The 143,227-nt window shown below is 33.3% G+C and overlaps 3 protein-coding genes across 4 annotated transcripts in view; all 3 read left to right on the top strand.

Moving 5' to 3' along the window:
• LOC141547912 (putative ATP-dependent RNA helicase DDX60) overlaps positions 1–49,904 on the top strand; it is a 115,000-nt gene extending 65,096 nt beyond the window's left edge. For both annotated transcript variants that reach the window (XM_074276599.1, XM_074276598.1), the window contains exons 26-38: positions 1,714–1,872; positions 3,630–3,777; positions 4,604–4,756; positions 6,059–6,163; positions 16,260–16,460; positions 17,950–18,054; positions 20,299–20,440; positions 23,559–23,680; positions 32,241–32,388; positions 33,709–33,851; positions 41,333–41,484; positions 43,386–43,448; positions 48,180–49,904. In XM_074276599.1, the coding sequence (XP_074132700.1) occupies positions 1,714–1,872; positions 3,630–3,777; positions 4,604–4,756; positions 6,059–6,163; positions 16,260–16,460; positions 17,950–18,054; positions 20,299–20,440; positions 23,559–23,680; positions 32,241–32,388; positions 33,709–33,851; positions 41,333–41,484; positions 43,386–43,448; positions 48,180–48,279 (1,741 nt within the window). In that variant the 3' untranslated portion in view covers positions 48,280–49,904. The remainder of the gene's footprint in view (positions 1–1,713; positions 1,873–3,629; positions 3,778–4,603; positions 4,757–6,058; positions 6,164–16,259; positions 16,461–17,949; positions 18,055–20,298; positions 20,441–23,558; positions 23,681–32,240; positions 32,389–33,708; positions 33,852–41,332; positions 41,485–43,385; positions 43,449–48,179) is intronic.
• A 28,448-nt stretch (positions 49,905–78,352) lies between these two features.
• Positions 78,353–87,533, top strand: LOC141547273 (putative ATP-dependent RNA helicase DDX60). The gene is made up of 8 exons (XM_074275750.1): positions 78,353–78,416; positions 79,261–79,330; positions 81,080–81,269; positions 81,725–82,066; positions 85,188–85,307; positions 85,753–85,923; positions 87,049–87,207; positions 87,522–87,533. The coding sequence occupies exons 1-8, from the start codon at positions 78,353–78,355 to the stop codon at positions 87,531–87,533; spliced, it is 1,128 nt and encodes a 375-aa protein (XP_074131851.1).
• A 2,579-nt stretch (positions 87,534–90,112) lies between these two features.
• Positions 90,113–142,833, top strand: LOC141546526 (putative ATP-dependent RNA helicase DDX60). Its single transcript, XM_074274423.1, has 30 exons — positions 90,113–90,249; positions 93,214–93,369; positions 94,001–94,103; positions 96,318–96,433; positions 97,520–97,689; positions 103,150–103,402; positions 104,512–104,675; positions 106,796–106,948; positions 109,578–109,727; positions 112,221–112,340; positions 113,213–113,308; positions 115,341–115,456; positions 116,953–117,092; positions 119,250–119,359; positions 119,486–119,590; positions 120,436–120,561; positions 120,709–120,836; positions 122,267–122,425; positions 123,420–123,564; positions 126,246–126,398; positions 128,737–128,841; positions 130,276–130,476; positions 131,486–131,590; positions 131,766–131,910; positions 133,383–133,504; positions 134,208–134,355; positions 136,906–137,048; positions 140,740–140,891; positions 141,673–141,735; positions 141,842–142,833. The coding sequence occupies exons 2-30, from the start codon at positions 93,243–93,245 to the stop codon at positions 141,948–141,950; spliced, it is 3,927 nt and encodes a 1,308-aa protein (XP_074130524.1). The 5' UTR covers positions 90,113–90,249; positions 93,214–93,242; the 3' UTR covers positions 141,951–142,833.
• The last annotated feature ends 394 nt before the right edge of the window (positions 142,834–143,227 follow it).

Below are 143,227 nucleotides of genomic sequence, written 5' to 3'. Positions count from 1 at the left end.
ATAATATATATAATGTATTTTGTAATCATTAAAGAAATATATAAATATTAACTAATATTATTATTAAAGGATACATTATTATAGGATATATTATGTATTTAATAATACTATTAATAATAATATATATTTAATAATGTTATTAACAATAATAATAATAATTTAATAATGCTATTGATAATAATAGTACTGATAACGATAACTCTTCAAAGTCTAGCTCCTCAACATCATACATCTTGCTTTGAAAGGATTAGGATAACAGCAAAGTAGAATGCCAGCCATATGATGTATAATGACTTTATATCAACATCAAGTCAAATCAACTAAAGATTTTATTAAGTGTTTATTGGCACATAGTGGGTATTAAATGCTAGGAATACAAATATAGAAATAAGAAAGGCAGTCTCTAACCCTCAATTAGCTTTGCATTCTAATAAGGAAATATATGATAGGAAGTTGAAAAGGTAGATGTGTGGATGAAAAACAAAAGTAACATGTATGGGGATATTGTAGAAAAAATTCAGAAAATCAAGTATATATCCTGGAGAGGAATAAAGATATGGCTAGTTTGAACACGTTTTTGAAAAGGAGGTTTGAAAAGCTCAACCAATCAGAGGGTACTAGAAATATGAGAGGTAGTCAGGGAGTAGAGTGAGTTGCAAAGGTGAACAGGTTTCTGGGGTGATTATAAGTATTCTGAGACAGTAACTGCAGCTATGAATACCTGGAGAGTACTCTGAATTAATGATGAATTTGATTAAGCTTATACCATTGATTGGAGTAACACCATGATCAATATAATATAACTTCTCCAGAGTCAAAGAAAAGGCAGAATGATATGGGCTTATGAGCTAACTTTATATGGAACTTTGGGGACACAAAGGATATTGGAGCAGGTAGTGCTCCTTTGTGCTTTGGTACCACAACAAGGTAAGATACATTGGAAAACTCAGAAATACTATTCCAAGAAATACCCACAATGCTTTAGTGCTTAATTGAACATGAAAACCACGAGTTATGGTGAAAAGGACTCATAACATAAATATTTTCTTTTTTTTTAAAAAGCATGTTTTTTTCAATCATCAAAACTCTCTCCCTCTCTCCCTCCTGCTCTCTCTCCCCACACCCGTCCCATAACTTTTCCTCCTCACCTGGAAACAAAACAAAACAAAAACCTCAGTTACAAGCATGTACAGTCAACCAAAAGAAAAACAATATTTAAAAAAACACATACACATATATATTTAAAACACACACACACACATATGTATGTATAGGTCTCATTCTGCACTCTGAGACTTTCACTTTTTTACCAGGAAGTGGATATTATGCTTTGTCATTAGTCCTATGAAATCATGATTGGTCAATTTGCTGATCAGAATCTTGAATTCTTCCAAAGTTGTTTGTCTTTACCATATTCTTGTCATTATATAAATTGTTTTCTTGTTTTTTTTCCACTTCATTCTGAATTGGTTCAGAATGGTTGTCCCTTCCTGGCCACCACTCCCCTTTGTATATTTTTTTCTATCCTCCTTATCTCCACTATGATTTACAGGGCTATACTAGCGAAGTTATGCATGTGTCAATCTCATTTTTGTGTCTCTTTAATGAGGCATTAACAGACCATGTTAAGATGATACCCCTGGTGGTCAGTTTTAATCGGTTCCTGCACAAAAAATCTTTGTCTCTTTTGCAATAATCTCTTTTTATTTCTAGGTTCAAGATAAGTTCTGTAGAAGAAAGGGCACGTAGAGTGTGCGAAGTCTTAGAAGAAAAGCAAGAAAGGAGACAGTCATCTAATGCAATCAAAGAAATCCATGTGTTAACTAACAAGCTGAAGAAAGTAAAGAAATCAATGGAGAAAACACCAACTGTGTATGTATTTGCCTGCAAAGAATTAGTCCCTGATATTGCTGATGTCTAAAAGATCCATAGCTAACATACTAATCACAGGCTACAGATTAGTGCTGTGCCCAAGTTTCCAAATGAGTTAAAGTAAAAGCAGGCTTGGGAACAGAAGGTGCTCTAATTTTGTGTTCTTAGGTATTAGTGTCCTTAGTTATAATATCCTCTATAGAGACAGTGTAACATAATTGAATAAATGATCTGCTTCAGGTTTATGATGACTTGACATCTAACACACATAGGTACAGAGCTGGGGATTCCATCCATTGAAGGACAAAGTCCCCTCACCAAGAGAGTCCTTAAGCAGATAAAATTATAGTTTGGTCTTTCCCATCCTCCAAAAAATTCATTTAGACCTTTAGGAAAATAAGTCTAGAGTCTGTACTCAGAATGATTCTCTTCTCTGGCCTGAGCCTTGTACTTGTTCCATTTCAAAAGCAAGATGATCTGTTCTATCTCCTGATATTGGAGCATAGAAATGCAATTTCTCCTATGATAGAAGATAGAAATTTCACATTTATTAATATCCTAGTGATATGGGAATTATAAGCTCTTGGAAGGTAAGCCATTTAATTTTATATTTCTCCTAGCACCTAAAACATTTTATTGAACATAATAGTCATATGCTTACTAAATGCTTTTGCCATGTGAATTTTTAATATATGAATGGAGAATAAAAATTAAATAAAAAGATTGCTTTGCCTTTATAGTATATGTATGAGTTATAGCCAGAAACATTTGGATTTAATTATCACCTTTTATTTCTTATAAAGAAGTATATGGAGGCAGGTTACTGTGATACAGTTTTCTTCCTTATCTATGAAATAGGCACAATAATCATAAGACTGCTCATTTCTCTTAAAGGCATATTAGCTTTGAAGTCAGGGGTTCTGGATTTGAATCCTGGGTCTTCCTCTCATCTGTGTAACCTTAGGAAATTCATTTACCTTCTAGACCTCAGTTTCCTCATCTGTAAAACCAGAGGGACTAGAAATCCTTTTAAAGTTCATCCCAGCTTTGAATCTTTGAAGCCATCACCTGATTCCTCTTTCCATCCTTCCCTTATGGAAAGGATACTTCTGCAGTCACAGAGCATAATAGAGAATAATTTAGATCTTATCTGAGTACTTTATGAAACTTAACATAGCTACAAAATAAAGTCAGGAAGCTAAGAGTTACTTCATGTAATGGATTTAGTTCTTTCTCCTAAGATATGAATATTATGTTTATATGAACTTCTGTTCATATAAAGCCCCTTCCTCAAAATTCATCAATCTTGACCAACAAATTGAATCAAAGGAGGTAGGAGCAGGAATCCCTAGTTGTTAGAATAACAACTTCATTTTATATTTAGCTTAGTATTGAAATAGAACTCAGGTCTTTCATTTACTCAGCTTAATTTGAATGATTTCCTTTTGGTTCAATAGCTTTGTCTCCTAGTTCTATATATGTTTGTTATAAAGTCAACTGTGTTGTGAAAAACCATGATTTAAGAAAAACACAATCACATTTCCAAGGCCTCTTTTTAATAAGTTCTATGAGTTGACCAGGTCATATCTATCCATAAAAGTCCAAATAGTTTTATTGCTTTCTAGAGTTAACATTTTTAAACCTTTATGTTGCAAAGAAAAAATATTTGTGCTTACTCAAAGTTTTTTAAAATGAATTAATCTTTTAGAAGTCAATAATATATATTTGAAAAAAAAGTTCTTTTTGTTGGGGGGCAGGCCTGAAAATGCCTTGAAAAGATCTTCAAGAATGGATCAAAGCATAGTACGTGAAGCTGAGCACATGAGTTTATTAAAAATGTTGGAAAAGAAGACTGAGATACCTCCAGATTGCACTTATGCCAACCCGAAAATGATAGATGAAGAGGTAAGAACTTTTAGTAGAAAAACGTATAGATGAATCATCTCTCATTGCCAGTGATAATTTACCTTAAAGAATATAGTTCCTCAATACTAAGTGAAATTCACCGAGATAGCAGTTTCCCTTGGGTATACATAACTCTTTTACAGAATGTGATATAATGCCTATTGGAATATGTGAGAGTTATAGGTAATCATTTGGCTAGGAATAAAATAATGGGATTTGGAATTAGAAATGAACTTAAAGGGGATCCAACATTTTATACTTGAGGAAACCTAGTGAGAGTAAGTGACTTGTTCAAGATCACAGTGATAATAAGACATAATACTGAATTTTGAACCCACATCTATTGATAATTTGACATTGATATATAAGCTTAAAGGGCAGATTTTTTTGGAGTCATATCCAATATTTGTTTTTAAAATATTAATATGCATTTGGGCAGGAATGGTGAGACTTTTTCATTAGAAGACTAAAAGTTGCTCCAAGGAATATCTTCCATGTTACAGATGACTCATGTTTAGTAGATGACATCATCAGTAACCTTGTAAATGTTCAATAAAACATTATAGAAATAAAGAAGAAAAGAGAGAAAAATGTGTCTTTTTCTCCTTCCTTGTTTTGTTATTTTTCATTGCTTTTACTATTATTCAAATTGTTAGTATTGTTCCAATTGTAATAGTACAAATATTTTACTGTTGTTAAAATTCTTATAGAATAAGGTTATATCAGTGCTTTATATGAACATTTGCTCATAGAAACTTCTGATTCTGTTTTAAATCAAAGTTACTGTAAATATGATACATTATTCAAAATTCTTTATTTGTTTTAGACTTTGCAAATGCTGTTTGATCGAATAAAATCAATGAGAAAAGGTCAAGAATTAACACAATTGTCAAAGAGGGGTATTGGATATCATCATGGTGCTCTGAATGCCAGAGAAAGACAGTTCATTGAAGTACTCTTCAGGAAAGGGTTCCTCAGGGTCAGTAAATTTTACTTTCTTTCAGTAAAATCCTTCCTTAGTACTTCATTTTGGGATTGAGTTGTCCTGAGGTTCATGAAAGCAGTATTAATGGAATACAAACTCTGGGAGAATCTACGTACCGTGCTGAAATGGCTTTGAGTAAATCTAGGTGAGAGCCTGGATGTCTGCTGTCTCAAGTCCATTCTACCTATGTATAGCTAGATTCATCACTAGTTCGTTTGTGTGATGATAACTTTGGCATCTCTCAAAGAATATCTGACAACTTATAGAGTGGATGTGGTCCATATTGATGCTATGAACACTTGCCCATGCCTATGAAGCCACAAATACTTGAGTTATAGGTAGAAGATTTTTTAAAAACCTATATTAGAGATTCTAAACCTAGGATGTCTACACCCATCATTCTCCACCCCCTCACCATTGAGGTTTGTGAATAGATTTTAATAGGCCCATGAATTTGAATGGGAAAAATAAACCCTTATTTCAATATAATTTGTCTCGTTGGTAATCCTGTGTATTTTATGCAATTAAAAACATTGTTCTAAAAAGGTGAATCTATAGGTTTCACTAACCTTTAGGTCAAAGTTGTCCTTAGCATAAAGATTAATAAGAATCTTTGGACTGCATAATAATATGGTCATCGGTAAAGACTAAAAAAACCCTACAAATAAGTAGTCCACTAACTAACTTACAGTTAAAGCTCAGAATGACAAGTAAAAATCTGTGGTTGATTATTTCCCCTCTTATGAATTGAGTTGTATTACATAGATATAGTTTTCAAGTCATCATAGTTCAGCAGAAAACATGTTGTATTTGGAGTCAGAGAATCTGACTTTAATTCTGAATATATAACATACTACCTATGTGACTTTAGGCAAGTACTTATCTTTTTAGGCATTGGTTTCCCCTTCTACAAAGTTTGAGATTAGCAAATTGTATTTGGGAAAAGTAGGTGGGGCAGTAGCTAGAGTGCTGAAGTTAGGAAGACCTTGAGTTCCTGTACCTCAGACATTTACTAGCTCTGGGACCCTGGGCAATTGGTTTAACTGCTGTTTGCCTCAGTTTCCTCAATTGTAAAATGGGGACAACTGGAGAAGGAAATAGCAAACCACTCTAGTATCTTTTTCTGGAAAATAGCACCGGGGTCATAAAGAATTGGATATGACTAAACAACAACAATTTGCAATAAGAGCTTCATCAAAAGTTTACAATTCAAAGAGGGTTTCAGAAACTGTAATGGATACATCAAACTTGTTTATAATTATGTTTTCCTATGAAAATTTTCTTCTTTTTTCCTAGGTTGTGACAGCTACTAGCACACTTGCTTTAGGAATTAACATGCCTTGTAAATCTGTGGTTTTTACTCAAAACTCTATCTATTTGGATGCTTTGAATTATAGACAGGTAAGAGAAAATTACTTCTTATTCAGATTAGTCAATGGGTGTGTGTGTGTAACATGGTATACCCTGGGGTCCTTTAGTCATTTTGAACAGACACATATTTCAAGCATTCATTTTTTTTTTCTTTTTAGTTTTACTTTAAGACTGGGCAGTCTCATCTCTCTCAGTGTGCAAGTGAAGGGACTTACATTGGGAATTGGCAAGAAAACATTGGTTCTATTTCTGATTGTAATCCAAGCTGCAGAGGAACTAAGATTGTCTATTCTCTTGATCTCCAGAGTTCTAAGTATAATGGTTTAGTGTCTGCACTAAGTTTGGCAAAATTCAGCACCAGGACAGTGAACCATAAGGGATGGGGACTTGACCAGGTTGCCTAAGGAGGGATAAAGTGGCCCAAGTTAGCTTACATTCTCTTGGGTCATTATAAGAAAGTGTAGAGTAAAAAGCTTTTGTTCTTGATTCAGAGGTCTTGAATTCTGATTTTTACCTCTGGTTTTTATTTGCTTTATGTTCTTGGGCAAATGACTTCATCTGGGTCCTGGTTTCCTCAGGAGTTTAATGTCAGAAGGCTTAGGTTCACATTCTTTTGTATTGCTTGTGTGATCTTAGCAAATTACTTAGCTTTTTTGGGGTTGTTTTCTCTTATATAAATGAAGGTATTAGAAATTAGATGTCCTCTGAAGTTGTTTCTAGTTCCAAATATTTTTATATTTTGATGGTAGCCATCTTTTAAACATTTCAATTACCTGAGCTGGCTAGCAATAAGCTTTCTGTCAGATAAGCTTTCCTCAAATTGTGCTGGCTGAGCTACATATCCCAAAAAGTAAATTTGTCTTATCTTTTAATATTCAATATAGCTAATGGGTGAAACTAATTAAAACTCCATTTGGCAAAAACTACCTTTGAACATAGGTAACTAATTTTTTTTCCTAGAAAATGTTTAATGAAAACAAATCATTTAAAGAATACCTATCACAATATAATAATTTCATTTAAAAATGTATGTAATGTTCCTCAGGTTTTTGAATCAAAGCAATAAAAAATTCTCTTCAATGCATTTTGAACATTAATTGACTTTGTCTTGCAATTAAAAGAGATAGAGAAAAGGAGAGTAAGAGGCAAGAAAAAAAGTCTACATTAAAGGTAGAGATAGGATAGGATGACAGGAAGTGTGATGCAGAGATAAAGGAAGCCCACCATCTCATTCTCTCCCTCTCCCTTTCCCCTCTCTTCCCCCACAAAAGATAATTGTTTGAAGAAGATAAATGAGTACCTTGGAAAGTGATCTCCTTTACTAAAAGACTGATTTCATTAGCATAAGGAGATCCAGGTGAGAGAACTTCCTCTACTCAAGCATACTGAAAATAGCCCCATAGGTTTTACTATGCAACCTTAATAGATACATTTTAGGGAATTGTCTGAAATGTAGAGGGATTAAGTGCTTAATTGGTTTGCCCAAGATCACACAAATAAAAAGTAGGAGAATCTGAAGCCAGGCTTCCAGATTAAACCTAGCATCACATGCAGGTGATCATTTGCCGCAAATCCAAATTGCAACAAATAGTTGAGAATGGGTTATGGTTAAGAAACAAAAACAAAACACATTTTCTTTCTACACTGTTATAATTTTATTTTAAAAGACCTTTGAAGTGTACAAACTGAAATAGTAACATGTAGATTTTTCTTGAATTTTTTTGTCTTTATTTCAAAAAGCCTCTTATTTGGAAAGTTGAATCTGTTGCATCTGCTTGTGACCTTTTAGTTTATGGTAATTCAAGATTTTAAAGTCATGTTGCCTTTTTCACAATTGCAGTGTAAAGATCTGTCTTTGCCACCTTACCCTAGAAATTTGGCCATAGCCTATGCTCCTGACACCTAGATGTAAAAGGGCCAAACATGCTATTCTTTCTACTCCTTTCTGCAACTTTTCTTCTCTTTTTTAGTATTACTTTCATATCCCCTTTTTACTTCTGGCCCTCTGGCTGGAAGAATACTGATAAATCACTTATATCACAAGGTGATTTTGAGTTATTCTGTGTCGGTTCTCCTGAAAATATTAACATATTCACTCATATTTTTAGCTGGGGAATAGCAGATAATTGTCTTTTCTTAAAATAAGAATGTTTGGTACTTGTGGGAACCAGTAGGTGGGACAGTGTGTGTGCATGTGCGTGTGTGTGTGTGTATGTGTGTGTGTGTGCATGCCTGTGCAGAATAGAATTGATGTCAATACTTAGCACACTACCAACAGTGTTAGATTATATTAGGTCTAATTAGAATCAGATCTCATGGACTATTATCTACTCTTCCTTTATATAGGGTTGGTTCTCTTTAGATAAATTTTATTATGTAAAGCAAATTTGCAAAATTCAATCTAGATGATTGAAGGGAACTATTAGAGGGTAGAAGCCCTCTTATCCAGAATCTGGAGTTGTTCTTGAGTTCTATCAGACTCTTCTTGACCCCCATATAGTGTTTTCTTGGCAAAGATACTGTAGTGGTTTGTCATTTTCTTGTCCATCTTCTTTTACATCTTTTACAGATGAGGAAACTGAGGCAAATGATTAAATGACTTTAGCTAGTAAGGGTCTATGGCTGAATTTGAACTCAGTTCTCCTGAATCCAGAGTTAGTGCTCTCTCTACCTAACTGCCTCCCCATCCCCAGTTCCAAACCATAAATCATAGTAGTCTCTTTGGAAGCATTGATACTTTGGCCAAAGAGGATTTAGTCATCCATGATATGTGCCCAGAGATTTTCTATTTTGTTTTCTTTGCTCATTTTACATTCCTATAACAACCTTTGCTTCTCTGCCTGTTGAACTTATACATCATCTTCCAAGTCAACACTCTCCAGATATCCTGGCAAGTCAGTTTGGACTTTCCAAAATGCTTTGTTTTATATTCTACTAATGCATAGATATACGGCTTTACATAACATTATACTCAACTCTGCATATTCTATATCTCTCTATAAGACTATAAATTCCATGAGGCTGGAAACAAAAATAGATCAACTTTCTATTTAGATTATATATTTGCCTTATAAGTAATGTGTTTTTCCTTGCAGTAATCTCTTTTCTGTGGCAAGTTGCTACTTTTTCCTTCTTTTTTCTTATTTCATTGTTCTTTTTCCTACTTTTTGTTTCCATGATTTTTTCAGAAGCATTTTCTGTAGGGAAGCTGGACTTCCTATAAGTTCAGGACAATAGCTCAGATTGATGAGATCCAACAAATTGTGATAAAGTACAAAAAGTCATGAAGGTGAGGAGTTATATGAAATGAATTCACAGATTGAAATCATCTCCTAGTCAAGGGGCAAAATTTATTGTAATGCTTTATCAAGCAGACAAAGTTTCTAATAAACTCAATTTATAAGGGGTAAGTTGGAGCCTTTTATAAGAAATGATCAGAAGTAATATGTACTAACTATGCTAATTGTATATGACAGCAAATTAATTGTTGCTCATGGCTGTCCTGTTTATACAACATAGTTGTTGACATCTATAGTTTCATCTGTAGCTATCCTGTACTGATAGCCACTGGTAACTTATACAATGTGTATGGTATTATATAAGTTAATGATGAATGTTAGTACTGGATACCTTTGTCTGTGTAACTCCACAGGGTCAGCTTGCTTCTCACTGGTATTCACTTGGATACTGGGTTGCTACCAAGCACATGGTATTTTGCTGGAATCCATTCATTCTATCACAGCCAATCTAGTTTACAAAGTGACATTTGACCTAACCTGGTTAGAAGAGCTGAACTCATAATCAGCCCTTTGTTCTTCAGGACTGCTGTAGTTTAACTTAGTAACTTTGCAGGCTTCCAAAATTGTTACCTCCTGCCATCATTCCTGGGTTCCACTAACCTGGTGTACATCAACACCTGGAATTTAATTTGTTAATAATGAACTCAATATCTTGTTTCCTAAAACCAGCTTTTCTAAGATTTCTGTGAATGGTCCTGCCATTCTTCGTCGGTCAGAATATCATAATAGGAAAGATAGGGTGGTGTAATGGCAAGAATATTGGATTTAGAGTAAGATGACATGGGTTCAAAACCTGCTTCTTCCACTTATTGCCTGGGTAACTGGACAATCTACTTCAAGCTTTCTGGGCTTTAGTTTTCTTTTGTAGAAAATGTGAATAATGATAACTATTAGATTTATATAATAGAAAGATTTGGACTCAGAAGAACTGAGTCAGAATTTTAGCTTGTAATATTGAAGATATTTTACTCTTTAAAAAAAGTCACTCTTCATGTCACATTGATCATAAAGTTCCTTCAGATCTATGATGTTTTTCAGGTTCCTTTTTCTTTATTTCCATAACTATTGTCCTTTTCTAGGCCCTTATTTTCTAACCTTAGATATAACTGTACCAGCCTCCTTGTTCATCTCTTTGCTTTTAGTGTTTCTTCAGTTCCACCCAACATGTGGCTGACAGAATAGTTTTTTACCATGTCACTTTCTGATTCAGAAAATGGTGTCTCCCCTTCACCCATATGTTTAAACCTAAACTTCTCGGCTTAGCATTTACAAATTTCCATTAACTTAGCCTCCTCTTTATTTATATGCCCAACTTCATGTTTTGTTATACACTCTCATGCCCATGAGTGGGAACCAGAATGGAACTTGGAGACAAGAAACTGGGACTGAAATTTTGCCTTGGACTCTTGGCAACTATAACATCATATTAACTTTTTGTTCAATCACGACTCATTCTTCATGACCCCATTTAAGTTTATTTGGTAAAAATACTGGAGTGGTTTGCCATTTCCTTTTCTGGCTGAGGAAACTGAGATAAATAGGGTTAGATGACTTGACCAGAGCCATAGTGCTAATAAGTGTCTCAACCCAGATTTGAACTTAGGAAAATGAATCTTCCTGACTTTAGGCCTGGTGCACTATCAACTGTACCGTGTACTGCTCCATATTAATTTTTTTAAACTCTAACTTTTTAGCTTCAACCTCCTTCTTTCTAAAATGTGGATGATTCTATATGCTTTGGCAGCTTGAAGGTCTACAACTTGAGCCTTGGAGTCAGGAGGATATCAGTTCAAATGTTACCTTAGATATTTACCAGCTGTGGGTTCCTGAGAAAGCCACTTAACTCTGTTTGCATCTGTTCCTCATCTATTAAATCAAACCACAAAATAAATAAGAAAGAAGTCAAAGAGGCAAATAGAATATAGAAAAGTTTGATATGATAGATCTTTGGCAAAAGCTAAATGGAGACAGAAAGGAATATGCTTTCTTCTCAGCAGTTCATGGAACCTATACAAAAATTGATCATATACTAGGACATTAAAAACCTCAAAATCAGATGCAGTAAGGCAGAAATAGTAAATGCATCCTTTTCAGACCACAATGCAATGAAAATTACATTTAAAAAAAAGGGAAAATAGACCAAAATAATTAGAATAAATAATCTCATACTAAAGAATGATTGGGTGAAACAGCAAATCATAGACATAATTAATAACTACACCCAAGAAAATGACAATAATGAGATATCATACCAAAATGTGTGGGATACAGCCAAAGCAGTTATAAGGGGAAGTTTTATATCTCTAGAGGCCTACTTGCATAAAATAGAGAAGGAGAAGGTCAACGAATTGGGCTTACAACTAAAAATGCTAGAAAAGGAACAAATTAAAAACCCCCAGACAAACACAAAACTTGAAATTCTAAAAATAAAAGGTGAGATTAATAAAATTGAAAGTAAAAAAAAAAAACTATTGAATTAATTAATAAAACTAAGAGTTGGTTCTATGAAAAAACCAACAAAATAGACAAACCCTTAGTAAATCTGATTAAAAAAAGGAAAGAGGAAAAGCAAATTGTTAGTCTTAAAAAGTAAAAGGGAGAAATCACCACTAATGAAGAGGAAATTAGAAGAATAGTTAGGAGCTACTTTGCCCAACTTTATGCCAATAAATTCGATAACTTAAATGAAATGGAAAAATATCTTCAAAAATATAGCTTGCCCAGATTAACAGAGGAAGAAGTAAATAATCTAAATAGTCCCATTTCAGAAAAAGAAATAGAACAAGCTCTTAACCAACTCCCTAAGAAAAAATCCCCAGGACCAGATGGATTTACATGTGAACTCTAATGCTATATAAACTATTTGAAAAAATAGGGATTGAAGGAGTCCTACCAAATTCCTTTTATGACACAGACATGGTACTGATACCTAAACTAGGTAGGCTGAAAACTGAGAAAGAAAATTATAGACCAATCTTCCTAATGAATATTGATGCTAAAATCTTAAACAAAATATTAGCAAAAAGACTACAAAAAATCATTCCCAGGATAATACACTATGACCAAGTGGGATTTATACCAGGATTGCAGGGCTGGTTCAATATTAGGAAAACTATTAGCATAATCGACTATATCAATAACCAAATTAACAAAAACCATATGATCATCTCAATAGATGCAGAAAAAGCATTTGATAAAATCCAACATCCATTCCTACTAAAAACACTTGAGAGTATAGGAATGAATGGACTATTCCTTAAAATAGTCAGGAGCATATATTTAAAACTGTCAGTAAACATCATATGTAATATGATAAACTGGAACCTTTCCCAGTAAGATCAGGAGTGAAACAAGGTTGCCCACTATCACCATTATTATTCAATATTGTATTAGAAATACTAGCCTTGGCAATAAGAGCTGAGAAAGAGATTCAAGGAATTAGAGTAGGTAATGAGGAAATCAAACTATCACTCTTTGCAGATGACATGATGGTATACTTAGAGAACCCCAAAGACTCTGCTAAAAAGCTATTAAAAATAATTTGGAACTTTAGCAAAGTTGCAGGATACAAAATAAATCCACATAAATCCTCAGCATTTTTATACATTACCAACACAATCCAAAAGCAAAAGATACAAAGAGAAATTCCATTCAAAATAACGGTCAATAGTATGAAATATTTGGGAATATATCTACCAAAGGAAAGTCAGGAATTATATGAGCAAAATTACAAAACACTTGCCACAAAAATAAAGTCAGATTTAAAAGACATTAAGTGCTCTTGGATAGGCTGAGTGAATATAATCAAGATGGCAATACTCCCTAAACTACTCTATTTATTTAGTGCTATACCAATCAGACTCCCAAGAAACTATTTTAATGACCTAGAAAAAAATAACAACAAAATTCATATGGAAGAACAAAAGATCAAGAATTTGAAGAAAGTAATGAAAAAAAAAAATCAAATGAAGGTGGCCTAGCTATACCTGATCTAGAACTACATTATAAAGCAGCAGTCACCAAAACCATTTGGTATTGGCTAAGAAGTAGACTAGTTGATCAGTGGCATAGGTTAGGTTCACAGGACAAGATAGTGAATAAAAATAGCAATCTAGTGTTTGACAAACCGAAAGATCCCAACTTTTGGGATAAGAATTCATTATTTGACAAAAACTGCTGGCAAAACTGGAAATTAGTATGGCAGAAACTAGGCATGGACCCACACTTAACACCACATAGTAAGATAAGATCAAAATGAGTCCATGATTTAGGCATAAAGAATGAGATTATAAATAAATTAGAGGAACATAGGATAGTTTACCTCTCAGACTTGTGGAGGAGGAAGGAATTTGTGTCCAAAGGAGAACTAGAGATCATTATTGATCACAAAATAGAAAATTTTGATTACATCAAATTAAAAAGCTTTTGTACAAACAAAACTAATGCAAACAAGATTAGAAGGGAAATAACAAATTGGGAAAACATTTTTGCAGTTAAAGGTTCTGATAAAGGCCTCATCTCAAAAATATACAGAGAATTGACTCTAATTTATAAGAAATCAAGCCATTCTCCAATTGATAAATGGTCAAATGATATGAATAGACAATTTTCAGATGATGAAATTGAAACTATTTCCACTCATATGAAAGAGTGTTCCAAATCACTATTGATCAGAGAAATGCAAATTAAGACGACTCTTAGATACCACTACACACTTATCAGATTGGCTAAGATGACAGGAATAAATAATGATGAATGTTGGAGGGGATGTGGGAAAACTGAGACACTGATGCATTATTGGTGGAGTTATGAAAGAATCCAACCATTCTGAAGAACAATCTGGAATTATTCCCAAAAGTTATCAAACTGTGCATACCCTTTGACCCAGCAGTGCTACTACTGGGCTTAGATCCCAAGGAAATACTAAAGTTGAGAAAGGGACCTGTATGTGCCAAAATGTTTGTGGCAGCCCTTTTTGTAGAGGCTAGAAACTGGAAAATGAATGAATGCCCATCAATTGGAGAATGGTTGGGCAAATTATGGTACATGAATGTTATGGAATATTATTGTTCTGTAAGAAATGACCAGCAGGATGAATACAGAGAGGCTTGGAGAGACTTACATGAACTGATGCTGAGTGAAATGAGCAGAACTAGGAGATCATTATATACTTCAACAACTATATGAGGATGTATTCTGATGGAATTGGATATCTTCAACATAAAGAGCTAATCCAATTCCAATTCATCAATGATGGACAGAATCAGCTACACCCAGAGAAGGAACACTGGGAAATGAGTATAAACTGTTAGCATTTTTTGTTTTTCTCCCCAGGTTATTTTTACCTTCCGAATCCAATTCTTCCTTTGCAACAGCAACAACAACAACAAAATTCGGTTCTGCACACATATATTGTACCTAGGATATACTGTAACATATTTAATATGTATGGGAATGCCTGCCATCTAGCAGAGGGGGTGGAGGGAAGGAGGGGAAAAATTCAGGACAGAAGGAGTACAAGGGATAATGCTGTAAAAAATTACCTATGCATTTGTACTGTCAAAAATGCTATAATTATAAAATTAATTTAAAAAAAAATTTTTAAATTCCTCATCTCTAAAATGACAAAAGGGAGATGGCAAACCACTCCAGTATCTCTGCCATGAAAACCCTCAAAATGGGATCATGGAGCATCACCTATGAGAAAAAATAGTACAATAATTCTTGTTTGACAACTTTACAGAGTGCTTATAAAGGAATTGTTTTATAAAACTATAATTGTGTTATATAACTATATATATTGTGTTATATACCTATGTAGCCCTATATAGTTGCTTTATAAACTTCATAGTGCATAGATGCAAGTTGTAATTCTTTTTATATCCATCCCTTTCTGATCTGCTATCATGTTGGTCATATGTGCATTTGCCAGTGCTTTTATTTTGGCTTAGAATGCCCTAACTTCTTTGCTAGGAATTATTTCTTAAAATCTCTGGGAATTATTTTTGTAAAACCTTGATTTTATACTTACTTCCCTAAATAGTTTTCCTGAAATTAATCTTTATAGGTCATGCCCTCATTTTATTTTCCACTGGATTCATGTAGAATTTGAATTTCAGTGTTAGTATATTGATTTTTAAGTTCTCCATGCGTATTGGAGACCTAATGAAATTGTAAGCTCATTTTTAGGGGGAAATATAGATAGTAGAGTCATTTTTATAATCCCCTCTAATTATGGCTATCACAACAGAGTTGCATGGTAGAGAAAAAGCTGAGTTTAAAAATAGGATGATCTGAGTTTTGAGATCCTGGATATGTCACTCAATCTCTTAATCCTCTAGGTAACTCTTTAGGACTTTAGGTTGCAGAGAAGTAGACTTAACATTAGTAGGGAGGAATGCCCCCATTTATAAGTTACCTGTAATAAAGAAACATCTGTCCTAGTACTTTTCCGAATCTCCTTTGGCACTTATATTCTGTCTTATATTATAGTTAGTTGTTTGTGTTTAGCCTTTTTTATTAGAGGGTAAGTGTTTGGATGGTCTGCAGAGGCTAATATTTTTTCCTTTTTAATCCCTGAGTAATGCTGTGGATTTAGTAAGAGCTTAATCAGTTTTTAGAATGGATAAATAATTATCACAAATTTCTACTTTTCCTTAGCTATGGGTGTCTTTTCACAAAGTGCTGCCTAGTTTAACATGATCTTTGTTGCATCAACATATTTACAAATATATAATTTACCAAGAAAATTAATATCACATAACAGATTTACCATCCTCCTAAAATATTACCTGGGCAAGTTTTACATTATGCTTTTTCTTTTCTAGATGTCTGGACGTGCAGGAAGACGAGGTCAAGACTTTTTGGGAAATGTGTTTTTCTTTGATATTCCATTACCGAAAATAGAAAAGCTTATTAAATCCAATGTACCGGAACTGAAAGGCCAATTCCCCTTTGGCATGAGCCTAGTCCTAAGGCTCATGTTATTGGCTTCCAAAGCAGACAATGTCCCAGATGCTAATGCAAAGGTGATATGGTTGATAACTAATGCTCCTTTCTTCATTATTAACCTGATTGTTAATTAATTATTATTAGTTAATTAACAACCTGATTGGTTATCCTCTCAATTCAATCTGAGAGAACTCAAACATTTCTATAGTTCCTCATTAGAGTCCCATATCTTGAATGACATACATATTGTGGAAATTTTATTGAAAAACAAGTTGTATTAAGGCAACTATATGATACAGTGAATAGAGCACCAGCTCTGGAGTCAGGAAGACTTGAATTCAAATGTGTCCTCAGACACTTAACACTAGATGTGTGACCCTGGACAAGTCACTTAACTCTGACTGCTTTGCCCCCCCCCAAAAAAAAAAGTTGTATTGATGTCTTTTATTTTTACATCACAGTCTTCCTGATATCTCCTCTTTTCACACTCTTTCCATGCCAAATTGAACTCTCTCTTGTTGTAAAGAAAAAGTTGGATGTAAATACAAAGTAATACCAGAACAAAACGCTGAAATCTATAGCATAACTTCCAACTTGATCACAACAGAAAATGGCCTCTCCAAAGTTACCAATGACATCTAAATTGCCAAATAACATCTCAGTTCTCAGACTTCTTTACCTCTCAGCAGTCTAACACTGTTGATCATTCTCTTCTCCTTAATATGCTCTTCTCTCTGGGTTTTTGTAACACTGGGACTCTCCTTCTACCTGTTTCCTTCTCAGTCTTTCCTCTGCCTTCATACCATACCCCACTATCCATAGCTTTCCTGTAAGACTGTACTAGACTCTCCTCTCTTTTCCCTATATAATATTTCACTTGGTAATATCATTAATTTTCATGGATTAAACCATCATTTCTATACCCATTAACCTCATAACTTCCCTCTGTTATTATTATTTCCTCCTACTTTCCCTTCCTTTTTTCCTTCCTTCCTTCTTTCCTTCCTTCCTTCCTTTCTTCCTTTCTTTGTTCCTTCCTTCCTCCCTTCTTCCTTCCCTCTGTTCTTCCCTCCCTCTATCCCTCCCTCTCTCCCTTTCTTCCTTTTTCCCTTCTTTCCTCCCTTCCTTCTTCCTTTTTCATATTTTTTTATGATCAAGTTTACTCTTTGTAATTTAGAAACATTCATTTTTATTATTATTCTGTGATTCTTTTTTTCATTTACATATTAAAACCACTATGTAAACACTCAAAGTGTTCCCAAAATTTTAAATAGCTTCAACCTGCACTGAGCTTATTGTTTTCTTGGACCAGTTTACTCTACTTTGTATCAGTTTATGCATGTTTCTGTGTTTTTCTTTATGAAATTCAATGTCTTTTACAATACTCATCCCAGTTTTGTTTAATGTATTTGTAAGCAGCCATGGTGGATGACTAAATATGTATTCCAGTGGGATTTCACTCTTTCACAAAATATTCATCTTTGTGGTATTTTATTTACTAATGTCTTTCATACCTGCTAATTAACTCAAAGTTAATTAACTCAAATAATTTTTTTTTCTTTAAAGGTGCTTTCTGTGCTAACTCATTCACTGATGTCCTTCAAAAATCCCAGAATCCAGGAGATGCTGAAGCTATATTTTTTATTTTCAATGCAATTTCTTGTGAAAGAGGTATAGTTCTCATTTGAATTTCTTTGAAACTTGATTGCTAATGTTAGAGCTTTCTGTCAGGTGCCAATTCAATTAAAGCTTTCGGAAAGCTGTTCCTTGAGAGTTCATACTGAAAACTAATCAACCAAAAAAAAAAAAAAAAAAAGGGGATGTTTGTTTTTGCATTTGTCCCATGCCTGCTCACTAAAATCATGGAATTTTAGGTCAGGAAGGACACTTTTAGATTTCTAAAACTGTCTTATTTTAGCACAGAGAAGTAAGATGAATTGCTTGAGATTATATATGTAGCTAATGGAAGAGATGGGTGTGGAGTCCAAGAATTCTGGCTGCCACACCAGAGTTCTTGCCTCTTTAGCACTATATCTTCCATATGATTCTATAGTATTCTAGAACTTCCCACAAAGCTCTTGAATATTGCACCAAAACAACATATGATAGTGGATCACAAAATCCAAATCTTGGCATTTGGAGCATTCCTAGTCACTTCCTCACACTCATAGTTATTATCTACCCCAAAGCTTATGCTAGCTTTGGTGGAAAGAACATTGTAGTGAGATTTTTTGTTTGAATTATTTGCCTTGTCATCTTGGATAAATCATTTTACATCTTGTGCTCTGATTTCTTATTGATAAAATGAAGTTGTTGGTTTATTTGATCACATAGCTTATTGAGTTTTAGAATTGGAAAGGATATCATCAACCATTTAATCCAACTTATCTTTGAAAAAGAGTTCTCACAATAGCAGTCCCAATAACTGGTTTTACTAGTTTCCACTTAGTTAAAAACTTTCAATGAGTGGAAACTCACCCAACCACCTGTTGGAGCAGCTAATTCCATTTTGAATCTGTTCTAATCAATAGGAAAGTTTTTCTAATATCAAGTCTAAACTTACCTTTTTTAAAACAATTTGTTCCTATTGTTCTAAGTTATTCTCTTGAAAGACAAGCAGATTGAGTGTAAGAATGCTACTAAATTAGTTTCAGCGAGCTGTTATGTCTCCCAGAACTTTCTCTAGCCTGAATATCTCTGCTTCCATTTTGCAGACTAAAGGGCCTTTACCATTATTGGTTATCCCTTTTTGGATGTACTCCAGTTTAGATCCTTCTCAGAGCAAGGCAAAATACAGAGATGCTTATGGTCCCTTTCCACTTAAAATACCATGTTTAATGTGCAGTCTTCAATTTATCACTTAAAGCTTTTGATATTGTCCTCTCAAAGACTGTATTGTCTACTTAAGCTGGAATATGGTTTAAGTGGTCTTGGAATTGAATCAGAGTTCTTAATTGCATCCAATGTAATTCCAATTACACACAAAACTGAAATAATTTTTCAGATGCCCCCCAAGACAGAAGTTAAACTGGAACTCTAGTGGACAGGATTTATGGTGACTTAGAACCAAACCAAGACATGACTGAGATATCATTTTCAGGGCCAACATTGGAAGTTTTAGAAATGGTGCATTACATGAAATATCCAAATGATTATTTGATTTTTATTTGGAAATTTATTGGAATGAAAATTGCTTAATCATTTTTATATAGCTGGGAAGTTATTCAACTATATTCAACAGTTGGACTTATTATTTTCTTTAGACTTAATTGTATCAATGAAAAAATTGGTAAGGTTTCATTGAAAAAATTAAAATTATAAAATGATAATATATTAAACATGAAACTGATATATTTATCACCAGATGGATAAGTGCAGAAGCAATATGGGATAGTAGATGTTGGAGTGACTAAGGGTCAAGTTCTATAGCTAATACTTAACCAACTATGTGGCAATAGAATTAGTGACTCACTTTTGTGTTTCAGAAAACTCAATAAGATTATAGATTATAGACAAGCTGCTGATCTGCATTAAAAAAGAGAGTTTCCATACTGGAAGTTCTTTTCTGCAGTAATAGATTTCCAGATCTATACCAAAAAATAAAGAATAAAAAGATTAGTCTTATGTTTTGGGTTTCCTGATGATACCTAGGATTTGGCTTACCATATTTGTTCAAAAGGTTTTGGATATATTAATTATTTTATAAATATACTTTGCACACAGTAGACCTTTAGTCAGTGTTTATTGAATTTGAAGAGGGGAAAAATTAATGGTATGTACCTAACATCCTAGAAATTAGCTTTTCTTTTTGTAACAATTAAGAGCTATGGAGATGTTAAGATTGCTGTTAAATTTATACACATTCATGAAGTTATGAATTTTAAAGAAAATTCATAAATTATTTTAACTTCACAGGGATATTTAGACTGTGAAGGAAATCCAATTGGTTTTGCTGGACTTGTCTCACATTTGTTTTATCAAGAACCTTCTAATTTTCTGTTCGTCGGTTTCCTTAAAAAAGGCCTGTTCCATAATCTATGTCAACCAACTAAAAAAGGTAATCTTGCATTTCACTTATCTAGAAGTATTACTGAATTTACTTGTACCAAAAGTAGATGGCAAAATTAATAAATAATCAATCAGTATTCATTAAATTCCTACTGTCTGCCTACCTGCCTATCTATCTATTACACAGGCTGACAGCAACTTGTAAAGGATTTTACATGCCAAAGTGAGGTTTGTATTTTATCATAAGGGCAATAAAGAATTGCTAAAAGTTTTTGAGTGACAATCAGACATGTGCTTTAGGAATATGATTTTGGCCACTGTATGGAAGATGAATTGGTGAATGAAGGGACTCATAGCAAGATAATTAAGAGGACACTATAATAAACTACTGTTTCCCAGCATTGAAGTATAAATACAAAGAATAAAACAATCTCTACTACCAGTGACAGCTAAATTAACTTCTTAACAAATACTTAGTACTCCCCTTTCTCTTACTACCACATTTCCAAACAGTTGCCAAGTATCTCAATTCTATTTCCATAGCATCTCTGATGATCTTCTTTTCACTATCATACTATCATCCTGGCTCAGATCCTTATCACCTCTTTACTCACTAATTCATCTTCCATATGTCTGCCAAGATCATATTCTTAAAACATATTCCTAAATATCCAATTGTCACTCAAAAATGTTCAGTGATTCATTTTTGTCTAGGATAAAATACAAATATCTTAGTTTGCCATGTAAAACTCTTCACACTTTGCTTCTGGCCTGTGTTTTAGATAGACAGTTAGATAGGTAGTTAGACAGATGACAGATGGATGATGGATGAGTAGATAGATAGGGAGATAGACAGATAGATAATAGATAGGTAAATGATGGAGACCAAGTTTTTCAATAATTTATTAGAATTTTGAGTTTCTTTCAACACTCAGTTCAGATTTCATATCCTATGGGAAAATTTTCATGATCTTTCAAGTTTTTAGCTCCTTCTTAGCATTTGTTTCTACTTATTTATCTATGTACATCTAATCATAGAATCAGATCTTAGAGGTCATATAACCCCCTCCTATTTTATAGATAAAGAATCCAAGGAGCAGAGAATTAGAATGATTTGGCCCAGTTACATAGGAAACAAGGAAGAGAATTTGGATTTCTACTTCCAATACATGAATTAAAGTTCTCTATTATAAATTTAGCCCTTTTTCTACTGCCCCACATAGCAAGACTTTTTCCACATACTGGTCTTCTACTATTGGGCCTCTTTGTTTTGCATTGTATCCCACAATGTTTTTTACTATAGTAGACACTTATTAAACTCTTAATGAATTGAATTAAATTTATTTTAAAAATCAAATTTAAAGTATAAAAATAGAGCTTGGAGCATTTGAAGATGCTAAGATCTGTGATAGAGATGGATAATGAGAGAGAGAGAGACAGAGAGAGAGAGGGAGAGAGAGAGAGAGAGAGAGAGAGAGAGAGAGAGAGAGAGAGAGAGAGAGAGAGAGAGAGAGAGAGAGCGCTTAGTTGATTTGGCTGGTGTAGATAGTTGGGCTGTGTAAATTCCTAAGAAAATTAGTACTTTATCTTAAATCTTGCTTGCCTTCTGAGCCTAAAACCTATGTCTCATTTTCCATATTCCATATCTAAAGCATATAAGATTATTGATAAGTATTGACTTAACTACTAAGTCAACATGTAAAGAATTAATATTAAATACATAAAATAAAAATTCTTACTAACTAGAAAATATTTCAGTACATCCATGGAGCTCTGATTTTACAAATTCAATTTAATATAGATCAATTCAGTTAAATAAGTGTGTATGACAGTATTCTTTCTACCACTATGGATAATAGCTTTCCTCCTGGGTAGTCCTTGTCTGGGTCTGTTCATTAAAGGATCTATCCAATATGCAGGCAGTCCTTTTGGTCTTTTAACAATTGCACTTCTCTCTGTCTCTGTCTCTCTCTCTCCCTCCTTCCTTCCTTCATTCTCTCTTTCTCTTTTTGTTTCTCTCTCTCTCTTTCTCTGTCTCTCTTTGACTTTCTGTCTGTCTGTCTGTCTCCCGATGTTCTATAACACTCATCAGTTAATTAATCCTTTTCTTTTGAGCAGAAAACTCACCAGTGAATGGCTGCAATTTTAGGATGGGTGTTTTGTTACTGATTGCAGGGGATTCTCCTCCCCCCCACCATACTATCTAATATATTTCTTTTGGTGGAATGGGAAAATAAATTTAGGGACCAATGTTATTCTGGTAGCCTATGGATTGTAGATAAGCTGGTTTATGGATGAATAGCTAAGACTTTGCCATGCTATTTTTATTTTTTGTATTTATAATGCAAAAGAGTAGCTGGATTTGAACTAAAGTGTGCTTGGTTCAAATCTTGGCTTTGCCATTTCTATCTATTGGAATTTGGGCAATTCATTTAACTCTTTGGGTCTCAGCTTCCTCATAGAGGGTTGGACTAGATTTTTCCATCCAGTTCTAAGTTTACTGATATCTTTGCCTCTCTCTATCTCTGTCTCTGTCTCTCTCTGTCTCTGTCTGTCTGTCTGTTTCTTTCTCTCCAAATATGCTGATTCTATCATTTTTCACCCCAAAGCTGTGATTTCATTGATCTAGGGAGTTAATAGGGAGGAAATTTCTTCAGTAATGGAGAATGGTATATGATTTTATCTACAATACTGAGAGATTTAATTACTTGTTCAGGGTCTCAGAACCAGTATATAATGGAAGTGAGTATTGAACCCAGTTCTTCCTGCTTTTGAGGACAGATCTTTATTCACTATTGCACAGTGACTGCTAATCTGACTGGAATGAAACTTTTATAGGGCAGAGATTACATTTCTCCTCCTTGGACACATTCAGTGCTCAAATATGTTGTTGATTAATTTTTGGGACAAATTTACAAAGCACAGTGGCAGGGAGATGTTTGAAACTTATTTGTATACTACAATGAAAATCAAGCTAAATAATTAGGAATTTTAAAGAGACCTCTGGAAAAAGCACATAATTTAATTTTAAATTAAACTGAGAATAATTTTAATTATTAATTAATTATTAATTATTAATTTTGAATTAACTGAGAGATGACAGGACTTTACATAATCCTATTATGTAAGTAGGTATCTTTCTAACTACCCATTTTTACTTTGTATAGGCTCAAAACACTTTTCTCAAGATGTGATGGAAAAACTTATATTAGTATTGGCAAATCTGTTTGGAAGAGTGTACGTTCCAGCAAAGCTTCTAGATAGCAATTTAAAGTTTTATCAATCCAAGGTATGGCTCAAAGTTGATTTTGACATTATAAGGATTAATTCTAAGTGTGATTAAATATACCTGATGATCAAAAATCTTACTATTATAGAACTTTTAAAAATAAGAGACATTTTATTTATTTGCCATGATGTTGACACCTAAATCAGGAAGAGTCAAAACAGAAAAAGAAAACTATAGACCAATATTTCTATTGAATATTGATTCAAAATTTTCAAATAAAATGTTAAGGAGATTACGTTATGTATCAAAATTTTATTTGGTATGACCAATTTGGATTTATACCAAGAATTCATGGCTTATTTTGACAATATTACCTAAATTTGCTTATTTAATTTAAGACCAATCAAACTATCAAAGGGTCACATTGTACAACAAGAAAAATAATAAAACTCATCTTGAGATCACTAACTATACTTTAACATCATAATCATTAGAACAACATATCAAGTTTGATTAGTGGATCAAATTAGGTACACAATATAAAAACAAAAGACTGCACTAGTGAAGTATTTGACAAACACAAAGATCTCATCTACTGGGGCAAAAATTTACCATTTGAAAAAATTGTTTGGAAAAAGTGGAAAGTAGTTTGTCAGACACTAGAGTTATATCTTATATTGTATAGCAACACAAGATACAAATGTTTCTTGATGTGCATCATGATGAGGACCTAATAGATGATATAATAAATAGATTAGAAGAAGATGGAAGAGAATCCTTGTCAGAGTTTTAGATAGAGGAAAAGTTCCTAACTGAACAATATGTAGAGAAGTTTGCAAGAGGTAAAATGGATAGTTTGATTAAATAAAATTAAAAAGCATAATTCAACTAAAATTAGAAGAACATTAGTAAATTGAGAAAGGGAAATCTTTGTAGCAATTTTCTTTGATGAAAGTATATTCTAATACACACACACACACATATATACATATACATTATATATAATGGATTCAACTTTATAATAATAATAACCATTCTTCAGTTGATAGTCGAAGGATTTGAATAGGGAATTTTCAGGGGAAAAACCTCCAACTCATCAGTAATCATATAAAAATCGAAATCACCAATAATTAGAGATATACAAATTAAAACAATACAGACCCTCCTAATGTCTACTAGACTGGCAAAGTTGACAAAAAGGAAAAATAACTAATGCTGAATGTCATAAATTTTCCTTTGGTGGAACAATGAACTAGTTCACTCATTCTGCAAAGCAATTTGGAACTTTTATCATCTATTAAACTGTCTTTGACCAACATTGTTATTACTATGTCCAAATCTCAAAGATAAAAGGATGTAAATTATGTACAATAAAATTTATGCCAACTCTTTGTGTTGACCAAAGAATTGGAAACTGGGGTTGTGTCCATCAATTAGAAAGGATTGAAAAAATTATGTTTGTGAATATGATGAAATACTATCTTGATGTAAGAAATAAGAATATGGTTTCAGAAAAACCTGAGAAGGCTAAAATGAACCGACAGAAAGTGGAGTGAATAGAACCAGAGAAACAATTTATACAACAACAGCAGTATTATAAAGACAAACAAACCTGAAAGACTTAAGAACTTTGATCAACCCAATAACCAATCACAAATTCCAGAGGAATAATAATAAAACATGCTGTTCACCTACAGATAAAGAAGTGATGGACTCAAAGTACAAACTCAAGTGTACACATACATAAATACATATGCCACACATAGACATTTATGTATATGCATGGGTGTATTTGGACATGGCCAATTTAGGAAATTATTTGTTTGACATCATATGTTTGTAAAGTGTTGTGACCCTGGATATCTTAGAATTAGCTGGAGTTAGGATAAGCAAAAGTCTTTATTCTTGGTCTTTTGGGGTTGCTATCAGGGGATTAGATCTAGCAATCTCCACACCTCCTTCCTCTCCACCCCCAAAAGAATGATCCTGCCTGTCCTATCCCACCTTCTCATCTCTCTTTTTTCTTTCTTTGTCTACACCCACAGATCCAGCACAGAATAGTTGGGCAGGGTCATTCTCCAAGCATATGTTAATAGAGAATTATCCAATTGTACCAATTAGCCTTAAATGCTAGGTTACCTTGCATCTGCTCAGTTCTAGCCCTTTACATCTCCCACTTTCTTTTGTTTTAGAACACAGGTGGTCACACCATCCCTGACTTCTCAGGGAGATGAGAAACCCAAAAAGGAGGTGATCATGCCCCCTCAACTTCTCGGGAAGGGAGATGAAAGCACTAAAAAGGAGATAATCACACCCTCCCTGACATCTCAGGAAGGGAGATGAAAAGCACCAAAAGGAAGTGGAGATTGCTAGCGGGTTTCTGGGCTGAAGGATCTTATTCGAGACAGATATGCACAAACCCATCAGCATGGGAGGTATTACACAAGCACATAGCAATAGCACACAGGCTATTAGTGATGACTCTCCCCACAATTAGTGCAGGTTTAATGTGGTGTAACAAACATGAATTGTACATGCAAATAGTAATATAACAAACAATATAAATCAACATGGTCTTGTAAAAGATTTCCAGAAGTCCTAGAAGGAGGATATGTAGACATCAGTCACACATAGGCCTTCTTCAGCAACCAAGAAATAGTCCAAAACCAGTCCATTGGTTCACATGTCAGAGAATCCAATGATCCCCACAAGTTTTTGAAGTCCTGCAAGTCTTTTTATATGTTAGGGAATCCAATAATTCCTACATGTTTTGAAGTCCTACAACAGTCTTATCATGTCTCAGAGAATCCAATGATTTCTAAGGGTTTTGAAGCCCAACAATTTTTGATGTCCATGAGTTAAACGCCATAACTGCCAGGCTCTTTCAGTGGTGGGTACAGTCAGCAAGAAAACCATTTGATGTTTCTTGGGTTCTCCTTCATTTCAAGGGTCTGCTCCGTCTCTCTCTGATGGACAAGATGAATGCGGCTCATTGGCACCCATCTGATTCCTTCTCCATCTGTAGAGATACAAGCAAACCCTCACCCCCAATCAGTTAACCTATCTGATCCCTTCCATTCACCACTGTCTGGGTCTCTCCACATGACATGGTGATTATCTAAGGATAATGGAGCTGCTTGCACTGGACACTGCCCTTCTAGTAGGTTATAAAACTTATCTGCCGGAGCCAGTGCATCTTTGTCAAAAATTAAAAAATTAATGGTACAGAGAACTAAATTTAGAAGTTCTCTAGGATTACCCGTGGCTCCCCCTTTCTTTTGTTTTTGGAGGAGTGTTTTAATATCTTTGTTTCTTCTACTATTGCCTGAACTTGAGGATTAAAAGGTATGCCAGTGATATGTAAAATCTTATACTGTGCACAAAAGTGTGCAAAATGTTTAAAAGTATATGCAGGTCCATCGTCTGTTTTTATTGCTTGTGGCACATGCATAATTGTAATGCTTGTATAAGGAATTAAGTGACCACTCGGACTGTCTCTTTTGCTGCTGACATTGCAAAAGTGAATCCTGAAAAGGTGTCTACCACAACTTGGATAAAAGATAGACTACCAAAAGATTTATAATGGGTCACATCCATTGCCAAATTTCATTAGGTCTCAAACCATGAAGGTTCTTCCCTGGAGGGAGTGTAGGAGCGTGGAAAGGAAGGCAAGCTGTACAGGCTTTTACTATGCTCCTAGCTTCTTTTCTTGTTATTCCATATTGTAAATGTAAAACTCAGGCAGTCTGATGATATTTAGAATGAGATTCTTGGACTTCTTGAAATAAAGGAATATTGGCTAACATAATTAGAAGGCTATCTGCCTTTGAATTACCATCAAAAATGGGACCTGGAAGTCCACTATGAGAGTGGACATGCAAGATATAAATCTTACCTGGATGTTTTCTCACTTGCTCTTGAAGTTCCTTAAAGAGCTGATATATACTGGAGGCTCCAAATTTTATTTGGGCTGTGGCAATTCTTTGTACCACATCTACTGGAGGTGGAAGTCCAGATTGAAGAGTTCCCATAGTTTCCATCTGTTCATTTACCTTTCTTAAATCAGTCAACATCCTCTATTTTCCAGATTTCTTTTTTTACAACAAATACTGGGGAATTCCAAGGACTTAGAGAAGGCTGTTAAGTGTCCTTGGTCAAGTTGCTCCTATACTATGTCTAATAAGGCCTGAATTTTATCGCTATCTAAGGGCCACTGTTCTATCCACACTGGTATATCAGTTTTCCATTGAATAGTATCAGGTGAAAGTGTTGGCAGGCCTTCAACAGCAGTCCTGCCTAAAAAACCAAAGTACTCATTTTAAACCCTAATTGTTGTAAAATGTCTCTTCCCCACAGATTGATGGGGATTTTTTCAATTATAAAAGGAGTAAAAACTCCTGTTTTGCCTTCAAATATCCATCTCAGAGGGGTAGCACTAACTTCAGCTGCTATTGATCCTCCTACCCCAGACATGTAGGTGTCTGCCTTAATCTTTGGCCAGTGACTGGGCCAATTGGAACCTCTAATCTGCACTTGTGTCTACCAGTCCTTTTAATGGTATGCCATTTATAGAGATGGTGAGCATAGGTTGATCAGCTGTCATAGCTGCTGTCCAATATATTCCTGGATTTTGTTGCTTGGAGTTAGAATGTGGGTGACTATCACCTGGTTGCTTTTTAGGAGTCTGTATCAATAAATCTGATGCCACTACTTCTCCTAGTTGATAAGTCACACCTTGTCTACCTGTGTTAGTGACTAGGATATTATCTACACATTCCCCAGTTTCCCACATCAGTGTATGGATGGACACTGTTTTGTAAGTACTTTCAGGAGGTGAAATGGTCAAGCCTACTGTGCCTGGAGGCAAGGGATCCATAGGCTGGAGAGGAACAGATTTCACCTCTCCAGGGGGTATCTCAGTTGTCCCAGCTGCATACAATTCTATCCTCCCTAATTGTAATCTCTTTCTCCCATCAAATTGGTTCCTGGCTGATTGATTGTGTAATCCCTTTCTCCCCTCAGATGGCTTCCTGGCTGATTGGTCATGTCTGGGTATTGGACTTCTAGGCACTCTCTGGGTGTGGCATCGGCTGCCATCATGCCCCAAGTGTTTTTTGCCTGGGGCCCTGAAGCTGGGCCCCTCATCCCGTTTCCCTGAATCAGTCTATACTCTGATGCCCAATGGAGTCCTCTGTTGCATTTTGGACATGGGGTATTGGGTCTTGTTCTCCCACCCTGTTTTCTCACTCTGTCTCTATGCCAACATTGAGCTTTCAGATGCCCTACTTTAACACATTGAAAGTATTGACAAGGCTCTTTGGAAGTCCCTTGCCCAAAGGGACCCTGTCTTCCCCATGTTGGGATCTTGGGAAGTCTGCATCATAGCCTGGCTATAAAAGGTATTTGTACCCACTGTGGCACAGCGTCTTATGATCTCCTCTACAGGAGCATCCCTATATAGTCCTAGTATAATCCTTTTGCAAACTTCATTAGCATTTTCTTTAGCAAGTTGCCTCACTAAAGTGTCTGTTACTGTATTTTCACCTTTAGTCCGTATGATAGGTGTTTGCAAAGGTCCCACAAAATCAGTAAAAGGTTCATTTGATCCTCGTACAACTTTTGTGAAAGTCTTGCCCTTGTCGTTTTTACTGGGGAGAGAAGCCCATGCTTTGATAGCAGCAGCAGCAGCAATTTGTTCAAATGCTGCTATGGAGTAATTAATCTGTACTGAAACTTCTGCATAAGAACCTACACCTGTTAGTTGGTCACAGGTGATTAGAGGATTAACTCCACTTTGACAGTTTTGTTGGGCTTGTATCCAACAGAGCTCACTATATTCAGAAAGCCACAACAAGTTTTGTCCAGGTTCTAAACTTGTTCTTGCTATAGATTTCCAGTCACTAGGGGTTAAGATTTTATAAGCTAAATTCTATAATAATATTTTAACATAAGCTGATATACCAAGATAGTTTAAGGCCAATTGAATTATTTTGTATATATAAAATACCTCTGGGGAAATTGATTGAGGACCTGTATTATTGTAGATTTCGCAAAGTTGTTCTCCAACAAGTTTCCAATTATCTACACTTATTTCTTCTTTCTTTAAGAACCAAGGGGACCTGCATTTTAATGTACCCAAGAGTCTAGCAATCTGTTCCCAGATTATAAATAAACTTTGCTCCTCAATTAACTTAAACATGCTTTTTATAGCGCTGCTTTGGGGTGGGGGTGGGGCTGGGGCTGGAGCTGGGGCTGAGGACAGGGGAGAATCTTTTCCTAACATCTGCTCCATTTCAGCTATAAAAGGTTATTAGTTTAGCCCTTAACAAAGTAAGTTCCTTGTTTGTCTATTAAAATACTCACCTAATTTCCTGGTCACTGGAGGACTTCAGTGAAAGTAGGGTGCTTGGCCTATATGTTGGATTCCAAATGTTGTGACCCTGGATATCTTAGAATCAGCTGGAGTCAGGATAAGCAAAAGTCTTTATTCTTGGTCTTTTGGGGCCACTGTCAGGAGATTAGATCTAACAATCTCCACACTTCCTTCCTCTCTCTCCACCCCCAAAAGAATGATCCTGCCTGTCCTACTCCACCCTCTCATCTCTCTTTTTTCCTTCTTTGTCCACACCCACAGATCCAACACAGAATAGTTGGGGAGGGTCATTCTCCAAGCATATGTTAATAGAGAATTGTCCAATTGGTAATTAGCCCTATGTGCTAAGTTTCCTTGCATGGGCTCAGTTCTAGCCCTTTACAGTAAAGAGTTTTGTTTTTCTTGTTTTCTCAACAAGGAGTAAAGAGGATGTAAGAGAATGAGAAAAAACATTTCAAAATAAAAATTTAAAAAACCTTTAAAAAGAGAACTAATAAATAGAAAAAATTATAGAATATTTTTACATACACACCTATCTGTGTTGGATAGTAGCCATTTCTATGGTGGGGAGGAGAATATTTTCATGATAATTTTGATGTATATTTTAGAGGAATAGCAAGTTGTGCATAGTAGATTTGCAGTTTCATGTGCAATCATCTTTTTTTAAGTGGTAATATCTTATGGAAATAGTTGTTTTATCCCCTAATTAAAAATAAAATTGAAAAGACAAGACATCTGCAATTTCCGCCCCCCCCCCCAAATAACTACTATGAATAAAAGAAAGAAAGGATTAAAAAGTATTGCTTATTTTTGGTAGTCCCACTTCATGAAATTCACCTCTGACATAAGCTGGCTATATGATCCTGAACAAATCATTTAAGTTCTCAGTGTCCCAGACAATTCTCTAAGACTAAAAATTAAATTGATTCATCTATCTTCATTAATACAGGGAATTTTCATACTAGGAATTTCCTGTCCTGATACTAATAATTATAATAGCTAGCATTTATATTTTGCTTTTAAAATTCATAAATGGCTCTTATACCAATCTTGTGAAGTAGGTGCTAGTTTATTAACATGTTTTAGTTGAGGAAACTTGAGTAAAGTTTGAATATTGTCATATAACTGGTATCTAAGGTATTATTTTAATTCAAGTATAATACTTTGTTAATTATACCACCTAGCTGCTTAGATGTTTAAAGGCTTGAATTGTATTTCCCCTACCAAAAAAATCCCCAAACAACTAACCTTACTTTTACACCTGGTATTATTTGCAGTGGCATGAGGAAGGGATATGGAGCATTAACCACTTAACTAACCAGATTAGAACTTTCCTTTATATTGCTGGTTGTGTCCATTTGGCAAACTCATTATGAGAGTTACTTTATATACCATATATATAAAGGATGTCATGATTTGAGAGTATTAGAACTTTTTTTCCTTTATTTTTCTCTCTGCCCCCTAACTTCTCCTTCTCTGAATTTTGTACCTTCTCCTTGCAAAGAACAAATCACATCATTTCTGGATGATACAATTTCTTGAATGAGAACTAAAAGAGAAGAATGTCTGTAACAAGAGATTTTTGGCTTAACTTTTATCATATAACATACAGTTTCTGCAAAATCAGATTTGAAATATCAATTCCAAGCTGATGTTAATCAACTAGTTTCCTCTTAATACCTGATATAGATTGTCCCCTTCTATCATCTATGTTTTTGATGTGGAAAACATTAGTTTCCTTCTACTGCTCTTTGAAATTCAGTTGTACACATCCTAAATATGTAGCTGAAACCTATGTAATATAGCTTCAAACTGATTCTCAGGGCTCACTGATTGATTGGTATGTGTTCAGTACAGCCCGAACTCCAGGAGTAATAAACTAGTTTTCCTCCTTTTCTATTCCATTGATTTTTGATTGGCAGAAGTTGGTGGTTGTCTTTCATGTTTGAAGAGGACCAAAACGACATCACTATATTAGAATTGAGTTTGCCCAACTGCAGCTGATCAGAATAATATTAGCCTGGAGTGCTCTGCCACAGCTCTGACACAAAAAGTCCATGTAAACATTTGGTGTGGCTTCTCTAATTTTGTGCATCTCACATTTCTTTTGGGCTAATTCAATTCTGTTTTGCTCATAGGACCTTCTCTGGTGAAGGCACTTCATTCTGGGCAATCATGTGCCAGTGCCAGCAATATTTCATCATCAGATTCATGGACAAATTTGACACACTTCTCTCCTGTCTTTAGGTGTTCCTTGAAGACTTCCCTACAGATTTTGATGCTGCCTTACTGGAGTATAACACCAAAGTGATAAGAGACTTTAGCCACTTCCTACTGATTGTTTCTAAGTTTGCTGACATGAAGCAAGAATATCAGCTCCCTTTGTCAAAAATTGGTAAATGGATATTACTACTATTTTCTCTTGTGATATTAATGAAATTACACACTCTTTCTATAAGATGATTTCTATAGAAAGGGTAGTTCAAAACTAGAAGAATGATTAAGTTAGAGCAGAACAGTAGCACAGAACTCAGTCATTTGATTCTGCAAGGCTATATGATGGTAGTGGATTGATTTTGGGATTTGGATAAAAGTAAATGAATGCCCTTTCTCTTTTAATAGATTTTTCTATTAGGATTCTTTGAAATTATAATAATAGACCGGCTTGATAGCATGGAGATAACATAGAATTGAAATTATAAAGCGGGGGCAAGAGCACAACACGACATGGGGAATTTTCAGGAAAACATTTCTGTGACTCTTTTTCTTAAGAGGATGGACAGAGATGAAAGAGGTTGAGATATAGAGACAGAAGGTAGCCATGGGGACTTCTTGGTATTGCTTAAAAGTATATTCAAAAAAACAAAAATCAAGGGGTCATTCTAAGAAGACTTCCTGTGGCTCTGTTGATGCTAGTCATTCAAGTAAGAGTATCCAGAGGTAGTAGATGACAGGGCAGTAGGAGACAAGCCTATTCACCAATTAGTTAGGTCTGGGAGAAGACAGGCTTGAATGACTGATAAAAAGTTTCTCCTAGAGTAGGGGATGTTATGATCCCCTTTGGCACTTTAGTAAAGATCATGGAACCATTCTTAGGATGTTTTTAACACTAGGAAAACCAAAAATGTCAACTAATATATTTTATTAACATTTTAAAGTAAACATTTTCAGGTTTACTCAATTGTTTTTTGCCTTGTGGGTTAAAAATGAACAGAAAATGAATCAGTTGACAACTTGGTCCTTATAGGTATTCCTAAATTCTGATTCTTCTAGCAGAATTACAAAGGAAACCATTTAGCCTGAAAAAGTTTTATATATCTATACATTATATCTATATATCACTACCTCTGTCTTTCTATACTTCTATATAATGAATCTATTTCTATTGCTATTTATCTGAATCTATAACTGTATCTATATCTATATCATCTATACCAACATCTCAAGTTCTCTTTTTATGTATTTATTTTCTCCTCTATCTATATCTATCCTCTATCACTATCATCTCTATCCTCTTTCTTCCATCTGGATCTATACACATATCATGTATATCCTCCTCCCCTGCCCATATCTATCTCTAATGTATAAATACATAGACTCTAGATTCCTTAAAAAAATCTATCTGTATCTCCAAGGTCAAGATTGCCTATTCTAGAACGTGTCAAGCATATTTCTTGATCCTAAGAATTAAGTTATTCCAATTTGAATCCTTCAGAATTCAAAGGTAAAAGAGGTGCCACTTCCAAGCTTGGATCTCATCTGATGAGTTGCAAAGAGAGCAGATCTGCTGTTTCACCCTTTGTGTGTCTTTCTGGAGTTACAAATCAAGATTTACTTCAAGTAAAGAATATTGACAGTGTAAGTAAAAGAGGCAAAGAGAGGGAAATGCGGAAAACGGGATGGATGGGAGTGTTCCTATTAGTCATATAGACTTGAAGTCCCTGAACTGACAAAAAATACAGTCTCAACACAAATATTTAAGAAAACAAGCCATAGATGGTTTTATAGTCCTATTTATTCCCCGCTCTATCATTTTCCTAAGATGATCTCTTTTTTTGTAGGATCTTAAGGAACTTACTTGAGATTTGGCTTTCAGCTATGCTATGAAAACAGCCTAGGAGTCTATAACCCACAGAAATTTCTTAGTGAAGTTTGAACTGTAATAGGAAGCCATTAATGAATTTTGAATTGGAGCAATAATGTGACTCTAGTCATTTAATTGTTTTAATCATATCTAAATTTTGTGATCCCATTTTGGAGTTTTATTGGCAAAGATACTTGAGTGGCTTGCTATTTCTTTCTTTACCTATTTTACAAATGAGAAACTAAGGCAAAAGGGCTAAATTACTTGCCTAGACTTATATAGTAAGTGTCTAATAAGATCACATTTAAACTTGGGAATATGAGTCTTTCTCATTCTCATTCTCATTCCAAACTTAGGACTCTATCCCCTGTTTTATCTATGATGTGGCTAGATCTCTTTATAACTAAAATAAGTCTAGCAGTGGTGGGAAGGCTAAATTAGTGGGAAGAAATAGTAGAGGTGGATCATATAACTATCACCAAGAGACACTGAATTCCTTTGGTCTAGACCAGTGGTCCTCAAACTTTTTAAATAGGAGGCCACTTCACTGTCCCTCAGACTGTTGGAGGGCCGGACTATAGTAAAAACAAAAGCTCACTCTTTGTCTTCGCCTCTCAGCCCATTTGCCATAACCCATGAGGCCGCATAAATGTCCTCAGTGGGCCGCAGTTTGAGAACCTCTGGTCTAGACCATATTAAAAAAAGATGTTTAGTAAACATTTAGAAAAGGATCCAGGCAGGGGTCTGGAATCACAAATGCAAAATGAACCATTCTGTTCATCAAAAAAATTACATTCTAATAGAATTCTCTCTCTCTCTCTTTGTGTCTCTCCACTCACACATTCACAAATATACATATACATACATACACATGTGTATATATGTGTTGTGTGTTTATATGTATTTATTAGGGTTTGGTGGATGGAGGAGTTAATGAATTGCATCAGGGCAGATGGCAAAATGTGGTAGACATTCTTGAGTTGAATAGATATAGTGGGCTAGATGAGCTATGATTCACTCACCTAGGCTTAATGGGCAGAGTACTGGGCCTCGAGTCAGGAAGATTTGAGTCCAAATTTGATCCCAGACACTCATAATCATGCAGCCCTGGAAAAGTCGCTTAGCTCCTGTCCACCTCAGTCTCCTCAACTATAAATGGGGATAATAACACCTATCTCTCAGGTTTTTGTGAGGACCAAGTGAGGTATTTATAAATCACTAGCACAGTATCTATCATATATGTGGCACTTAACAAATGCTTGTTCTCTTCTTTTTAATTCACTAAATCAGGAAAGGGAGGAGACACTAGAGACAGAGAAGAAAAAAAGAGAAAGAAAGAAAGAAAGAAAGAAAGAAAGAAAGAAAGAAAGAAAGAAAGAAAGAAAGAAAGAAAGAAAGAAAGAAAGAAAGAAAGAAAGAAAGAAAGAAAGAAAGAAAGAAAGAAAGGAAGGAAGGAAGGAAAGGAGGAAGGGAGGGAGGGAGGGAGGGAGGAAGGAAGGAAGGAAGGAAGGAAGGAAGGAAGGAAGGAAGGAAGGAAGGAAGTAAGGAAGGAAGGAAGGGAGGATGGGAGGATGGGAGGGAGGAAGGGAGGGAAGATGGGAAGGAAGATGGGAGGATGGGAGGAAGGAAAGAAGAAAGAAAGAAGCTGAACTCCTAGAAATCATCAGAAGACTGAAAACAAGCCATTCAAAGGAATGAGCAAATCAAAACAACAGCAACAAACTCTCTTATTCAATAAAACGTTATTATGTGTTTTTTAAAAAGCTCCTGTAAAATATTTAGGGAAATGATATACTAAAAAATGACCAAGAGTAGCACCAGAAAAACTAGATTTTTCTTAATAAAGAACAATCAAGAGTTAAATGAAAAATAAAATTTGTTAAAAATCACAAAGTAATAAAAAAAATCACTTTGTAGAATCTTAAGCAAACCATTACAAACTTCAACAGTTTGGAGATATCAATGGAAAATATACAAAACAAAAAATATATTTTAAACAGAACTTGAGGGCAATCTAAGGGAAATAATAGAAGAATTAGAAAAAAAATTTAGGAAAACTACTCAGCTGGAAACAGTTATAGAAACAATGTAGATAGAAGTGATGTACCAGGAGGTAGAGCAAGGATTAAGAATAAGATTTGCTAAAAATAGAAAAAAAGCAGCTGTTTACTAAATTTCAGAAAAAAAAAAACACTTAAGAAAGTTTTTAAGAAATGTTGAATGTAAGGAATCATCTGGTAATGAACCAGTTTTACAGGGGTTAACTAAAAATTTAATTTGCTTAATACAAGTTTTAGAGGCATAAAGATTATCTGTCATAGATCTGATTAGTTGCCAAGTCTTGTTGACCCCCATAAAATCTTTCTTATCTACCCCATTTTTTAGTACTCATATGATCTCCACCATATTTCAGGTCATCATTTCCTATTGCCTGATAGATTACAGTAACGTCCTTACACAGTATTGTCTTATATCTCTACTCTCACCAATATTGCTTCTGCATAGCACCTAAAATGACATTTCTAAAGCATGGATCTATCCATGTCACTCCCTTGTTTACTAAACTCCAGGAACTCCCTATAACTTCTTGGACAAAAAACATTCTCCTCTTTGGTATTTAAAGCCATCAGATGAACTCTCTTCAACTTATCTTTCCAAGCTTATTATGTACATTTCCCTATTCATATTTTTCTATAAGCCAAATTGACCTTACTGTTCCTGAAACCTAACATTCCATCTCCAATCTCTATGCCTTTTTTTAGTCAGGTTATCCTCTACATTTGGGATTATTCACCTTTACTTTTTGAGATCCCTAGTTTCCTTCAAAACAATGAGACTTTTTGCTTAAATTCCTTCTCATTGTCTCAATTACTGATACCTTCCTCTCACCCAATTTACCTTGTAATTTTATTTATTTTGTATATGATTATATATGTACACATGTTGTCTCCCCTTTTAAAATCTAAGCTCAATGAAAGCAGAGACTATTTTAATTTTGTCCTTGTATCCCCAGGCTCTCTTTAAAAGTTGCATTGACGTTGCAATGAAACTCTTGAGCTGAAATTACAAAGTATTCATAAAAGCAAAAAGAGTATTTTATTATTATTAAAGACATTATTTTCAATGACAAATAGAAATATGAAACATTTACTAAATGGCATATCAACTAAGTTTATGAAAGAAGAGTTGTAAAGAAAATTAGAAAACCGATAATAGAACATTTCAGCATCTCAATATTTTATTATCAAGCAATAAAATAAATAACAAAGGAGTTATAGTTCTGAATGTACTATTATTAAAAATAGATTTGATAGCTTTATATATACATATATGTGTATTCTTACTCCCCATATACATGGTATATTCACAATGGAATATGTTCTTAGACCATAGATAAATTGTAAATGAATTTATAAAGGAATATGTTTTAAATTCCACCTTTGTGATTTATAATCAAATACAATAATAATCAAGATGGAAAATATTACCAAAAGATATTGACCTAAAAGGAAACTAAAAATTATATATGGAATAAAGAACTCATTCTATAAATAATAAAAAAATTATACAGCAGACAAAAATATATACACAACATATTAAATTTATGAAAGTAAGATAAATTATCTCTGATCATTTTATTAAAGATAAAAAGAGAAAATTGAATTAATTTTGTTTTTTTAAACAAGAAAAATGAATAAATACACCTCAAATAAACACAAAGCAAGATAACATCAACATAATTGTCTTAATCTGTGTTCTGCTTTCTGTTAATTTTCTTTCTTCTTTCTGCATTATTTGTTTTTTTCCACAAAATTATCTTCAAATTCAGTTTTTGTATGTGTGTATGTGCATAGATTACATTATTATACATGTATATGTATCATATATTATATATACACACATATGAATACAACTACATATATCTATATCAAGATATATTTATCTAGATCTTGCTCTTGTGACATGACCAAAAGTCTTCTGTCTAATTATATAATTCCTGAATGGTATATTTGGGCCTCTTTTGGCTCAAAAATCACTGTTAATAACATTTTGCAATCTATTTATGTACATTATGCATTATCCTTTGCTTTTTAAGAGACTTGTCAGTTTTGATTATCTAGAGATTGTGATATTCCTGATTTCCAGCTATAAGTATCCTTAGAGAAGCATTTAGTGTTCAAAGAAATGGTTCTGTCAGAAGTGTCTTGAAATGTTGAAAGCATTGTACAGTTTCCCAAATTGAATCCAGCTTGTATTCTTTCTCCTAGTTAATTTTAGGTTGAGCTTATTGTCCATCTCCAGTGCTTGTTGAAAATATAGTGATGGTCTGTCTCAGTGAGTCAGTTGCTCATCCAAATGTGTATTATGATTTGGAAAATAGGTATTGTTTAAATATTTAACCACTGGCCGTTTCCTGAGTGTACTGTTAGGTTTCTCTCTTTTGAGTAGTTGTGATAATCAATGAAGGGTCTTTATAGCGTTCATGATTACTTGAATCTTTGTAGTGTTATCCACATTAAGGAATATCTGAACTTCATTATTAATCACAGTGCTCTTCTTTTGTTTCAATGCAGAACATTCTCCATAAGGGGAGCTAATGTGTGGGAGGTGGGAAAGAAAGGGAATAAGCATTTAGCTAGCACTTATGTGTTGGATACCTTAAAAATCTTATTGATCCTCACAACAATCCTGTGAGATAGTTACTGTTATTAATGCCATTCTACAGTTGAGGAAACTGAGACAAACAGAGGTTGAGGCACTTGCCTAGAGTCTTTCAGCTAGTAAGTGGCTGAAGCTAGATTTTTACTCAGTCTTTCTGACTTCAGGTCCAACTAGCAGAACTGCGTTGCTTGTAATGAGAAAAATGAATTTCTTTGGCAAACAAAAGTCATTTATCACCCCTATTTCTAACTACATCTGCCAAGATATCTTTTATAATGTTGATATATTAAAAGAAGATAGTCTTTTGGGCTATCCTTTGCTTTCTTGATTCAATTTTTTTAATAATAAGAGAATAAGCACACTGATCGGTGTCAGTGTATTCTGTACACAATTTTCCCTTGTCTGATTATGAAGATGTAGGCTGATAGAGAAAATGGACTGAGAAAGCCTATTTTTTTTTCTCTTCACATTTTTATTAAGGATCTTCCTATTATGTAGACAGCATTTATAGGGATATAATAGTTTCTTAGTGGTTTATGGACTTTGTCTTCATTTATTTTTTCAGCCTGAACAACAATTTCAAAGGCTTGAGGGGTAGTGGTGGTGGTGAGAGACATTCTTCATTAGATCCACTTTTATATCTGAGTCACTGACTCACCTAAAGTGACTATGAGACTGATTATGAAAGTATTTACTGATTCATTTGGAGAATTGCGTTGAATTCATTGTAGGATTTCTTCATCTCTTTAGCACAATACCTGGCATATAGTGAATTCTTCATATATCTTCCTTCCTCCTTTCCTTCCCTCTTAATTCCCTCCTTATTTCTTCCCTCTTTCTTCCCGCCTTCCTTCCTGCCTTCCTCCTTCCCTCCCTTCTTCCTTCCTTCTCCACAGATACACACTTATATAGAGAGCCTAGACTTAAAAAAGATCACTTAAAAAAAAAAATATATATATATATATATATATATATATATATATATATATATATATATATATATATATATATATATATATATATATATATATATATATATATCTCATAATCATCAGCCTTCTTATCCCTACCTCACCACAGGACTTTTCCATATAACAAAGTAAATAATTAAACAAAATTAACTAACCAAGCAAACTCTTTATGCTAAGAGGAGGGAAGGGTTTTTCATTGTTTGCCTTCTACATATAAGTTTGTCAGCGACCAATTGAATCCGAATGGAGCTGTCATTCAGCATTTTCTTTGTTCACATTATGGTAGTTATTGTTCTCCTGGTCCCGTTTTCTTTATTCTAGATGAATTCATACAAGATCATACTTTTAAAAAAATCAGATAAGGTAAAAATTGTTCATCTAAATTCTCCTATTTAGGCTTATTTGGTATACATTTACTTGATAGACACTAGTTATGAGCTACCCACTGTTCCTTGTACCCTGTATTTCTTTCTCTAATTAGAAATATAGAATGAAAATAAGCCTCCATGTTAGCATGGTTTGAAATTTAATCAAACTGCTGCCTAATGGCACGATTGCCATAACTATGATGTGGTAGTTCCATATATCCAGGTCATTTTATTTTCCAAAATTGAAAACTGTTAAGCAGAGCTCAGCATTCTGCCATTGTGAGATGCAGTTCTTTCATTAACAAGACATACACATTTGCTTCCAAATGGTCTCTTTCTTTTTCTATTATGTACTCCTTCTTTAAATGAGCACTATAAAGATGATTTTCTTCTTTTTTGTGAGGGGAGTTCCAGACCTGTGATTTTATCTGTTTTCCAGAGGGAAAGCTCTTTTATAGCCTTACTTAGAACTTTAAGAAAGAGATTTGGGGAGACTGAGAATCCCATGTCCATAGAAGAACTTGAACTTGACTCTTTCTGATTCTTTGTTGACTCTTGATCACATCCTTCTGCATCTTAATAATAACAGGAATAGGGGCTAGACCTGCACTTTTGCTGGTATAGACAATTCCCAGATGTGGAAATTATCATTATCAATGTAGAGATCAATACCTTTTCCTAAAAAAAAATGTAAGGAATTGCCTAGTGAACTGAGAGGTAAATGTCTTTCCTCATATTATTACCAGAGACAGACCTTGAAAAGGAGTCTTCTTCCTCCTCTGTCAGTTTTCTATCAAACCATGCTATCTACTATATTAAATTTTCTTTATGTATTTCAGTACTGATGAGAATAACAATAATACAAATGATTGCGTTTTTAGAAGTTGGATTTAGCTTACATAAATAAAAATTTTCCAGTATACCAATGGATCTATGATCATATTCATTTCAGAGTTCCCTTTAACCTTTTAAATTACAATTCATCCAGGCTTGTTCATCTTATACGATTCATGTTCTCACTGTGAGGTATCACTTCCCACCTCTCAGATTGCCTAAGATGATAGGAAAAGATAATGAATGATAAATATTGGAAGGGATGTGAGAAAATTGGGACACTAATGCCTTGGCCTATCTTATTACATATTTCCTTGATGATATCTCTTACTCCATTTTAAAAGATAATCCATGAAATTAAAAAATATAATGTAATAAATACTTACATGAAGGGTGAGCTGAAGGAAACTTGTTTTTCAGATCATTCTACGGACAATTGGTGTTACTTCCTCCCAAGCTCCTGTGCTTTACTCAAAGAAAGTTGACAGTCTAGGGAGAAGATTGCCACTCAATGCCTATGCCCTTGATTTCTATAAACATGGTTCTCTCAAAGGAATAGAACAAGATAACAGGTAGGTAATGATTTTTATAATTAAGAATTTAAATTAATCATTATATGTGATAAATTTCCCTTTGCAAAGATATATCAAAATTAAGAACTCTATGGCCTTTTCCCTAATGGTGCACTTTTGTTGAAAGTTAATTTATATATATAAACTTTGAAATAAGAATAAGCTCATCAAATTAAGCATAGTATTTATGCATGAATATATGATTTCTTTAATGTTTAGACCTCTTCACGTTAATTTTCCTGTGACTTTAATGTCTAAGTCCTAGAGAGGCCCAGAGAGATAACTATAATAAATGTCAGAGGCAAGATTTGAACTTTGGTCTCCTGTCTCTGAGTGCAATATGCTAGTTTCAGGACTAGCTCACCCCACCCAGATAAACAAGGATGAAACTGTCCTTCAGGGCAGGGTCCCTCACTGAGGCAGAGTTGAAGGAGATTTTCTCCTTTAAGGATTTTCAGAGTTTTGGGGTTCCCTCTTCAATATCAATGATAAGGACAGAGTAGTAATTCCTAGTTCAAAATAAACATGTGACAAATTCACAATGGCCATTCTCTTTGCCAAAGGGACATTTATTTAGGAGAAGAGGCTACAGAAAAAATGAAGAGATGAAATAGACACCAGAAGTAGTAAATGTGAATTAGATTTGGGAGAGTAATAGGGTTACCAAGGAAATAAGTTTGGAAGAATTCATTAAAGGAATATACCATGAGACCTGACTAGCAGATTAAAGCCCTGTAGGAGTTTAACAAATTAACCAGAATTAGCTATAATAAGGAGAAAGATGCCATTAAAGGAAAAACAATATGAGGAAGAGAGAGTACCTCATAGTGGGTTTAGTCCTGAAAAAGACTGAATCCATCTTTAATAGAGGAAATACAACCTTGGGGGTTTCTTAGGGGAGGAAGGGAAATACCAGAGGAGAATTTGTTAGCTCAGAGGGAAGGATCAAAAAAGAGCCAGATGGAATGCATCTAGAATGCATCCAGGTACCAGACCTGTCCAAAGAAATTCTAATTAATATCTCAAAGTTTGCTTAAATATGCCCAGAGGTGGAAGGGATGGACAGTGGAGACTGATAAGGAATTCCATCCTTATAATTATTCCATATAATTCTATGTCTGGAACTTAGTTATGCCTGTTAATATCTGGATGGACTTCTTCCTGAAATGAGAAGGGAATGTGTGCATCATCCAGACTTATGAATAAGCAAGATTAATATGATAGTAGCATGAATGATAGTTCAGAAAATAAAGATGGAATGATTTTTTTGAAGATTACTGAATTAGTACCTAGGCAGATGGCAAAGGAGAGCCTTTATTAGGCTGCTAGCAGTAGAAAGGGAAAGGAGGCGATTAATATGAGATGGACGGTGCAGGTAGAATTAACAGGGATTGGTGGCTGGGTGAATATGAAGTTGAAGAGGACTGAAGAAGTTAGAATTCACCAGTTTATGGTCATTCATCAAATGAACAAAGCCAAAGAAGCATGGAAGGCAACACTGAGGACAGCCACGGTGAGGCAGTGAGAGATATTAAATAGTTCAAGAACTAATTCCAGGTAGAGCATTTGGTGTAAAGTAGTGTGCAAAGTACACCTCCAATTAAAGAGGAGGAGCTGTGGTTTCCAAAAATGGATATCTTTAATGCCCATGACTTTGGAAAATGGGACAGTTTAGGAAATCTCTGTTATGTTCACTTTACCAGACAGGTGGAACTTAAAAGTATATTGTAGAAATGAACAGCTATAGTTATAAGTTAAGTTGATAAGAATAAAGAAATTTTTTAAAAATTAAAAAAATAGTAAAGAAATTATGTTAAATGTTTATTTAAATGTTTTAAAGTAAAAACTACTAAAGAAATTATTTTAAATGTTTATTAATTTAAATGTTTTGTTTTATTTAGGATCAATGAAGGTGAAGCTTATATTTTACTGAAAGACTTTTCCCTCATCCTTAAATCTATCAGGTACTCTACAAAAATTTCAGGCTTTTTTTTCCCAATAAGATCACTTCTGTCTTTGCTGGGGTTGTCTTTGTTTATGGATCCTTTCCAGTGGGCCATTATTTCCCTACCTTGATGAATCTAAACGGTGACCCCTTTGGAATCTTCCTACAAAGATTGGAATTCTCAAGAAAATCTTGCTATTGTATAACATTTCTGGGAAACCCTTCTTACAGGGTTTCCTTGAGCACATCCTTGTTCCTTCATCCAAAGCAGCAGTAAGAGGCCCAGTTCAAGGTGCTGAAGCTGGTCTAGGTTCTGATTTCTCTCTTTTAACTCCCTTCTCTCCACTTACATTGCTACCACCCTGGCATAGGCCCTTATCACCTTACATATGAACAATAATAATAGCTTTCTCCCTGCCCCAAGTCTCTTCCTGCTCAAACCCATCTGCTACTCAGTTGCCCAAGTCATTTTCATTCCAAATGAGACAAGCATTTAGCACAGTGGTTAATACATAGTAGATATTATGTAAATGTTAGCTATTATTACTGTTATCATTTCCTGTAAAACTGGTTAACTCTATCAAATATCATCTCAACACTCCATTCAATAAATTCATATGGCTCCCTATTGAAGCCATTTTTATGTATTTTATATACAAGAAATATAAAATCTTCTGTTTGGCCCTTAAAACCCTTCCCAACTTGTGCCCTACCTTTTCAAGCTTCTTATATTTTACCTCCTCCATGAGATGATGGCCTTTTTGTTCTTTTTCAAACATGACATTCCATGTTCTGATTCTGATTCTGAATTTCCAGTAACTGACTTCATGCTTAGAGGGCATTTTGACTTCCCTGACCTCCCTTAATACTCTGCTGGAAGTCTGCTTTTTGAAAGAGGCCTTTCCCAGTTCCCCCTCTTAATTTCTTCTCTCTGGGATCACTTCCCATTTTTAAAAATGTACTAGTGCTTACTTTTGATTCCCCTATTAGAATGGAAGTTCTGTAAGGGCAATGACTAGAATTTTGCCTTGTATCAAAACACTTACATTGTACCAGGTATATAGTAAATGCTATTGACTGGCTGTTATCAAGGAGACAAATCTGAATTGTTTGGATAGCTAAAAAAACGAATTAGCAATAATCCTGCGGGGGGGGGGGAGGGGGGAGTATGTGTATGTGTGTGTGTGTGTGTGTGTGTGTGTGTGTGTGTGTGTGTGTGTGTGTGAACTTGTTTGTAGATTGGTCTTGGGAAGTTTCTCCAGCCCCCCATAAAGTTAAATGGGCTGTCCACAGCCATACCAAGCTTTCTCTCTTCCCTCAGTCCATAAGCAAACAAAATTTTGATAATCTTTTCCCAACACTTTACTTCTCTCTTACTAAGATAAAAATCACTAGTGAGTGACAGATAAATAGCAAATCTTCAGATGCAAAGGATTTGAATAAAGTTTATGAATTTCAAAGGAGATCAGAACTATGTAGTCTTAGGGATTAATTCAAGAGGTAGGTACAAGAGTTGAGGGAAGAGAGGGCAGAAGATAGCTAATGATGGGCTTGTTGGAACTTGAGTATTCTCACTACAATGGTAGGAGTAAAGGAGGAGAAAATAGAGCTTTTCCCTTGTTCTCCTCTCATCCCTCCCAAGCATGCCATTCTTGCTATTGCACAAACACCCTAGGAACCATTCTGCAGGGGGTGAGAAATGGAAAGCAAAGCTAGGAATTGGAGGAGGGGGGAACCAGGTAGCAGCTAGCTAATGTGAAGGAGGAAACAAAGAAAATGTTTCTGGGGAAGAAAAGGAACTTCTTTGGCCACCAGTCATTCAGTGGGAATTAGATCAGTATGCAAAGGACTTTTAAGTTGGAGACTACCTTTAAATATTGCTATAGATGATATTTGCAGAAATATGTGTAGAAGAATTGCACATAATTAACATGTTGGATTACTTGCCATCCAGGGTTGGGGGTGGGGAAAGGGGGGGAAATTTGGAACATAAGGCTCTAAAGGGACACAAGGATCAATGTTGAAAAATTATCCATGCATATGTTATGGAAAAAAAGCTTTAATAAAAGAAAAAAATAAAGGATGGTTGTCAAGAGATATATAATCCTCATATTTCAATAAAATTCACATATTCTAAAGTAAAAAAATATTGCTATAGGCAAATTCCTAATTTTTAGAGGGCCATTCCAGGTTGTGCAGTGTATGCTATTGAGCTACAGAAGGTAAGACTTCAAATCAACTTTAGAGATCACCTAATGTGACCTAGGGTACAAATAATGAATAAATGAAAAGGTGTTTATAAATAGTCAAATGGCATGTGAAGTTCTAAGATTACAAATACAAAAAAACAAGATAGTCCCTGTCTTGCAAAAGCTCTCATCATGTTAGGACAAAGTATATAGGGTGATGACTGAGGGATGTTGTGGTCAGGTAAGCAATAATTTGCCATTGGAGATGGAAAGCCATTTTCTGTATCATTCCCCCACATTGTCACAGAATTAGTATTTGCCAAAGGTCTTTCTATGTATGTATACATACACACTCATTTTGAAGATGTGGCAACTGAGGCAAAGAAAGTTAGCTCCCTTTTTTTACTTTCTTGGTACTCCACTTCTTCCCTTAGGACTCTGGGCTGCTCCTTGATAAGCCCTTAGATAAAGATACATACTTCATATTGATATGTATACATATACATAAACAATATATAGCTTTTTTCATGATAGTTATTTATACATATGCATGTAACATACATACACATAATGAAATCAGGATAAGGTATGTATATATATACACAGATATGTTATTTTTGTTGTCCTCAGCCCATAATTAGTACTTAATAATAATTAATAATTCCAGGAATAGTATTGTTGGTTTAATTGTTCCTCCTAGAGTTAGAGGTAGAAAGTGAAGGGAGAGGTGGCGATATACGTCATGACAGACAAGAAGACATTCATCTGTTGTTCCATGACAGACATGAGGAAGTACATGTTGTTGTTGTTGTTGGTCCTTCTTTCTCAAAGATGACCAGTTGGACATCCCCATTGTTGGGGAACAGCAGAGTAGGTCTGAGTTTGAGCTAGTTATGGTGGAAGGCTTATCAAGGAGCAGCCCAGAGTCCTAAGGGAAGAAGTGGAGTACCAAGAAAGTAATAAAAGGGAGCTAACTTTCTTTGCCTCAGTTGCCACATCTTCAAAATGAGTTGATTAGAGCAGGCAACTGCTAAGGTCTCTTCCAGATCTAGGACCTTATGAAAATGCATTTTATAGATAAAGAATTGAGACCCATTTGATTTGTTTACCTTAAACAGAAAATGAGGGGTAGTCAAGACATGCTCAGATTGAACTCTTTTCCATGCCTTTTCTAACAGGGTATTGTTAGGACTTTTTCCCCCCAACTTTGATATAGACTAAGGCATTTAAGAAAATCTGAGAAGAGTCAACTCTCAAGATTTTAGAACTATTAGTCAGAAATCCTGTATCTATTAATTCCTTAGGGAAATTAGAAGTCCTTGCAATTTTGATTTTGTATTTCATTTATTGATACTCTCTATTTGAATTTGTCCTACCATGTGTATTAAGTCCAGCAGAGTAGTTCCTCTCTAGGGAAATCTCTTTCAGACAGGAAAAGCTTTCCAGAAATACTAGAGGATAGCAGCACAATTTCTTTAAGATTTCTCTTTAAATCCTCGATTTAGAGATGCTATTTCTAGTTGTAGCTTCCTGTCTCATAGCATCCTTCCCATATTTCCAAAGATAACCATTCTGTGTATTAATTCATAGACGTTGATCATGGTAGGGGACTAGATAAGTATACTTTTAATTTCCGGAGTTTCCACATTGCCTGGTGTTGTGTCCTTATAATTGCAGGACTAAGTTTGATCCAGTTGGCAATGCTTCTGCCTCATCTGACTAAGGAAGTTTGCTGGAGATTGGTTCTAGTCATCAGACACTTCCAGGATTTTTAAGCTTGATCCATCAATAACATTTATTAACTGCTTATTGTTTGCAAGATATGTACTGGGTGCTGAAGGGTAGAACAGTATCAGGAAAGTTTGAAATGTCCTCTTGAAAAGGAAGGAAGTGGAAAAGATACAATCTAACTACCTAGCATTTGTGAAATTTAGAAAATATTAATCATGAAGAAGAAATTGAATTTTTCAATAGAAGTCTCTTTTTCAAGAAAGTAATTCTTCCAAAATCCTCTGAAAATCTATGGTCTTTTGGTAGGGCCACCGTGAAAATAATTTTCTTAGGATTGCCCATATTTTTCATAAAATTTCATCTGCCAGTTGAAGACAAAGCCAAGGCTTCTGAAGAAAATATAAAGATGGGGAAAAATGTTACTTTTTTTTTTTCTGATTCAAATGGAGTTTAAGTGATTTACCTGGGGTCACACAGCTGTTAAGTATTAATTGTCTGGGGGCAGCTAGGTGGCACAGTGGATAGAACACCAGTCTTAAATTCAGGAGGATCCAAGTTCAAATCTGGTCTCAGACACTTAACATTAACACTTCCTAGCTGTGTGACCCTGGGCAAATCACTTAGCCTCAGGGGAAAAAATGTTTTAAAAAAAATAACTATTAATTGTCTGAGTCAAGGTTTGAACTCAGTTCCTTCTGACTATCCACTATACTACCTAATTGACACAAGAATGTTTGTACAAACTAAAATCTTGCCTAATCAGACAGCTAAAAAGATAATTTTTCAAGATTTTGTGTAACTACATGACCTTTTCTCATTCTTTCCTACAGTGTTTCTTTGAGGGAACTATGTGAAGATGAGACTGATGATGTGGTGCTAGCATTTGAACAGCTAAGTAAGAGCTTCAAGGAAAAACTGGATAAAGTCTAAGAATTTCTTGCCTGGTACCAGCACCTGAAGCTTTCTTTATTAAGTCTTAGCTTACATTTCTGTATATTCTTATGTTCTGATGATGTGAATTTTTTTTTTTTAGCAGTTTGTTAGCTCAAATTTCAAGTCTGGTTGCATAATATTGTAAAATTTCCAATCTAAAATTAAAATTTTAATATTAAGACAGATTCTATCCTAGAATCTAAGTCGCTTTTTAATTATTTTTTAATGAGTGGGAGTTAGGGAGGAAAGGAGAGCCTCTGGGATGTCATTAGCATCAAGAACTCCAGTATAGATGAAACTGCTTTCTAGCTTATAGACAAAAGCACTGCCTGGAACATTGGGAGGTCATTTGACCTCTGCCACATAGAGATTAAGAGTACTGGCCTGTGGAGCAATTTTAGTATATATACAAAAATAGCTGTGCAGTCTTAACCTTTTTAGCACTGTGCTAAGGAATTTGACTATAAGAGCCATGTCTCAATTGAAAAATCATCAAAAGATATGATCTGTGCCCAAAGGGCTATAAATTCATGCATATCCTTTGACCCAACAACACCACTACTAGGCAAAAACAAAAAAAGGATTTTTTTTAAAAAAGGAAAATGATCTATAGGTGCCAAAATATTCGTAACAGATCTCTTCTCAGAGCAAAAAATAAAAATGAAAATTGAGGGATGCCCATCAATTGAGAAATGGCTCAATAAACTGTAGTATGTGTTTGTGATGGAGTATTTTTTTCTATGGGAAATAATGAGTAGAATGCTCATAATGCCCCCCCCCAAAAACCCAGAACCCTGTTTTTTGAGTAAGCTATTTGAGAACATAATTTAAGTATTCTCTGGGAGAAAAAAGTAATGGGAGGAGTCAATATTTAGGCATAGATGCAAGCAATACTTAGTGCTTTGTATGCCTAGGGGATCTTGATTTAATAGATTTTTTATTTTTAGGAAAACTGTTGTACAATGGCCAGAAGCATGCATTACCTATTAGTGATGATGATGATGATGATGTGATAACACATTAATTTAGTGCTTATAAGATTTCTAAAACATTTTCCTTAAGATAAAATTTTATATAAACCCATGCAACATAATTATATGTTGATATTGAGGAAACTTAATGGCCCCAGGAAGGCTATATTCCACTTGCACAAATAATGTTTTCCTGATTATATGACAAATTAAAATGTTTACTTTATTACATAGAACAATGTTTTCAAAATAGGTTAGTTTCTATATTTCAAAGAAAAAAATTAAGGCTTAGATTAATACTTTATCTCAATCTGTAATTTTATTAGTTTTAGAGATTTTCCAATGTGGAATCTCCCTCTGGCAGATTAGCTACTCATCTGAAACATTTAGTTTTGGAGAGATGTCTGGATATAATGTTAGATTTATTAATTTGATATGTGACCTGGGGTTATACAACTAAGTAGGTGCCTTTCTATAAGCAACATCAAATAACATAAAAAGTTAAATCTTATTTAGCTAAGTTTTCACTGCAAGGGATGTTTTGGATAATTTTTTGGTTTTTTTGCTGAGGGCTTGAATTTTGTTCAATAATTGTGTTTTATTGAAGAAGTGATTGATAATATGAAACAAAAATAAAGATGCTTAATTTTATTTTATGTGTGTTTCTTGAATGTGTGTAAGAAATTATTTGGTATTAGTCTGTTAGGCAAAATGACAAAGGGACAATATTCATTTGTACTACAAGAATGTATAAAGTGATATATTTATATCTATGTATGTATATATATATAGACATGTGTATATGTATGTATATCTATCTATGTCAGCAGACATGACTTCTTTTGTCCTATCTCATTCCTTCTAGCCTGAGAGTTGATTCCAGGATAATCTAGGCTTCTTTAATGAACTTCATGTCACTATGTGTTAACCAAAGAATTAAAGATTAATTCATTTAACTTTACTTGTTGACAAAAATTCATGAAGACTGGAGCAACTAATTTGCTTGTATCTGTTTGTTCTCTTTATTTGTTTAAACAAATTTACCCAGAGTTGCTTGCATTTCATTTTCCTAAGTTTGGTAGAATGGATATTGCCCCTGCTCTGTAGCTGTTTGCATATAGGTGCTTTTTTTCCCTTTCAGCATTTTAGAAATGTGTCTGGGAAGTTAGTCAATACTTATTAAATGCCTACTATGAACTAGGCAACTGTGCTAAGGGCAAGTCAAACCTTGATTGGGAACATGGTGGGTCAATTTGCACAGGCTAAAAGAAGAGGACAATTACACAAAGTCCCACCAATAAAAAGTGAGATTCTAATGAAGGAGTAATTTACACACGGTAACATATTTGCTAACTTCTCCCCATTGTACTTTTCCTAATTCATATACCCATAACCTCAGACTCACTTGCAGAACTGCTGTGATTATCATTAGCTCTGTCTCTCCAGACATTTTTTCCATCAACACTATCACTTTTGCAAACAAAGGTCAACAATATCAAGGGAAAGGAATTAATGAAAAAAAAATAAAGGAAAGTAACCTATCAATAACAGATCTCAAATTATATTATAAAGCACTAATAATCAAAACTATTTAATACTGGATAAGAATAAGAGCAGTGGAATAGATATGGTACACAATATACAACAGTCAGTGACAAAAGCAAAAATTACCCAAGAAAGATATTATGAATTAGAAAAGGATATACAGAGGCTTAAAGAAGAAAATAATTCTTTACATAAAATTAGAATTAGGGAAGGGGCAACCAGTGAAGCTATAAGAGGCCAAGAAAAAACAAAACAAAACATAAAGACTGAAAAAATAAAACAGATTGTAAAATATCTTAAAAAGAAAAATAACAGATCAAGAAGAGAAAATATAATAATAATTCTACTCCTGAAAGTTGTGACCAAAAAAAGAGATACCATAATGGAAGAAATACTCCAAGAATATTGTCCCAGAGGGATAGAACTTGAAGGGAAAGTAAAAATAGGAAAAAATCCACTGATCACTACCTCAAAGAGATCCTTTGTGGAAAACACATTGCCAAATTTTGAAACCTCCAGCACAAAGAGAAAATTTTGCAAGAAATAAAAAAAGAAACAATTCAAATATACTGTAGCTACACTTAGAATTGTACAAGATTCATCAGTAGCCACAATAAAAGACTCCTGAAATCATATATAATGGCAATCCAAAGATTAAGTCTGTGGCCAAAATATCATATCTAGCAATATTGTAGATAATAGTGAATGAAAAAAAAAAGGACATTTTAGGGCTTTGTCTCAACCAAACCTGAACTTAATAGGAAATTTAACATATAAGAGCCAATATCAATAAGTTCAATGAATTTAATATGGACAAATTGTTTATGTTTTTTAGATGGAAATGTATACCATATGTTTAAAACTGACACCAATAATTGAGAAGCTTAAAAAAAAGACTAGGGCAGAATTGAGTATGATCTGACTCTAAAAAGTAAGACCATCTAGAAAAAGATAAACATAGTAATTATGTTATACTAATGAGATACAGAGGAATAAGTATGTATATATACCATGACAGGTATAACACCCTCCAAAATTTATAAAAAATAAAGGGGGGTAAATAGGGGATAAAGAAGGATATACATTTATGACAGTATGACAGGAGTGTAGATTAATGAACAAAGTATGTTTCATAAAGAGCTTGTGTTAGGATTCTTACAAGGTACTAAGACAGTGGAATTGATAGAGACAATAATTATCTAATTTAGCATGGTTCAGTATGAGTGATCTGATCCTACAAGGAGATGTTATGGGCCAGAACTTGAAACAAGGTACTGAGTGGAATTGATGAGATAATGATTCTCTAACGGACATGTACTTAGTACTTAACTATAATTTCACAAGATTCACACCTTTAAGAGAGCATATATAAGGAGAAGCTCACTAGAGGACAAGCTCACTAAAGGACAAGCCCACTCTGGGAGCCAGAGACAGACTCAGTCCATTTTCCACCTTTGTGCTGGCTAGAGGCTGAAGGACAAACCTTTGGATTCGGAGACATAAAGAGGGAGCTAGAGACAGAAAGTGGCAGAGGCAAAGGACTAGAGGCAAAATCCAGAAGGCCTCCAGAAACTAGTTGAGCCCCAAGTGAAGGAGATAAGATTTTGACAGAAACAATAAAAGATTTGGACTCTTATCTCCTGATTGCATTTGAACTGATTATTACTCTGAACTGAAATTAAGGCTGCCTCCAGAAGCCCCCTAAGAAACCTGCTCCCAGAGAAAATTATATTTTAGAAAAGAACATTACAAGCTTGAAAATTTCTGACCAACTATGCCATCTTCCCAGTATTTTTTGATACAAAGTCTTTCTGATAGTGAAAAATAGAACTTAATTTTTTTTTGTAATTAAATGAAAAGCTGAAAATGAGATTAGACCCAAATCTCAAAACATAGTCTACTATGGCTGCCTGTAACATAGTTATAATTGAAAGCTCTTTTCACTTTGTTCCCATTAATCTCCAGAATTATATCATACTCTCAGAGACCTCCTCCTATCTCACTTATTCCTTTTTCTGCAACTCCTTTGCTGTTAGTCAATAAGCATTGATCAAGTAACTATTGTGCTAGGCATTGCTAAGTATTGGATACATAAAGATAGATCCTGCTTTTAAGGAGTTTACAGAGTAATATAGGAGACAATATGCAAACAACTATGTGCAACAACCTATGTGCAAAAAAATTGGAGATAATCAACAGAAGAAAGGAATTAACATTAAGTAGGATCAACAAAGGCATTTTACAGTAAATACTTAATCAACTAGTTAAAAAAATATATATGTATATATATATATAATATACATACATACATACAGTTTTTAATTGCCTTTATACTTTTTTTAAGTTCAAACAATCAACAAAAGAAGCCTAGAAAGATTTATCAGATGCAAATATTCACACTGAAAATTGTTATTTTATAGGATAATATGGTTATTAAGTTTATCTAGCACAACTTTAGAACAAAGTTTAATTTAACAACTAATGCAAAGTGTAAAAAGTATTATGAGGCAGAGGGTAATAAGAACCATTCATCATGGGTAGCTAATGAGCCAAATGAACCATGAAGAAGGATTCCACCAGGGATCACTTAGATTGGGTATAATTATGCTTCTGCTATAACTTGTTGCATTTTGTAGAGGCTGGCTTCCGTTTTTCTTGATTGATTGAGATAGAATAACAAGATCGATTAAGTATAGCACAATCTATTTTAAGAATATTTAAAATAATGGACTAATTTTAGAAGGGAAATTTCTATGTCAAGAAAATTCAGCAAACAGAAGTTACAAAACAAAAAGCCAAAGTAATTCAATAATGATAATCAATATTAAGTAACATAAAGTCTCATTGGATCATAATAATACATTTCTGAAGTCTATATAATCAGCACATTTAATCTTGGATCCCAGGTCACTGGAAACATCTTAGAAATTCGAGAATAGTCTTAGAGAGTTCCTAAAGGGGATTCTTTCCAGTGGATTTGCTTCACTAATTCCTTCATTTGCAGAGATTCCTAGGTAATTCTACTAAAATCTTTCAGTAAGGAAACAATACAATTTAGCATAATCTGCTAAATTTGACTTTGTAATAACTAGTTCATGTGATAAAAATCAGCTTTGCAGTTCTGATCTTATTAACAATGGAGCTATGAATAGAACTTTGAGTCAGGAACTCATTCGCCTGAAACTTCAGAGAATTTTAGTCTTTGCATATCACTTGTTGTTTATTTCTCTATCTAAACCCTGTACCTAACATAAACATTACAATAAAAGGCTGAAAAAAAAGATGTTAAAAATAAATTCATGAGGATATGACTTGTAAAATAAATCCTTCTTTCTTAACCTTATCAGATAAATACTTAAAATAGGAAAATAACTTCTCTCTCTTCACAATTATCAATGGAATTTTATATAAAAAATTATTAATCCAATTTTAGGAGTCCTCACACTTCTTGTAGAAGACCATGGCTATTTATCTAGTGTTACCCTGCAGGGGGACCCTTCTATCTGGTACTAACTGAAGGCATGGGGTGAGGGGTGACTGGCTCTGCTGGAGGCTGTAAGGGAACTTTGTAAGGAACTTACCTGGTACTCAGCTGGGGTCCTAATGGTAGTAGTGTCTGACATGTGCTGAGACCAAATGGATTGTTTCTGTGTTTCCTTGGGTCTATATGGAAACACTAAAAGATCTGGCTGCTGGAGAATGCTTGATTGTCCCAGATTGTGCTAAGGCACATGGAAGTCGGATGAGAGATGCCTGTTTGGCCAAGGTAGGGCTCCATCAGTGCACATGGTAATTTCCAGAGCTGGAGTCTGCAGGATCCTCTGGTTTTGTCAAGGCATTTGGGGGATTTGGTGTTGGCTTTCATTGACTCAGGGCTCAGGAACTTTTGATAATTTTCTGAAATGGGCCTTGCTTCCAGATCATTGGGGAACTTCCTACCTTGGACTATCCACCCCCCTTACCTGAATAAGAGGGACCCCTCCTGCTGAACCTTCAAATTTCCTGGTCTAACAGATCATTTCACCCTGTCTCCTCACTGGTCGTTCTCCTCGAGGACCTATCTTGGGACAATATTTTATAGTTATCTGGAGGTGAACATGAGAGGATTATAGCTATTCACAGTTTATTCCTTCCTACCAGCTAAAATATTTTTAAAAAGATAAAAACAAAAGAGAAAAGATAAATACTGAAAAAAAAACTTTAAAAAAATTGACCTAATGGTAACAGGGGTTAAAAAATTAATTGAAGTAAAGAACTCCTCGAGAAGCAGAATTGACTAAATAGAAGATATAAATGCTAATTGAAGAAATAATGCCTTGAAAATTAAAATTAGGCAAGTGGAATTAATGCCCTCACAAAACATTAAGAAACAATAAAACAAAGTCAAAAGAATGAAATAACAGAAGAAATATTGAATATGTGATTGGAAAAACCACTGTCAAAAACAGCTATCAAAAACAGCTTGAGAAATAAATAAGAATTATGGACACTCTTGAAAGTCATGATGAAAAAAAGAAACAAGACATCTTATTTTGAGAAATTATCAAAAGAACTACTGTAATATCTTGGATCCAGAAGGTAAAAGAAAAATGGAAAGAATCCACTGATCATCATTTGGATGAGATCCTAAAGAAAGACTATACCCAAATTTCAGAACTTCGAAACATATTGCAAGCAGCCAGAAAGAAATACTTAAAATATGTTGGAGTCATGATTATGATGTAATTTAATATAACATAATTATGTTTAAAAGCAGAAAGCTTGAAAAACTTTGTCTTCTGGAAGGCAAAGGAGCTAGGTTTACAAACAAGAATCACTTACCCAGCAAAACTGAGAAATATGTTTCAGGGAGAAAAATGGACATTTAATGAAATAAAAACTCTCAAGAATTTCTGATGAAAAGGGCAGAGCTAAATAGAAAATTTTATGTTGAAATACAATACTCAAGAGAACATAAAATGGCAAAAATGAAAAAAAATCATAAAGGAATAAATAAAGTTGAACTATTTATATCCTGTTTGGGGAGCTGTAATTCTGAAGAATTTCGGATCATTTTAGGCCAGTTAAAAGGAATCTACCTACATATAGAACACAGATACGAGTCAATTATATTGGAATTATCACTAAAAATAAATAAGAGTGTGAGAAAAAAGGATACACTAAAAGAAGGGGAAAAGGAGAAGTAGAATGGGGGAAATCACCTCATATAAAAGAGGTGGCAAGGAAGAGTAGAGAAGAAAATGGAGGGGGGTGGTGGGCAATGCCAAAAACTTATTCTCAGTGGAATTACTTCAAAGAGGAGAGAATTAAAAAATGCACAAACTCAATTCGATAGAAATCTATCATACATAGCAGAGAAGTAGAATAAAATAAATGGGAATGGAGGAATGAAAAAGGGAGGGCAGATTAAGGGAGGTAGTGGTCAGAAGCAAAATAGACTTTTGAGGAGGTTCAAGATAAAAAAGATAAACAGAAGGACAAACATATGAAAGTGGAATGGAGGGAAATACACAGTAATCATAACTGTAAATGTGAAAGAGATGAACTTACCCATAAAATGGAAGCAAATAGCAGAATGGATTACAAATCAGAATCCAATAATATGTTGTTTATGACAGATACACTGGAAACAAAAAGATACACAAACATACACACACATGCACACACACAGTTAAAATAAGGAGATGGGGCAGAATCTGTTATGTCTCAGCTGAAGTAAAAAAAGGCAGTGGCAGCAATTATGATCTAAGACAAAGCAAAGACAAAAACATATTTAGTTGATAGAGATAATCAGGGAAATTACATTTTTTAAAAAAAGTATCATAAATAAGTTCTATCATTTTTATAGAAAGCTTTTTTGATAAAGGCTCTTTTACAAAACATATAGGGAACTGAGTCAAATTTATATAAAAAGAGCCATTCCTCAAATGATAATTTGTCAAGGGATATACAAAAGTTTTCAGATGATGGAATTAAAGCTTTTTATAGTAATATAGAAAAATGTTCAAAATCACGAATGATTAGAGAAAGACATTAAAACGATGCTGAGATATCACCTCACAGCTATTAGAAATGATAAATGATTGAAGAGATGAGGGAAAGGTAACACTAATGAACTGTTGTTGGTGGAGTTGTGAACTGGTTTCATCTTTCTGAAGAATAATTTGAAATTATGCCCAAAGGACTTTAAAACTGCATATCCTTTGACTATCACTTCTAAGTCTGTATTTCAAAGAGATCAAAGAAAAGAGAAGAAGGGAAGAAAATTTGGAACTCAAAATCTTCAAAAATGAATGTTGAAAACTATCTTTACACGTAATTGAAAAAAATCTCACATATATGCCCACATAATACCTACAGAAATACATTTTTTAAGTTCACCAACTCATCATTTCTTATACCACAGAAATATTACTGCCTTATATTATCTGGTTATTTTAAATAGCCTAAAACAATATTGATTAATATGGCTGATATATTGTGTAGTTTCCCTATTTTTCTCTTTTGATTAAATATTTTTAGCTGTAACATTGTTTGAGATCAGTGATTACTACTCCTGATTTTAATTCTGATCATCATTATTATGTTTTTGTGTACTTTTATTTCTCACTCTTGCTGACTCCTTTGCTTTATTTCTACCTGCTATCTTGCCTTGCTATTACTTAACCTACCACCACTTCCAAAGTGCCTCCCTTATCCTTCTCTCTCCTTTCCCTTCCTCTTTATCTTATTTCTGTTAAACTATACACCTTATTCCATTCCCTTTGGCCTACATACTCTTTTATAATTGCAGTTATCCTATTACCTCCCCCTCTTATTTTTTTATAAATTTAGAATCCTTTTATACATACATAAACCTATAGATATATACATAACATATGTACATACCTCCACACACCTATATAATAATATTTATAGACATATGGTTTACATTTCCAAGACATAAACATTCTATCCTTATTGAATTCCTTGTAATTAGTCTTTCATGTTTCCCTTATATTCCTTTTGGATCTCATAAGTCAATTTTCCATTAAGTTTTGCAGAAAAATTATAAAATCTTGGCAGTTTATTGAATGTTAAAATTTTTTTCCACTCAGAATTATGTTTAATTTTGCTGGTATATTTTTGGCTATAATACCCAGTTCTTTTGCTCTCCAATATATAGTGTTCTAAGAACTGAGGTCTTTTAAAGAAGCCATTGCTAGGTCTTTTTTGATTTGTCATATTTGCATTATTTTTCCCTGTTGCTTATAATATTTTCTACTTGATCTGGGAGTTCCAGAATTTGGCTATGCTGTTCCAGTAAAATTTCCTCAAAAGATTTCTGTCAGATGGTGATTGGTAGATTTTTTCTATTTCTTTTCCTCCTCTTGTTCTAATATTTGCAGGACAATTTTCTTTAATTATTTTATGATTTATTGTATCAATATTCTTTTTTTGATCATACCTTTCAGGTTGTTTTATTATTCCCACATTTTCTCTTCATGATCTGTTCTCCAGAATAGTTGCTTTTCTTATGAGATGTCTTACATTTTCTTCAATTTTTTTTTCATTCTCTATGTTTTGTTTTATAATTTCTTGATCTCTTATAATTTTAATGGCTCCCCCTTTCCCCATTTTAGTTTTCAAGGACTCATTTTCTTAAGTTTCTTCTTTCTTAAAATTCTAGATCTCCTGTTCTAGTTGGTTAACTTTCTTTTCATAATATTTTATTATGAATTTAACAATCATCAATAAATGTAACTGTTACATTTATTATAACATAATACATGAAGAACATGCATTAAAATGTTCTAATACATGAAGAACAAAAAAAAGACAGAATTGTATTGTCATAAGCTTGTCATATATAGTTTGTTTTTAATGGCATATATCACAGGAATTAATCAAGTAAGTTAAAAACAATTTTTAAATGACCAGTGTAGAAACAAATTTGCCCTGTTTGTGTTTCTTTCTGGATTTCGTTTTTTTTTCTTCTCTGCATTGTAAATGTTTTATTGATGATTCTTTTTCTTTTTTTTTTTTTTTTTTTTTTGGCATTTCTATCATTACCCACATTCACAGTACCAAAATCTCCAGATCTCCCTTATAAAAGATAAATTTAATCAAACAGCAGCAGCAACAAAAATTGCAAGTATTTATTACACATTTTTGATACCAAGTATACAATCCCTGCTCTCAAGGAACATGCAAATAACTAGTGAGAGTAGGTTCAGGAAAGGGCCCTTGTAGAAAGTGGGATTTGAAATGAGTCTTGAAGTAAGCAAAGAGATAAAGATTAAGAGTAAGAACTCTTAGGATACAGCTAGAGAAAAGACATAGTCTGAAGATGGAATGTCATTTTCAAGAAACAACAAGAAGGCCAGTGTTGCTAAATTGTAGGGCATGTGAAGAAAAATAAAATATAAGGAGATTTGAAAGGTAGAAAGAAATATGTTTTAAAGGGCATGTTGAGCCAATGGAAGGATTTTTATTTGATCCTGGAGGTAATAGAGAGCCACAGAATTTTATTCTCTATGAATGGTGATGACAGGTCAGTTTTGTGCTTCTTCAGAATATTCTTCAATATTCTTCAGAATATTGATTTGCTACCTGCGAAGAACATGGAATGGAATGGGTTGAAGAGAGAATTGAGGCAGGGAGACCAATCAGAAAACTGCTGTAAAATTCAGGAATGAAGTGATGAAGCATAGTTCTGCTTTACACACGATTATTCAATAAACTGTTGTGGATTTTTATTATCTTCAGGATAAAATATAAAATTCTCTGTCTTTTAAGACACTTCATAATGTGGTCCTTTCCTACATTTTAGTCTTCTAATTTCTTCCTCTCTTCCACATATTCAGCAATCCTTGAACAAAGCTCTTCATTCCCTGCTTTTTGGGATTTTCACTCACTGGAATTTCCCATGACTGGAATGCTCTCCTTCTTGTATTTCCTGATCATTCTCAGCTCCCAGATAAAACTGCACTTTATCCAAGAAGTATTGTTCTTTGGATCTCCTATATCCTATTGGTTAATGCAATTCCTTCATTTTAAGATTATCTCTAATTTATCCTGTATAAATGTTGTTTATATATAGTTTTTTTTTAAGTTGTCTCTCTTTTCAGATTGTGAGTACTTTGAGAGCAGGGACTGTGTGTGTGTGTGTGTGTGTGTGTGTGTGTGTGTGTGTGTGTGTGTGTGTGTGTGTGTGTGTTTGACTTCACTGCACTGGGGTGGTTGATGTAAAATGAAGAGAAGAGATTTATACCAGAGATGTCGTGAAGGGAGAAAATGTCAGGATAAGCAATAGATTAAATATGTGAAATGACTTAGTATGAGGAGTCAAGAAGGACACCAAAATTGTTGGCCTGGTTTATTAGGAAGGTCATAATGCTCCTGACGATAATAGGGATGTTCAGGATGAGTTCTGACTTGGATATCGTGAGTTTAGCATGTCTATAGGTATCTAGTTTAAGATGTCTATTAAGCAGGTATTCATGTAAAATTGAAGATCAGGAGAGAGGTTAAGATTGGCTAAATCGATTGAAGAATCATTTTTGTATAAAGATGATAATTGAATCTATAGAAGCTAGTAAGATGATCAAGAAAGATATAATAGAAGGAGCTATCTTGGAGGATAGTGATAGTTAAGGAGTATCATCTGGGCAAATATACAGCAAAAAGAGATTGAGAAAAGGCAGACAGATAGGCAGAAGAACAGTGTCACAAAGACTTGCGGAGAGAGGATATCCAAGAAGAGGGAGTGATCAAAGTTCAAAGGGTGAAAGCAATTATGTAGGCTTGAGAAAAGACCCTTGATTTGGCAATTAGATAATTTTCTAAGATATACCTCATTGAACAAGTCAAGGATTTCCAAGGAAAGGAAACCTACTGGGCAATAAAAACTAAAGAGAAATTGTGACAAATGTTGAGTGCCATAGTTCATTAAAATATTAGAGCCAGAATTTGAACTGAAATATCTTCTGACTCCCATTCAGCACCAGTTTTCTTAATAAGTGTATAAGCTAAGAGGGATTTAGCCATCACTGAGTAGTGGGGAATTTGGGTTCACATTGGTTTAACATTGGAATAGAAGGAAAGAGAAAGAGAGACTAAAGACTAAAGAATAGGAATGAAGATTGGGATGTATCATGGAGAACTATCTTGATATGAGATCTTGGTGGTTTCTGAGAGTTAGGTTTTGGGGGGCTGTTATTGGAATAAAATTTGGACTTGGAGCATAAGAGGGAAGAATCAAGTTGATAAAAGCAATTTAGGAAACAGAATAATAATAAAATACTATTTAACAACATTAATAATATTAAAATAAATCTTGTGAAAATACTTTCTTCTTTTGGGCCTCCTCTTGCTTCTCTGTATTGATCAACTAAAACTAATTCCCACCAATTCTATTAAATTTTACGTCCATTCTGCTTAGCTGGCCTTTTTCTAACTCTGTATGTATTCTGCCTTCTCTTACTCTTCCTTCCTAGTCCCTTCTATCTTCTCCCATTTTTTTTTTTTTTTTTGTTAGACCAACTTGGCTTTTCGACTCCCTATTCCCTATTTGCAAATAGAATGTTTGCAGAATTATATTGCCTCTGAGCAATAAAGTAAGTGTGGTTTGATGGCAGAAGGCATAATTGTAAATGGATATTATAATAAGGAAATAACTTTGGGTCTATCTATTATATTTACATTCTTTGCTAGTGTGTTATTGACCCATATTGTTCATGAATACCTAGCTTTCTTCTTTGTTACTTACAAACAAATCTAATTTTCCTTCATTCCTTACTTGATCCTATAGTGCCTATCAACTATTGTTTTATAACTTTCCTCCCTATATTTGCTAACCCCCCTTGGAGAAGTCAACCCCAATTAGTACTTTTGTATTATACACTGTCTATAATCTGGTTTCTAACCTGTAATTTAATCAAAATTGTTCTCTTCACAGTTACTAGATAGCTCTTAATTGCTGAATCTCAAATGGCCTCTTTCCAGTTCTCTCTTTCCTAACCTATTTGCAGCATTTGATATTGTTGACCACTTTCTCCTGTTGAATACCTTCTTCTCTAGAGTTTTTAATGGCTGCTCTCTCTGCATTCTCCTTTTCAGTCTTTTTTGTTGGGTCATCACTCATGGCATGATAACGAATTCTTCATGTTCTCCCTGTCTCCAGGCTCTGGCCTGGGCTTTCCTTTCTTTTTGTCTACTCAGCTTAGTTTCTCCAGCTAGTAGTACTATCCTTTCAGGTAAACTTTTATTTTTCTAATGTGTTCTGATTTCTACTTTGTATTCCACATTATAATGTAACTTCCTTGAGGGGAAAGGAATATTTTTGCTTTTTCTCTATATACCTTACTTGAATGGAATCCAGTAGATCTTGAGCAATACACTTGTATTTGGAGGAGACCTTAAAGATGCTTTAATCTGTTAATTTTTTTGTACATAAGAAAGCTAAGGTAGAATCAGGTGAAATACTTTAATCAAGTTGTTACATAGATGACATATAGCACAGTTGGGATTAAAACTCAGAATTAACTCCAGGGTACAGTATGACACGGCCTAAATTTCTTTATTTGTTTTGCATCTATTTTGGGGGAAAAAAGGTTGTGAAGGATTTGGAATGAGATCATCTTGATCCTATTACCCAAATTACCTCATCTGTAAAGTAAAGGACTTCGACTAGATAACCTCTGAGGATCCTTCAAAACAGAAAAAAGGTAGATATAGAAAAAAAAAAATCACCACCTCAAAGAGATCCTCAAAGAAAACACATAGGAATGTTATTGCCAAAATTTGAAATCTGCTGGAACTCTGTCTTCCCAGAAATCAGCTGGAGTCAGGATCACTAAACGTCTTTATTCTTGATCTTTTACAGTCAAGGTCAGGGGGTTAGGCCTAGCTACCTCACACACACCTTCCTTCCTCAAACGCCAGGAGAGACTGAGTCAGCTTCTGCCTCTCAATTCCTCTTCCTCCTCCTACTCCTCCCACAAACATCACTTCTCCCTCTTTGTCCCACCAATCAAGTCAGCACAGAACAGCTGGGGAGGGTCAACCTTCAAACAAGTTAATAGGGAACTGTCCAATTGGCAATTAGTCTCATGTGCTTCATTATCCAAATGCATTGCTCAGTTCTAGCCCTTTACAGAAATCCCCAGATCAAAGAGAAAATTTTGCAAAAAGCAATTCACATATGCTGGAACTACAATTAGAATTATACAGGATTTATCAGCAGCTACAATAAAAGACCATAGGCCCTGTAATCATATATACTGGCAATCAAAAGAACATTGGCTGCAGTCAAAAAAACCACATAAACCACATCCAGCAAAATTAATCATAATATTGAGTGGAAAAGGACATTCAGAAAACTTGCAGATTTTTTACTACTTTCAATCAAATCTGAACTTAATAGAAAATTTAACATATAAGAGCCAATATCAAAGATTAATTTCAAAGAATTTAACATGGACAATTGTTTATGTTCATTGACATCAGTAATTGGGTAGTTCAAAAGAAAGATTGAGACAAGAGTTGAGAATGATCTGATTCTAAAAAGCAAAACTGTCTAGGAAAAGGTAAAAATGATAATTGTGTAGTACAAATGAGTTGTGGAGGAAGAATAGATGCAAAAAAATTAGAGGGGGAGGAGGGCTCATGGTTCTTAAAATCTACTCACATCCATTTACTTACAGGAAAATGGTAGTCAGAGAAGGAGATTAGGGTCCAGGAAATAAGGGCAATATGTGGAAGTATAGATCAGTTAATTAGCCGGAACTTTTCAGAGGCAAAAATGGTGGTATGTGTTAAATGACTAGGCCAATATCTCATCTGTATTAAATATCACAGGCAGGATTTGAACATAGGTTCTCTGATTCAGAGTTATTCTACAGTACCGGACTTTCCCAAAGTGAGAATTGTGAGATAGCATTGGTGGTGGCCACTGAGAGGTAAGAAAATGATGTGAAAATTATACTTGCTCAGTATGGTCATGAAAATGGAGAGAAGGACCATGAAAAACCACAAAGAAAAGACCACGCACTTCCATATATATATATAAAATACATATTATGGGTGCACATGCACACAAGACAGTACATGCTCTCAAGGAACTCACAGTCTAATGGGAAGATGATATACAAATGATTATATACAGACAAGCTATGTGTTGGATAAATTGGAAATAATCAGGAAATAGAAATATGGAGAGAATTGCAAGAGTAAGGGACAGTCAATAAAAATGAAAAATGGCCAGACTTAGGAGATGGAATAACATGTGGAGGAATAGCAAGAAGATTGGTGTTACTGGATTATGGATAAGGGGGAAGGGTATTTGGTGTGTGTGTGTGTGTGTGTGTGTGTGTGTGTGTGTGTTTAGGAAAGACTCTGAAAATCAAATAGAAAATTATAGATTTCATCCTAGATGGGGACAGGGAGCCACTAGAGTTTATTGTGTAGGGGGATGAATTGTACTTGGAAGAGAACTTTGGCAACAAGTGGAGGATGGAACGGAGTGAGGAGAGACTTAGGGCAAGCAGAGCTACCAGCAGGCTCTTGCTATGGTCTAGGAATAACATGCTGGCGACCTTAACCAGAATTGTGGTGATATCAGAGGAGAAAAAGGGAAATATATGAGACATGCTATAAAGATAAATGGTATGACTGCTGCCTCTGAATACGTCCTTTCCCCCCACCTAGCTCTGTGTTTTCTCACACCTTCAAATTATCTTGTAGTTATTTATATTTATATGTATGTTATACCTTTGAGTAGTGTGTGTGTGTATGTGTGTGTGTGTGTGTGTGTGTGTGTGTGTGTGTGCGCGCATATATATCCCTAAGGGCAGGGACTATTTAAGTTATTGTCTTTGCATGTTTATTTGATGTTTATTGAGATGAATTTAATAGAATAGTAATTTGCAGAATCATTTGATCATGGGCTCATAGAGACATAGCTGAAAAGGATCTCAGCAGACATCTTGTCAAAATCCCTCATTTTACACATGAGAAAACAATATTCAAGAATCAATATTTCTTCATTTTAAGGTGACTTAATGAATGTTTTTGTTTTCCTTCCTGAATGACACAATGGAGAAGAGCTGACTGGAGTCAGGATGACATAAAATCTTGTTTCAGATATTGCCTATGTACATAACTCTGGGCAAGCAACTTTACCTCAGTTTCTTCAAATGTAAAACTTGCATGACAATAACACTTACCTCCTAAGATGTTGTTGTGAGGATCTAATGTGATAATACTTGTAAATCACAATGCTTGGCATAAAGTAAGTAACTATTGTTATTAGTTATTATATAGCACTTTAAGATTTGCTAAGCTCTATATGCTTTCTTATTTATGATAATAACTTACATTTATATAGTGTTTTAAAATATGCAAAGCACAGGACAGGAGTTCTATACAGCATATTGGAGTAAATGAAAGAAGAGAAGAGTGGGATAGAATCACCGAGAGTGATTAAGTATGAACATTTGGATAATGATATCAGTAGAAAGGAATTTGGAACAGAAAAGGGAGGAAAAAGGAACGGAGTTGGGGAAAGAACACTGAAAATGAGATCATGACATAAATTAGCAGCAAAAATTCAATTCACTCCTTCTGGAAGTATTCCATTTCATTTTTAGATAGCTTTAATTATTAGGATGTTTTTCAGGATCTCAATAAAAATCTGCATCTTTTTAACTTTTTTCTCCATTGTTCTTGGTTTTTTTCCCCATGCAAGCAATCAGAACAAGTGATTTTTCTTTCCTATGGCAAACTTTCAAATACTTGAAAAACAAATTTTATGATTCTTCAATCCTGAATTTCCTCCAATTTAATAATTCCACCAGGTTTGGTATTGTTGGGATTCTGGGGTTCTCCAGAATATTTGTATCCTGGACCGATGATATAGTTATCCCAAAAAAGTATGTAGATTTAGATAATTTCCAAATCAAGAGGCAGATTTTTAGTTATACTTGTAACAATAATTGAAGCAGGCTAAATTCCAAAAGAGAAAGATATCAAAGAACAAAGAGCAAGCAGATAAATTTAATGGGTTTTGGGGAGTACAGAACAAAGAATGGAGCATGGTAAATGACATCATGGGATTTGGATTCATGTGGTTGGTGGGAAGTTTGGTAATGGGGACTAACAATAATAATAATATAAAACTAACAATATAACAATGTAAAACAACTTGATGCTAATTAAAACAACTTTGAGATACCACCTCACACTTATCAGATTGGCTAAGATAATAGAAAAGGACACTGATAATGCTGGAGAAGATATGAGAAAACTGAGATAATAATGCAATGTTTGTGGAGCTGTGAACCATGTCAACCATTCCAGAATATAATTTGGAACTATGCCCAAAAGGCTCTCTTTATTTGCTCTTTATTTATTTGAGAGAAAGGAACACACACACACACATAAACACATATACACAAACACACACACACAGACACAGACACAGAGAGACCAAGGTTGGGCTGGGTGGGTGGGGAACAAGAAGCAGAGACAATGACATAGATATGGCTCAAGGAGTGTCATGTCCTGTCATGTCAGCTTGTTCCTAGAGCCTCATTTTTCCAGTCAACTTCTTGAAATGGGGTTCGTATAGTTTCTCACTTCTTCCAAAGTGAGGAGCATTGATCTCCACCAATGGGTAGAAAATCCCATACCAAAAAGCTTTTGGGATTTGGATCTTAGACACACACACACACACACACACACACACACACACTTTTTCCTTTTTATTTTTTATTTATTTTTAAATTTTTTAAATTTTGTAATTATAACTTTTTTTTGACAGTACATATGCATGGGCAATTTTTTTACAACATTATCCCTTGCACTCACTTCTATTCTGATTTTTCCCCTCCTTCCCTCCACCCCTTCCCCTATATGGCAGGTATTCCCATACATATTAAATATCTTATAGTATATCCTAGCTACAATATATGTGTGCAAAACTGTACAGTTCTCTTTTTGCACAAGAAGAATTCAGAAGGTCAAAATAACCTGGGAAGGAAAACAAAAATGCAAGTAGTCCACATTCATTTCCCAGTTTTCCTTCTGTAGCTGATTATGTCCATCATTGATCAATTGGAACTGGATTAGATCTTCTCTTTGTCGAAGATATTAGATCATATATATTTTAGCAAAGTTCTTTTCTACTCATATTAGATTTTCAAATGTCTACCCACAACAAAGATTTTAAAAATCAAATAAGAGGTATAGAAGAAAAATGGGAAAAGAAAAAGAATGATGCAAGAAGATAATCATAAAACACTTAACAACTTGGTCAAGGAAACACAAAAATTGAAGAAGTATAAAAATTCACTGGAGTAACCAATTCCTTAAAAAGCAAAATTGGTCAAATGCAAAAGGAGGCACAAAAGCTAATTGACAAAGAATAATTCATTAAAAATAAGAATTGAGCAAGTGGAAGCTAATGATTCCATGAGATATGAAGAATTAATAAAACAATAACAAAAGAATGAAAAATTAGAAGAATGTGAAATATCTAATGGATAGACTGTCTGACTAGTGAAAATTTAGGCCCATGAACATGGAGTTTCATCAAAGGTCATACTGATAACAAGAGACATAGCTGGATCTAGAATCTTGTTTTTCTGCCTCTAAATCCAGTACTCTTTCCAAGACAATCCCTGCTTTTCTGTTATGTCATTGAAGTTATATTTTTATCTTCTGCTTTTGTTCAATCTGCTACTATTTATTTCACTTTTCTATTGTATTTATTCTGTTGAATAGACTTAAAAATTAATGAGCTAGCTCCTCCAAAGATTTGTTCTTTTGAATAATAAATGTTCTGTTATGAAGTAGCAGGTAACAAATTAGTTTCTTGGCAAATATTCTTGAGTAGATGATCTTTTAGGCTTCAACCAGCTTGACATTTCTATTAGTTTTTTATTATGAGTTAAAAGTTCAAAAGATGTTCTATTACCTCAAATTTCATTGTCTGTGGTAATAGCATTTTGGTAGGCTTTGGGGAAAGCATGAAATTCAGAAGCCTATTACCACAAAGAAATTGAAGGTTTGAAAACTTTTACAGAAAATAAAATGAAACAAAAAAGAAAAAAAATTATAAAAAGGTTCAGAAGTGTTAAGTGCTAGTAGAATTGGTAACAATCTCACTAAGAAATTAATGAAATAGCGTGAGTGATCTTAGAACCTTCTGCCTCATATGCTCAAATGCCTTAGCTCAAAGCTTAAGAGAAAGGGATCAAAGAGCAAATTAAGTGGTGGTAAAAGTGCAATATAGGCTTATTATGTCATTCTTGAGAAATGAAACTCGATTTTCCTAGGACGGCCTGCCAACTCAGAAATGAGAAAGAATCATTAGTGCCCTGGATAATTGTTATTCTCTAAAGATCCAGTCCAACAAGACACTGAGCTCATCCATGCCTGTTTGTTCTGCCTTTCGATAGAAAGGAGAAAAAAGGTTTACTGCAAAAGGTAAGAACAGCAAACAGACCAAGCCAGCTCAATGATTTTTCTTCTGATTTTAGTAATTGCCAGAATGATGATCTAGTTATAAAATTAAATGACCCTTTCAGGACTTACTGGGAAAGTGAAGCAGGCAGGTAAGAATCTGTCTCATTTGGGATTTTAAGTTTCTTTCCCAAAGAAGAAATATGCATTTTAAAATGCTTTCCAAGTTTAGGTGAGTTTTAAATTCAAATGAAACCAATGAACTATTTTTATTGGTAATATAATTTCTTTTTCCACAGAAAATTGTTCAGTTCTTCAATGGTACATTCAACATATACCCACTAAATCGGCCAAAACATTATATTTCTCTTTTTTCATAATTATGCTTTACAGGATTTTGTTAATCATTCCTAATTAAAAGGATTTTAAGCATTAAGTATCTATAAATAAAACTAAAAAAACCCTATTATATAGAGTATGATTTTAAATTGGGGAAAACTTTTAATACAAGGTATTCATGCTCTAGTAATGACATTCTGAAGCTCAATTTCCTTATATTTTATCAGGTAGAATGTTGATGAGAATTTGACTTGAGTTTTGTAATTATGAACTTCTGAAATAACTAAGGCTGTGTTTGTGTAGCACTTCACCACAATAGAAAAGAAATAGTAACTATCATTTTTGTGTGTGAAGCCTTATTGAAAGACTAATATTGGAATCATTAGCAAAGTTTAGAAGGCTCTGACAAAAGAAATAATACATCAATAATCAATAGATTGCTGCTCATCCCCTTTTGCCTTATATTTTTAAATTGTAGCCTGGAATGGTAGATTAGGGAGATAAATTTAGGATAGAGGGAGGAGTTTTACATTTGAAATCAGAGTTCCTGTATTTAAACCCTATATTTGTAACTTTCTATCTGTTACTTCAAGAGTTGTATATTTAGATCTCAGTTTCATTGTGTGTAAAATAAGAGAATTGGAAAAGAAAAGCAACTTTAAAGACAAAGGCTGCCCAGACATAGGAAATATGTTGATAAGTTTTGCTTGACTAAATTTATTGGTTACAAAGCACAGTTTTTATGGGGAGAAAGTAGATTTTCATGGTTGAGATGTGTGTAATGATAATAATGCAAAAAAGGAACAAAATGGTAAAATAAAACATGCACAGAAGAAAGTAGTGAGTTCATAAGGGAACAAAGGCAAGCAGGAAAATGCTATTAACATTATGTTTGATTTAATATGTACTTAAAATAAATATGACAGAAGTTCAGTTTCATCTACAATTCACTTGTTTTGTTATTTGTAGATTGAAATGTTCGTATATATTAATATTCATTCATAAAATCAAGTTTAAAAGATTTAATTATTATAAGTTGTAGAGTATAATTGGATACATAAGGGATGCCAAAAGAAGAATAATTTCTGATTGGATAGACAAGAGAAAAATTCAAGGAAAAGATAGCACCAGAACTAATCCCTAAAGCAAGAGAAGAGTTTTCCAGAAAGAAATATGAAAGGAACTCATTCCACACATGAGGACTGGCAGATGTGAATGTGAGGGAAGAGAGGGGAAGATGCTAAATTGAAGATCAGTTTTGGTAAAGTATTCCAGAAAAATAGATTTCTGGGGACCTTAGTTTATGATTAATGGAGTATTCAGGAAGTTCATAAGAAACTTCATCTAAGAAAAATGAACCCTTGAAGAAAAGGTAGGAACTAAGGAAAGCAGCCTCTGCAGAGGACTTTAGGAAACTCCTAGGCAAAGATTCTCGGGCTTCTTTATTGTTCCTTTATGTTGGGGCTCAACTAGGAAAACCCTCTTCAATTAATAAGTGAACCGACCAACCAGACTCTATTAAGCATCTATTATGGGTGCTTTCTAGTGAAGATTTCTTAATATAGTTTGAGATCTGATATTTCTTATTTTTTTCTTTTTTCCTTTCAGATTCTTGACATTTTTCCTTTTTTCTACTTATAAAAATACATGGTATTGGATAAGTTAATATCCTTTTATTTGGTCTTGTAACTATTATCAGCATTTATAGGATTTCTCAAAGAATAGTAGTAACAATAAAACCATTATTGGTTAATATTGAAAATTTGGGATATAGAGCGCCAAGGTGGGCAGGAACTTGCCCAACCTCTCCCCCAACTTGCTCCATATTCCTTTAAGTAATGACTCTAAACAAATTTTAAAGAAGGGGTTCTCAAACTATGGCCCACAGGTCACATGTGGCCCTCTGAGGACGTTTATGGCAAATGGGCTGACTGGCAGAGACAGAGTGTGAGTTTTTGTTTTACTATAGTCCGACCCTCCAACAGTCTGAGGGATGTGCACTGGCCCCCTATTTAAAAAATTTGAGGACAGCCCCCCAAAACTGAGTAGAACATTTTCTAGTCAAAGGCAACTTAGAAGCTTGAATTTCTGATTGGAGGGACAAGGAAAGGTCCATGACACCAGGGTGGGAATCTAGCTTGTAGTCCCAGTGCAGGGCATGCTAGGGCAGTTCCAGATCCAGCCTGAGACTCCAGCCTCTGAATTAGGAACAGTGCTAGTGGCTTCCAGACATCTCAGCTCAGAGACATCAAAGATGACTTGGAAGGTCAGCAGAAAAGATCTGTGGAACCAGAGTGGGATCCTGGCACACGATCTTAAGGCAGGCTCAGCCCTGGTCCCAACACTCACCTAGATCTAAGCATCAGTGAGGTGGAACTTCTGAATCAGCAGCAGTGCTAGAGGCTTTTGGACCTCTCAGCCTGGGGACACCAGGGAGAACTCCCAAGGTCAATGGAGGGAGTCTGTGGCAAAAGGGTAGTAGTGTGGCGTGTAGAACCAATACAGCCGAGGTCAGGGGAGCATCAGTGGCCAGAACACTAGATCTTACAGCTTCAGTGGGGTGGACACACACATAACAACTCCAAGACAGAAAAGAGTGCTTGTGGTCAGATTCTCAAGATTTCTGAAAATAGCTGCACAAAATCCCTGAAATTTGGGCAGTGCCACCTCCACCCTGAAAACAAAGCCCTTCTTTAACAGTTAAAAGCAGAGTAATAAGCTAGGAAAATGAGATGAAAAAAATCTGACCATTGAAAATTATTATGGTGACAAGGAGGATCAAAACACACCCAGAAGATGATTTAAAAAAAAAAAGTCAAAACTCCTACATCCAAAGTCTCTAAGAAAAATAAAATTGGGCTCAGGGCATGGAAGAGTACAAAAGGTATTTTGAAAATCAAGTAAGAGAGATGGAAAAAAAGTTAGGGAAAGAATTGAGAGAGGTAAAAAAGGAAATACAAAAAGCTAATGAAGAGAATGGCTTAAAAAGCAAAATTGGCCAATTCAGAAAGATGGTACAAAAGCTCATTGAAAAAAATAATTCCTTAAAAATAGAATTGAGCAAATGGAAGCTGACTTTTTTGAGAAATCAAGATTCAATAAAGCAAAAACAAAAAAAAAAAATGAAAAAAATAGGGGAAAAAAAACAAACATGTGAAATATCTCATTGAACAAACAATAGACCTGGAAATAGATCCAGGAGAGATAATTTTTTTTTATATATATATTTTTTATTTTTGTATTCATTTTTCCAAATTACCCCCCCTCCCTCCATTCCCTCCCCCCGATGACAGGCAATCCCATACATTTTACATGTGTTACAATATAGTCTAGGTACAATACATGTGTGTGAATATCATTTTCTTGTTGCACAATAAACATTAGAATCCGAAGGTACATGCAACCTGGGCAGACAGATATTAGTGCTAACAATTTACATTCACTTCCCAGTGTTTCTTCTCTGGGTGTAGCTACCTCTGTCCATCATTGATCAACTGGAAGTGAGTTGGATCTTCTTTATGTTGAAGATTTCCACTTCCATCAGAATACATCCTCATACAGTATTGTTGTTGAAGTGTACAGTGATCTTCTGGTTCTGCTCATTTCACTCAGCATCAGTTGATTTAAGTCTCTCCAGGCCTCTCTGTATTCCTCCTGCTGGTCATTTCTTACAGAGCAATAATATTCCATAACCTTCATATACCACAATTTACCCAACCATTCTCCAACTGATGGACATCCATTCATCTTCCAGTTTCTAGCTACAACAAAAAGAGCTGCCACAAACATTTTGGCACATATATGACTCTTTCCGCTCTTTAGTATTTCTTTGGGATATAATCCCAGTAGTAGCACTGCTGGGTCAAAGGGTATGCACAGTTTGATAACTTTTTGGGCATAATTCCAGATTGCTCCAGGAGAGATAATTTAAAAATTATTAATCTACCTGAAAGTCATGACCAAAAAAAAGAACCTGGACATCATCTTTCAAGAAATTATCAAGGAAAACTTTCATGATATTCTAGAATCAGAGGGTAAATAGAAATTGAAAGAATCCACTAATCACCTACTGAAAGAGATCTCAAAATAAAAACTCCCAGAAATATTTTAGCCAAATTCCAGAACTCTCTGGTCAAGGAGAAAATATTTCAAGCATCAAATAAGAAACAATTCAAATATAGTGGAGCCACAGTTAGAATAATACCAGATTTAGCAGCTTCTAATTTGAAGGACTGGAAGGTTTGGAATATGATATTCTGGAGAGCAACGGAGTCAGAATTGCAACCAAAAAATCACCTACCTAGAAAAACCGTATATGATCCTTTATTGGAAAAGGTAGTCATTCAATGAATCAGAGGATTTTCAAGCATTCATGATAAAAAGAGCAGAGTTGAATGGAAAATTTGATTTTCAAATACAGGGCTCTAGAAAAACATAAAAGAGGTAGTTACAAATGTGATATCATAAGGGACTCAAATAAGGTTTATCTATTTACATTCCTATATGGAAGGATAATAATTATAACTCATAAAAATTTTTATTATTATGGCAGTTAGAAGGAGTATATATAGACAGAGGGTTTGGGTGTGAGTTGAATATGAATGGATAATATTTTTTAAATAAGGAAATTAAGGGGGTAAGAAGAATGTATTGAGATAAAGTGAAAAGGAGAAGTGGAATTGTGCAAATCATCTGTCATAAAAAAGAGACAAGAAAAAGCTTTTACAATGGAGGGGAAGAGGGAAAAGAGAGGAGCAGTGAGTGAACTTTACTCTCATCAAAATAGGTTCAAAAAACTAGCACACATAATTGGGGTGTATAGAGCTATTTTATCCTGCGGGGAAAATAGAAGAATGGGATATGGGAAGAGAGGGGGGTGATAAAAGAGAGGGTATATTGATGAGGTGGTGGTTGGTAGCAAAACACTTTTGAAGAGGGACAAGGTGAAAGTAGGGAGAGAATAAATGGGGTGGGGGAATACAATTAGCAATAGTAATTGTAAAAAAAAAATTTCAAAGAAAATTGTTCTCTGGGAAACGAAGAGCAGGAAAGAAAAAAAAAAAAACATGAACAAAGTGAAATATACTGTATTCAAAACAATAGCAATGTTTTAGGAAGACCAAATGCAAATGACTTTGTTATTCTCAGTAGTACAATCATCCATACTTACTCTGAAGGTGTTATTATAAAAAAAAAAAAAAATCCTATCCATATCCAGAAAGGAACTGATTGCGACTGAATACAGATCGAACCATTCTCTATTTCTCTAGCTCTCTCTTTATTTTTAACTTAATTTTTCTTGAGGATTTTATTTTTATTAGCCTGGAATCTATGTTTTCTTTCACAACTTGACTTTTATGGAAACGGTTTACATAACCTCACATGTAGTTTCTTAATTGTGGGTGGGAATAAGGGAGAGAACCCAGACCTCAAAAATCTTAAAAACAAATGTAAAAAAATTGTTTTGAATGTAAATGGGAAAATGAATGAATGAATGAACAAATAAATAAATAAGGCACTGAAAAAATAAAAGAAAACATTGTTTCTCCATTATGAACAATGCTAACTTTTGATTTTGGGTAGATAATGATTATTAATTTTTCTTATTTTTAAACAGAATGAAAAGGAAAATTAAAAAAAAAAAACCAACAACAAAATAAAACATTGTCATGGGTCTAGTAGAGTATCAGGGAGGATTCAAAATGTATAATAATAAATTTCCATTTCAAAAAAACATATAAAATAATAGAGGAAATAATATTCATGAGTACCCATCTTTTCTTTGCTTCCTTGTAGGTTATTCTTTTGTTCTTTGCTGAGTACTTTTTATTTTCTTCCTTTTCTTCCTTTCATCTTCCCAACCTTTCCCAAGCAGGTTACAGTTAAGCACAGATATACACACACACAATCTCCAAACCCACATAAACATATATAAATCTATATAGACACATTAATATAACTACATGCATACATATCCACATATATGTGCATATTCATTTATTCATATGTAAACATGCATCTAAGACAATAATAATATGGCTGATAGATAATATAGATTTTTCTCTTATTGAATCTCTAATTTTGACTTTGTTTAGGATCAATGATTACTACCCCTACTTTTTTTTTTCCTTCTAGTAAATTGTACTCTTCAGTGTAGTGTTTGTGTATATCTCTTATTTCCTATCCCTGCTAACCCTTCTACTTTAATCTTGCTCCTTAACTGGCCTTGCTATTTTCTATTAACCTACCCTAATGCATGGATCCCTCCCTTATTTTCTTCCCCTACTCTTTTTCTTCTTCTTTATACCATCTCTATTTATCTATACACCTCATCTCTAATTAATAGAAAATCTTTTAGTACACCTACCTTATCTTATGCTACCCTTTCCCCCTCTCTTTATTCCTTTCCCAATAATTTACATACATTGTCCCATTATAATTTCTCTACAAATCCTTCTGTACCCCAGCTTATCCTTTATCGCTTGCCCTTTGTTCTACACATATATGCCATTGCCATAAATGTACCTCACTTATCCTATTCCCTCCCTTCTTATTCCTAGTTTCCTATAGATTTTGGAGGGTGCTATATCCCTTCATGGTTTATATATTGTGTTGCTAATTTAACCTATTCCTGATGTGAGTAGGTTTTTATAACTGTAAACTCTCCTACCCCCTGTTAGGTCTCTGCATCTTTTCTTCCTTTCTTTCTCATTTGTATAACATTACTATTTTTACTTTTTCCTAGACAGTTTTGTTTTTTAGAGTCAGATAATATTGAATTCTGCCCCAGTCATTCGTTTGAGCTATCTAGTTATTGATGTTAATCTTAAACGTATGATATACATTTCCATGTAAAAAACAGAAAAAAAATTGTACATATTAAGTTCCTTGAAATTAATCTTTGGTATTGGCTCTCATATGTTAAATTTTTTATTAAGTTCATTTTTGGTTGATACAAAGTCCTGAAAATCTGCAAGCTATTTGAATATTAATTTTTTTCATTCAATATTATTGATAATTTTGTTGAATATGATTTTTTTTGGCTCTTTTGGTTGCTGGTATAAATGATTCCAGGACTTACAGTCTTTTATTGTGGCTACTAAGTCCTGTATATTTTTAATTGTAGCTCTAGTATATTTTAATTTTTTCTTGTTTCTTGAAAAATTTCTCTTTAATCTAGGGATTTCAAAATTTGGCAATAATATTCCTATGTATTTTTCTTTCTTTTTTTTTTTAATTTTCCTATGTATCTTTCACAAAAGATATCTTTGACGTGGTTATCAGAGGATTTCTTCCCCTTCCCCCATTTCTACTTTCCCCTCATGTTCTATCACTCCAGGACAATTTTCTTGGATTATTTCTTGTATTATTGTATCTAGACTCTCCTTATCATCACAATTTTCATGTAGTCCAATTATTCTTTTCTCCTTTTAATCTGTTCTCTGGATCTGTTGTTTTTCTTATAAGATGTTTTACCTCCTGTTCAATTTTTTCATTCTTTAAAAAAAATTCTTTGGTCTTATAGTTTCACTGTCTTCTCCTTGCTCAATTCTAATTTTCAAAGAATTATTTTCTTAAGACTGTATTTTTTTTTTCTTCTAGTTGGCTAACATTTTTTCCCACAATCTCATTTTTCTTGGATGGTTTTCATTTTTTAAAGTTTTTCTTCAATCTCTCCTCTTCAATTTTTAATGTCTTTATTGAATTCTTCTATAAATTCTCTCTGAGCAGGTAGTCATTTAACATTATCCTTTGGGACAGAAGAAGCTTTTTTTAACTTCACTATTTTCTTCTGAAGATGAATCCCAGTCTTAACTTTCTCCATAAGTTTCTATGGTTGGGTTCTTTCTTCTTTTGTGGTTCATTTTTTTTTAAATGAGAAGTATTAGTATAAGCATCTCTAATTGTGGAGTAGGGGTGATAGTTCACTTTAGCTTTTCCCTCTGACCTTGGCTGAACACCAAACCAAAAGGATCCCTCCACCCTCAAGTGCCAGCAGCCAGCAGCTGCTGCCCTTGCCCCACTGCTTCTGCACTCATTAGATAATGGTTCCTTCTTACCTAAGCCTGCATCTCTTCAGAACAGCTGGACCTGATGCCTAAATAACAGAAGTTCTCTCAGTCCTCCCTGACCCAGCTCCTCAATTCTGGACTAATAAGTAAAAGTTTTTATGATTCTGGCTGAACTACAGCCAACCCAGCTAGCCCCAGGAGTCTGTGCTTGCTTTTTTTCTATGGAGCTAGTCCTAAATTGTTAATCTCTGGCTTGGGGGGGTCTTGGACTACCCCAGGAGGAGCCCTGTTCTACTCAAAGTTCTCTTTGTTGTTTTTTTTTTTGTTTGTTTGTTTGTTTGTTTAACCAGTCTATATTCCCTCCAAAGTACAGATTTGTTTTACTTGTGGGGAAAATCTAGAGAGCCTACTTTGCCATCTTCCCAGAATCCTTTCCCTGATTATTATTAGTGTTTTAATTGTAATAGAAAGATTCTGTGATTTGTAGAGAAACTATTCCATACCTTCTTTTTCATTCCTAGAATCCCCTATTCTTCTCATCTGTTTTGTTTTACTTCTGGATTGTTCTTGGCCCAGGGAAAACATACAAGGCAGAGATAGTAAATTAAATTCTTTTGCATATTTTCCTGTTTATAAGGAGAATTCTATGTAGTCATATATATGTCTGTTTTAGATATGTTTCAAGATATTACCCTCTTTGGGAGGTTATAAAAACTTTCTTAAATTTCTTATTTACTAGGGGAACATTGGATTAACTAGAATTTAGAAAGAACATTATAAAACATGTAATTTTATAATGCTATTGATGACAATAAGAACCATTTTTTTTGTAGATCATGGCTTCTATAGACTACAACTCAAGTACTTCTGATAGTGAGAGTGACACTACTGAAGACAGTGAATCCACAGATAGTTTCTCATCATTTGATGAATCAGAAGATGATATTGAAAACTATAATGACATTTCAGATGAAAGAACTTACAGAGAATTGTCTTGTGCATTTGGAACTGACAAAGGAAACCTGAAAGAAAATGTTCCTGGCAACCAGAAATTACAAATCAAAGGTAAGGAGTCGCCATATGTTTATTATTCAATAAACTGAGAAAATTGTATGTAATAAAAATACAAAGGAGGGAATAATTTTTCAGTAGGGAAAATATATTTCCAGAATATTTTAGAGATTAGCACTGTAATTTTTTGATTTCATGATGGCTCCTATTCTCAACAACTTCTACCTAAAATATTGTCATGTGCTTTTTAAAAAAAAATCAAAGTCATCTTAAATTTCACAATGAATCTTTACTCAATCAAAATTATTTTGGGGGAACTGCAGAACCAGGATTGATACTCACAAAGGTGAAGCACTGGATTGGAACAGTATTAATGGGGTCTCTTTGAAAAACTATTCAATTATTGTTTTATAATGAAGTACCCAGGTGAGAGAAAAACAGGGAAGCCAAAATAATGAAGTTTAAAGATCATTTATTACCGGCCAGGACTGATCCCCAAACACCAAGACTGGAGGGGTCAGTAATGAATAGCCCGGGGCCATATATTCATAGAGAGAAGAGAGATAGAGACATCAAAATGTTTCTTAATACATTTGTCATAATAAAGGAATTTCTATTCTAAACAGTAGGCAAAAAGTTATCACTCTAAGGGGGCCATTCCCAGACAGCAACAAGCAGTATTTCTTTAAGCTTACCAGATTGTCAAGGTCTCAAGTTTTTCAGGACAGCACATCTGGGGCTGTAAGGATGCCATCTGCAGTAGGGAGTGAAAAACTTCTAACAACGAAGATTCAAGATTATGTTTCTCATGGTCCCATGTGAGGTGCCTTTCCACTTCAATAATCTAGCTTTACTAATTTTTTATGAGATGACTTAATAGGAGGAGAAGAAGGAAGAACATATTTGGAAATGAAGATGATATAAAACAACATTTGTCAATAAAAATCAATTCAAAAAGGAAAAATTAAGGGAAGCTATGTCATTATTCAGTGCCTTATTTCAAATTTTAGTTGGGGATTATGTACTTTTTTATATTCGATGAGGGCAATGAGATCATAGCATTTTAGATGTATAAGGGATGTAGTTCTCACCTCATTCTATCTGAAATCCTTGATTATGCTTTCCCAATCTTTAGAATGGATAACTCATGATATTCCTGTCCTTTTGAAGCCCTTTCTAGGCCTGACTCAGGTGACAACTTCTCAAGCCTTACAGAATATTGAAAGATTTCATTTATGAAAATGATAAATGCTTGTGGACTTTAACATTTTGTATAGAAGGCTCTAGTGTAATATAAGGGAAAGTAGGTGGCAAAAAGGGTAGAGATCCAGACTAGAAAAATCCGAGTTCAAGTGTTGCCTTAGACATTTATATTATCTGTGTGATCCTGGGTATAACACTGAACTTCTTTATGCCTCATCTATAACATAAAAGTTTGCTCATCTATAATATAAAAGTCATAATAGTACTTAACATACAGGGTTGCTGTTAGGGTCAAATAAATGAGTATATTAAATTATTAACATATTAAGACATTTTGGAAACTTAAAGTACTATATATAATATCTATTATTGTTACTTGACATTTGAAGGTGGTTTTATCTGTATATTGTTAATTTAAAATTGAATGTATAATATCCCTTTTTTTTTTAAAGGATTAACAGAATGTAAGGAATTTCTGAGGAATTTGTCCATCTTTATTTGGGATAGTCTGGCAAAATCTCAGTAAGTATGGTAGAATTCACTGAGTCAATTCTATAAAACTTTTGCATATTTGTTTGGGAAGTTATGATTTCCTTTCTGGCAAGAAGAATTCTTCAGGCACAGCTAATTGGGAGAGAAGATTTGCATGTTTGTACCTCTAACATGAAACAGAATTTGACATCTTGGAAATGTGGAACAATTCATGGAAATATTTAAAGAATAGCAAAAATATGGGGTTATTTTTTCAGCCAGTTTTAGTATTGTGTAAGATTTACCTGACAATGTAAATTTAGTTCATCCTATAATTAATCCATTAGCGGTCTAAATTATTGCAAGTTTATGAACTTTGTACAGAGAAAGCAAATATTATGCAACCTTATTCATGCTACATAAATATTCTTATGTAAGTTTGAGGAAAGACAATTTTAATAGTTAACAGATTAATGAATCTGCTTATGCACACACTTGTAATTATCAAATATTAACATGCTGCTTTGATTATAGTCTTGAGTAAATTAAGATATGTTTATTTTCTACAATCTAGAAGTGACATGTTTCATGCATAAGTTCAACAAATAAAGTTACTTGTTAGCATTTCAATATTAGGTACCTATTATAAGTCAGGCATTGTACTAAACTCCTGAGATACAAAGGAAAGGGCAGGAAACAGTTTTTGTTTCCAAGGAGTTCATAGTCTGATGGGGAAGACAACATGCAAATACTACATATAAACAAAACAAATGTCAAACTAATGGAAAGCAATCTCAGAGGGAAAGCACTATGAAGAACTGAAAAAAAATTACCTAAAGAAGTTGGGACTTCACTTGAAATGGAAAGGAGGATGGGAAAGTAAGAGATGGAGCTGACCTCTGGGAGAATTCCAGGCAGAGGAAACAATGATGCAAAAGATTCTTACAAGGTACTAAGACAGTGGAATTGATAGAGACAATAATTATCTAATTTAGTATGGTTCAGTATGAGGAGATGTTATGGATCAGAACTTGAAACAAGGTACTAAGTGGAATTGAGGAGACAATGGTTAAATCTAATTTAGCATTGATTTAATCCTACAACAAATAATGGTTTCCTAGTGATGTAATGATTGGAGTATACTCAGTGCACAGCACATAAGCAAGAAGTTCTCAGAAACCCACAAGCCCACTCTCGGAGGCAGAGTCAGATTCATTCCATATTCCACCTTTGTTCTGGCTGGAGATTTGGAGGGAACTAGAGGCTGAAGCTGGAAGAGACAAAGAACTATCATCAAGAGCTCTCGGAACCAAGTTGAGAGATAGGCCTCTAAGAAAGCTAACCAGGCTATTTTGAAGGAGACAGTAAAGGATCTGAAGTTTTAGCTCCTGGCTGCATTTGAGATGATTATTACACAGAACTGAGACTAAGGCTGTTCCCAGAAGCTCCCCAGGAAATCTGCTCCCAGAGAAGATTATACTTTAAAGAACATTACAGTTCAGCTAATTATTCCATAACAAACACTATTAATATAATTGAGTAGGAGTAAAATTATCCACTTGTAACAATTTATTCCACAAAATCTGGTCTACTTTTGGACTACCATAACTATGTAGTTATATGGCATATTATTGATTTTTTATTTTCTTAGAAATTGGTATTGAAGAAATCTTTTGACTTTTTATAATAGTTTTTATTTACCAGATATATGCATGGGTAATTTAATCTTTTGACTTTTAATGTCATTTTTCATTTTAATTTTTCATCAGTTGCATTAATGTAATTTATATTTCTGTCCAGGACAGTCAGCTTACTTAAGGATTTTGTTGAGTCTGAATTTTTTTTGATTGATGGAGATTCATTATTTATCACTTGCATATGGAATAAGACATTTAAAAAAGGACAAAATCTTCACTTCTTCTATCTAGTGGAGCAGTTTCTGCACAATTTCAACCAAAAAGAAGCCAGATATGTAATTGTTTTCTTTAAGGTAATAAAAATAGCATTTGAGTTTGTAAATAGATGATAAACATAGAATATGCATGTGCACATATATATTGTATGTAGATATGGACATGTGTGTATATGTGTATATATACAGAGAAAGGGGGAGAGAAAAAGACAGAGAAAGAAATAAGGAGGGGGAGAGAGAGAGTGAGAACAAGAGAGAGCGAGAGAGAACTAGAGAATGAGAGAGCAAGAGCGAAAACAAGAAAAACAGAGACACAGAGGTGGGGGGGGGCTTGAGAGACAGTTTGTATTTTAGGAAGAAGTGTTATTTCTGGGTGATTAATAAAAATTCATAACTAGTCTTAATTATACTACATAATATCTTTAAGTCTTCAAATATAAGCATTTCTAATTAAAAACAAAGTATTTTGGTATTAGAAGAACATTGATACCACCTTTCTTGTGCTGCACTAACTCTTTTAAAATTTTGTATAGGATGGAGAAAATATGTATTTTAATTATCCTGAACTCCTCAGCCTCCGCACTGCATTGATACAACATCTAGAACATAATACACAAGTTCCTATTCATACTGAATTTTCCAGTTGCCTGTCTCCAGAATGGGAAATTTTTCTTAAAGAAAGTTATCCATACTTTCTAATTGTCTCAGATGAAGGAATAACTACGCATCAAACTGACTATTTAAACATACTTATAATTCATGCTCTTCATAAAAAAATCAATGTGGTCCTTGCTTCAGGACAAGAAACAAACATTCTCCGTGTTTTTGGCTACCAAACCCAGAGTCTATACACTCACAGGGAATTCTTTGAAAAGGTATGTTTTAATAAATATAGTCACTTAAAAGAAACAAGTAATTTTTTTTTCCCCTGAGGCTGGGGTTAAGTGACTTGCCCAGGGTCACACAGCTAGGAAGTATTAAGTATCTGAGATCAGATTTGAACTAGAGTCCTCCTGAATTCAAGGCTAGTGCTTTATCCACTGTGCCACCTAGCTGCCCCGGAAACAAGTAATTTGAATTAAACACAGTATGTATAATAGGAAAAAATTTGTCCATATCATCAGCTTTAGAGTGTCTTAAAATATTTGATAAAAAATGATAGTTATTTGAGAAAAATACTCAGGAAAACTCATTTATGTTAATTATGTTTTTAAAATCCTTATAGATTGTTGAATATTTAAAAAACATATTATCCTAGATTATTAGTAGTATATTATTCTATATTATATTACTATAGAATATAAAATTATAATATTGTTATAATCTCCTTTATTATGTGATTTTTAAATTTTAAATTCTATTACTATCTTTTAGCTTTAAATCACTTTTATTTCCTAATATATTCCCTTCTTCCCCTCCCTAGAGAACCATCCTTTGTAATAAAAAAAAAAATTGAAAGAAGAAACTAAAACATCACTGAATTTGACTTATTAGGTGAATACACACACACACATATATCTATATATGTATATGTTTGTGCTTGCACATGTGTGCACATATCAAACATATCAGGAAATGTAGTAAAACAAGAGTACTATGTGTATATAGTAATTTTCACTTTAAAATTGTTATTTAAATTATTTTTATAGTAATTCCTCAAGGGACGCTGGTAGCATTACCCCCATTTTAGAGATGTGACAAATTGAACCACAGAACCCAGAGAAATCTATTTACTTGTAGTCTGGCAGGTACTGTCTCTTTTTGGCAGAACTGTCTCTTTTTGATCACTTTTTAAAGTTAGATTCATTTTTCTATATTATCTTTTTGAGGCATGCCTGAAAATATACTTATGGCTGAAATTAGATACGTAAACTCTGGGAATGAGAAAATAGATTTTCATTTTCCTCTTTACACTTTCAAATAATTGCCTGATAGTTTCTGTTATTATTACCTTTACTTTGCTATCTCTAAGTTACTTTAGCCCAAGAACTTTCTGCTTTTATGGGAGTGGAGGCATAGAATAGATTTTTTTTTTTTTTTTTTTTTTTTGCTTTCCATGTTGTTTCCATGTGTTTATATTTTCTTCAGCATGGCCAATTTGTCACATTATATTTCTTCTTGGCATCAGCTTTGCTTTATCATTGTAAAATTGAAGTTCTCTGCAAGAACTTGAAGCTAAAATTAGTAAATTTCTACAGCTAAAAAGATAATGAAATCTAATTCAACCACATTTTGGAGTCATATATTCTTAGACATCTATATTTATGTTAACAAAACATGACTTTTATGGACTTAGGCAGTAAGGAAACTCCTTCTGTCAATGCAAAGCAGTGCATCAGGGAATTTCTCAAAATCACTACCGCCAGTATGTGTCAGTGTTGTGAAATGAATTTGTCTTCTTGCCTCCAAGGTCAAGTTTCTACCCATTATGACTCCTTAGCATTATATTCTTTTAACAAAAAAAATGCCCTCAAATGCAATAGAAAAGAATAAAAATAATAATCATGAATAAAAACAAAAGGATAGACATTTAAATGGTACTTTAACATTTTCTAAGTAATTTTGAGACAGCTGGATGATACAGGGGAGTAAACACTAGAATTGGAGTAAAGAAGACTTGAATATGAGTCTTGCCTCCAAAACTTAGTTGTGTGAACCTGGATGAATCACTTAAACATCATTAGCTTCAGCTTTGTCATCTGCAAAATGGAAATAATAATTCTACCTGATCCCCAGAGATCTTATGAGGATCAACACATGGAAAATAGTTTGTTAACTTTAAAGTGCTGTATATATGGTAATCCATTATTATTATATTTATCTTATTGAAAGGATAAGTGGAATATAGCAAATGTTTTATGAAATTTAATGTTTTAAGCTGTTATAAATGGTTTTGCTTTTAACTTGTGTTGGAGTGTTCATTTTTCTTGATTGTTTTTATTAGAAATTAAGACTGCAGAGCAAAAGGGAGAGTGTTGTTCTGATAGAACAATGCTACTATGTGGGGATGGCAAAAAAGGAAAGAGAAGAGAAGAGATCAGATGTACAACTTATAGTGCTTTTAGCTCCACAGTTAGGCTGGTAGTACCAGCATTGAGCAAAAAACATATATATATATATTCCAATCTAAGTCTTCTTCATCCCCCACCCCCTACCCCAGCTACTTAGGACTCAAATGATTTTAGATAAAAGAGCTAGTGACACTAATAGGAGACTACCCATCACCACTAGTAGGGAGAGAAAGATGGAAATCTGGACCACTGAAAAATTGGTATTCTCTGGATTATCTGGTAATGAATGAAAAATGAGGGGCAGGAACCAGTAAACTTTAATTGTGCTAAAGTAAGCAAGTAGGTGGGGAAAGGAGTGGTGCTTAGTCTCTGGGTTGGTTAAGCTATGGTCAATCAATAATCATTTATTAAGTGTCTATTATTTACTGGATACTGTGTTAAGTTGTTCTGAGGATACAAGAAAAAGTGAAAGATAGTATTTGTTTTCATAGCACTCATAGCCTAATAGATGAGACAATAGCCTAATAGATGAGACAATATCTAAACAACTATATTAAAAAAATCTTTGAACTAGATGAAATGGAAATAGTCAAGAGAAAAGTCACTGGAATTAAATGGGGAAGGGTCAAAAAAAAAGTTTCTTGTGGAATTCTTGAGGGTCATCTCCTAAATCACAAAAGTTATTTTAATCTGAAGTAGCTAAGTAACTTACTTAGGTAAACAGATCCTCCATGTGTTGGAACAATCTAGGTAATAGCCATGATCCTTTTGTATTTTGCCTATGGAGGTCTGTTTACAAAATGAAGTCAGACAATTAAAGGTATTAGATATCTTAAGTCTGTTTTGAGATTGAAACCTAAACTTAGAGCCATATAACAGATCCTCACATCATACTTAAAACATAAAATTTAGTTACAGGTTGTATAATTTAAATTTACCTAGAATATGAAATTATTTCTTTTCTTTTTTTGTTTTTGTTTTTTAGCATGAGAAAGAATTATATCAAGCTCATAAAGCCATCATTGAGAGTTTTCAAATGTCTCAGGCTACAGAATTGCTTTTGTACAAATATTTGAAACTGAACTTGGGAGATATGGAAAAAGAGGTAACATTGTTTCTCTAGAAACTTTGTATTAATAATAATAGCTTGCATTTAAGTATGCTTATTATGTGCCAGACAGTATACTTGGGGTTTAAAAAATGGGATAATTCCCATTTGATCCTCACAACAACGTTGTGAGGTAGATGCAATAATTATCCCAATTTTATTTGTGAGGAAATTGAGGTAAAAAATTTTAGTAGTTTGTCCAGGATTACATAATTAGTAAGTATTATTATTATTATCATTTTTGGAACTGAACTTGTTGGAAGAGAATCCTATTGAGAAAAATGCTTCTACTAAAGCAAAGCAGCTCCTACTGTGGAATTTGTAATTTTAAAGGGTTGACTGGGGGCACTGAGAAGTTAAATAATTTTCCCAAGGTCACATAGCATTCTACTTGTCTAGATTAAGAAAAGATTTTATTTTTGTTTGTTTATTTTGATTTTAGGTCCATCAGACAATATCTGTTCTCAGAAATATGTGGCCAGAAGGGGGTGATATCAGAAGTACTGTCTGTTCTCTTTCATGTTCAGTGGTGTTAAAAACCTATAAAAACATGCAAGATGCTGCAGAAACCATTGGGAAACCAAGGGAAGACATAGAAGAAGAGAGCACACAGGTAGAGTTTCTATTGATTAATCAATAACCTTTATGAAATATAATGTGTCATAAGTATTTTAAAAATAATTTTATAATTTGTGACTCATTACACAAGGTTCCATATTTATGAAACATCTTGGAGTTGTTTTCCAAATGACATCAGGACTTCCACAAGATGATAAGAAGCTAAGATCAGCTACACAGACTTGTTCTGTAACCCACTTTACCATCTAGGCTTGGATGGTGGTTATCATGTAGGGGTTAGGCAAATAAATAGAAAGTTATGAAGGGTTGCAGCTTGGCTAGGGACAACAGCAAACTATATAGGTGACTGTGGTGATTTCCCTGGTATTATAAATTGTGTCACTAACGCAAAAACCTCCAAATCACTCACACATTTTCCCTATTTCTTTTTATTTGGCTAAAGTCCTTCTTTCTTCTCTTGTTTTTTTCTTATAACCTTTCGTTCTAAAGCTGGAAGACCCTTGGATTCATACCTAATTTGCATGTTTATGGTCTGTTACTTTAATAGTTAATTGAAATAGCATTTAGATGGCCTTCAAGGTCTTTAAAGCACTTTGTATCTATATTATTAATCTCCAAAACAACCCTTTGAGGTAGGTGCTATGTTTTTAAGGCCTGTTTTACAGATGAGGAAATTGAGCCTGAAGACTCCAACCAATCTTTACTTGCTCCATTAAAAATGACTTTAATTTTACTATAGTAGTAGCCATTTGATGTGAACTTCCTAAATCTGTTTCCTCTACTCCAAAAAATTTCTTAACCTCATCAACCATTCTTCTTCTTCCATCTGTTTTTACAGAGAGATAATATTTCTTCCCCAAACTGGTTTTCTATCTACATGCTTGGGGCTATCTTCTCCTGCCTTCTATAGGGCCTTGTTTCAGCTAACAGCCTTATCCTTCATGTATTTTCAATTTCTTCTTCTCCACTGACTTTTGTCTTCCAAATGATTGCTAACAATCTTAGGTTTCTTAATCCTAGCAAAACTCTCTGTTGACTCTTTTGCTCCATCCAAGGAAGTAGGAACATAGAAAAGAAAAAAATGGCATAGTGGCAATCTTTTAACCAAAATTTCTCTACATGTCACATATATCTTGAATTAGTGTTTGTGTTTTTGTAGGAGTGTGCTGAAGCCTTAACACTGCAGGAAGCAGCTGACCTTTGCAGGATGCTCTGTTTGAGTGTGTCTTTTCTCCAAATCTTGCCCCTTTCTCAACGAGCCAAGAGTAGAATCATCCATTGCCATTGGGAAAAGAAACTTTCACAGTTTTTAAGAATGGTAGGCATTATTTTGTGGCAGTTCATGATAATTCAAATGATAGTTATATCAGTTCTTAATTTCCATTTCTTTTGTTTTTAGTGGGAAATTTTTTCAAGTGTAATAAATAGCTTGCAGTTTTTTTTGAGAATTGTTTGTTCATAAGCTGTTATTTGTCTAAATAATTTGAATTATACCCCTCCTTGAAATGACTTCTAGTCTTCAAACACTTAATTAAATGTAGTTTTATGATGTTTAGTGTTTAATCTAAATTTAATGATTTTTCTTCATGCTGGCATTAATGTCGGACTCAATTATTTTTGTTTCTCTTTCAGTGTGAGAAATGAACAGAAGACAGTTGGGTGACAAAAAGTAGAGAGTGGTAGACCTGGAATCAAAGGGATTGATGAGCTTAGAGATGAACTTCTCCAAATTAGGAAGGGCTATTCTTTAAAGCCATTATGTATTATATATGAAAATGAAACCTACTTTTTAGAGATTATATCTCTAGTAAGATGATTAGGTGGCTCAGTATACAGAATTTGGGGCCTTGAGTAAGGAAGACATTTGAATTAGAATCCTATCTCAGATATTTGCTAGTTCTTTGTCTATGGGCAAGTCACTTAAATTTTATGATCTATAAAATGGGGATAATAATAGCACCTGTATCTTTAGGTTGTCTAAGTAAGGTGATTTTAAAATCTTAAAGCATTATATAAATGCTTCCTTTTCTTTATCTTATGTTTGCCATGCTGTTTCCATTACATATTTACATATTATGATAAATAAAACAAATACTATAATCACATATTATATAAATACATATAATCATACTAAAACATATAATCATATATACATCAAATATTATATTACCACTTTACATTATGTATTATAACATCATATTATTTTGACTATTATATTATCATATTTAAATATGTCATGAATAAAAAGCACTATGGAATGGATACAACATTTATTATGCTTACAATTAAATTTAAATATTATGTATTAAACACAATATATGCATAAACATTGATATAAAACCCAAATATATTACATAAAATATAATAAAACATTAAAGTGTACTGTTTAAATTTTGGTTTTTTGATGATTTATCTATGCTTTGAAGTTAGCTTTGTGCTTAACAAATCTTTTCATTTTGTAAAACCACTAATTTATCATTTAAATAAGATCATAAATACAATGTTTAAAACACTTAAGAAAATACTTCAGGCCTATTTAAATACTTTGGAATTACTTATTATAGATAAACATTTACAAACTAATTGTAAATCATTCTCCTCTTGAGGAAAGAGCTTTAAAAACTTTTAAGCATTGTTTTTATTTCAGCTATTATAATGTGAATTATTGTTACACATTTAAAAAAAAAGAATATCTGTTTTGGTGAGATACAGTTTTGAACTGAGGAAGGAAATGTTAAAAGCTATGGGCCATTTTTTTTTTATCCTTATTGTTATAGCCAAGGTGTTGCTTTCCCTCTACAGTTTTGCTACTTATTAAAGCATCTTTCTAGGAGCAAGGGTAGTGAAATTAATGAATAACACTATTAGTATTTTCATCTACATTTAAAAAAAATTAAAAAAAAAACAAACCCTGAATTGCCTCCCCTCCCCCCCAGGGCCTTAAGATCACTTGAAATCAGTAACAACCATTTTTTTAAATTAGTGGAAAAAAAGTTGGAATCATTAAGAACTGAACTTGGAGTGAGAGGACCCTGGGCTCAGCAACAGTATGCCTGTGTGACCCTGGGAAAATCATCCTGACTCGCTGAGACTCAGTTGCCTCAGATGTTAAATGAGGTATTTGGACTTTATGATCTCTGAGGTTCTCTTTAGTTCTAAATCAAGAATCCCACATATTCTAATCTCTTACCCCATATTCTTTAAACCACCTCCTGTTAACATCTGTGCCAAATGCAGTCTATCTGAGTTATATGAGATAGTTTTCTGATGTTTGCATTATTATCACATTACTCCTGACAGATAGACTTGTGTATGGAGAACATTTATCTTCTTCATTAGCCTATTAGATACACAGGCAACTTAAATAAATATCATACAATCTTTTTGTTAGCACAAATAGTCTGACTTCAGTCTCATAGCTGATAAAGGAATTAAGAAAGCAACCCAAAGAACATAATTCAAGATAGTGATTTTTCTTTTTTCAACTATGAGGATAGTTTTTAAACATCCCTGAATGTCTTGGATTGCTGCATGACCATAAACTATTCACATTGGTTTGACAGATTAGAGAGAAGTAACAAGTAACAAGAATGATTCTAAGTGGTTTTATTTTATTTTGGATCAGATCTGTGATTTCATCAAAGTAGAGAGCTCCTGATGTTGAAACCTGCTGTATCAAAGCAAAACAATAATTATTGTCTTAGAGAACTGTTTTTGGGTTCTGTGAGGTTAAGTAACTTTTCCAAGATTATAGAGTTGGCAGTTGCCTGAAGTGGGGCTTGAATTCTTTTCACTCTGATACTGAGGTTGGATCTTGTAATTGTTATGTCAAGCTGTCCATCTGACTATACATGCACACACCCATATGTACACACATGTTTATACATACAGATGTATGTAATTTATAACAGCATCTTTAAACATTTGAAAAATAGTAGCAACACATGAAATATATATAATGTTCAAAAAGTGGAATTAATTAATGTGAGTTCAGATATAAATCATATTCCTTATAAGTTCTATTGCCTTTTCAGGGGCTATGGCTCAGAATTCAGGAATCATAGGTCTAAGGCTCTCAACTATCCACATACAGAAATAAATTAAAGTAAAATGAAGGAATTCTTTAGATGTAAGCCATATTTTATTTTGGTATCACTGAAATAACAATATTCTTTCAATGTATGTGCATTTTTTAAAAAACACACATTTTTTCCCTAGATGAAAAGATGTGAATTTTTCATTTTAAAAGAAATAAAATCTACAAATGAGTGGAAAGTAGATTTCACATTCCTGCCTGATTTGACAGATAATCTATTGTGGAAAAATATTGCATACTACTATGAAGTTGAAAATTGCACAGGTATTTGTTTTTCATTATTTTCATTATTGCTTTTTAAGTTTTTATACTTCATAGATCGTAAGATCATAGAGGTGGATTTAGAAAGTAATTTTAAAGCTAACTAATAGAGAGAGCAGCAGCTGATATAATATTTTGAGCAACTGTTTAGAGGTCAGAGGGACAGGAGTTGAAATTTGGCTTTAAACACTTTGTCTTGTAAACAAGCAAACAAACAAATAAATAAAGGAGGGAAAAGTTATCTAATTGAACTACTCTTTTTTCATAGATGAGGAAATAGATCCCGCAGTGTTAATTGCATGAAAGATTTGTTGGAAGTAGTAGGGGAATATCAACTGAAGAATTCAATATACTACACAGGCTAGTAGAGAGGCGATCTAAGTAGTGGATGAAGATCTGGACCTAGAGTCAATGAGATCTAAGTCTTCTTTCTGATATTTAACTAGCTGTGTGACCATGGGGATGTGACTGAATATCTCTGAGCTTCAGGCAACTCTAACTTACTGACAAGTTGAAATCACTAGCTAGGGGGAATCACCTACAAGTCCTTGATCCAATTGGGCTATGCTTGCTGTTTTTTGAATTCTCCTCCCAAAAATAATAGAACATATCACAGAAGATTTCTTCTTGCCACCATACATGCAAGTTTTCTTAAGGGACAAAATATTATCATTTCTTTCCCAAATTACTTTTGAGAATTCCCACTAAGGAAGTTTTCTCTATAATGCAGAATAATATCTGCTCTTCAATTTAAAGTTTTACACGAGATATTTAGGGTATCTCAAATCACATTAACATCAATTACAAAGATTTGATTCCCTCCGAGAGGAGAAACTGTGGCTTGATGAAAGAGCATTGATTCTAGAGTCATAGGAGCTGGCTTCAAATTCAACCTCTTACCCATAGTATTTGAATGATTTTGGTCATTTAGCCTTCCTGGCCACAGTTTTTTCATCTGTAAAGTTAATGGGTTGAACAAAATGTCCTCTAAGATCTCTGCCAGTTGTAGATCTATTATATTACAATCTATTAATTATTAAAAGGAAGATATGCATCTTAAGAGGGTAGTTATGTGGCACAGTGGATAGAATGATGAATCTGGAGTCAGCAAGTCTCATCTTCCTCAGCTCAAATCCAGCTGCAGAGACTTAGTAGATATGTGACTCTGGGCAAGTAACTTAACCCTGTTTGCCTCATTTTCTCATCTGCAAAATGAGCTGGAAAAGGAAATGACAAACCACTCTGGTATCTCAAGACAATTTCAAATAAGGTCATGCAGTATTGGACATGACTAAAAAACAACTTAACAACAACAAAATGGATCCTTAAAAGTGCTGAGTAATTCTTATTACAGAAATTGTATTGAAAATTGTATAGAAATTCCATTTTTTCTCTCTAAGATTAATCACGTATTTATTTAACTCATTTATTGTGCTACTTTGTATCATTTACTCTACTTGTCATTAAAGCCAGCATTTTTTTAAGGAAGAAGAAATTCAAAAGCCTGGGAGTACTTGGACCAAAGGTTTTTGGTTTATGAAAAGCTGTAAATATTCACATTAATGACTAGTGGGCAAACATTTTCTCCTTGGCAACCTAGGATACATTTTTTACTATATCTTGCACACCTCTACCAGCAAAGATAGAAACTGCTCTATGACTTTTCATGATTTTCAATGTGTATCCATTCCTTTCCATAAATCCTCCCTATAGGATCTACTTGGCAACCTAGAGGATTCTTCATTCATTTAGTATCTCAAAAAGTAGCAATGCAACACTGTGGCTATTCTATCTACCAATCTTAAGCTATATAATTATACCAAAATTATATCATAGCATATGATGTCATGTTATATCCATATTATTACATCTAACTATATCTAGCATTCTTATTACATAATCATAAATCATATTTTCCCCAAATAGTTTTCAAAAATTTCAAGGTGAGAATGAGGAGTTTTAGATGCTTTTGTAAGGTAAGACAAAGTTAGGCTTGAATTCTTAGATTGAGAGAAAGCATTGAACATTTATTAAGCGGCTACTATGTGCCAGGTACTGTGTTCTACTTTACAAGTATGTTATTTGATCCTTATAACAACTCTGTGAACTAAGTACTATTATGACACCCCTCTCCCAATTTTATGGTTGAAGAAACTGAAGTAGGCAGGGGTGGAATGGCTTGCCTAAAATCACATAGCTAGTGTGTGAGGCCAGATTTGAGCTGTCCAGCTGCCTCTGATCTAGAGAGTTCAGAAGCAACCTCGTCCCTTGGCTGTTTTATAATAGACAGGAAGCTATATAACTTGTTCAAGGCCATGGGTAGTGGTAAAACTTGAATCCAGATTCTCCTAGAACTAGTTTTCCTTCTACCACATCACACTGAGCCCCAAATCTGAAAGGAAATTACATTCTTTGCTGTGCAAACTCATGACATTGGATGTTAGCTGACATTTCTGCTTATTAATTAAGAAAACTGTATGTGGGATCACTTTTTATGAAGGCTCTTTGGATTTAGAATATATCTTTCCTTCTTATTTTGGATCTACTAGAGCTTTAATTTATTAATTTGTACTATATCATTCAAGGTTCACTTCCATAGATTGCATATAAATTCATCTATCAGAATGGGCAAAGCTTAATACTAATTATAATAAATTTCAAGGAAAACATACTTTCTTGAGTTGAAATAGAATTTTGAAGTATCAAATATAAAACAAAATAAAACCAAAAAGTTCCAAACAAAAGCAATTGATTTCTGATGCAATACTATAAATAATCATGCCTTTGTAATAGAAATTGACCTCTATTCAGAGACTAAAGATTTAAAAAGAAAATTTAGATGGCATTGTCTAAATATACTTGTTTTCAGTTTATGGATAACATTCTATGTAAAATATATATATGTATATATATATGTCTCCAAAGTATTAGAAATGACTACACAAATATTTTTTATTTCTAATGCAGGTTTAAATCTTGAAGTGGGTGATAAAATCATGCAAGAATATGAGAAAATGTGGAATACAGTATTAAGCCTGTCACAAGGTTATGATTTTGGAGGATCTATTCCTGTGAGAAGAACTTCTCAAAATTTTCTCACAAAGACACAAACATCATCTAGAGGTGATAAAAACTTTATAAAAACCAAATCTCATTTAAATCAGAAGGAATTGATTATCAGTTCAATTATAATTCTTATGTAGTCATATTTATTCTAAGAATAAACAGAGAAACAACAAATGTGGACTTACTTTTCTCATTTTTTTTGAGCAAAAATGTTGAAAAATGTTTAACATTAATTTAAACAGTTTGCATTTGGACAACCCAGAACCCTTGCTATTTTAATCCAAGGGAACCTATTTTATTCAGTTTTTGAGATTATGTATTTTCTCTGAAAACACAGTTATAATTCTATGAATATTTTTTTATCTTTACTGATGTCTTTTGTTTTTATATCTCATTAATTTCTGAATCCTTCCTGTCTTCCTCTTTTACTCAGCAAGCTTTCTCTTATAATAACGATTTTTTTCGTAAGGGGAAAATAGGTCAGTTTAACTATCATAAATCTAATAGGATGTACCAAATTCTGTACCTATAGTCCCTCTTGACTACAATGAAGGGAAGTGAGTGTATTTTATAACTTCTTTGAAGCTAAGCTTGGACTTTAGAATTACAGATAGAAGTTCAATTTTTTATTCTTTCCATGTTATAATAGTCCTTGATAACATCAACTCTGTTTCTCCATTTTTCCAAGCGTACAAACATGAGATTCCTAAATTGGGGCTTATCCCATTGAAATCGCAATTTGTGGAAGATTATGCTGGAGACATTTTGGAAGACTTACCTTTTCTAAGCAGGTACATCATTTGGGTGGTATTTATTATGATTTTGCTTGTTTTCTTTACATACATTCACACATAAATAAATATACACCATACACATGTTAATTAAATATTACATTGCTAACTAAGGCTTGTTTCTATGTCTGGAAAATGTTTCACATTGTGTATATGAGTATATGAAAAAATATTTTAGGGTCAGTATAATGTTGTAGATATATATTTGCACGTATATGTGTATACAGGTTAAGGAGGGGCTAAGATTTATATAAGATTTACTATCTCAGTGGCATTGAACAAGACATTTAGACTCTCTAGCTGTTATAAAATACAAGGGTTGTAGTATCTGTGTTTCTATAGTATCAGATCTGTGTATCTGCATTTCTTTTTTGCTCTGAATCTATGAACTTATGTTCCCAAGACTAATTGTCACATACTTAGGTTTTCTTTCCAACAAAAGATTATCATGTTCCACTTTGGAAACTGGAAAATTCACTTTGTATTTCTAATAAAATCTATATTAAATATATTTTGGTGAAATAAAGTGTATTAAGAGTTCAAAGTTCACCAATTTTAGTGTTATTAACCTTTACTCTATCTTTTATATCAGAATATATATCATATATATATATATATACATACACACACACATACACATACATATACATGGCCATATATAGATGTATGTATGTGTCTTTATTCTATCTCTTCAGAAATCTAACACACAGTCTCCTGTAATGTTCTCTCTAAAATGTATTGTTCTTTGTGGAGGTTTTCTTGGGGTCTCTGGAGCAGCCTTCCTTTCAGTTTAGTAATCACCATAAGTAAGCCAGGTGTTAAAGTCCAAATCCTTTATTGTCTCCTTCAAAGTCCTTTCTCCTTCACTTGGGGCTCAGCTAGTTTTCTAGCGGCCTTCTGGAGTCTTGATTTCATTGGAGAAGTGAAGGAGGAGAGCTTGCCATCAAGATGGTGTGAGATGGGATGAATCTGTCTGAGTCCAAGGTTCCAGCCTTCAGCCTCCAGCCTTCTGTTCACTTGTCTATCTCCCTGGCTGAGGCTTCTAGCTTATATGCCCCACACTGAGTACACACGGATCATTATGCCACTAGGAAACCATTATTTGTTGTAGGATTAAATCAATGCTAAACTAGATTTAACCATTTGTCTCAATTACACATAGTACTTTGTTTCAAGTTCTGGCCCATAACATCTCCTTGTAGGATCAAATCAATCATACTGAACCATGCTAAATTAGATAACTATTGTCTCTATCAATTCCACTGACTTAGTACCTTGTAAGAATCCTTTGTTTCAAGTTCAGAGTTCTGGCCCATAACAGTCTCCTTTGTATTTTGATATTTCTTCTTAAATGTTTTTCTTTCTCCCTCCTTCCTTCTCTTTGTCTCTCTCTCTGTGTGTGTGTATGTCTGTTTTCTTAGGTTTCTTGTTTATAGCATATGTAAGAAAAGAAAAACTTTGATGATGAATCACAGAATTCTAGAGTTAAAAAACATCCTTAGTTGCTAAGTTGTCTATACCTGAAAAATTATCTCTACTATGTCATACCTTACCCATAGTCATTTGGGTTATCTCTAATTATTTGGAAAAAATTTTAAACATAAAGCCTAATTTGATGAATTACAAATAGTCTGTGAACATTTTTTCAGGAGAAATATCCATTACAGAAATGGTTGAAATCATAAACAATGGTATCAGAATTGCAGATTGGAATCTTTTGAATATACTTGTGACTATCATTTCAAATGCATATATATCTACATATACATATATAGCCATGTGTATTTGTGTGCATATATAATGCATATATAGCATTATTGTATCTCTATTATGGATATGTGTGTATATATGTATGTGTGTATACATATATTTATATACACATACATACACATACTTACATATGGCTAGGAAGTGCAATAGTTGGAGAATTGAGCCTGGATTGAAGAAGATGTGATTTCATAGCTGATCTCAGACACTTATTAGCTTTATGATTGTCAGCAAATCTCCTAACTTCTCTCAGCCTCAATTTCCACATCACTAAAATAGGGATAATAATAGTACCTATCTCTTGGACTTATGATGATATAATGAAATAATATTCATAAAGTACTTTGCAAATAACTCTTAAAGTACTATATAAAGACTGGCTATTATTATTATTATTAATATTATATAATCAAATCACAAGACCTATATAATACATTTGTTTTCTAGTGATGATCCAGTTATTATATCTTCTATCAAGAGAAAAGAATTTGATGAAAGAATACACTGGCATTCTAACAGACCTCTCAGTGATGATTACAGCATTGCCAAGTTCAGCAATAATGGTAAAAATAATTTAGTAGTAATTTAAATTGTTTGTTAAAATTGGGTGCTTATTAGATACTTTTATTCTTTTACTATATACTAGTTGCCTAAATGATTGCCAAAGAAATGTGTTTAAATGAGCAGATTGAGACAGTTTGAGTTACATGGAAAAAAACACATTGTAAATAAAACAAATTAACCAAAGCTACATGCCCCATTAGATCTGACCAGGTCTTCTGCAATCCAATGTTAGTGGTGCAACAGTGCTACAAGAAATGTAATTTGTAGGCTCTCTCCCTTGAATTATACATCATAGAAAACATTATAGAAACATAGAAAAGAGTTTGCAGTTATTAAAACACCCCTCCCCACACACACTACACACATCTGGATTATTACAATACTGCTTCTTCCCCTACTCCGAAGCACAAATTCTCACAGAGAAATTGTGATGTAATAGGACCAATAGTGACCAGGGAACTGTACTATTCTGCTATACTATGTGGGAGGATGATTCATCATAGTGGTCTGTTATATCCCAAATTTGTTTTTTGAACTTCTGGGGGTTCCCAAAGCCTACTTTATATCATGGATTAGGACTAAAGTGATTTACAAGAAGACACAGTCTTAAGATTTTCCTAGAAGTTCTGGTTTAGGTTTATGATTAGGTTTATCAAGGGGACAAATCTCTTCTGGGATAGTTTCTGAAAACTGATAATTATGGGGATCTACCTGGACTGTGGGTGGGGGGAGACATCCATGAACCTCCAAGAAAGGCTTTTAAGGTTTCCTAAAAAATTAGTGACTCCTTGGTCCCAGGGTAGTTCCTCAAAAATGGTTATGGGCCTGAGTTAAAGAATTCTAACTCATATGTATCCTGGAGAATTCTTTTGAAAAAATCCAATAAATCTGCATCAAAATTGAAGGGATAGGCAAGTTTGTAATCAAAGTCTTGATTTTACCATAGTTCCTGGTAATGTAGCTATAGGGTTTGCCCAAGAGATTTGTGCTTTTTTGCAATAATGTTCTTTTCAGAAGCATCTTATTATAAATTTGTCTAAAAGAGCTCCTATTTAGAAAAAATTTAAATAACTTCTTCATTGCAGCTGAATCCAGAGATCCCAAACGACAAAGGGAGAAACAGAAACTATATACCTTTTATCAACATTTTGGAGAATCTTTGCTTGGAAAACACAGTTCAATGAGAATTGTAAACCAAGTGACTTTGCCACCTCCTCCAAAAAATACTTCTCAACAAAAGAAAATAAAATCAAAGGTAAATCGACTACCACAACTGATCACATTGAATGCATCTCTGATTAGATAGAAGCTACTCCTTCAGATGCTTTTCATTTATTGATAATTTCTTGTTTGCGAAAGAAAGAAAAAAAAAAGACTTTTAGGAGATGTATTCTTCTTAGAATGTCAAGGTCATATTTTCCCTGGAAACCTTAGCTATTCATTGTTCAAATCACTTTTGTAGTTTGCTAATTGCTCTGAGAAAGTTTAATTTTCTTGCATTGGACCAGCCTTGGTCTCAGCAGAATAATCACCATGAGAATAGTCAGGGATAAAGTCCAAAGTCTTTATTGTCTCCTTCAGTCTCCCAGTCTGTGCTAGAAGTCTCATTCAGTCAGCCAGACAGCAGTCTGCACATCCAAATGTAATGTCCTTCCTTCTAGAGCCCCCAAGTTGGGGTAACAAAACATACCATTGCTTTCTAGAGCCCCCACACCTGGGTGAATTAAAGTATAGAGTCCAGACTAGCTCTCTGGAGGATCTCAGTACCAGCCCGAGTCCTTGGTCTTAGTGGAGAAGTGATGAAAGCAGGAGATCAACCCTAAGGCTAGTCTAGTCTTCTCGGTGGCTGAGTTTATCTCTATTGCAATTATATACTATATTACAATTAAATCAATTCATCATACTCGGTATAAGCCAATCATTATGTTACTAGGGAACCATTATTTGTTGTAAGATTTATTCAATCATACTGAAATAGAGAACTATCAATCACCATGCTAAACTAGATAACCATTGTCTTATCAATTGCACTGAGTTAGCACCTTGTTGTAAGAATCTTTGCCTGAAGTATATTTCTCCAGAGTTCTGGCCCATTACAACTTTCCACAGTTAGAATTTGAGGGTGAAGATGAGGAGGGAGAGTATTTCAGGCCTGGGGGAGAGCTAGTGCAAAAGCATATATAACTGGGAAATTGTCATATTTTGAATGAGCAAGTACGCCTATATAACTAGATCATAGAGTACATGAAGGAGAGTATAAAAAGATCGAAAGGGTAGGAAGATATGTTATGAACAACTTTAAAAGTCAAATAGATGATATTGGATCCTGGATATAACTGAGAGTCATTGGAGTTTATTAAATGGAGTATGTGTAACATGGTCAGATCTAAGCTTTAAGAAAATCATTTTGGATTTCACATGCTAAATGGGGGACAGATTGAAACAGGAAGAGACTCTAGGCAGGAAGGTCATCTAGATACCTGATGTATTAATCCCTTAGAGATGATGAAGATCTGAATTGTTGTTTTTTGTCCTTTGTTCTTAAAAAGGACCAGTGGCATTATGTGTGATGTCTTGATGTGTATGTGAATTGGATTTCAATGAGGAGAACAGTACAAAGTTGTTAGCTTCACTCTCTCCTCCAGAGATATGAGTGGCAAAACAAAGGTCAAGATGACTTAAGATGGCCCAGGTCCTGAATTAGGATGGTGGTCATATGAGGGAAAGAGTGAAACACATAAGAAAGATATTGTGAAGATAGAAATAAAGAGAAGATAAACAACAGATTGGATATGTAGGATGAGTTCTAGAAATTGAGAATGTCACTGAGGTTGGAGGCCTGGGTGACAGTAAACGGAATTTGGGAAAGGGGGAGGTTAGGGGAAAAGTTAATGTGTTTGAGATGCTTCTGAACAACCCAGGTCAACATGTCTAAAAGGGATTTAGCTAGGGATGTGCAACTGGAGCTCTAAAGATACTAAAGGTACCAGATAACATGGATCTTTGAAATGACTGACATAGAGAATGCAACTAAACCTGTGGATGCTGAAACAATCGCAAAGCGATATTTTGTAGAGGAAAAAGAAATAATTCAAGATACATAATGCCTTCCTGACAAATCAGTGTTGATAGATTGCTTAGAATGGGAAGAGAAAGGGGAGAAGTTGTAAAAGAGGCTGGATAAGATTGCATTTTTTTTGCAACAGAGAATATTAAACTTGACAAAAAGCTGGCAAAATATATTCTGTGTGTAAGTAATCAGTTTATAAGATTAAATGGTTTTTGTAGTCCAATATTGAGTTGATTCTTCTGATAATATTAACATAAATTAGAGTTTTCTTATTTTCTGGATTATATAATATATACCAAGGAGTTTAAGGACCAGAGTAATATTGGTCTTTAGAGCAGTAATGTCTAATTAAAATAGAAAGAAATCTTTGAAGCCACATATTAACTTAGAAAACCACAAATTAACACTATCTGTTATATTGTATTTTTTATTTATTTTGTTAAATATTTTTTCAATTGTATGGGCACTGAGTTTGTCATCTCTTTAAAATACCTTAGGTTTTATTAGTTTATATAATATATGTAACCTATATGTTACATATAGAGTGCCTAGAACATAAACCTTATTAAATATTTGCTGACTGAATGTTTCTCTTGCTCTAGTTTGTTCCTTTGTAAAATGAAGGAGTAGACTTGACCTCTGAGATCTCTTCTAGCTCTAAATTGATGGCATTATTTCTTGGTTATTTGTCTGATATTCTCTGATCTCTTTTCCATATAAAAAACCTAAATCTAGATGTTACCTAAGGATCCTAGATCCTTACCATCACCTATCTGTATTCTTATCATCATTTCTTTGAAAGTGACCTTCATGGAAGTGTGTACATACATATACAAATTTCAAATTTCTGTTTATACATACACACACACATATATATATATATATATATATACACACACACACACAAATAATGTTGTATAGTCATTTCAGTCATACTCCATGACAATATTTGGGATTTTCTTGACAAAGATATTAGAGTGGTTTTCCATTTCCTTCTTAAGTTTACTTTAAATATGAAGAAACTGGGGTAAACAGCCAGGGTCATATAGCTAGTATGTGAGCAGGTCAGATTTGAATTTATGCATTCCTTACTATAGACCCAGTGCTCTATTTAATCACTGTATCACCTAGTTGCCCTATATACATAATGCATACACACGTATCCCCTATTAGTCCCATACCACTTTTTGGACATTTCAAACTGAATATTCAGCAGCATCTACAAGTCTAGATATCTAATAGTAAACTCATTATCTTCCTTTCCAAACACTTTCTACTTCCAAACTTTCCTATTTCTATCAAAAACACCATAATCCTTCTAGTAATCCTAGTTCCTAACTTCAGCATAACCCTTGGGTTATTCTGCCTGAACTACATATTTCTAAACATTGGTAAAATCTTGCTGTTTCTACCTTGTATTCTACACTTTTACTTTATTCATGTAGTTACTGCCTTAGTTCAGGCCTTAATCATCTCTTTCCTAGATTATTCTAGTGTTAACTGATCTCCTTGCTTTAGGCCTTTTATATTCCAGATGACTTTAAATACTGCTGCCAAAGTGATTTTCCTTAAGTGTAGATCTGGTCCTATTACTGCTCTCTTCAATCAATTCCAGTGGTTTCTTATAGTGTCTAGAATAAAATACAAATTCTTCCATTTATCTTTTAAAGCCCTTCAGAAGCTGGTCCTAAATTACCTTTAAACTGGACATGGCTCCCAAAACCATTCTCTATGGTTCTTATAGTCTCTGAGATTCAGCCTCTTTTCTCACAAGTGATACTCCCTCTTCTACCTCTGTATATTTGCTCCTGGTTATACCTCATGCCTGGAATTTACTTTTTCCCTTTCACCACTTCATCAATTCCTTCTTCTTTTAAGATTTGGCTCAAGCATCATCTTCTGTATGAAGCTTTTCCTGATCCCTTTAACTGCTTTTGTAGATTAGGTATTCTAATGAGACAGACAGCATTCTAACAAATATCTACAAAACAAACTATGGAAATGGAAAATGGAAATGAAAAATAATCATCACAAGTAAGGCCCTAGAATTAAGGGGGCTGGGAAAGGCTTCTGAAAGGCCATGGAATTTTAGTTAGGACTTAAATTCAGGAAGTAATCAGAACAAAGTAGGAATAGTATTCCAGACATGGGGGATAGCTAGAGCATGCCTGAATGCCTTGTTCCAGTGAAGAGATGAATGTTGTTGGAACAAAGGCTATTTGTCAAGGAGTAAAGTGAAAGAAGATGGCAAAGTAAGAGGGGATTAGGTTATAAAGGATTTTGATTGCCAGACAGAAAACATTTTCTATTTAATTCTGGAGACAATAGCAAACTACTGGAGTTCATTGAGTAGTGTGTATGATGATTGGATCTGAGCTTTAGGAAAATCCCTTAAGTGACTGAAATGAGGGATGGATTTTAATGGAGAAAGACTTCAGGAAAGTAGACCTGGACTATTGCAATAATGCTGAAGTGAGATGAGGAGAGAGCTGCAGGATGGCAGTGTCAGAAAAAAGAAGGGGATGCATTTGAGAGATGTTGTAAAGATGAAATTGATAAGCCTCAGCATTCACTGCTATATGGTTTGGGGATGAGAAATAGTGGGGAAATCAGGATGATTCCCAGTGGGTGAATCTGAGAGACAGCATGCTGAGGAATGCTATAGGAATAGAGAAGCTAGAAGTGAGAGGAAAAGATAAAGATTTCCATTTTATTCATTTTGATGAGGTTTAGAACTGGGGTATCCAAATGAAATTAGGGTTTAGTTGAGGTCTAATGGCAGGTTCAGGGTTCAGGGAGTCAAATAGAGCTCCCCTGCAACCCCTTTGGGTTCGGCACAAGGATACAGAGTTAAATGAGGTCTAGTAGCAGCGCAAGAGTCCCCTGTAAAGGAATTTACAGACCCGAAAACCTAGATTGAGAAAAGAGGTTTATTGTGGGGTTTGGAAGTAAGATTAGTAAAAGATGAATGTAGAGATAAGAGGGCACCGGAAATAGGATTCCAGTGGGCAGAGAGTCCATGCCAGGGGTAAGGCTGCCTTGTTTAGACCTTCTGTAAAGACAGGACTCCAGCTTGGCTCTTTTATAATGAGAGATTTAGCTAAAGGGGACTTGTGGGTGGAGTCCCAGGTTGGCTAGAATTTGAATTGAATTCAATGGGTTTCAGGACTGAGCTGTCCCCACCCAGATAACAAAGATGAAACTGTTTGTGCTTGGGGTGGAGTCCCCTCCCTGAGGCAGAGTCTAAGGAGGTTTTCTCCTTTAGGAATTTTTCAGAGTTTTGGGATTTCCTCATCAATTTGAGTGGTATTTAATAATTGCTTGTTGATTAGTTTATCTGTGATCATATGATGGAAGGGAATAGTTTTTATTTTGGTTTGGCTCTTTTGTGGTGTTAGCTGTAAGTACTGAGGAATATTACCGGATGGAGAAAGGGTATGAGGGGGAGAGGGTTAATAAATTATCTCTGAGAATAAGACATAGTTATTTGCATAAAATATTATTTCACATACTAATTTGGTTGGGATGAAAAGTTAATAGGCTAAACATTAATGTAAATTCTCCAAATATCAAATTTACCTCTAAGCAATATACATTTTTTTGGCCTGTGAAAAAAAACTATTCAGTCTTTTATTTATTTTCTAGAAGAGTAATGCAGACAAAATTATTGAAGAAAATATAAAGAGAAAGCAAGAAGAAATGGAAAAAAAAGAACAAGACAGATGGAATTCCATGTCTGTGTCTATTGAAAATGAAATTAAAGAAAATGTGAACAATGGAATAAAAATTCTAGAGGATTTTCTCAGGACTTGCAATAGTAATTCTGTAAAATTTCTGGCTGAAATTGTAGGAATGGAAGCCTGTTTTATGTCATGGATAGACCATTGCCTAAATGTAGGTAAGTGAATTTATAATTTTGGCTTTTAAAATGAAAAGTTAGTTAGATAAGAAACAACTGTCCACACTTTCAGATACTCCAACCATATATTTGTTTCTGGAGCTCTTTTTGAATTTTAAGAAAGTGAAAGGATTATTACTTATTGCATATAATTATAACATAATTACTTGTTTTTGCCAACATGAATGAAATGCCCTGAAATTTCTGTATTTCTGCTAGAATTTTTTTTGAGGTTGTTATTTGTTAGTTCATGTATTTTTTTTAATTTAATTTTTATTTTATTTTATAATTATAACTTTTTTTTTTTTGACAGTGCATATGCATGGGTAATTTTTTACAACATTATCCCTTGCACTTACTTCTATTCAGATTTTTTCCTTTCCTCCTCCAACCCCCTCCCCCAGATGGCAAGCAGTCTTATATATGTTAAATATATTACAGTATATTCTAGGTACAATATATGTGTGTAGAACTGAATTTCTTGTTGCACAAGAAGAATTGGATTCAGAAGGTAAAAATAACAGTTTACACTCATTTCCCAGTGTTCCTTTTCTGGATGTAGCTGATTCTGTCCATCATTAATCAATTGGAATTGGATTCTGCTATGTATCTTGAGTGAGAAAGAATTAGATATTCAAATTCAATTGAGTGTTATCTAGTCTCATCACAATCACCAAAAAAATATAGAAAAGTTTTAATTGTAATGCCTTCAATCCCTAGAAAACCCCAATATTTTCATTAGCATGGCTATTCCTATGAAGTTTTATATAAATGATGGCTATAATAATAGTACTTATTATTATTAATTATACCTTATAACATAATTTATATAGGAACTTAGTAGTTATGAACTGGGATACAAATCTAGTAGGATAGATAGGGTCAAAAAGTTGTTGTTGTTTTTAATAGAAACCATAATTCTGTACCAGAAGTCATAATAAGGCTGGTTTCCCCTAGTTTGAATGTTAGGTGTATCCCCTTATGAAGGCAGCAGATTATGGGAAAACATATAAAGATGTGAAAAAACCTTAAAGGTTTTAGCCATTCTAGTTTTCCATGTAAGAAATAATTCAAGTCTCCTCTCACTAAAATTGCTATTCATTTAACAGAAGAGAAACCCAAGGATATGAACATTGCTGTTCAGCTAATGAAAAGAATCCACATAATACATGAAAAATACTCACAACTCATGGAGAAGAAACACTGGAAAAAGTTAGCTAAATGCCTAAAATATCTTGGATTTGACAACTTGTCAGACTCTTTGTGTTCCCAGGTAAAAAATAAGAAAATAATCCAATGTTTCCAACATTTGGCAGAATGTCAGGGAAGGTCCACCCTCCATTTACCAGTAGAAATTCTTCCACCTCTAATTAGATGGATTAATGGATTGTTGTGAACAACCACCACCATCACAACAACAATAAGCAAATTATTTCGTTTTAAGGTTTTTCTGCATTTAAATTTGTAAACCAAAAATATTTGTAAATTTTCATAAGATTAAATATATCTCCAAACTTTAAAAATTAATCATTGAAATGCTTGAATTTCTTATTGGAGCATGGCATAATATATAAAAAATTGGATTTAGAGCCCAAAAGACCTGATCTCTTTTCACTTCAAATGGTACAGATTATATGCTCCAGATTAAGTCACTTAATCTCCTCTCAGTGCTCAAGGCAATTAGCTAAAATTAGAATTTGCTGAGTAGATGTTGATCCGCTTCATTAGAGGTGGTTTCCTTATTTAAGAGCTCCTGATATAAATAAATTCTCAGGTCTGTTTTCTCTTTATTCACTTTTAGGGTAGTGTTATTTATAAGGACTCATTTTATTGAGAAATTTAAGAGAAGGGAGAGAGAAGAGAATAAACATTTATATAATGCCTATTATGTACTAGGCACTGTGTGAAGCATTTCTTACATCTATTATTGATAAGATTTAGAGTGGTCTAGAAGTTAGTGGCTATAAGAGTTATTAAGAATCCCTTTTAAATCGGCCACAGATTTTAGGAGTTAAAGAATTCACTCATTCCCGAATATTAGTTGCAAAATGAAAGTTTATTGTTAGATAGAAATCAGTTTAACCAGAGACTGACTTCTGTAGTGGCAGATCTATGGAAAATGGAGTTTTGCACTGAGAATGCAGTTTTCAGTGGACAGAAAGTCCTGGCAGCAAGGGAGCTACCAATCTTAGTGGGCATTGGGAAGCCTGAGCAGATCAGAACCAGGGGGGGCTGGGCGGCCCAAGCAAATCAGAATGGGGGCTGGGACAAGCCTGGATCTCCTATTGGAATTCAAAGGGATGCTTTTTGACCAGGATTTGTAATTGAATCAAAGGCTCTGGTATCCTGGAAAGAACCTGTATGGGGAAGCTATGCCTCCTCAGGAGGGGCTGGGAATCTGAAAGCAATCACAGATCAATAGGAAATACAATTTCTTAAAGGGACCCCAACCAGCTTCATTATCTCATTTGTTCCTCATAACAATGTGGTCAGATAGGTGCTATGGTGATGCTTATCTGGATGAGGGAATTAGAAGTTAAGTGATTTAACCCAGAGTCATCCAACTAGTATGTATAAGAGACAGCCTTTGAACTCAGGGCTTCCTGATTTCAGACTCAGCATTGCGCCACTAGCTACCTATAACCAAATATAAATGTATATAACCATGTCATGTGAAAACTATATATATGTAAATATATAATACATTTTATACATTTATACTATATATTCATACACTCTCTCTCTGTCATTCTGTCTGTCTCATCTTTATATCTCCACATGTCATCTGCTAAAAGTATTGCATAGTGTGGTCTCCAAGTCAGGAGATCCTGGGCTCAAGTTCTACCCTTAACACATACAGTTTGGGTGACTTTGGACAAATCATTTAAATTCTCAGTGTTCCCTGGAGAACCAGTTATAGAGACTAATTTATAGAGACAATAGTTACAGAGGAGTTGTTGGTTTGTATTGATGGAGATGAAGACAATTTTCATAGTAGGCATTCCTCCCACAAATTCCTGAGTTTGAAACACCATCTCTACCACCCCACACCTCCCATAAACTTCCCCAAATAGGTTTGATGGCAATGGTAAAAGTACTAGTAGTGTGGAATATTGTGTCATTAGGAAAACAAAGTGGCAGAAATAATATTCCTCTTTTCTTTGTTCTATACTCAAAGATTTTAATGTTTAATAATATATATATATATATGTACATATATATATACACACACACACAAATCATCTAGGTTGCTGACAACTGGAACAAATGAAAATTAAAATACATAGAATTGATCTTTATTCTGCATAAAAATATTATTGTACAATTTTTGTATAAATGTATATTATTTCTGTAAAACACATGAAGAAATTTTAAAATGGAATCTGATTATAGGTGAAAAATTCAGGCACTAGAGACATTTCCAAATATTCAGTTCAGATGGGAGCAGCACGGTTTCAATTAAGTCATATGGGCCATTATTTATTCCGAGAAGAAAGAAGTGATCCAGATCCCAGAGTGCATCATTTTATACCAGACACATGGCAGGTAAGTAAAAAAAAAATTCTGAATCCTGGAGTGATGTATTGTAGGAAAGGTGGCAGGATCTTGGTTGTGGCAATGAGAAGGACCACATGGCACTGTGTTAAGATTGAAAGGGGGGCAACTAGTTGGTGCAGTGGATAGAGCATCAGCCCTGAAGTCAGGAAGTCCTGAGTTTAAATTAATTAATTTAATTTAAATATAAATTAAATTATATATGTACATACATATATAATATAAGGAATATAAAGAAGAAAGAAAAGAAAAGAAAAGAAATAATAAAATTTGGCCTTAGTCATTTAACACTTCTTGGCTATGTGACCCAAGTCACTTAACCCCAATTGCCTCAGCAAAAAAAAAAAAAAAAAAAAGAAAAGAAAAAAGAAAAAAAAAAGTTAAAAATTAAATGTATTACAGTGGTAAGGAAGAAGACGAGACAGTAAGATACCAAATGCAAAAAGCTTGAACTTGAAAAAAAATTCAACAGAAATAATTAAACCTAATTTTAGGGTTTTTTTTTTCTTTTTCTTTTTCAATTAAGAGGCATTTGTTTACATTTTTGGACATGACCAATGTAGAAATTTGTTTTGACAACATGTCAGATTAATGGTCATGCAGAAGTGATCATTTGCTTTTCATTTCTTGTGACATCCTGAATAAATTTCTTCGCTGTAATAGCTTATGTTTCTTAAGAGTCGAATATATTTGACAAGCTTTTTTCCCTTCGTGGTCCTTTGTAATATCTGATTGCTATACTATTTGATCTGCTGTATATTTGGTTTACAGTAAATTCAAAGTTTTAAAAATAAATTTTATTAATTTTTGTACATCAAAATAATTTTGAAATTTATTTGCACTACTTTTTTTTCTCCATTTCCCTCTTTGGTGGAGTTGAACTCTCATGTATAAAAAAGAAAGGTCAGGAAAACAAAAAACATAATTGATTGTATTTGACAATAAATATATAGAACATGAGTGAATGGAAAGTAGTTCCATTGTCCTTCTCCTCTCTGAAGAAAAGAAGGAATTATGTTCTCTGGGGTAAAAGTTAAGAATGACAGATACTCAGATGGTTTTATTCTCCCATTTTTTCCTCCCAGATGTTTGAAGATTGTTTTCTATTCTTTTTCTATTTATTTCTTGGGGTATTATTTCTTTATCAATTGGAGTAGAAGACTTCTTTATTTATTAGAGTAGAAGACAAATATCTTTTTTCAGTTTTCTCTAAAGACAAACTCCACCTCCAACCATTAAGTGAATTAAATCAAAGTTAAGTGGTAAGGATGAGTTGATAAATTTGATAAATATTCTTTTTTTCATAGATATATGCTTTAATTTTAAAATTTCTATAGCATTTATTCAGTTCTGCATACCTATTATGTTTGTTGATTGATTATTGAATCAAAATAAGCAGTGATGGTTATCTTCCAGAATATAAAATTGACTTTACCCCAGTGTTAACATTGTTTAAAGTGACTTCATGAAGGGTTGTCACATTTTTGTTCTATTCAAAAGAATTAAATAGAATGAAAGTTTCTATGTACTTTAAGGGCTGTGAATGAATTATTTCATGATATGTTTTTGAGATATAAGTTTAACAGTGAGTTATATCTAATTAAGAACTAGTCATCAGACAATGCATAATGGACTGACTTTTTCTGTTGAACTCAAACTATTTTCTTAGTAGACTTAGTAGACTTTTCTTGCAAATTGTTGAAATTAATATATTAATTTAGGAAGGATTACAATAAAATATATTTATACATGTATTTCTGGAATGAATAATTTTAATAATCAAATCACCCTTGCTAGAAAAATGACAGAAAGATGAAAGCCATTTTGTTCTATTCCTTTTCTTGGCTGAGATCACTAATTATTAATTAGCTTTTAGTGATTGTTTTGGTAATGATAAATAATTTATATGAATATCAAGAAAAGAAAGAGAAAAAGAAGAAGACAAAGAAGAGAAAAATTAAGGCTGCCATTAACTTATCTTCCAAAAGTTTTCTGCTATACAGTTAGGTACTGACTAGTGAGATTAAATGACTACATATTTTCAAATTCACACTATTTGAGTTATAGTTATTTAAAATATGATTCTGGAAATATGCAGTGTCAATTTAAATCCCATTTCATGGGATTCTTTCTTGACCCTAATCAATAATGTTTCTCAGATTGCTTATGTGTTGGGGTTGGGATTTGAGTCAGAGTTGATGCATGGGAGAAAGAATTTGGAAGAGTCAATTTTTAGAGAATCTTGACAAATGACCTCTATATATTTTTGTAGCCTTAAATGTTTGTCAGTTCTGGACAGAATAGAAATTACCTGTCCTTGGATTTATTGAAATTAAAAGTATAAGGGCAGCTAGGTAGCAAAGTGGATAGCGCACCTGTCCTAAAGTCAGGAGGACCTGAGTTCAAATGTGACCTCAGAAAATTAACACTTCCTAGCTGTGTGACCCTGGGCAAGTCACTTAACCTCAATTGTCTTAGCCAAAAAAAAAAAAAAAAAAAAAAAGAAAGAAAAGAAATTAAAAGTACAGAATAAAAATATACATTTTAAAAATTAAAATTTAAATAAATATTTTATATAAGATATATTTTTAACATGAAACATAAATTGTTTTTCCCTCAGCGGGAGCTTCTCGATGTTGTAGATAATAATGAGTCAGCTGTGATTGTTGCTCCAACTTCATCAGGCAAAACATATGTCTCCTATTACTGTATGGAGAAAGTCTTGAAAACCAGTGATGAAGGGTTGGTGGTATATGTTTCACCTACAAAGGTATGTTCTAAATCATTTATTTACTAGGACTCACATCTACCCAGTTTTGCCCTACAACAGGTTTTATGTCCTTTGCTCTCTTAAGTGACTTCTTTTTACTTTTCTCTTGCCTAAATCCCTTTCCTTTTATTCTCTACTCCCTTCTACTAATCTATTAGCAGTTAGCATACTTGGAAAGATGCATTGACTTTGGGGAACCCACTTAATGCATTTGTTCAATACTTATCTTATTATGAAGACAAGATTTAAGTCTAATAAGAATTTGAGTAAAGAAAAGTATGTGGAATATATGCTTTGTCTTCATAGTCATCTCTAAGAAATGACTGGAGTCATGCACTTATTTTATTGTGAAGAATGAAACTTGGTGCCATTCAGAATCTGGATAAAGAAAAACATACAAATTGTCCCTGGACTGCATTTCTGTCTGCAAAGTACATATAATTGGCTCCCTAGATTAGATTTACCTTAGCTTTAGCTATTGTATCTCACATCTCACATCTGCAATTTCTGGCATATTGTACATTATAGGAATGTAAAGAGTTAAAAGTGACCTTAGAGTTCATCTAGGACAACCCCTCTCCCCATTCATGATCTGAGGAAACTGAGGACAAAAGAGTTTCATTGACTATATATATAAACATCATAAAAATAAACAGAGTTCTTTCTATTTCAGGTACACACAATATCTGTCCAACAGAAATGTATTAGACTTATACTATGGGCAAAGCCCTGTGTTGCATTCAGGAATTAAATAATCACAGAAACAATCAAAGGCTTTCCTCTTTCCACTTTAGCTGCCATTCACTTATTGCACTTTTTCCTTTATTTATTAATATAACTGAGTGCTCCTTCCCTTTGTTATGCTCAGAGAATCCTGTATTAGGAGTCCCTTGAGAAAGTGAGGAAAAAATTAAAATAAATCTAACATATTATGCTTGTTAGAACCAGGGGAGTGCTGGAGCCAGCTCATAGAGAACAAACTTTTAAATTTCTAGTGTGAGCATTTACACTTAGGAAATCCACAAATCAATGTTTGATTTAAGAAAGTGATGGAGAAAATGTTAATAATGAATCAAACTTAAAATTCTTTGGGTCATAATATATCTACCCCCTGCCCTGAGAGCTGGTTGCTAAATTTTTACTAGCATAGTTGCTTAAATTTGTGAGATGTTTTTCATCATATACACAAATAATTTCATTAAAATGATGTGGTCAATACATAAATACATACATACATATGTATGTTACCTATAAGTAAAAATAATCATGATTAAAATGAATTTTTATTCTTATCATGTCCTGATTATGTAACTCTAGGATGATCACTTACACACTCAGTCCCATTAAAAATCTGAATTATAGATGATTTGATAATGTGGGTTGGTAGAAGGGGTTTCAACATTGAAAATGTGCAACTCCTCAGAAAGGCCTGGAGAGACTTACATGAACTGATGCTGAGTGAAATGAGCAGGACCAGGAAATCATTATATACTTCAACAACAATACTATATGATGATCAATTCTGATGGACGTGGCCCTCTTCAACAATGAGATGAACCAAATCAGTTCCAATAGAGCAGTAATGAACTGAACCAGCTACACCCAGCGAAAGAACTCTGGGAGTTGACTATGAACCACTATATAGAATTGCCAATCCCTCCATTTTTGTCCGCCTGCATTTTTTATTTCCTTCACAGGTTAATTGTACATTATTTCAAACTCCGATTCTTCTTGTACAGCAAAATAACTGTTTGGACATGTATACATATATTGTATTTAACTTAAATACTTTAACATATGTAACATGTATTGGTCAACCTGCCATCTGGGGGAAGGCGTGGAGGGAAGGAGGGGAAAAGCTGGAAAAAAAAGGTTTGTCAGTGCTGAAAAATTACCCATGCATATATCTTGTAAATAAAAAGCTATAATTAAAAAAAAGAAAAAAGAAAATGTGCAAATCCTTAAAGATAAAATCTATCTTACTTTTGAACTGGTATCCCCAGTGCCTACAGAACTTGGCACAAAAGCAGAATAATAAATGTTCAATAAAAATTTTCCACCTGGATGTAATCACTAGTCTGGAACTCCCCCCCTAAAAAAAAAATCCTAATCTTATTCCCCCATCTGTCATTGACATCAATATGTATATTGAAATGCATGGCTATAATAATTATAAATTAAGAAAAGGTTTGCAAAGAATACAATAGATCACAGTCATATAAATTAGTGCTGTCTTCACCTTTTTCTCTCTCCCCCTTCCCGCTTTGCCCCCTCCTCTCCACAATTAAGTCCAGAGCCAGATCAGAAGCATGGTAGGTCTCTAGGCTTGAAGTCAGCAATACTTTGATTCAAGTTTGGACAAATTAGTTAACTTTTACATTACCTTAAAGTCATAGGAAAATGTAAGATGTCTTAGACAGCAGCTCATTAGAGCCAGATTTCCAGTGCTGTGAAAAATCATCTAAATATCAATCTATTATCTATTACTTCAAGGCTCTTGTAAATCAAGTAGTGGGAACTGTCTACAGTTTATTCAACAAAACAAAGCCTAAAGGAGGTGCTTTATGTGGTGTTTTCACACGGGATTACCGTCATGACATCATGAATTCTCAGGTACTTAATATATTGTATGAAATTCATTTTGGCATTCAACATGGGTCACTTTAAAATGACATGTCACTTATTTATTTACAAATAAATAAATTAAAGTGTTACTTACATGTAATTTCAGATAAATTAAATAAAAATTATCTATGTGTAATTCTCGGGAATCTCTTAAACTGTAGGTGATTCTACCATAAGTACCAATAAAAACCAGAAGACCAAACCTTTTATACAGTAGTTTAAATTTCTTGATTATTGGATAGCTTGTTGACTGATTTTAAATTTACTAAATATTATAGAAAAAACTGACTTGCCATTATTATTACTAAAATTGATATATTATATATTATGATTATTAAATTATAATTTATTACTATTACTAATAATAGTAATAAAATATTTTGACCCTACACGAAATTACTTAGCAGCTTCCAGGAATGATGAATTTTCCCTTATTCTTTAAAAAAATGAGTAAATGTGACTTAAAAAAATTAAATAGAATGAAATTCCTCAGAAAATCCCAACCTAAAGTTCTCTAATAAAAATTGAAATTATTTTTTACATACAAAATATCTATTGCTTTATATAACTGAGAAACATGAAAATAGATGGAGCAATTTTCATAATTTCATAATAGATGGAGAATTTTCATAATTTGCCATTTCTACTTCTGCTGTCTTTGCTTCCACATGGCACTTGTTCCCCTGTTCTTATTGCTTGTTTAAGTACTGAGTCAGTAAAGACAAGAAAATTTAATAAGAAAGTATTAGAATATTAGGTTAAAAAACAAATGCATTTCATTATTTTAGTTCATGTTTAAGCCCTGAAGGCTAAACTTTGGTCTATTTTAAATTTCCAAATTTCCAAATGTTATTTTTCAGATACTTGTGACTGTACCTCAGTGTTTAGAAATACTTTTGTTATCTCCTCATTACCAAAAATGGGTCAAAAGAATTAGATATGTAATATTTGATGAGGTAAGTAATTTTATATTTCTAAATTAAATATTAACTATTAAATAGTGTAGGGATTAATTTTAATGTGTTCTTTTTATAGTGTATCTCCAGATGGAAAAAGGCTTTTAAGCATATCCAAACATTTTAAGTGAATAAAAATTTTAGCACATTTCTGCCATCAATAAATTTTTTAAAAATCTTTGAGTTTCTGTTAAAGATATTTAATTGTGACTCCCACAAAATGTGACTCATTTTATGGAACTTGCTCTTTTTGATCCCAAGTCTTTGACTATTTCATCATTTGTTAATGAGTATTTCATTGTTTAAAATAATTTTGATACTTGTTTATAAGTATTCTTAGAATTTTAAAAAATCTTTTTGATAATTTAAAATAATATATTTTTATCACTTCTGTAGAAATCACTTTTTGTAATGTTTGAGGGAAGTATTTTTAAAAAGCATCATTCTTTTAAAATTCAGCCTTTATTTCAAAATGTAATTTCTTTTAAAGGCATAGTGTTTAATTTTTTGATATATTGGGGTAAAAGAGGAGAGAGAATATATTACTTTTTCCTATTGATAAATATATAGGAAAAAAGATGTAACTAGAACTGTCTTTAACTTAGAAATGTTTTTTGTCTTGTTATTTGTGTAGTAAAATATGTTTTGGACAGCCTTTGTAAATGAATAAGCACTTGCAGAACAAAAGTTATGTATAATGCACTAACACTGAAATGCTATTTGAGTTCCAAGAGTGGAATGGGGATCCTTTTCTTTTGCACTGAAAAACTGACTACCACAACCATAAAAAAGCAACTTTAAAAATTGTGTTGATTTATCTGGTGCTGTGGATAGGATGTGTCCAGTATCTAAGCACAATTTGATTTTGAACTTGGAGATTTGATCAACCTTTTGGCTAAAGTAAGATGTCCTATGATCAGTCTGTAGCAGTTAAAGTAAGGCAGTTAAAAATGTGGTGAGTTTGAACATGTGGATACATGGAGGTTATGAGATGTGCCTAGAGACAAAGGCTGGGGTGGGGGGAGGGATGGTGAAATGGAAGTGGGAGGGAAAGAGAAAAGGGAAAATATGTTATGTGAAGTTAATATATGTACTTATTGTCTCAAAAATAAAATGTGTCTTTTTTGCTTTACCACATGAGACTATTCTTTAAAGGCAGAGAATGTCTTCATTTTTTTCTTTTTTCTCTCTATTTTTTTATTTTTTCTTCATTTCCTTTTCTTCTTTCCTTTCTTCTTCCTCTTCCTTCCTTACTTTTTTTTTTTTTTAACAATATCAAGCTATAATATGTTTTATATACTGCTTGACATAATGTTGTTGATTATACAGCATTCAATAAATGGTTGAAAGGACTTTTTATTGGAACTGAGCTATAGGATGTGCTTCTTTTTTAACTTAAAAACTAAAATCTCCTCTTTACTATCATAATTGTTTCCTCATCTATTCTTTTCTTATTCTGTTAAAGGGAGAAACTATAAAACAAAATAGTAGAACCATAGATCTAGAGATCCAAAGAATTCCAGTAGCTATATTGTTTAACCTTCCCATTTTATGGATGAGAGAACTTAGACCTAGAGAAATTGTGACTGGCCACAGACCAAGACAGGATTCCTTTTCAAAAGACACTATCATTTGCTAAGAATTTATCAAAATTGCCTAACTCTTTAGAGCTGTCATAACTTTTAATAGAATTCATTTCTTTGGTGAAGCCCAAGAGAAGTAAGCTAGTCAGATGACCTATCTTGTCCAATAGATTGCTAGCTTTGCAAATAAATCATTATAATTAGAAGTTTTTCCTCAGATTTTTCTAATTCATATAATGATTTTTATAGGCATTACTTCATATTGCTTACTTCAATAGTACAAAGACAAGTATTGGGAGAAGCAGAGACAAAGGAATATGAATATTGGTTTCTCTGATTATCTTCTATTTTTAGAAAGCCATATTTAATACTAAAGAGTTCGAAATAAATGGAAAAAGTTTTGAAAAGTTCTTAGAGTTTCAGGATGAAGTTTGTTTTTCCTCTCCCAGGTCCATTGTCTTGGGGGAGAAATTGGAGCAGAAATTTGGGAACACCTCCTGGTTATGATCCGATGTCCCTTTTTGGCCCTTTCTGCCACTATCAGTAATCCTGAATATCTCACAGAGTAAGCCAAAATTTGCTATTTGCTGAATTTTAAGTTTATATAGAGAAAAAATATAATTGGATTGCTGTAGACAAGAGTGGTATAAGATAGGCAGGCACTCGTAGGGGGAATGTATGTGTTTCTGGTAGAAATGACCACTTTGAGAAGATTACAGATTTATTTCAATGTTTTAGTAAAACCACAAGCATATTAATGAGTGGTATTTATGTTTCATTCATCTTGTCAGAGATAATGGTAAAAAACAATCTCTTCTTTTCTTTTTATCCTTCCTTCTTCTTTAATGGATAGAACATTGAACCTGGAATTGGGAAGACCTGAGTTCATGTACTTATTGTTTGGCCATTTCAAGTTTTGTTTGACTCTTTAAGATCCCTATTTGGTTTTTTTTTTTTTTTTTTTTTTTTGGCCCAATATAATATAATGGTTTGCCAGTTCCTTCTCCAGTTCATTTTATAACTGAGGAAACTGAGGCACAATGGACTGGACTGGACTAAATGACTTACTGAGGGTCACAAAGCTAGGAAGTGTCTGAGTTCAGGTCTTCCTGACTACAGGCCTAATGCTTCATATATTGTTCCATCTAGCTGCCCTGTATTCTTAACCCAGACTTAAGACATTTATTAGCTGTATGACTTTGGTGCAACTTAACTTCTATTTATCTTAGTTTTTTTAAGCTTTAAAATGGATATAATAAAGCATTTAGCTCTTAGAATTATTATAAGGATCAAATAAGATAAAATCTGTAAAGTACTTAGGACAGTTCCTGATTCATAATAGGTGCTTAATAAATGCATTTTCCCTTTCTTCCTTATCTTTCCTTAACTGTTAGTTAAGCTTATCAAGAAGAAACTTTTTGTCTCCATAGGGTATTTCAACATGTTACAATCAAAATGCTCATCCTGAACATGGTTGCTAAAAAGCCTCAATGAACAACCAATGTCACCTTTTCATCAGTGGTTACAATAATTGTTTCCCCCTTTACTTTATGTTCATTTCTGTTGTTTACAATTTGGTATTTGTGATTTTAGATAGGAATTTTAACTAAGAAAATTCTTTTAGCACTTCATATATTCCCTTCTCCATTTATTATGAAAACACTACCCACCATTCATAGCCCAGGTAAATGAATGCTCAATTTAGATGTACAAACTCATACTTGTATTAAGGTCTCAAAATATTTAAAAATTAAATCACTGAGATTCACCATCTTTTTTAGAAACATATTGTTAAATGTCTTGATATGTTCATGTGGATGAAAAAACAACTTTTAAGGTTGCAGTTATATTCACTTTGTTTGTGTTTGTGCAAATTTGATTTTTAATAATAAACATTTTTTCAACAAAATAAAGACAAGCTTTTTAGTTCTTAGAACATAACATTAAGAAAATATTAGTAAATTATAGTTCTTCCTGGGAGCAATTTACCATGATGACATTTGCTTATTATGCTGGTAATTCCCCTTCTAATACAATGTCTTTCTCTCTTTTTTCAAATAGATGGTTGGCGTCAGTTAAAAGATACTGGCAAAATTTTGAGACCACAACAGAAAACTCTCTTTCTTCAAAAAATACCTTGAAAAGTTCAAAGAATCTTAAAATTTCAAAGACTGAAAAGCCATCATATAGAGTTAGACTAGGTATGGTACAGAACACAGTATTTCTTATTTAATGAATTGTTCTAACCACTCTGAATCTATTTCTTTTTCTCTTGGGGTTAGCAAAGTCCCTGGGATCCAAGGAAAAATGGTTCTCATTAGATAAAGATGTGTTAGCAAATTAATCCTAAAAATATTTTAACTAATTGGAAAAATAGGTGAAGAAGGCATCTTACTAAAATTTTTATAAAGGAGTGCTGATACGCAGACTAGGAAAAGCCAAAACAGAGAAAAAAATTATAGATTTATTCCCCTAAGGCATATTAATGAAAAAATAGTAAATAAAAATAGTAAATAAAACACACTAGCAAAGAGATTACATCAAGGATCACTAGGATCATACACCATGATTAGGTAGATACTATAGGACTGCAGGACTGGTTCAATATTAGGAAAACTATCAGCATAATTGACCATATCAAGAACAAAACAAAGAGAAATTGTTTGATTATCTCAATAGATGCAGAAAATAACCTTTGTCAAAATATAGCACCAATTTCTATTAAAAAACACTAAAGACAAAGGAATAAATGGAGCTTATCTTAAAATGGTCAGTAATATTTATCTGAAACTATCAGCAAGCATTATTTACAAAGGGTCTAAGCTAGAAGCCTTTCCATCATAATTAGGGGTGAAGTAAAGGACATCCATTATCATTTTTATTTATTTATCACTATTATTTAGTATTATACTACCAATGTTAGCTGCAGCTGTAAGAGAAGAAAAAGAAATGAAAGGAATTACAGTGGGCAAGAAGGAAATAGAATTATCTCTCTTTTCAGATGATATATTGTTATATTTAGAAAATGCTAGAGAATTAACCAAAGAACTATTTGGAAATATTTATAACTTTAGCAAAGTTGTAGGATACAAAATAAACCCACATAAGTCAGCATTTCTATATATCCCCCACAAAGTCCAGCAACAAGAGATAGAAAGAGAAATTTCACTTAAAATAATTGTGGACAATATAAAATACTTGGGACTCTACTTGCCAAGACAAACCCAGGAACTATATGGACACTACTAAAAAAACAAACAAAACAAAAAAATTTTTTTTAACACAAATTAAGTCATATCTAACCAATTGGAAAAATATTAATTGCTCATGGGTAGACTGAGATCACAATCAAAATTCCAATTCTATCTAAATTAACCATTTATTAAATGCCACAACAATCAAACTATCAAAAAATTACTATATAGAGCTAGAAAAAATAGTAACAGAATCTGGCTAACCAAAAGCACAAGGATATTGAGGAATTCAATGGGAGGGAAATGTGAAAGAATGTGATCTAGTTGTATCAGATCTCAAACTGAGAAATGATGTTAAGCTCCTATTTTCTCAGCTTTCATACAACGCAGAAAACAGATTCAGATTCATAGAAGAAAAAATCCATGAGGAACTCATGAAGATACTTTTCAATGTTGTAGCAGCTCCCTTTTATGCAAGACAGTGGAGAATACCAGACATGGAATACTGTCAAATGATGTATAGAGTCCTGCTCTGATATTTATTGTCTGTGTGATCATAGGAAAATCATATATCCGCTATGAGCCTGTTTTTTTATTCTGTGAAATGGATATATGAATACTTGGACTACTTACTTCAAAAGGTCATTGGGCATCAGGAATGTTATAAATCTTAAGTTATGTTATAAATATAAAATATTATCATGTCAAACTAAAGCCCTACTTTGGAACCACATCTTGTGGAAGTGATTATTTTATAATGTTAATGGAGCACAAGCTCTGAAGGGTACTATCAAACTGGAACGATTTCTACTATAAGTAATGTAACACATATATCTGTTAGGCCAGAACCAACCAGAGGATAGGAGAGATTCATCACCAGGAAGCCCATTGAGTGATGAATTTTTCAGCTATACCTACTTTTAAGGAACATCTATTAAATCACAGAAGGGTAATAATCTGAATTCTCTTAAAGAAAAGATCATTGGAGCTTGACATTGTAAACAAGATTAAAGGAGAGGAAGGATAAATATTTATTAAATTTAGGCATGCATTGTAGTCTACTGGATACTGGGGCCTTCCCTGTGGTTGTGAATAGAAATGATATAATCATTCTTGTGAAAATTGGATCAAATCTCATTCACAGTTTGATTCTTATATTTACAGTTATCCATAAAGAGAGATATAATGATCTAGAAAAATATGTATGTTCTCTAAAGGATGATGACTTTGTCATTAGCCATTATCATCCATGTGCTGCACTAACAGTTAACCATGTAAGTAATAAGTCATTTTGCAAAAATGATGTACTATATAAATATTACATTAAAATTAAAACCTGAGTTTCTGTGAATCTATATAATGTGTACTAATGCTGTTTTTTTTTTCAAAATTGATTTTAGATAGAGAAATATGGAATCCCTTCAGACCTAGGATTTTCTCCCCGAGAAAGCATACAGCTTTATGATGCCATGGTGCAAATTTGGCCAGAATGGCCTAGAGTACAGGTATATGTGAATTATGTCAGTAGTGAAGAAATGAATGAATGAAAAAGTACTTATTAAGTGTTTATTACTTGCCTAGCATTGTACTAAGAACTGGGTGCATGGATGCAAAATGGAGATTATATCTGACTTTAAGGAACTTATATTCTAGTGGTATATGTCATACAAATAAGGAAATGGTTATCTATGAGAGCTATTTTGGTTTGAAAAATTATAGGTTTGGCCAGCACAACTATAGGGGAATTTATAAATACAGGCTTTCTAATAGCAGTGGTAGTATATATTTTATTATGGCACTAGAGTAGGAAAATGATTGGGGGTGGGGAGGGAGCAAGGGTGTTATGCATGACTGTCCAGATGGCAGGAAGGACTGAGGAGGAATATGAAGCATTGAGTAGGGTTACTTAGACATAGTGGGCTCAGTGACATAGAAAATAACAATAGATTGGGGCCAAGGATGGAAGTGCCAGAGATGAGATATTTAAACTCCAAACACATATATAGTCTGTAGAGACTATAGTAGTGCTCTAACAGACTAATAAACCCAAATTATTAGATGTGGATAGAAACCAATAATCAGCAAATTAGAAAATTAATTTTAGTAAAATGATTAGTATCTTCTCTCCCCCATTAAAACATATTATTACAAAATAATAGGCTTTTAACTTATAACTTCTGCTTAAGTCATTAAGCTGACAATAGAATTGTCAACAAAAGGGCAACATACCAATTACTGGTTATTGATTGATATTAGCTGATTGATACCTTTATATTGTAATTATAGGTATGTTATACTTAAAATATTAATAATCATTTCAATTTAGAATATTTAACTCTTTATTTTCAAGGATTTTGAACCTGAAGAATTCAGCTATTTCAAAGACAAAGTGGTAATCACAAAGACAGATGCAAAAAAATATGAAGAACAATTGAAGGAGGAAATAATAAATTGGATTCACTTAGACAAAGACAAGGTAACTAATTTTTTTGAAAATTATGTTATAAATAAAATAGGGCTCCCATCCAACCCTGATCATATTGCTTCAGGTTTAGTGGACATCTTACAAACAATTTATTCATATGCAGTAATCTATTATTTTATTTTTATTAACTTTGTTTAGGTGAATCAGTTATTGAACTATCTTAAGCCTCAAACTTTTGACAGCACTGAAAGACAAAAGCGACATAAGTTTGCAGATTTTGTTGAAAAACTAAAAGAAATAGATAAGCTGCCTGCAATATTTTTTTCGTAAGTATACTAATAAAACATAATTATTAAACTTTTATTTGTTTATATTTTAAGTCCTTTCAATTATGAACAAAGAAGGAAATATCACTTGCATTTGTAGAATTATAATTTCTTTCATATGTGTTTTTAACAGGTGTGTTTAAGCTTTCTATTAGAATCATCACTGGAATACCATGTGGGATAGAAAGAAAAACATAATCTTATTAGTTAGTACAGTCACTTACATTTTGCTTTGTTGATAACTAGATCACATGGTAAAGAGTAGCTCAGATCTCTTGGTTTTAATTCTATTCACAGTTGAAACTAGAGAATTTAAGTTTTTTAATTCTCTTTGCTGTTTCTACTTTTATCTAAATCGATCTAAATCTATATATTATAGATCCTGCCAACAACAGGCTGATGGGAGAATCTTTTAAAAATAATCTGTCAGGATACGATTCATAAAGTGATCCCTTCTGGTTAAAGAGTTATTATTTACCAATGTAGCTAAGACTGATTTTCTAAATTGACATTAACTTCATTATCATTTAACTTCTTAAGGCTGGCATTCATTTGTTTCATTCTTCTTCTCAGATTTAAGCCCCACAAAGGGGAAACTTTAGTTATTGCATATAACTGCCCTGAAATGTGTTAGCAAATTGTTAAGTTGATACATTTAAGAAATTTAAATAACTGACAAAATAAAAAATAATTAACCCTTTTAAACTGCTTGGCTTGTGAAGATGGTGAACAATATTATATATATTATATATGTGGTACATAAAATTTTTTGAATCCAATTTTTAGTTTTATTAGAACATACTCAAAGCCAGAATATTCCTTTAGAATAATTTATATTTGACATATATAATCATCTCATCTTGTTCCTTTTTCAAAATTTTCTACTTTTAATTTTCCTATCAGAAGGATGAACAACACTCTTTATAAATAGATGACTTCTATGTCTAAGTTCAATGGATAAATAAATGAATTTGCCTAAAAGATGCCTATTTTATTGCAGCTAAAAGATCTGAAATGGGTTGTATAAATATACTAAGTAACTAATTCTAAATTATATACAGTGAACAGTGAACTTGAACATGTCCAAAGGATGATAAACAACTTGTTACATATAGATATACTGGATATTGATTCATTGATATATACATGTCCAGTGGAGTTAGTCAGTTAATAAGTATTTATTAAGCTCTTATAATATGCCAGGCATTGTGTTAAGCAGAGAGGATCCAAAAATGGATAAAAGACATTCCTACTCCTCAAAAAACTTACAATTTAATGGGGAAGACAATAAATAATTGTCTATGTCTAACTAGGTGGATATCTATATTTATGTATATATATATGGATATGGTGAAATGGAAAACAACAGGTAAGATACTAAAATTAAGAAGGGTTGGATAATTTTTTTTGTATTTATTCACTTCATCTAGATTCAACATTTTCGAGGTAGAAAACTCAGCTTTTCATGTGTTTAAGAATATAAAATTCAAACAAAACACATACCAACGTTTAGATACTGATAAAGAGATAAAAAAATTGAGACGGGCACTGTGGAAAACAAGAAGATCTTTAAGGGCAAATATTAATGCGTGAGTATAATTTTCATGTAAATTTTGAATTAGAATAAATTTTAAAATCTGGGTTTTTAATGTTTTGATTTATTGAGTCTTATTTGCAGTTTCTCTTCATATCAATAGTCATAATGCATGCACTCTAAATCAAAATTCATTGAATCGTAAATTTGCACAATTAGAAATATCAGAGGTTTGCCAGGCTAATCACAAATGTGTCTTGCTATATCCACAAGAAAAGGCTCTATAGCATTCAATTGAAGACCTTCAATAACTGAGAATTCATTAAGACAATCTTTAGGGTTAATTCTAATTGTTACTCACTTCCAGTTGATCAGTGATGGACAGAAACAACTACACCCAGAGAAGGAATACTGGGAAGTGAATGTAAATTGTTAGCACTACTGTCTATCTACCCAGGTTACTTATACCTTCAGAATCTAATACTTAATGTGCAACAAGAAAATTGGATTTACACACACATATATTGTATCTAGGTTATACTGTAACACATGTAAAATGTATGGTATTGCCTGTCATCTAGGGGAGGAAGTAGAGGGAGGGAGGGAGGGGAAAATTTGGAAAAATGAATACAAGGGATAATGTTATAAAAAAATTCTAATTGTTACAAAATTTTTTTCCCTTTTTTTTCTCTTAAGAGAAAATTTTGAATTATTTATTGCATTTATTTTCCCTTTTCCCTAGCTTTCCCATGCCTGCCACAATGAGGAAAGAAAAAAAAGAAAAATCAAACCTTTGTAACATAATTGTGTAGACAAAAACAATATCAATAGTGGAACCATGAATCATTACAGTCAAATCATTACAAAAGTTTTTCCTCATGCCCTCAGCCCTTTATATTTTTCTCATAGAATGAAACCTACGTTAAGGCAGGACCTTTTTTGTTTTTATGCAATGCCAATACAGTGCATTGCATGTATTAAGTGTTCAATAAACTCTTGTTAAATTGAATTATATTGTGTTGAAACATGCTATTTTTATCTCTCTTTAGTTATAATAAAAAAAATTCAATGATTAAAATTGAGAAAATTATTCTCAGTTTTGCTGAAATAAAAGAAATAAAGAGAAAATTTAGGAAGCTTACTGAAGTTCCTGCTGAATATTCTTATGCGAATTCCAATGCAGTGGATCATCAGGTAAATATTTTATCATGAAATTTTCTTCTTTATAGAGATATAAATTCATGTGTCCTCACCACTAAGTACAGTATGGAATTCTTGTAAGCAGATTATATATCCAGAGCTTGGCAATTAATAAGTATTTAATAAATGTATTTTTGCATTTTGTAATGTTTGGGCTAGGAGTAATGTTTTCGGAGGACCTCAGGACCAGCCTTGATCTTAGTGCAGAAGTGCAGGAGAGCCACCAGGATGGTCAAAAATAGAATATCTCATTTGCAGTCCTTCTTATCCCTTAAATACCCTGTTACAATTGCATCATTACAACATACTGATTATGTGTGAACTAGAGAACCATTATAATCACCATACTAAGTACTAAGTAAATATGTGAACTAAAGAACCATCAGTTCCACTGAGTTAACACCTTCTTTCAAGTATACTTCTCCATTTCCAGAGTTCTGGCCTCAACAAGTATTCATTCAGTTGCATGTCCTTATTCAGTAGGTTCTTTAAGATTTTATTGAACAGTGACTCTGAAGCAGACACTGTGGCAGGAAGAATCCATGAAAGATACAAAGATAAATAAGACAGTTCCTTCTTTCAAAGAACTCATTTATGTAGAGAGAGATAGCCTATTTATATATTTTAATAGTAGAAAGAAAAATGTGATATGTATGATAGAGAATTTATAAGGAAAGTGCTTTGGGAATACAGAGGACAGAAACTTTGCTTCTGACTTGAAAAATAAGAAATAGTTAGATGTTGAAATGGCATTTAAAATAAGTCAGGAAAGTTTGGTGAGTAGACACAGAAGTGTCCCACAGAGATGGGAAAGGATACTTGAAAGAGAAAACAAAATTTCAGTAAGTCATCAAGTATATTAAGGCATCTTAATCTAGTAAGAATTGAGAACTCCGGGTTTAGAAGAGAAGAGAAGGATAAATATATAGATTAAGGAGTTTAACCACATTAGAGTGATAATTGAAGTCATGGTGATAGATAAAATTGCTAGCTAGAAAGCAAATAAAAGTAGCTGAGAACTGAGTTTTATGAAATGTCTATGTTGAGAAAAGTAAGAAAAGGTAAAAGAAAACTGAAAAAAGAGTGGTCAGAGAGCTAGAAAGTAACCAAGAAAACTCATTATTATGGAAGCCAAGAAGATGGAAGAGTAAGTTGTAGAAGTACTTTAAGAAAGTAGTAGTAGTCACTGAGGTCAGGTACTAAAAAACATGAAAAAGAATTTGTTTTTGTGACTTAAAATTTTTCTTTTTTTTTTAGATATTTAATAATAGCTTTTTATTTTCAAAATACACAAAAAGATAGTTTTCAACATTTCACCTTTGCAAAACTTTGTGTTTCACATCTTTCTCCCTCCCTTCCCTTCATGCCCCCTCCCTTAGACAGCAAATAATCCAATATAGCTAAACATGTGCAATTCTTATAAATATATTTATACAATTATGTTGTTGCACAAGAAAAATCAGATAAAAAAGGAAAAAAAATAGAAAGAAAAAAAAGCAAGCTGACAGCAACAAAAAAATTAAAATATAATCTTGTGATCCACATTAAGTTCTCATAATCTTCTTTTTGGACTCAGATGACTTTCTTCATCATGTGTATTGGAATTGGCTAAAATCTCCTCATTACTGAAAAGACCCAAATCTATCACAGTTGATCATCACATAATCTTCTTGTTGCTGTGTACATTCAAAACTTTCAAAAGCAATTTTAATAGAGAAGCAAGGATAGAGCCCAGACTGTAGGGAATTTAGGAAGGAGGGAGACTTGCAGAAGTAAAGGCAACAAGTTTTAAAAACTGTGACATAAAAACAACCAGATGTTTTGGTACCTCATGGAGAAAAGATGTGCTCTTAGCAAAAGAAAGGCAAGTTTGCTTCAAGCTTAGGGAAAGGAATCAATGAAACAAGAGAGATTAAAAATGGAAGAGTATACATCTGGTCTAGAATGAGAAAATGGCACTGTAATAAAAGGCAAAAGGAGAAAAGAGCTAGTCTTGTGATATTTATTCTTCTGAGCCAAGAGAGAAAGAAGAAATTACCATAAGATTAATAAAGTATAATCTGAACTAGATGGTTATTATGTTGACTGGTTAGTTTAGAATCAGCATATAGAAATAATGTACCATAATAACAAAATACTTCTACATTCTCCTCTTATCATGTTAATCTAATTTAAAGAAAATACCTCATATTGAAAAAACAAGAATAATTAGGTGGCAGTAGATCATATGCTGAACTTAGAGACAGGAAAACCTGAGTTCAAGTCCTATTTCAGACTCTCTCACCAGCTGTATGATCTTGAACATACAAGATTCAGTTTCCTTATCTGCAAAATGAGGATTACAGAACTTATCTCACAAGGCTGTGGGAATCAAATGGAATAATAAATACAAAGCAATTTGCAAACATTAAAGTACTATACAATTATTTTGCCTGTGTGAAATAAAAAAAAAAAGTGTTTTCTGCTATAGTATATGCTATAAGCATACATTTTTCTCCCCAGTTTATTCTGCCTTGGTAGAATGTTACCAAAATTCTGTATAATTTAAAATATTTATCTAAAAGTTTGAGAATGTAACATGGTAATTGCCTAAAATGCCTAGGCATTTAATGTATGTATGTTTGTAGAATGATTTAAATCATATAATTCGGTTAACTTTTATTCTATCTTTTCAGATTCTATGGAAGATATTCCATAGAATCAGATATGCAAGAAATAAAGGCAAACTGAAAGCTCTGGCATTGCGGGGTATTGGATTTCATCATGGCTCAATGGCATATAGAGAAAGACAAGCTGTAGAGATGCTTTTCAGGCAAGGATATATCAAGGTTGGTGAATTTTCTGGTTATTTCTCTCAAATAGTGTCCCACACTCCTCTCTATTTTCCTTCTCCCCTCCCTTTCTCCTTTTTTCTCCTTCCCTCTCTTCTTTCCCCTCTCTCTTCTGCTTCCTTCTCCCCTTATTTTTCTTTTCTCAGACTTGTGGCCTGTGATTTGTGATTTCATTGGTATAAAGAAGCACGTGAAGCGAAATTTCCTTTACTAATATATGTTGCTACTTATTCTTTAGCTTAAAGAATTGCTTCAAGCAATGAATGAGCAAATGATTTCCCCAATGATTCTATTCTTCCCTTTGAATTCAGGAAAGGTAGTTAAGAAGAGATTCCCTTTGCTTCTTCTCCTAGATTATGTGATAAAGGTAGTATTGAATTTAAAATATTTCTCCTAAACTGACTCTAACTCCTGTATAATGAGATCCAGAAAATCCACTTGAAGACCCTCTCTCACCTCTGTTGTGGGGAACTTTGATAATAATATACTGGAAAAAAGTCACAATAACCTTACTTTCAAATTCCCTAGTTCTCTTTTCCCTATTTCTTTCACACTGGGTGCTACAGCTTCTCCAATGCTCTTCTTCTGCATTGCCAGTCTTTGGATCTCTGTATCTCCAGTTTATTTTTCAGCATTCTAACATGGAATAATTTATAGAATAAATTGTATGTTACCTACTTTCATCATCATTTATTTATATCATACAGATCCATGATCTCATTGAGTTGTGAGTTCCCTCCAACAATGCAAATTGCAAGGTGTTTTTATACCTGATTATCATTTATTATTCTCATCTATTTCCTTCCAAAGTTTATTCCAGAGGATATATCCAATGTGTTGAAGGTTATCTTTACTTTGTTTTGACATTTCAAAGATAGAAATAGTTTGATTGTCTATCTGCCATTTCTTATTCATGTCATGAGACCAGCCCATCTTTTCTTTATATTTATACAATTTCTTGATTATATGATTTATGGTATTTCTCCTGCTTTTCCTTTCTTTTGTACCCTAGTCATTCTTTAATATAAACATACTTCCTTAATGCTAACCTTTCACACTCTTTCTGCCTTAATAGAAAAATTAGGTTCCTTCTGGTGGACAATGATCCCCTGGTCATTCTCTTTCAGTAAGAATCATTTCTTGTCTCATGCTCTCTGAAACACTGGGAGATGGGAGACAGGCAAAATTATTATCTGATCCTAAGACTTCCAGGTCATAATTTACTTCACAAATTTTTCACTAGTTCATAAAGGAGTCAATTCAATAAATTTAACCAGCATTTAATAAACCATCAACAGAATAGCACAGTATACTTATACAAATAAATATATAATCATCAGATACATACAGATATGGTTTTCTGAAAGTAAAAGAGCTGGTATTTAAATGCAAATATAATACCTCAAGATATTGCAGGAATATTTAAAGGATTATTTGGTTTTCTAGGAGTATTCTGGCTGTTTGGCAACAAAATGAGATTTCAGTAGCTTTTTTTTTTCTATTCCTTTTTTTAATGATGAGTATACTCCTTATCAATGAATAGAGCTACAGTATGATTATTGGTTTGCCAATGATGAATTTTGTTTCTATTCTGGTAGAAAATGCTGATGTGCATGCTTGTGTGTGTGTGTGTGTGTGTGTGTGTGTGTGTGTGTGTGTGTGTGCATATTCTCATTACTTTGTTATAAAGATCCAGTATTCTATTGGTGTGGGTATTCATTCTCATCATGAATGCAGATGCCAGTTGCCCTTCATTTTAATATATTATTTTCATGAATCACTGTGTCCAAAAATTTTTATCCATTTGTATTTGACCTTTTGGTGATGAACTTGTTTTTCTAGTTGCATAGGCTGTATTTCAGATAAGCAACACACAGTATGCCGACTTATACCTAAAGTTTTTCTAATATGTCAAGAACTAGCAAAGTTTGCATTTCATATGTATGGACTTTAAGAACCAACTGCCATCTTCTCTGTTCTATGGAGCATCAGAGTAGAGCTTGATAGAGGATATTTATGTAGGTCATTCAATCATTCAATAGGAAATAATGTGGAAAAAAGTTCCTGATCTCAAGGACTTCACAATATAATGGAGGGTGGTCAACATGAAAATTACATGCAAATGAGCTATATACAGGATAAATAACAGATGGTCAACAGAGGGAAGGCACTACTAGCTTTAAGGGAGTTGATTAAAGACTTCTTTAGAAGGTTGGGAATTTACTGGGGGCCTAAAAGAAAATAAAGATGGAGAGTATTCCAGGCATGGAGAAAAGGTAATAAAAATGATGATTATATATTTATTTGCATATGTGGTTATTTCATTTTTCTATAGGTGGTAACAGCTACTGCATCACTTGCCCTGGGAATAAATATGCCTTGCAAATCTGTTGTCTTCACAGAAGATTCTGTCTTTCTTGATGCTTTGAATCTTAGACAGGTACTTTTTATCCTATGTATCCTCCTTACCTATAATAAGGAATTGTCCATCAGAATGATGAATGATGTAGTATGAGACACTTTTAAAGAAAACAATATATTTAGATCATGAATCTATTAATTTATTGTCTCTTAAAATTATAACTAAATCAGAGCTTTTATAAATGACCTTATAAAAGGAAAAGGGAGCCTTAAAAATATTACTGGTCTGAAGTAAAAAAAAAAAAAAAAGTGCTAAAAATGCATCTTGTTCTGGTTCCCCTAACATCCCCTTTTAATTAATATATAAGTTTATAAATAGCCAATATAAAGTAATAGTAAGAAGTAAGATTTCAAATTGAAATTTGGAAGTCACTTACAGATTGTCCCATAGATAAAAAAAACATAATAGTTACTTGCAAAATGTTTCATAAAATAATTATAAGTCACATCCTGAGATTATGTAAAATCAAGGAAGCCATTTAGGCGGTACTGTAAGGGCCTGTGGTTCTGCTAGCTGGCCATGGAATATAAATCTTAGGTAAACTCTAGACATCTGCAGTAAGATCAGCAAAACACAAGATGTTACTGATAACTGAGATGATGTATGTTTATAAACTAATCGTAGGTTGGTACAGATAAGAGTCAGTCTGCTTTGCTCTATAACCCTATAAAAAATGAAACCTCAAACTACTGTCCCCAAGTGCTCCTCCATCTCCTGTGAGTCCATGCTGCCAAAGTGTTCCCACCTCATTCATAGTTAGTTCTCCCCTTCCTCACTGTCTTTTTCATACTGTCTTTCTTATTCTACCATCCTATTTTTACACTGAGTGTGCCTGTCCCTGCCTTAACTTAGTCACAATTAATAAATTAGTAATCAGGAGGTTTTTAAACCAAAGCTATAAAACCAACAAATATCTGCCTACAAATCTAACCAAAATAAGCACTTACAGTGTATTTAGTACATTAAAATATTGATATACTGATGAAATCATAAGTGTAGTTGGGGATGATGTATGGTGAATACACAATTATGTGAAAAAATTTCTTTAGGATGGCATTTTTTAAAAATTGAAGGTACTGATATTTTGGTATTGATGTTTTCATTGAATTCAACAAATACACTTGTAAGACCTTGAGTATTTGTAGTATGATCTCACATTTTGGAGACCTTAGACTTTCACTGTTAGAGAAAACTACAAATGCAAACATTCCCTCCATCAATGAGCTCTATAGTTGTTTTATAACTTGTACATTGAGACATTAAGATTTTTATAGGGTAATAGTTATATGTTAGAAGTGGGACTTGAATCCAATCTTCCTCAGTCTGAATCCACTCTCTAGCTATCTTTTGGAAATAAAATTATAAGTTTTAGCAATTTGTTAATATACATAGTGTCAAAACCCAGCTCATATAATATTTACTATTTATATATTTCATGAATATCTCTTTTAGATGTCTGGTCGTGCTGGAAGACGTGGTGAGGACCTGATAGGAAATATATTCTTCTATAATGTACCATTGCCTAAAGTTCAGAGATTATTAAAATCCAATGTTCCACGCTTAAGAGGCCAGTTCCCTCTAAGCATTTCTTTGATTTTGAGACTCATACTTTTGATAACCCAAGGCGATGATAAGGATGATGCTACAGCAAAGGTATACAGATCCATGTTAATATTATTTTCAGTCATAAGTCAGACACTCACTAGGGCAGATATAATTAGAGCTATATTGTTAAAACTAGACAATAAAATTAGTTCCTTTCTGTGTGATGTACTACAATCTATATAGTGCTATAAAATTTTTTTTTAGCAGCAGTTACTATGTATATACTTTAAAATGTGTACAAATTGAGGCCAATCACCATTAAATAATTGTATATATCTTTGCCCAAACCAAAATCTATAAAAAAATTTAGGATGTGGGAAAAATCAGTCTATTTTCCCCATATTATTATAGACATTCTTTGGAGTATGCAGTTGATAAAAGGGGAAAAATGAGTTCTTAAGATAGATATGGCTATGTTAAATGTGTGTGTATATATAAATGTATATTACATATATAATACATACCAACCTATCTAAAATAAACTTTCATGAAATTAATATTAATGAATTGAAGCAGAAAATTAAAATTAAATGTGATTTATTCTGAACTTCTTCCTTATTAAAGATATTTCACATTTTCTCCCATAATGTCCAAAATTTTAATTATTTTCTATTTATATTCCATTTTTCTTATTTTCTCTTACTTTTTCATAATGTTTTTGGTTTAATTTTTTTCAATGAAATAAATTCAATTTCTTTACTTTCTACATCTCACACATTGGGGAAACAAAACAAAACAAAACAAAACAAAACTTTGGAACAAACATCCAGAGGCAAGTAAAATAAATTTCTGAATTGGCCATGTCCCCAAAATATATGTTGCATTCTATTTCCTTTATCCATAAACTCTCTGGTAAGTACTATATTTCATCATCAGTCCTTTGGACTTGTTATTGATCATTGTAACAATTAAATTTGTAAATCATTATACTTTTACTTCTGATGATACATAAGTTTTGTGATAATTGATGAAAGAAAACAATTTTTGTATTTTGTACTTTATTGTGCTTGTATTATGCTAGAAACTAACATTTCTAATTTTTTAAAACTTCATCTAGGCATTATCTATATTACAACATTCAATGATGTCCTTTGATCAACCAAAGATGAAACACATGCTGAAAGTGTACTTCATTTTTTCTTTGCAGTTTCTGTTCAGAGAGGTAGGGTTTAAATTTATCTTCTATTTTAAATAGAAAGGTCAAAAACTTTAATTCTAAAAAAGAACCAAAAATTATTTAATATTTATATTTTTATCAAGGTCTTATTTGGAATATCAAACTTTCTTCACCATTGCTGATTATAGTACAATTTGAATTTATAAAAACTAATTTCTAGGGATATCTGGACCAAGAATGTATTCCCAGGGGATTTTCTGGACTTGTGACGCATTTGTACTACCATGAACCTTCAAATTTTGTTTTGGTCAGCTTTCTTGAAAAAGGATTATTTCATAAATTGTGTCAGCCAATGAAGCAGAAAGGTAAGCTACTATTCTTTATTGCCATTATTCTTGTCCCTCACCATTTGAAGATGAAATTTCTCTCGTGGTAAAGCACTTGGCAATGTTTCATGATTCCAATCTGGTTACAAGTTTCATAGAATTAGAGTTTAAAGGGACCCCAGAAATTAGCTAATCCAAGTATCTGTACCCTCTACTTTACAGATGAAGAAGCTAAAGTTATTGCTTGAGGTCAGGTAGTAAGTAGAAAGACTGATATTTGAACCTCGGTCCTTTTGGTTCTCCAAACTCCAATGTTCTTGGCTAGGTATATTTTTAAAACTTAAAGGAGCAGGTCCATCATCAAAGACCAAATCTATACTTCTGTCACACAGTATCTCCTTCTCCTTGCCATTTCAGTACTTTTTAGAAAGTCACAGAGACTCGCCTCAACTCTCATGTCTTCTGACTCTAAGACCACTGATGTAGTTCTTAAAATGTCTTTTTTTTTCTTGAGTAAGATCTTGCTTACAAACATCATGGAATCATTAGAGGAGATACTGTTTACAAAAACACTTTTCAGAATTTAAGAATTGTGTGCAAATGCAGTGTAAAATTAGTAAATCTGAGTTACAATCAGAATTACAAATTAGGTCATAAGTTACAAATTAGACCATATAAAACATGGTCAAGTATTTCTAGGTGCTAAATGCTAAATTAAGAATGTAGCTTCTCCAAGACCATCTAAGAGAATTAGTAGGAAAAGGGAAAAAAAAAGATTTTGAGTTGAATTACTCAAAGTTTTGATATTAACTAGAAAATATTATAACTTAATGATTTGGGATCTGTTCTTTGGTATCATTGCTAAAAGAAAAACAAACAAACAAACAATCCACCATGAGAAGTTATATGAACTATTTTTGGTTGGTTTAGGGATTTTTGGCCAACTCTGAAAAGATTAAAGTTCACTAAATAGCCACTTGTAAAAGAGTGTTCTTTAGCTCATACAATTTTAAAATGTGCCTTAATATTAAGATTTTGAGCTCATGCATTGAGAGTGTTTGAAATTATTTGGTATATTTGCCAGTTGTCTACTGCATGAGAAGAGGGAATCTCCTTACAAGGAGTTCCCTCTAGGAATGAAATCACAATTCTGGGTGACAACAAAACAAAATTAACAAGCAAAATCATTCCTAGCAATACTAGAGTTTAGTATGCTGAAGCTTTTGAATAATTTTTATTAGTTTGTAGAGGTTACATGCATGTAAGGATTAACTGTGGAAGCAGCATAATTAAGGTTCAGATGTTGCTCTAAAAAATTGTAGCAGTATTCCCAGAACAAATGACTTCACATCTGTGCTCCCCAGGCACCTATCTAGTAATTGTCCACAGAGTTAGAGACAGATTAAAATCTTTGTTGGTGGAGGGATGAAGAGATTCACCAATTGTGGGGAAAATCTGCAAGTCCTCCATGGGACTTTTTACATTTTACATGAACTTTATTTTTTGAACAGGTCCAAAAGTATTTTCTGAAGATGTAATGAAAACTTTAGTGATAATATTAGCACATCTTTTTGGGAAAAGATATCTGCCTTCATGTGCAAAAAAATTCAAGAAAAATTTTTCTCAATCAAAGGTAATCAAAAAACCAAATTGGATTATGTTGTATTGCTCATTGTGTAGCTCTGGAATATGTCCCATAAGTTCCTGTGATCAACTCTATGAGGGTATTTCCATATTATTGTGGCAACATAATTTTGTTATAATAAATATATAACTACAAATAATTTCCCAAAATGTGCAAGGACACACTAGATAAAATATAACTGACATTTGCTTTTTCTTAATTTTCCTAATCCTATGGTAGAAAGTAGGATTTATCCAGTACATCACCATTCCTCCCCCTTCCCCCTTTCAGGTCTTCTTTCTTCTTGAACATTTGGGGTCACTGAGCAGGTGGGTAGAGCAGAGATAGAGGGCTAGATTTAAAGTCAGGAAGATCCAAGTTCAATTTCAGCCTCAGACACTTTGTAGTTTTGAAGCTTTGAGCAAGTCACTTAACACATATCTGGTTCAGTTTTCTTAAGTATAAAATTATAATAATACCCACTTTATTAGTTTAGGGAGTTAGGTGGTATAGTGGCTAAAGTTCTGAAGCTAGAGTCAGGAAGACTGACTTCACATATCTAATCAGTTTCCTTATCTATAAAACAGGAATAATAGTGGTACCTACCTCCTAGGATTGCTGTGAGGATCAAATGAAATAATATTTGTGAAGTCTTGTGTACTTTAGAATGCCATAATTCTATTATTATTGTCTTCTTTTCCAATATTTCTAGGTTATTTTAGATGATCTCCCCAAAGATTTTGCCATTGCAGTAGAAGAATACAATAACAAAATTGAGAATGATTTTGGTTCTTTCCTTCTTTTGATTTCTAAGCTGGCTGACATGAGCAAAGAATACCAACTACCTCTATCAGAAATTGGTAAGCCTTGTGTATGGAGATGAACCTCACTGAGAATTCAAAGGAAAATAAAACAAATTTGATAAATTTGTATTCAGCTCAAAATTCATATCAGAATATAATTTAGCTGTAGATAACAAAGGAAAAATATTTCTAAGTAGATATGCTTGTAGAAAATGCTCTGGACTTGAAGTCAGAAGTACTTGAATTTGAATCCTATCTTAAACTTATTGTAACCCTGGGAAGGTTACTCAATCTCATGTATCTTCATTTTCCTCATCTGTGGAGATAATAATAAGACTCACCTTTCAGGATTGTTGTGAGGACAAAGTGAAATGATGAATGTAAAAGGACTTTATAAATCTCAAATCACTGTATAAATGCTAGCTATTTTTTTCATTGGTGTTTTATTTTTCCATATACATGTATTTTTTGTAAGACTTCTTGTTTCAAGATTTCCTCCTTCCTTTCCCTACCTCCTCTCTCTTCAAGACAGCAAGTAATCTGACAAAGGTTAAACATGTGCAATCATTTAAACAAATCTCCACATTTGTCATGTTGTGTAAGAAAAATCAGACCAAAAGGGAAAAAATAAGAAAACAAACAAAAATTTGAAAATATGATGCTTTGATCCACTTTCAGTCTCCATAATTCTCTTTCTCTATGCAAATGTGTAAAGGGATGAAACTCTTGAGTCAATGCCCTGGGGTAAAACAATCAAGCACTTGAGGCTAATTACTGATTGTACAATACTCTATAAGAAAATGGACCTTCCCACTATACTGTGCTGGTCCAATCGTTTGGTATATACAGAGAATTGTGAGAGGGACTAGGAGGTGGAGTGAGACTGGCCAGGGTCATTTCTGGAAGAGAGACAAGGCAGTGAGGTCCCAGAGATCCTACGTGTCCACTCTCTTCATTTTTATCGCTAAAGACTTAGAATAAAGATTTTTGCTTATCTTGACTCCGGCTCATTCTAAGGCATCCTAACGTGGTTGCCACACAAATGGTATTTTCTATGCCAAGTATATTGAAATTTCTTTGAGTAACTGCATTATTGAGAAGAGCCAAGCCCAAAACAGTTGATCATCAATCACATAATTTTGTTGTTATTGTGTACAATGTTCTCCTGGTTCTGCTCACTTCACTTAGACTCAGTTCACATAGATCTTTCCAGGCTTTTCTGAAATCAAAACACTAATTAGTTCTTTCCTTTGAATCTCTTTTTAGTTATTCTTCTAAGAAAGAATGTCTTTAAATAAGATCTTCTTTGGATTTGAGTTAATCAATTTATATGGAGTCCTAGAAGGACCTATATACCAATTTCCACATTATGATCAATGGTGATATAGACATTCCAAAGTATCATCCATGTACTGTATAAATATTTTTGAGTACTATTTTCATACATACACATACAAGTGCATGTATACATACATACATATATATATATATATGCATATGTGTATACATTTTCTCTTATCTGGTCAAATTTTTGTATCTAAATTTTATGACTTTATTAATTTTTATTTATCAATTTATTAATTTTTATCAATTTATCAATATTAAGACATTTAAATATTCAAAAGCAATCATGTGCATATTTTATTAAGAATTTATTAAGTACAAATTATATTATCATACAAGTCATTCTCATAAAAGAATCCCCAAAGAAGGGAAGCTAATAGAATCAAGATATATGAGAATTAATTTCTTAGAAAATATGGACATGTGTGCATGACTACCTGGCTTGAGAAAAGTCTTTTAGTCTCCTTAATATGTAAGTTTATTAATGCATCAAATAACTACCAGATTCTTGATCATCCTATTCTATTTTGAGTTTTGGTATCTGCCTATTACCAAAAATATTTGCAAATGGCTCATCTAAGCTCTTTCCTGACTTTTAGTTTCCAGCTTCCTGACTTGTAAGACATACTGAGATTTTCTCTATTTTTCCTGGGCTCTCTGTTTTAATATTCTTAACAAGCTGAAGATTTTCTGAATAGACTTTAATATTTTTGAAGTCTCTCCTTGTCTTTCCTCTTCCCTCATCTAAAATCCTTTGAAATGGGGAAAAAAAAAAAAAAAAAAAAAAAAAAAAAACCCTCTTACCTTGTATTGTTCAGAATTCTGAGCTTATTTCTTCCCATACAACTTTGAAATACTATTTTCCTCCACACTTTCATAGAGTTCAAAAATGTTTGACTCAACAGAACAAAATCTAGACTGTTGTGCTCTTCTCAAGTAAGATGTCATGTATATTTGTCTATCTAGGTATGATGAAACAATTGAAAACTAATTCAAACAGGCTACCTTTCACCTTGGTTGAATGGAAAAGGTAGAAGATTTGAAGCCAGAGAAGTTAGACTTGAATTTTATCCTTTATCTATATGAACTTGGGCATTTCAATTAATCTTTTTTAGGCATCCAATTCATTATCTTTAAGGTGACTGGGTTGGAACAGATTATCTCTAATGGCTTTTTCACTTCTAGATCTGAGAAATAATATAACATTTAAATAAATTTCACTTAGTAACAATATTGAGCCATTTTATATTTCTTTCTAATTAGATTTTTCAGGTGAAGAATGTAGAGACTCTGAACTGGTGTCCCATTTGATGCCTGGTACTGAAAACAGAAGTGCTGTCTCACCATTTGCTTGCCTGTCTGAAATAGTAGATAATGATCTATTTAATATTGAAGTGGTAAATGATGTATGTATCATTTCAACTCTTTTTCACTCATTTGCTTCTAGAAATGCCTTCAGCTGTTTACAATGGAAATGATGATCATGTAGTTCTTTGAAGTTTATAATAGCCATGGGATCAAATTTTTTTTGGGGGGGGGGATCAGATTTTTACAAAACACACACACATTTTCTAATTAAATGGAAAATCAAGTTCTCCTTATGTCTTCTTGTAATGCTCTGTTTAGGCCATCCCATGCCAAGAAAAGGCAGAAGACAATCCATATATTTATTCATTGTTTATTATTTTATTTTCATTGTGTTACAGGTTAAAATTATGAGGAATATTCTCTATTCCTCATAGTAGGGATACTATGAAAGTATCCTCCCAAGAAAGAAGCTTGGATTTTAGTTGGGGAAATGACCTACTTAGGCAAAAATGATTTTTAAAAATATTTTAATAGTTTTTATTTACCAGATATATATGCATGGGTAATTTTATAATATTGACAACTGCCAAACCTTTTGTTCTAATTTTTCCCCTCCTTCCCCTCCAGATGGCAGGTTGACCAATACATGCTAAATATGTTAAAGTATAAATTAAATACAATATATGTATACATGTCCAAACAGTTGTTTTGCTGTACAAAAAGAATCGGACTTTGAAATAGCATACAATTATAGGCAAAAAATAATTTACGAACAAATAGAACTATATTGTATTATTATAAGAAATGTAAAATATAGAAAATAATATGAAAGAAAGGGGCATTTTATTTTGTAAATGTATAGTTTTGGGAGCAGACAACTAATGAGCTAAGGTCACTTTCTTATTTTGGATAAGACATAAAATTCCTTGTTGATTGAACAGGAACAAAAATAAGTTTAAATGGTGATAGGAAATGGAGTGATCAGTAGGAAGTTGATTTAGAAGATTCTTTATAGAAATTAGAGTTTCTAAGGTCTTGAAAGTGTATAGGTGAGATAGGTAAGAGCAAATGTGAGAGGAAGAAGCCCTCATCTCTCTGAGCTTCAGATGCACACTTTTAATTGCCTCCATGGTATCTCTTCTTACATGTCTCATACATGTTTAAAACATAACATGTCCAAAATTGAACTCAGTATTCATTCCCCCTAAAAGGACCTTTCCCATATAACTTCCCTGTTTTTTGTTGAGGGCATTTCTGTTCTTCCTTGGTGTGTTACATAGATATTCTTGACCCTTCACTCTCTTTTCAAATTAAATCTGTGAATTTGCCAGTGCATGAACTAATCTTCCTCTTTTCACCCATCTGCCTCTTTGTCCAACTATTATTTGTATCATTAGACATAGAAAACATGGAAAAATATTTACAAGAAATTCTACAGTGAATCAATCTTAATTTGGTCTTTACTGGTTTCCCTAAATCTTTCCCAAATGCTGCCTTACTTTCTAGGGTTGCCTTGTTTAACATAAGATTTGTATATTCTCTCTTTAGTTAGAATGTAAGTTCCAAGAACAAACTGTTTCATTTTTGCCTATGTATCACCAGTACTTAGCCTAGTGCCTAGGACACAGGAGGCCTTAATATATGTTTGAATATTGAATGCATTGTGAAGAAAGGAGCAATATGCCAGACCTGTGCCTACATTTTAGTCATCTCTCATAATAACCATGTGGAGGACAGATTGGAGAAGAAAGATTTCATTTAGGGGAGCAATGTGAAATCTAATCATCTAGCTAAGTGGCCAGAAGAGTTTGAACAAGAATGGAGGCCATGAGAAAGAAGAAAAGATATAGAAGGGAGAGGTGTTATGGAGGTAGAATCAGTAAGAATTGGCAAGTAGAAATCAAAGATGATTGCAAGATTGTGAATCTGGAGGACTGGAAATATGTTGGTGCCCTAATAAGTAGGTAAATTTGAAATAAGAGTGGTTATGCTGAAGCTGAGGGGAGGAGGAGGAAAAAGGCTATGAGTTTTGCTTTGGATATCCAGTTTGAAATGTATGATTGGTGTATTATTGGTGATGTGAGGCCTGGAGTTTAGAAGAGAGACCTGCTCTAGATATATAAACCTATGGAGAGATGATAATTGAGGTCACCAAGAGAAAAAAGAGAGGGGAGATAGGGGAAGACAGAGAGAGAGACAGAGAGAGAGAGAGAGAGAGAGAGAGAGAGAGAGAGAGAGAGAGAGAGAGAGAGAGAGGGGGGAGTGTCAGTCCAAGACAAAACCTAAGGGTATACTATGTAGACATGTTAAATGAATCCATATAAGCTGTTGAGGTCACCACCAAAGAAAAGTGGCACTTGTGTTGAGCTTTTGTGGGAGCTAAGATTTCTAAGAGATGGAAGCAAGAAAAGAGAACATCTCACACATGAGGGCTAGCAAATAAAAGGGCACTGAAATTGAGATGGTATTTCACTTATGGGAAATGCCTGTTTGCTTAAAGTATAGAGCACATAATGATACAACATGTGAGAACCCAGAAGTCAGGAAATGAAGGAATTTTAAAGAATTTTAAATTTTATCTTAAAGGCAAGGGAAAGATTGTTGAGCAGAGGAATGAATGACAGAATCAACCCTGAACTTTTAGAATATCAGTTTTAATTAGAAGATGGATTAGAAAGGGAAATATGATATATTAGAAATATTATTATATATTTATATTATATTATAAATATTAGAAATTATATTATGTTAATATATATTTATAATATAATATAAATATTATATTAGAAATATGATGGATTAGAAAGGGAATTAATTAGAAGATAAATTAGAAAGGGAAATATATAGGCTTGGTAACAAATTAGGAGATGAAGCTCTTACAAAATTCCCAGCCAGAGCTGATGAGATCCTTGACTTAGTTGGTTATGGTATGAGTAGAGCTAAGGGGGCAGTTGTGTGAAATACTGAAGAGGTGAAATCAATCTATGCAGTATGGCTCAATAGGGTAATTGATAGTAATGGGCATTGATTCAATAATCCTTCCATTCTCTTTTTATTGAAATTTACATTGTGAAAAAGATTGAGGAAGGATCCCAAGAATTAGGATGGTGATTCTAATCTCACTACCATTATTAAGTAGCTGTGTGATTGCTGGAAAATCATATAATCTCTTTGGTCTCAGTTTACATAAAGAAATTTTAGATATTATCTTTAAAGCTATGACTGTAGAATTTCTTGTAGATTTGTTCTGATGATGTCTGATGATAAAGAATAGTTGAATAAAGAAGCAGATTGATGGAGAAAGGAAGAAAATTATTGTGTATGAATAAAAAACTACTGTAAATTCTGTAGCCTCAGTCATTTTATAAAACTATTTTTATAAACTATATTTTTATAAAAACTATTTACAAGTTTCAATTTACAAGATTCAATGACTGCAAATTCTTTTTAAAAATTTGTCTTTTATTGTTATGCTTCTTTTAGTTGTGGAAATATTGATCCTTGTATTATTGAATTAGTTTTAAAATATTCAGAAAAGCTGACTAAAGCAGTAATGAATTAAAATTAATTTTAATATTCTTTAATGTCGATTCATTGTTAACTAATTTAGCATGCAATTTATGACAAATATTCCATCAAATATCTTGGATATTTGGTTACACTTCTTTAAATATAGATTGTGTATAAATGTTTTGGATGGACAGAGTTGAATGAAATTGGAATAAGTTAACAAGGGGGTGAATCACCAACAACTATAGAAAATTTAAAATACCCTTTTTTTTTTTCCAGATCATGTTACGCACAATTGATGTGCATGCTGAAAATGCTCCTTTTCTTTGGTTGAAGAAATATGACAGAGATGGAAGCAGACGTCATTTGAATGCTTATGCACTTGATTTTTATAAGCATGGTTCTATAGTAGCATTGACAAAAGATAATTGGTATGTTTTTTTTTCTTTTTGAAAAAATACCTGACATGAATATTTATTACACAATGGAATAATAAAGAACGAAAGACAATTTAAAGCACCATATAGTTTCTTCATATATAAAATAAGCAAGTTTGGATTAGATGACTATTAAAGGTCCTTCCAGCTATAAATCTATAATTCTGTGATATGAAATAAGTATGATATTTTTAGATCGTATGTAAATTATCATTTAACTCAAACGAAATGAAGATCTAAGAGATAGCCCAGCATATAGGAAAAAATGCTAGATTTAAAATAAGCAAGATTTTGTTTCGTATTCCACTTCAGATTCTAACTCTGTGACTCTGGGCAAATTTTCTAGTCTCTTTATGCTGCAGTTTCATTATCAATAAAATAAAAATGTTGAACTTGATGTCTTTTAGGTGTTTTTATAAATCTAAATCAAGATCCTATGAATCCTATGCAAAATAAAAGGTAGTAGCTCAAAGGATGGACATTAGAAATAATGTAATAAATCTAGATTCTTTATTATAAATAACGGGGAGGCAAAAGTAAGGAATGTAGGAAGCAGCCCTCTTCCTAAATTTCTCTGAATGCTAGATATGTAAGACTTTGAAGTTGACCCCAAAAAAAGTTGTATGGTGAATGTTATTCAGGATTCTTGAGGACATAGTTTATTCCTGCTCAACAAATCACTAATATCATCATACTTTTCTTGCTTGTGGTAGGTTAGGAATTTGTCATAAAATCTATTTTGCAGTTTTCTTTCTTTTTGTCTCATGACCTCTAGGCTAAATTGGGGAGACTCTTTTACTCTTATCAAGGATTTCACACTTATTATTCAAACTGTCAGGTAAAGTAAGAACTTATGTATTAAAAGAGCCTTTAAAAAGATTACTAATTTCATTACTGATGGTTTTAAATTAAAATAATTAAAAAAAAAACTTGAACTTTTACAGGATTTCATTAGGAGAATTGTGTGATGATGAGCAAGATGATGTGGTGCTGGCTTTTGGACAACTTCATGAAGCATTCTGTAAAAAATTGTATAAAAAACAATACAGATGAAGTCATAGAAGCTAAAACAGACGGGATTGCATTGAAATTGTGCTGAATTGTTGAATTCCCTTAATTTGGAAAATAATTATTTAGGATATATTAGCTATATCTGTATATCTTTAATGTCTAAGTTCTCAAAAGGTTTTCTACAAAGATTGCCTTCCATTTGAATGTCTTATCTAGCACAAACAACTTGCATGTCCTCAAATGACAGTCATCCTTTAAAATAGCTTCCTTTTAAAATGTATATCTATATTTAAAATGTATGTCATTTGTAGCAAAGAGAATAAAATCCTCAGTTCAGAGAAAGAAAACTTGGAATACATAATGTCTGTCTCTTTCTCTGTGTGTGGATGTGGGGGTGTGTGTGTGTCTGTCTGTCTGTCTGTCTCTGTCTGTCTGTGTCTCCCTCTTCCTGTCTTTTTCTCTCTTATTGCTCTGTTTTTCTTTACCTATCTACTATTTTGAAATCTACTGATAAATCTAACCAAGAGCTCTCCAGGAAAAACAAAACACATTTTAAAATCCAATCTTCATTAAGATGTTTTCTACCACTAAAATTTAGATAGTCAACAATACAATAAATTAAACCTGACCTGTAGCTGTGTGAATGCTCATGATGAAAATTTGACAATCAGTTATGAGAATTCTGGCTCCAGCAGTCTGTCTATCTATTTATCTATCTACTATCCCTTATGAATTAACTACTATCAAAGGCTATGATTTGCTATTTGGTGCAAGGAATATCTTGAAGATCCCCTTAGCCACCTATGTTTAAATCAAAATTCTTACAAGCCAATCAAAGTATTAAAAAAATAGTTTATTCCATCAAAACCATAGTGATTCTTGTGCTTTTCAAGATCCACTTTCACCAAATTCCCCAGTAATTCTCTCTTGTGTTTTTTTATCCTTTCCTTTCTATCTTTTACATTTTTCAAAACAAAATTCAATAAAAAAAAAATCCAAAACATGGTAGGACTGTCCCTACTACTATTAAAAATGTAAAATTTCCTCAGTCTGAAAGAATTTAAGTGAGAAAGAAATTAGTTGTGGAATCAGTGATAATAAAGATGAAAATTTTTTGTAGAAGTGTATTCTATATTTTGTTATACTCTATTTTATTTTCAGTCTTTACTTACTGGTAGCTCAAAATTTTAAGTTTATTTTCTTTGATATATTCTTACCATTATCAACAGTCTTTGGCTGGACAATTTTTGGCATTTCTTTCCTTGCTTTAGCTTTTCTGGAACTATATATATACACACAAAGTCACGTGCATACATATG

Source organism: Sminthopsis crassicaudata, chromosome 6 (assembly GCF_048593235.1).
Source record: "Sminthopsis crassicaudata isolate SCR6 chromosome 6, ASM4859323v1, whole genome shotgun sequence".
Taxonomy (NCBI): domain Eukaryota; kingdom Metazoa; phylum Chordata; class Mammalia; order Dasyuromorphia; family Dasyuridae; genus Sminthopsis; species Sminthopsis crassicaudata.
Note: the sequence above shows the minus strand (reverse complement) of the source record. Positions and strands in the feature narration are given on the sequence as shown.

Excerpts from the sequence above, each read along its gene's own strand:
- LOC141547273 (XM_074275750.1), top strand. The coding sequence starts at position 78,353 with ATGCCATCTGCAGTAGGGAGTGAAAAACTTCTAACAACGAAGATTCAA. Across the intron at positions 78,417-79,260 it reads TCAAGATTATGTTTCTCATG|GATTAACAGAATGTAAGGAA; the intron begins GTCCCATGTGAG and ends TTTTTTTTAAAG. Across the intron at positions 81,270-81,724 it reads ATGTAATTGTTTTCTTTAAG|GATGGAGAAAATATGTATTT; the intron begins GTAATAAAAATA and ends AATTTTGTATAG.
- LOC141546526 (XM_074274423.1), top strand. The coding sequence starts at position 93,243 with ATGCAAGAATATGAGAAAATGTGGAATACAGTATTAAGCCTGTCACAA. Across the intron at positions 131,911-133,382 it reads TCAGCCAATGAAGCAGAAAG|GTCCAAAAGTATTTTCTGAA; the intron begins GTAAGCTACTAT and ends TTTTTTGAACAG. Across the intron at positions 133,505-134,207 it reads AAAATTTTTCTCAATCAAAG|GTTATTTTAGATGATCTCCC; the intron begins GTAATCAAAAAA and ends CAATATTTCTAG.